Raw genomic sequence first — 112,202 nt, forward strand, 5'->3', positions numbered from 1 at the left:
ACTCCGGCTGCGCCGCGCCACCGTCTCCTGCCTCCGTTGTTTCTGGACGTCAGGCGCGAGTCTCAGTGGGACTCCTCTCCTGCTGCTCTCACATTTCCCCCTTGCCTTTGTCTCCACGTCTTCACTGCGATGCGTCTCTGTGTTTCCTGCTTGCGAGTCACTGAGCTCCTGAGATGTAGACATGCTGTCCTCATCCCTGGGGTGTTTCCAGCCGTTATTTCCTTGGAGCTTATTTTCCGCTCCCTTCCCCCCTCTCCTGGTACGCCCACTACGTGTACATTTATGCAGAACGGTGCACGCTTCTCTGATGCTCTGTCCATTTCTCTCCACTCACTTTGTGTTTCGTCCTTTGGGTTGCAAAGTCTCTGTCAGTCTAATGTCCACCTCACTGATTCTTTCAAATGTGTTGGTCCCTCCAGTGAATTTTTCATTTCGGTAAACACTTTCCAATTCCAGAGTTTCCGTTTGCCTATTTTTTATAATTTCTGCATCTTTATTGACATTGTTTGATGAGATGTTCTCATCACAGCTCCTCTGTGTCCTCAAGTAGAGCTTCTCAGTCCTCTGGCCGTACTTGGAACAGCTGCGTGGGAGACTGGATTGACTTTGGTCTCTAGCTCGCTCACAGTCTCTGCATTCCGATTTTCTTCTGTGGACGAGTCATACTTCCCCGTTTCTTCCCGTGGCTTGTCTTTTGTTTTAAGGGGACATTCTAGGTAATACGTGGCAGCAAATCTGGATGCAGATTTCTTTCCTCTCCTGCTGGGGCTTCGTGTGTGTGTGTGAGCGCACTTGTCCGTTTGTCCAGTGGCTTGGCTACACTCTTTTAATGAAATTGGGCTCTCCTTTCCCACCCCCACGCCCACAATGTGAGGCTTGGGCATGAGCAGTCACCCCGGGATGCCAGTGGTTTTAGCAGGGCTCTCTCTGGCCTTCTCGTCCTCTGATCTCTCTGTGCAGCTGTCTGTCTCCTTGTATCACCGTTGGCTGTCAGGCTCCACTAATTACATGGACTGCGCTCTTCTTTCTGACAGTACCTGGACCAGAAACTGCTCCTCACTTTCATCTAATTAAAAATCATGGACAGTTTGAGGCACGGCTTTGAGGTTTTTCCTCACATCAGGAAGGCTCTTGGAAGCTCTCTCTTTCCAATTCCTTCTAATAAACCAGTTGGCCCACTGGTTAACTTGATCTCTCAGAGCTACCAGACCTTCTTAATTCCCTACCACCAAGTCTCCATTCCTGGAGAAGGACATGGCACCCCACTTCAGTCCTCTTGCCTGGAAAATCCCATGAGCAGAGGAGTCTGGTAGGCTTACCATCTATGGGATCGCGAAGAGTCAAAGAGTCTGACATGACTGAGACTTTACTTCCTTAGTTCAATCGCTCAGTCGTGTCCGACTCTTTGCAACCCCATGAATCGCAGCACGCCAGGCCAGGCCTCCCTGTCAATCACAAACTCCCGGAGTTTACTCAAACTCATGCCCATCGAGTCAGTGATGCCATCCAGCCATCTCATCCTCTGTCGTCCCCTTCTTCTCCTGCCCCCAATCCCTCCCAGTATCAGGGTCTTTTCCAATGAGTCAACTCTTCGCATGAGGTGGCCAAAGTATTGGAGTTTCAGCTTCAGCATCAGTCCTTCCAATGAACACCCAGGACTGATCTCCTTTAGGAAGGACTGGTTGGATCTCCTTGCAGTCCAAGGGACTCTCAAGAGTCTTCTCCAACACCACAGTTCAAAAGCATCAATTTTTCGGCGCTCAGCTTTCTTCACCGTCCAACTCTCACATCCATACATGACTACTGGAAAAACCATAGCCTTGACCAGATGGACCTTTGTTGGCAAAGTAATGTCTCTGCTTTTTTTTTTTCTTCAATGTCTCTGCTTTTTAACATGCTATCTAGGTTGGTCATAACTTTCCTTCCAAGGAGTAAGTGTCTTTTAATTTCATGGCTGCAATCACCATCTGCAGTGATTTTGGAGCCCAAAAAAATAAAGTCTGACACTGTTTCCACTGTCTTCCCATCTATTTCCCATGGGGTGATGGGACCAGATGCCATGATCTTAGTTTTCTGAATGTTGAGCTTTAAGCCAACTTTTTCACTCTCCTCTTTCACTTCCATCAAGAGGCTGTTTACTTCCTCTTTACTTTCTGCCATAAGGGTGGTGTCATCTGCATATCTGAGGTTATTGATATTTCTCCTGGCAATCTTAATTCCAGCTTGTGCTTCTTCCAGCCCAGCGTTTCTCATGATGTACTCTGCATATAAGTTAAATAAGCAGGGTGACAATATACAGCCTTGACTTACTCCTTTTCCTATTTGGAACCAGTCTGTTGGTCCATGTCCAGTTCTAACTGTTGCTTCCTGACCTGCATACAGGTTTCTCAAGAGGCAGGTCAGGTGGTCTGGTATTCCCATCTCTTTCAGAATTTTCCACAGCTTGTTGTGATCCGCACAGTCGAAGGTTTTGGTGTAGTCAATAAAGCAGAAATAGATGTTTTTCTGGAACTCTCTTGCTTTTTTGATGATCCAGCAGATGTTGGCAATTTGATCTCTGGTTCCTCTGCCTTTTCTAAAACCAGCTTGAACATCTAAAAGTTCTCGGTTCACGTATTGCTGAAGCCTGACTTGGAGAATTTTGAGCATTACTTTACTAGCGTGTGAGATGAGTGCAATTGTGCAGTAGTTTGAGCATTCTTTGGGATTGCCTTTCTTAGGGATTGGAATGAAAACAGACCTTTACCAGTCCTGTGGCCATTGCTGAATTTTCCAAATTTGCTGGCATATTGAGTGCAGTACTTTCACAACATCATCTTTCAGGATTTGAAGTAGCTCACTGGAATTCCATCACATCCACTAGCTTTGTTCATAGTGATGCTTTCTAAGGCCCACTTGACATCACATTCCAGGATGTCTGGCTCTAGGTGAGTGATCACACTATCATGATTATCTGGGTCATGAAGATTTTTTTGTACAGTCCTTCTGTGTATCCTTGCCACCTCTTCTTAATATCTTCTGCTTCTGTTAGGTCCATACCATTTCTGTCCTTTATTGAGCCCATTTTTGCATGAAATGTTCCCTTGGTATCTCTCATTTTCTTGAAGAGATCTCTAGTCTTTCCCATTCTGTTGTTTTCCTCTATTTCTTTGCATTGATCTCTGAGGATGGCTTTCTTATCTCTCCTTGCTATTCTTTGGAACTCTGCATTCAAATGGGAATATGTTTCCTTTTCTCCTTTGCTTTTCGCTTCTCTTCTTTTCACAGCTATTTGTAAGGCCTCCTCAGACAAACATTTTGACTTTCTTGCATTTCTATTCCATGGGGATAGTCTTGATCTCTGTCTCCTGTACAATGTCACAAACCTCCATCCATAGTTCATCAGGCACTCTGTCTATCAGACCGAGTCCCTTAAATCTATTTCTCACTTCCACTGTATATTCATAAGGGATTTGATTTAGGTCATACTTGAATGGTCTAGTGGTTTCCTTACTTTCTTCATTTTAAGTCAGAATTTGGCAACAAGGAGTTCATGATCTGAGCCACAGTCAGCTCCTGGTCTTGTTTTTGCTGACTGTACAGAGCTTATCCATCTTTGGCTGCAAAGAATACAATCAATCTGATTTTGGTGTTGACCATCTGGTGATGTCCATGTGTAGAGTTTCTCTTGTGTTGTTGGAAGAGGGTGCTTGCTATGACCAGTGCCTTCTCTTGGCAAAACTCTATTAGCCTTTGCCCTGCTTCATCCTGTACTCCAAGGCCAAATTTGCCTGTTACTCCAGGTGTTTCTTGACTTCCTACTTTTGCATTCCAGTCCCCTACAATGAAAAGGACATCTTTTTTGGGTGTTAGTTCTAAAAGATCTTGTAGGTCTTCATAGAACTGTTCAACTTCGGCTTCATCAGCATTACTGGTTGGGGCATAGGCTTGGATAACTATGATATTGAATGGTTTGCCTTGGAAACAGAGATCATTCTGTCATTTTTGAGATTGCATCCAAGTACTGCATTTCAGACTCTTTTGTTGACCATGATGGCTACTCCATTTCTTCTAAGGGATTCCTGCCCACAGTAGTAGACGTAATGGTCATCTGAGTTAAATTCACACGTTCCAGTCCATTTTAGTTCGCTGATTCCTAGAATGTCGACATTCACTCTTGCTATCTCCTGTTTGACCACTTCCAATTTGCCTTGATTCACTGACCTGACATTCCAGCTTCCTATGCAATACTGCTCTTCACAGCATCGGACCTTGCTTCTCTCACGTCCCATCCACAGCTCAGTATTGTTACTGTTTTTACTTCCTTAAGTCTCTGTTGTTTTAGAAAACGCCCTTGGGCTTGAATTTCCTCTTGTTCTGTTTCAAATAAAGTCACCGCTTTTATGGGAGCGTCGCAGAGCTCTTTGTTCTTATTCGCTGCCTCTCGCCCCCTGGGCAAAACCTCTGAAGCACTGTTCTAGGTGTGGGACGGAGACGGCCCTGCTGCTCTCAGAGGGACACCTCCGCTTTCCGAGCGGAGACGGGGAAGGGTGGAAGCCCCGGCCTCAGCTTGCCTCTTCTAGCATGGAGTTTTCATCCGATGAGCTAGCTGGGCTGGCAACAACTGGTGCTGCATTACAGACTCAGGCTGCCGGCTCAGGCTAAAGACCCCAGCCTTCCTCCGGGGGTGCGGGGGGCGGGGCGGGCGGGAGCCGACGCCGGCACCCCTGGGGGCTGAGACGCGCGGGCCTCTGCTCCTGGTCAAACACTGCATCCCTCGCTCGGGAGGCCAGGGCTCGGTCATATTCGGCCATGCCAGCTGCGGGTGACACCTGAAAAGAAAATATGTAGGAGAAACAGTTTCACCCACACAAAATTAAGGTTCTGTACGCAGGAGACGAGGAGGATGAATATTACTGGGTGAGAGCCTAAACAGTATTGTATTGGGTTGGCCAAAAAGTTTATTTGGGTTTTTCCGCAGCATCTTAAAGAAAAACTCAAACGAATTTCTTGGCTAACCCAATACATCATAGTGACAAGATTCATAGGCAGCCTTGTGGACCCAGAGCCTGCGCAGTGGCAATGCAAGGCGCCGTTAGCGCGACTGGGCAGAGGTGTTTAACTGGTCCCCTTGCCCCGGAACTACTTCTGTACTCTCCTTAAGATTCACATCTTTTTTTTCCTTTATAGACATGCTAAGGCACTCCTCAGCTGGAGCCCCTGCAGGAATAATTGGAAAAAGAAGTGAAGAAGTAGCCAGCTCTTGTGTTAAGTCTTCTGAATCACCAGGCAATCACCTAAAAGGCAACTGAAGGACATCTGTTTTAAGAAAAAACCCCTCTGTGTTTAATAGAAAAATAATCATGAAGCTCCATTGTTTGACGAAGCATGGAAACTAAATGCTGACCTTTTAGGGTAACAGTTGGCTCCTCTTGGAATGGAAAACAACGGCAAGAGAATCAAAACCTGATGTGTGAAGGGTCCCCGCAAAGCAAGATAGTCAGAAGATGCTAGAAGTTTCCGCCAGGAAAACAGAACATCTCTGTTTTTTCAGTTAAGAAAAAAACTTGCCATCGCTAATTAAAACCACAATGTTTAGAAAGGAGGCCTCCCCTACCACACGGAAGGAGCTAGTCCTGTATCTGCAAGGTGTGAGGGACACGTGGGGCCTGGTGACCTCACACAGGGCAACTCCGCAGAAACGACCATGAGCAGAGGTGTCTGGAGAGCAGACTGCTGACCCGCGCCGGAACACGCCGGTGTTACGTCGGCGGGAAACGCAGGACACGCGGTTCCACGCCCGCTCGCTCAAACACAAACCGAGCAGAGCGCCGCCGGCGTGACCGCGTCAGACCGGGCGAGGGGGCCGGAGCTAAGTCCAGGGAGACGCGGTCCCCATCCGCCGGCGTGACCGCGTCAGACCGGGCGAGGGGGCCGGAGCTAAGTCCAGGGAGACGCGGTCCGTCCGCCGGCGTGACCGCGTCAGACCGGGCGAGGGGGCCGGAGCTAAGTCCAGGGAGACGCGGTCCCCGTCCGCCGGCGTGACCGCGTCAGACCGGGCGAGGGGGCCGGAGCTAAGTCCAGGGAGACGCGGTCCGTCCGCCGGCGTGACCGCGTCAGACCGGGTGAGGGGGCCGGAGCTAAGTCCAGGGAGACGCGGTCCCGTCCGCCGGCGTGACCTCGTCAGACCGGGTGAGGGGGCCGGAGCTAAGTCCAGGGAGACGCGGTCCCCGTCCGCAGGCGTGACCTCGTCAGACCGGGCGAGGGGGCCGGAGCTAAGTCCAGGGAGACGCGGTCCCGTCCGCCGGCGTGACCTCGTCAGACCGGGTGAGGGGGCCGGAGCTAAGTCCAGGGAGACGCGGTCCCCGTCCGGTCCGCCGGCGTGACCTCGTCAGACCGGGCGAGGGGGCCGGAGCTAAGTCCAGGGAGACGCGGTCCGTCCGCCAGGGCCAGCGGCAGCGGCTGCTACGCTTGGGAAGCTGGAGCGGCGGCTCTGACTTTGACAAGTAGGAATCTTAAGAGGACAGACATAACAATGATCTATCGGCCAGCCAACAAACCACCTACTGTGGTCAACAGCATTTGGAAAACGGACTTTTCAGCACCAAGCTACTAGGATGGACACACTTACCGTCCAAGCCTGAAAGGAGTGAGTTTTATTAAGATTTCACTCTCAGCTCATACACTCTGATCACCACTGATGAGCCACACGGTCAGTCCTGGCCCTGTTCTCTCGGTCTCCAAGAGACTTTCTGGCCCCTGGATTTCAATGGTTAAGACATACAGGATTCCAGGCAAGGTCCAAGTGCTTTAGCAGCATGCAATCAAAAATCTTCACCAGGAAATTTTAGAGCAGATCTGTAGTTAGAGAACTTGGCAAGGCTTCCCATAGTCCCCTCATGGCCCGCTTTAAAATACAGACAGTCCCCAACTTTCAGTGGTTCAACCTTTTTTTTCAACTGTATGATGGTGCAGAAGTCATAAGCATTCAGTAGAAATTGTACCTACATTTTGATCTCATCTCCAGCCAGTGAGATGTGGTGAGGCGCCCTCATGACGCCGGGCCAGCAGGGAGCCTTGACTCAGCATCAGCCACGTGACCATGGTGGTAAAGACCGAGTCACTCATCATCATCCTGTACTCGGCTGACCACACTTGTTTTCACTTTCAGTTCAGCGTTCAATAAACTACATGAGTTATTCAATATTTTATTCTAAAATAGGCTTTGTGTTGTGACTTTGCCCAACTGTAGGCTAATGTATGTTTAAGACAGCTAGGCTATGATGTCCGGCAAGTTAAATCCGTTCTGTACCTATATTTTCAACTTAACTATGGGTTTACTGGAACATAGACCATAGTAAATCAAGGAAAATCTGTATCTCAATAGTTTAGCTTAGACTCTGGGTTGAAGTTCCTATTATTCCATTTGTGTATTTATTTTAACTCTTCTTACAGAAGCGAGCCACCCTGAGAGCAAAGGCGTTATTTCATCCACGGGGCCTCGCGCCCTGCAGGCGTCAATGACACCTGCTGACTTGATGAGACCTCGATGACTATGGGGTCTGTAAAAGTTCCAAAATGAATCATAGCGGCTGATGAGCATCACTGGGAGCTGGTTGTGGGAAAAAGATGAGTCTGTTCAAAGAGACCGAAGAGTTTACAGTCGACTGAAAACATTCATGTTCGCACCTCTAACTACATAATGTCTAATGCACACACTCTGAGCAGATGCAGAGAGTCTAAAGTTGAAACCTAAGTTCTTTTTAGAAAGTTCAGATAAAATCAATCAAGGCTGTTTATTTCAAGAATGGAAATAAGGACTTTATAACCGAGATTGCTCACACAATGTGTAAACCTGCGTTTACTGTGTGGTGAGCATGTTAGTCCCTCAATCTGTGATCCCATGGACTGTAGCCCGCCTCTGCCAGGCTCCTCTGGCTGAGGGATTTCCCAGTAAGGATACTGGAGTGGGTAGCCACTCCCTTCTCCAGGGGATCTTCCCAACCCAGGGACTCAACCTGGGTCTCCGGCACTTCAGGCAGATTCCTCACCAGCTGAGCCACGAGGGAAGCGGTGACAGAATAATCACAGGAGTGTGACAGGAGACAGTCTCATCCAGTCGCTTCCTCTTTCAGGAGAACGGCTCCGCTGCAGCTGGGCGATACATCTGAGGCTCTAATACGAGACACTCTAGCTGGGATTGAAAACCCAGGTTTCCAGTTCTCTAGGACCAGGATCTCTCCACGATATTACACTCTCTGGATGATGAAATCAGCTTCTGCTTTCACAGCCAGTTCAGTACAGCCACGACAGCAGACGGTGAAGAGGGAACAAGCGTTATGTGCAGGACAGGGACGTGACCTCCGCCCTCTGACTCACCGTCCGCCAGGAGGGACCTCACACGGCCAGGGAACACGTTTTAGAGGTAAGAGTTTATCTTGAGAAATCCACGTTTTTTCAACCTTTTCAACCCATCCCATCTGCTGAGCCCTTTCTTCTCTCTCCACTGCATTCATAGTAACTAACGTGTGCCTGTTACAGAGAATATCTGTACAGTCAACTCGCTGAACAAACAAAGCCCTCTAGAGCCTATTTCTCAATGTTTGAAAGTAAGAAAATGAAATAATATATTTTATGCAGTTCTCCTTTGTACCGAACTCTGCACATCAGCCTATATGCAGGTGTGCAAGCTTGTAACGATCACGCCAATCAAAATAAGGAAGTCACCTAAGTGAATGCCCATCAGAGTTACTCTCATCAATGTTCCAAAGAGATGCCGTCATAGTGAAGCGCTGATGGGTGCACTAGTAGCCCGTGAACCGCAAGCACTGTATGGTCTGCATCCAAGAGAGAGGTGGGGGTGAGGATTAGTTCTGAGCGCTGTCATCTCTGAGGACAAGGCCTGTCCGCCTTATCGACGATATTACCACAGCCTAGAACATGGGAAGGGAGTGGTATTCAAAAATCCTGTCTGCCACACACACACTACCCTGTTTACGAGGGTGAAACAGGTCACTGGTGGGCAGCTGCTCTGTAACCCGGGAGCTCAGCGCGGTGTTCCAGGACAACCGAGACGGGGGAGGGAGGAGAAGGGAGGCTGAGGAGGGAGGGAGATGTACACATAATTTAAAAAATGCTGTCTAAAGAGTGAAATGAAGGAAGGAAGGACGGAAGGGAGAGAAGAAGGTAGGCTGATTCACTTTAAAACACGATACAGATGACTGAAAAGTATCTGAAAGGAATTACATTTATACCGATTTTGTGTCATCCACATTAAAAAAACAAAGATATATCAGGCCCTACAAATCATGGAAGAAAGAAGAGGGCGACAGAGGATGAGACGGTTGGATGGCATCACCGACTCAATGGACAGGAACTTGGGCAGACTCCAGGAGATGGTGAGGGACAGGGAGGCCTGGCGTGCTGCAGTCCATGGGGTGGCAGAGTTGGATGCGTCTTGGTGGCCGAGCAGCAGCAGTCCGGGAAGGAGCAGGGTGGGGACGACATGGGGTGGGGGATTAAGGACCATACAAGCTATTACGCACAAAAGCAGTTATAAAGGTATACTGTACAACACAGGGAATACAGCCAACACCCTTATAAATGGAGTATGTCCTTTAAACACTGAGTCACTATATCACACACTGGTAACATATAATGTTGCACATCAACTACACTTCAGTGAAAAAGAAGTTAAAAATACCATTAGCCGTCCAAAAAAAAAAAATGTGGCACTAAAAGCAGAAAATGTGTTTGCAAGAAACCTTAAGAAGAAAGGATTTTTATCTTGTCAAAGAAGAAACCACAATTTTTCTGAAAAGAATCAAAGAAAGCAACTCTGGAGAACTCTTCTTACCCTTGTATTTATTGTCTCCTTCTGGCCCTGTATCCCACGCAGTAAGCATCTGTGTCCCCTTAAGCTTTCGGCTCCCCTGCTGAGCAGAGCCCTGCTGGTTTCCAGGTTTAAGGTTTGCTTATTCTTTCGCAACGAGGCGGCCAGAGGAACGATAACTTAAACAGCAACGCACCAGGACTTCCCTGGCAGTCGGTCCCGCAGCTCGGACCTGTGTCCCCCAGGGGGACATGGGTTCAATCCCCTGGCTGGGGAAGTTTACATGCTATGTCATCAAAGATAAATGAAAAAAATTTTTAATAAAATAAAAAGGAAAGCACTGAAGAAGAGGGATAAACAAGTCAAAAGTACGAGGTCAAAGATCTGCAGCAGAGACCTTTCAAGTAGGGTGCCTCTACTGCAAGGCGCATGCGAGCCCTAAGAAGACTCTTTAAAACCTCTGCTTCTATGGATCTGCGTGCAGATGGGGCCGAGACTCTCACCTCAATCCTAGTCAGACACGTGAGGTGCGTGCCAGCAGCAAGGACCCGGGGACGCTGGGCATTCCCGTCCTCGCTGATTCCTGTGTTTCGACATACTACAGTTTGTGTCCAGCTGAATGGACTGATGGGCTGCATCACCTGGGTTCACTAAACCAAACACCACAAAGTAGATAACCGTCTTTCAAAGGTTCCCACCAAATGGACTGAAGACAATGCAAACAACATAAGCAGCAGCAACTGAGACAGAGCCGTGCCCACGCGTGCCCACAGCATGAGCTCCTCCAAAGCCATGTTACCGGATGGACAGGCGGTGACCGACCGTGAGGTCAGGGCTGTCCAGCACAGCTCACCGAGATGATGGAGACGCTCTAGACGGGCGTGCCCAACATGGTCGTCTCTAATACACACTTGCCGAACACCTGAAATGCAGCCAGTGCAACTGAGAAACTGCATTTTAATGTTTCATACCTAATTTAAACTTAAATACTCACACGTGCCTAGTGGCTACTACATGAACAGTGCAAGTCTAAGAGAGAACACACGCAGGCTAGAATCCAAATGCGTTCCCTTACAAACTGTGACCTCCGGCTTACTGCTTCTACGCCTTTTTTTCTTCATCATAACACCTACCTCATATGGTTAAAATTAAACTAATGCACAAAAAGTACTTAGACTACTGCATAATACATAGAAAGTTTCTTTATTATCTCCTAAGCAGATTAGAGAAGAAAAAAATTATTAATTTGAAAAATGGAGACACAAATAGTTGTCGCTAACGAATCTTGAACGAAGTTTATATTGGGCTTTGAGATACTAAGTAGTTCATACAAGGCTACCCCAACTTGTGGGACATCTGCAAAAATTTTATTTAATCTTTATCTTATGCATTCTTGTATACATCTTATAATGAACATTGTAGATATCAATACTACTATACAAACTATATAATTTCTTTGTGAATTATATAAATACACTATTAAAAAGACAAAGACTGTCAGCATGAATTTAAAAAAAATCACCAACCAGACTGAACTATGCTAGGTATTACTATATAAACAAATGTGCATATATTAGATATATGCACTTGATTTCTTTTCAAACTACTGCAGTGTAAGTATATAAGCTGTATCTTCTAAAAAATAAAATAAAATAATGGAGTGAATAACAAAAACGTTTAGAGAGCTCTGGGCTAAACCAGAAGAAATATATTCATTTTAGCAAAAAAAAAAACAAACATGTGAATGTCTAGGCATTTAATTATTGTGCTTAAGTCACATAGATAATTATTAAGTTAAATAATAAAAATATAAGAATAAAATAATGCCATTTGCAGCAATATAGATGGCTCTAGAGATTATCATACTTAGTGAAGTAAGCTAGACAGAGAAAGACAAAGATTATATGATATCATTTATATGTGAAACTTAAAGGGAAAAAAAAGACACAAATGAACTTACTTCCAAAACAGGAATTGACTCACAGACACAGAAAAGAAACTTGTGGTTCCCAAAAGGGAAAGGGGAGGCTGGGGGAGGCTAGGATGAACACACACACTACTCTGTGTAAAACAGATAACCAACGCGGACCTGCTGGACAGCACAGGGAACTAGACTCAGGATTACGCAGCCACCTCTAAGGGAACAGAAGCTGAGCCCAAGGTGCGGACAGGAGGAGAAGGGGTACAGAGGACTAGCTGGTCGGATGGCATCACTGACTCAATGCACAGGAGTCTGAGCAAACTCCAGGACACAGGGAAGGACAGGGAAGCCTGGCGTGCTTGGGGTCACAAGGAGTCAGACAGGACACAGCGACTGAACATCAATAACAAACATGTGTTTCTGAATTGCTGTGCTGTGTACCTAGAATTTACACATATTGTTCAGTTCAGTTCAGTCGCTCAGTCGCTTCCGACTCTGCGACCCCATGAATCGCAGCACGCCAGGCCTCCCTGTCCATCACAAACTCCCGGAGTTTACTCAAACTCCTGCCCATCGAGTCGGTGATGCGATCCAGCCATCTCATCCTCTGTCATCCCCTTCTCCTCCTGCCCCCAATCCCTCCCAGCATCAGGGTCTTTTCCAATGAGTCAGCTCTTCCCATCAGGTGGCCAAAGTACTGGAGTTTCAGCTTCAACATCAGTCCTTCCAATGAACACCCAGGACTGATCTCCTTGCAGTCCAAGGGACTCTCAAGAGTCTTCTCCAACACCACAGTTCAAAACCATCAATTATTTGGTGCTCAGCTTTCTTTATAGTCCAACTCTCACATCCATACATGACCACTGGAAAAATCATAGCCTTGACTAGACGAACCTTTGTTGGCAAAGTAATCTCTGCTTTTTAATATGCTGTCTAGGTTGGTCATAACTTTTCTTCCAAGGAGTAAGCGTCTTTTAATTTCATGGTTGCAATCACCATCTTCAGTGATTTTGGAGCCCAGAAAAATAAAGTCAGCCACTGTTTCTCCATCTATTTGCCGTGAAGTGATGGGACCGGATGCCATGATCTTAGTTTTCTGAATGTTGAACTTTAAGCCAATTTTTTCACTCTCCTCTTTCACTTTCATCAAGAGGCTCTTTAGTTGTTCTTCACTTTCTGCCATAAGGATGGTGTCATCTGCATATCTGAGGATATTGATATTTCTCCTGGCAATACTGATTCCAGCTTGTGCTTCCTCCAGCCCAGTGTTTCTCATGATGTACTCTGCATATAAGTTAAATAAGCAGGGTGACAATATACAGCCTTGACATACTCCTTTTCCTATTTGGAAACCAGTCTGTTGTTCCATGTCCAGTTCTAACTGTTGCTTCCTGACCTGCATACAGGTTTCTCAAGAGGCAGGTCAGGTGGTCTGGTATTCCTGTTTCAGAATTTTCCACAGTTTATTGTGATCCACACAGTCAAAGGCTTTGGCATAGTCAATAAAGCAGAATCAGATGTTTTCCTGGAACTGTCTTGCTTTTATGATGATCCAGCGATGATCCAGATGTGATAGTCTATCATATAATTATTTTTCATAAGTTTAGCATTTTGAGGAGTAATAAGCATGTCCCTCAGTTTGGGTTTGTCTGATTATTTTCTTTCCCTAATACTTAGACTGGGTAGACTGGGATTGCGGACTTTAGATCACAGAGAAGTGTATCTCATCACAGAACATGATGTGGACATGACTTATCACTGGGGTTTACCACGGTCACTTGGTGAAGGCAGTGTCTGTCACCCTTCCTCTCTGTAAAGTGAATACTGTTCTGTTTCCATAATCTGTTCTTTAGAAATGAGTCAGTAAGGCCAGTTCACAGTCAAGGGCAGGGGTGCTAGGGATCGAGAACTTTGAAAGCCAGTTCTGCTTGGACTGGAGCACATTGGACATGAGAACTTTCATTTATTTACAGTAAACCAGAAACAGTAGAGTTAGGAGAAGAGGATGGGAAAACAAAGTCGCTTTCTGCTATTTACCAGACAAGGATTTCACTGTAAGAACGACACTTGGATCAAAACGTCTTTTTAGGGAGTTTATAAGACTTGGGTAGTAAAACAGCTTCTCTGTTCTCTCAAGAATCATTCAAAAGCAGTAAGGAGAACGTGAAACAAACTGTAAACTTCAACTTCTAGGAAATTAGAAGAAATTAGGAACACAAATCCACAACACATGAAGAACTACCAGATTCAGAGAGAGTGAAGCGTGGAGCAGATGTTGACAAAGATGTTCACCCCTGCAGCTCTCAGGCAAACTTGGCAAGAAAAAGAAGTCAGACAAAAGAAGACGTAAGAAAATTTAATGCACAGATGTTAGAAAAGAGGTAATACCATTAGCCATCCTTCACAGATAGGATTATTTTCAAGTAAAACCCAAGTAATGCATTTAAAACATGACCCGTTGGTGTATGGCAGAAACCAAAACAATATTGTAATTATCCTTCAAATAAAAAGAAATAAGAAAAAAAATGCTGATTATTTAGTAATGTGGCTGTGATGGTTAATTTTACATGTCAACTTGAGAGATGCCAAGAGATGCATGAATAGCTGGTTAAACATTATTTGTGGCTGTGTCTGGGGGGTGTCTCAGGGAGATTAGTATTTGAATTGCTGGACTAAGTGAAGCAGAAAGAAGGCCCTTCAGTGTCAGTGGGCATCATCCAATCTGGTGAAGGCCTGAAGAGAACAAAACGGGAGAGGAAGGTTAAACGCCTGCTCTACCTGCATGTACGAGGTCTGGCACTGACTGTCTGCCCCTGCAGTCTTGGTTCTCAGGCCTCCACACTGGACTGCACTCTACAACGTGGACGCTCTGGCATTCAGGTCTTTGAACGACACCACTAGCTTTCCTGGGTCTCTGGCTAGAAGATAACAGGTCACACAACTTCTTAGCCTCCATGATCATCTGAGTAAATACTTTTTAAACAAATATATGTTGTTTCTCTGGAAATGATGAATACAGTAACAAGGCACAAAATTAGCATAAAAAACTAGATAATCATATAACAAAAAAAAAAAAACCACTTACAGAATACCAAATGAAAAAAAGTATAATAAAGCTAAAAAGAAATAGTATATTAATAGACAGTTACACTGATATCCCTAATAATAATAATCAACACTAAGATAGCAATTCTAAGTTAACTCCTGATTTAAAACACAGCCAATATCAACCTACAAATGCAATTTCAGGGAAAGGCCAGAAAGATTCAAATATTAACACAGAAACATAAATCCACAACAATGGCAAAGTCTCAGGAATGGAAAATCAATCAGTGGAAGCCAGGGGTTGGGAGGTGGGAGAGTTGACTACAAAAGAGTGACGTGAGGTAGCTTTGGAGTCATGAGCCATGGTGGCTGGATATACAATTTCAAAGATTTGTCAAAATCCATACAAATGTATACTACAAGTAATGAGTTCTGCTGTATATAAATAAGTTAACCAGAAAAAACGTGTATAACCCACAAGAATAGCCAAGAAATTCTGTAAGAGAAAAGTAATGAGATAGCACATCAAAACCTATCATAGTATTACAATAATCTGAACAGTGTGGTACAGGCAGAAAGTGAACAAACCCATGAAACCAGCTACAAAGCCCAAAAGCGAACCCAAATATATAAGGGCATTTAGCATACAACACCTGAAGTTAGAGAGTAAATCTGGGGTTTTAAACACATGGTATTGGGTATAGCATATTGGAAGGAAATAAAAAGTGGGTCCTTACCTTCTACCTTCTATCAAAATAAATTCCAGATGGACTCTACTGGGATAAAGGATATAAATCTGAAATTTAAGACTTTAAAACCAACAGAAAAAAATGGGAGAGTTATTTTATAATTATGGAATAAGAAAGACCTTTGTTGGTACAGCACAAAATGCAGTAGTCGTGAGTGACCACTGGAGACCTACAGGGACTTCCTGGTGGCTCAGGGCTGAACCCCAGGGCCCCCGGCAGGGGCTGGGCTCAACCCCTGGCCAGGGAACAATCCTACTTGCCCCAGTCAAGATCAAAGATCAACGATCCTGGCATGTGGCAACTAAGAACTGCCGTAGCCAAATAAACAAATTAAAAAAAAAAAAAAACCTACATAAAAACTAAACAAAAATTTCTGCAAGTTATCAACAATTTCAAAAATGCATACACTGTACACTTGTATAAACTAGCTCTATACATGTAATATTGGCAATAGTAACTGCCTCTGAGGGAGAAGACTAAAGAAACTTACACTAAAACTTTCATTATTTATGTCTAGTTAACTATAAAAATGAATTTTTTCATTGTTTGTATCTATCCACCAGGTTAAAGAACTGAAAGCTCACCATAAAAAATGTTCCCCATGAGAAACATCCAATATAACCAATTCAGAAATATACATGACAAACAGTTCTTAGCACAATGCTTGATATATGAAGTCCTTAAATTACATAGGTAGCTATTATTTACCAGTGACTTCATACCTCACATAACTATTTTGAAATGTATACTCCAATCATCTGAAAATACGTTTCTTCTGCTGAGAGAAATCTGTCCCCTCTGCCTACTGAAACCATTCTTCCTAAAAGGAATCTCAATCCAACCATCTCAAATCCTACCTATCCAAAATCTCTCCTCAAAGTTGTGAACAGGTATATTATACACACAGAAAGAAAAAGGCAACAAAAGATACAAGAAAATACAATGGCAAAATAATCAATTAAAAAAGTTATTTATTAAACAAGTATATTTAAAAGTCCAACATTACCAAATCCCTTTTAAACATCTATTCTGGGAAGACGTATTCTGTCAAACCTTCTAAATGATAAGGGAAATGATAAAAATAGAACAGGTATGAGTAACATTTTTAGGCAAACAATAAAGCACATGGTAAATTTAGAAATAAAAACAAAAACACACAAACATACAAACTATTGAAGTATGAAACCAAAATGTTTCGTGTGTTTTTAAATACTTCTGGTGTACTCACGCTGAGGGTCAAAATGTCTCATTTACATTTATGAACAGCATATAAACACCTTTTTAAGGTACCATCCTTAGAGAAATGATTTTAGAATATGTATTGGGTGTATTAACTGTCCACATTTGGTAAACATGTTCTACATATGAATGTATTCACTTATACTTAATGAAAAAAGGAAGTTATAATTTAAACATCTTGATTTGAGAACTGGGGATTTGGTAGTTTTGTTAAATTCCAACATCATAATGACCAAATGTGCTATCAAAAAAGCCTTTTTTTTTTTTAAGCTGCCTCTGAAAATTTCAGCATTAGTTTCTCTGGTTAAAAGATACACACAAAAGCATGCAACAGAGCAGAGTCCTACAGAAAAGCCTCTATCCCTCAGTAGTTCCAGTGTTCTCAATATTTCACCGGAAGTAGTGGTTTTACCACAGGTTTGGCAGTAGCTTCTGTTTAAAACGTAACTTTGTACCATAGTATCACAGGCTTTAAAACATAATTGGCTTTGGCAGTACACATGGGGACCAGGGTATGAACGGCGACTGCCCGTGCAGAGGAGGGCCTGAGGCAGGGTCTGCTCTGTGCCTGCATTTCCAGGAAGAAACCGGATGAGATGGTTTACTCAGGACGATAAAACACATTTTCCTAATCAGGTTTCAGTTGTATAAATAACATAAATCAAATGTTTAGCACTTGAGTCTCTACAAGAGGTGACTTTTTCTATCATCTTCCCAGCTGATGAAGTGCTGGGTCTGTACACTGTTCTGGACACGGAGGGAAGGTCCCCGGCCCCGCTCCGTCTGAGGGAAGCAGAGAGCGCGCGGACCTCCCGGCGGCGGGGCTGGGAAGGCGAGGGTCCCCCGGCCCGGCTCCGTCTGTGTACTTGTCTGGACACGGAGGGAAGGTCCCCCGGCCCCGGCTCCCTCTGAGGGAAGCAGAGCGCGCGGACCTCCCGCGGGCGGGGCTGGGGAAGGCGGGGGGCTCGCGCCCCTTCTCCCGGCCGCCCGCTCAGTCCGAGAGCGAGGGGGAGCGCGCGGAGCGGCCGCCCGCGGGGCTGGGGAAGGCGGGGGGCGCGCGGCCGCCCGCTCAGTCCGAGAGCGAGGGGGAGCGCGCGGAGCGGCCGCCCGCGGGGCTGGGGAAGGCGGGGGGCGCGCGCCCCTTCTCCCGGCCGCCCGCTCAGTCCGAGAGCGAGGGGGAGCGCGCGGAGCGGCCGCCCGCGGGGCTGGGGAAGGCGGGGGGCGCGCGCCCCTTCTCCCGGCCGCCCGCTCAGTCCGAGAGCGAGGGGGAGCGCGCGGAGCGGCCGCCCGCGGGGCTGGGGAAGGCGGGGGGCGCGCGCCCCTTCTCCCGGCCGTCCCGCTTGTGCTTGTGCTTGTGTTTGTGCTTGTGCTTCTTCTTCTTCTTCTTGTGCTCGTGGTGGTGGTGGTGGTGGTGGTCGCTGTGCTTGGAGGACGCGGGCTCCTTGCTGAACGCCGACAGTGGGGCTGCCGCGGCGGCGTGCAGACTCATCTCCAGAGGGGGCTGCTCCTTACCTTCAAGACGAGAGACAGGCAAATGAAGTTCTGTTGCTAACAAGGAGGGGGAAGTCAGCGTGAAAGGGAGCTGGCAGCAGGCACTGAAACGACAAGGGGCTCCGCAGCCCCTCGCGTCCAGGGAGGAACCAGCAGCGGCAGCAGCCTCCCACGGAGACGCCCGTCAGTCACACAACGGCGACCGCTCGCGCTGTTACCAGGGAGCCAGCATTTCAGCTCCCTGCGGCCTGTACAGATTCTGACGTGGGCCGGTGTGCTATCAGACCATCTTCTGAAAATAGCATTTGATAGCTTAAAGTGCTATGCAGCAACAGTGGCTAGGTAAGTACGCTACAGATTAAGGCCGACACTGGTCCCGGAACACACAGCGCCTTGGCTGCAGTCCTGCTCTGCGCTGCCGGGCTGGGAAGGACAGGACAGGCACATGCGGTCCCCCTGCACCCTGCAGACACGCTGCTTACAAAGGACCACGAGGGCAGCTCTGAGGCAACCCTGCCTCGACAAGTCTAGAGGAGCCATCTTCCCACCAGCATTCGCTCACTTTGCGTCACTGTCACATTTTGGTAATTTTTACAGTATTTCAAAATATTTCCATCAGTGAAAACATTGACATGTTGAGGGCTCAGATGGTGGTTAGCATTTTTTGACTGAGGTATGTACACTTGGAAAGATACAACCCCACTGCACACTTAACAGACAACAGTATAATATAAACATAACTTTCAGACGAAACGATAAAACATTCAGCATGTATTTTATCTCTTAAAAATGGAGCAAATGTCTTTGAAGGTTCTTTCTATTTCCAACGTTCTATCGATCCAGGGATCTATTATAACGAGTTGTGTACAGAATTTCCTGCTTCCTCCAGACCCTACAATCCTTGGGCCACACCCAGAGAACTCCCTCTCTGTGTTACTTCTAGGTTAATGGCGCCACTTTACATGCAGACAACTAAGAAAAAGGGCTTCCCTGGCAGCTCAGCGGTAAAGAATCTGCCCACAATGCAGGAGATGTGGGTTTGATCCCTGGGTCACCAACATCCCTAGGAGGAGGAAATGGCAACCACTCCAGGGACAGAGGAGCCTGGCGGGCTCCAGCCCATGGGGTCACAAGAGTAGGACACCGACTTCGCAACCAAACCACCACCACCAGGAAAAAAACGCCTAAGAATCATCTCAGAGCCCCTCCCTTGAAGACCTAGTTGGTTCCCAAATCTCATTTATTCTTACTTGCCAGAATCTCTTAAATCTGCCCCTCTATCCAGTCTGTACTAATTCAGACCACCTCATCTCACTTGGATCAGAGCACTAACCTCCTATTATCCGGTTTCTTTGCCTGGAGTGTCTTACACTTGAATCCACACGTTACACACCTGCAGAGCAGTGGTTCTAGCCCAGGGGCACCTTTTCTCCCCGGGGTGGTTTCACAACGTCTAGAGACACTTGGGTTGTCACAATTAGAGTGGGACAGCCCCCAATTGCAAATAATTCTCAGGGCCCAAAATGTCAATAGAGCTGAGGTTCAGACGCCCTGATGCATAGCTATGTTCCTAAAAACCCTGACCACGATTACTTGTTTAAAAACTCAAGTAGTCCTACTGGCAGAACAAAATCCTTAAGACTTCAGTGCAGCAATTTCTGTGTGTATGTGTATATATATCTATTTTAATGTGTATATACATATGTATACACACACACATATATGTATTTATCCAAACTAGACCAAGTTTTTCACTAAAATGGACTCTAATGCAGTAGCTACTTTTCTTTTTTAAAGCATAAATTCTCAGAGCTAATTTTGATCCGATCCAGCCCCAAGCCATGTTTTTTTGTGTGTGTGTTTTACCAAAAGAAGCATCACCAGAGAATTTTTTTAAAGATCAACTTTTAGCACTAATTTTACTGACAGTTTATAATCTGAATCTTGAATTTATCTTAACTCTCACCATTGCTTTCTCTATGCTTTAGACTAGCCCTTTCACAACTGTGTATTTATTTGTAAATGCTATTCCGAGGCTTGGAATGGCCTTCCCTTATTTCTGGTCTGACGTGCACGTTCATTTAAAAAGTGTCAGGAACTACATGGGAACTGGGAAAGTCGTGCTCAAGTGGACCGATCTCAGCTCTCCTGCAGCTTACAGACTAGCACAGAGAAACAAGTAAGCACACCCGGGTCACGCCAGTGAACAGACGAAACAGAGAGTGACTCAGGAGCACAGCTGCAGACTTCGGTTAGCAAGGCAGTCAGTGTGAATCAGAGAAGACTTCTGCAAGGAAGTTACACCTAAACTGTAATCTGGAGGAGGAGGAAGGAGAGGAAAAAGTATTTAGGTTCTTCAACAATCTAAAACAGCTCAAATGTCATTTTGGGAGAAAGCTTTTACCGAACTTCCCCAGAAGAATTAGCTTCTACAACAGAATACAAATGAGGGAATCAAGACCAAGAGAAAGTAAGTGGCCTGCCCAAGGTGACGCTGGGAAATGAGCCACGAAACCGAACAGCTTGACTCCAGAGTCCGAGCCTCGGACCACTGCGCTCAGTGCTCACGGCGTGGTCTGTCTCTGGGTCCCGCCCATGAGACTCACAGCTCCCGGAGCACAGGGCGTCAGCTCTGTCTCCAGTTACCGCACAGTACCCAGCATCCTCCACTTCCCCACAACTTGCTCAATGAACGAGTCAGTGTCACAGACTCACGTAACTGTTGTGTTTCTTTTCAAACAGGATGTCAGGTGAGCTCAGCTGAACTAAATGCAATTTAAAGGTCACTGATTTTGAAGGGAAAGGAATAAACTATCAGTTTATAAATAGAAACAAACTATTACAGGGCGTCCATTAACCTGGTGATGACGACTGCACCTGCTTCGTGTCGGGCACTACTCCAGCATTTTGGGACAAGTGAATGTGACGCGTTCCTGTCCTCACAGACTGTCCTCACTGTACTACCACGAAATTACATTTTTATATTCATCATTTTTTGAACACTAATAGTAACACAAAAAAAAGAAAAGAGAGATTAAACACAGGAGCTAGTTTGTATCTTTTGCAATAACTGGTGCCCAGAAAAAAAAAATGTGAGAGATATCTGATTTACAGTTAAATATGCTAGTATATAATTTTCATTTCAAATGAACTACATAACTATAGTCTCAATTCTATAAACATGGGAACACAGGTCCTTACGTAACAGAAGGCACATAGCCACGTAGCAGGGGAAGTAATAACGCATCACAGATTCCTTTAACCCCTATCCATTATTTAGTCAGGCAACATCAAGACTTCGAAGCTTCCCAACTGGCAGTTTGTACTGCTTGGAGTCGGAGGTCCTTTTCTTCACCGAGAGACATTTTATCACCCAATCCTAACACCTGTCAAGCTACTTGGATTGCAGAAAAGCCAATGATTATATTGGAAACTGTACTTCCCAGTAGAGGCAACTGCCAAGCGTACAATTGAGTGTCTTCTTTCCCAGGGGATACTATTAACCATTTCAAAAGTAAAATCAATCTCTTGTTTGGAGGTCTTACAACCTGCATTCAAGATATACTGACTATAAATCTTACACTTCTTGCATATCAAAACTACCAGATAGCATCTCATACCAGTCAAAATGGCCATCATAAAAACATCCACAAACAGTAAATGCTGGACAGGACGGGCACAGTGCGTGAAGCGTCCTACCTTGTTGACGGGAACGTACACTGGTACAGTCACTACGGAAAACAGTAGGAAGGTTCTTTAAAAATCTAAAAACATAGCATTCCCACTCCTGGGCATATATCCACAGAAAAACATGGTCTGAAAGGATACATGCACCCTAACGATCACTGCAGCAACGTTCACAGCAGCCAAGACAATGGAAGCAACCTAAAACGTCCTATTGACAGAGGAACAAATAAAGATGCGATACATGTATACAATGGACTATTACTGAACCGCTGAGAAGAAAGCAGTAATGCCATCTGCAGCAACCTCGATGGACCTGGAGACTATCACACTGAGTGAAGTCAGTCAGAGAAAGACTGTGTGATATAGCTTATCTGCAGAATCTAAAAGGGATGATACAAAATGAACTTATCTACAAAGCAGAAACAGACCGAGAGACTTAGAGAACACATTTCTGGTTGCTGGGGTAGGTGGAGGAGGGGAGCCGCTGGGGACTCTGGGGTTGGTAAGTCGATACCACTGTGTTTAAAGTGACAACCTGTGAAGCATAAGGAACTCTGCCAAACACTGTGTGACAACCTAAATGGGAGAAGACTGAAAAAGAACAGATAACGTGTATGTGTATAACTGAATCACTTAGCTGGACATATGAAATTATTACAACACTGTTAATCAACTATCCTCTAACATAAAATAAAAAGTTAAAAAAATTAAATAAATCTTGCATTTCTTTTGATTAGCATGAAGTCTATTAAGAAGACAATGGATTAGCTAGATCCAAGGATAAAGGTGTTAGGAACTAGGGCTCCTAGGACCAATGGCTGATTGCAGGTCTGAATAGAATATTTACAAGATGAGCCTGAAGCATCAGGTATAGTAGTAGAAAGGAAGTTAAAAGTCTACTTAAAGACTTAAGAGTCAACTTAAGGGGTTCTCACCAATCGAAATTGGAAAAATCTGAATGTTGATAAAGATAACAACTTCTGATGACTAGAAGTGATTGATCACCACTGGAGGATGTTAGCCAATTTACTATTTTGAAACTTACTAAATACACAAAGAGAATCAAGTCTTTTTCTTTCCTTGGCTATATGAGCTATACCAATGGATAACAACAGATCACCCAGCTTCACAGAAATAATCAACTTATAAATAAAAACAGAAAGATGAATTAGAATATCACAATCTTGCAATCCTTAATGAATTAATGGACTGATGCTTTGAATGTATTAGTGGCTAATCTCATTAAAAAAATCAACTAGACACTGTACACTTCCAGATGGAAGAACACACCACCATCTATAAACCCGAATCCAATTAAGCGTCCAGATACAGCTACAAATTTAAAGGAAATGTAGAGGACTCTAACATTTTAATTACACCATAGGTATACAATTAGCAAAACACAGACTTGAAAACTACAGATCAAAGCCCTGGTGTTTACAACAAATACATTGTAAAGGGGGGAAAAGAAAAAAAGATGGACTGGAAACTTTTAATTTTAAAGATGTAAAGGATGTATCTGCCAACTGCTTATGTGGACAAGGATTCAAACAAAGCATTAAAAATAATGGTATTTATGACTCAACTGAAATGTACACAATGAATATTTAATGATATGAAAAACCTTTATATTTTAAAGTACAAGAATATTATCATGGTTATTAGTTTTTAAAGTCCTTATCTTTTAGAGATATACACAGAATTATTTATGCATAAAATATGTGAGATTTGTTTCAAAATTATTGAGAAGGGTCGAAATGTGGTGGCTATAGATTAAACAAGACTGATCATTTCTGTAGCTAAGTAAAGGTTAGAGGGGGTTCTTTATACTAGTCTGACAACTTCACAATTCTAATAAAATAATTTTTTAAAAAGAACAAGTTAAGACAAATTAGCACTATCTGTGAAAATGTTAAATGCTCATATTTTTAATTGAGAAAGTTCATTCCTAGAAACATATCCTACAAATGTGCTCATGCATAAGAGCAAAAAAATACATACAAAAATATTCATTAGAATAGAACATCAGATAAAACCTAGTATTACTCTATCATCATACTAATCCTCAGCTCTTAAGTTTTCATTTATATAGACAACATATATTTTTTATTTGTTTAATTTCTTTTCTGAGTAATTTTTACCAGGTCTAATTCAACAAGGTAAGAAAGTACAACTTCTCTCTCATGTGAACCTACGTGACAGTCAGATTTGAGCTTACTTTCATACTAGCATCATGATGTATTCCACAGAATCGCTATTGTAAAAAATGCATCTATTACCATCCCCATGGTGTGAACAGTAACACATACAACTGCACATATCATATCATCTTAAGGGTTTACAAGATGCCTCAGAACTTGTCTACTCAAGGTTAGGCAACGTTCATTTAAAAGCTAATGAAAGCCCTTTTAAACTAAACCACTGTGCTATTCACCTGAAACTAACAAAACACTGTAAACTGACTAAACTCCAACATAAAAAAATAAAATAAAAAAAATAGTTAATGACAGCATTTTAGTGACTCAAAACGTATGTCTCTATTGCAGACAGAAGATACTTTAGGAAAAGAAGACAAAAGTAATTCACAATACTGTAATTTGCCCATTTCAAGTTACAGAGAAAGAACACAACAGATGTTCAGTTTTGTTGTTCCACCTAACATAACATCTTTCCTAGAGGCCTCACAAGTTCACTGTGGGTAAGGGTTAGCTGCAGTCAATTTAGCAAATGCAAAACAAACAGGAAGAGGTGTTTGAGACAAACCTAATGTGGAAGCTTTCCAGCCCATTTGATAAAGTGTTTATAACAGTGAGTAACCCGCTAATTCCACTAAATTCGTCACATAGGCATAACACAAAACCTGCAGTTTCTGTTAGGAAAAGTCTGAAGTCTGTTCTTCCGGCTCTTCAAATTTAAAAGACTGTAGAATTGTATCATTATAATTTAAAGAAAAAAATCCAAGTCTTTTTTTAGTTTCAGAAGAAAGAGAGTTCTTTCTTCTGAAAGAAGAGGCTAGAGTTAGCCTCTTTTTCTTGTTTCAAAAAAAGGATTTCCATACCAGGACAGTGCCTTTCTGACTTGTGCAAGAAGCTGTTACATAACCAGCAAGCTCTTCTCAGCACTGCAGGAGCTCTGCTCCTCCCCTTCCCTACAGTCACTTCTGCCCCTGCTCCCAGCGCGGGCCGGGCCGGGCGGGCCGGGCCGGCGGGCCGGGAGGGGAGGGGAGGGGAAGGGAGGGGAGGGGAGGGGAGGGGAGAGGTGCACACCATGTACCCAGCCAAGCAGCCCTTCTCCGAGTCCCTTCTCCAGCTCGGGAGAAGGTTGAGTTAAATGATGGAGAACACTCCTGCTGCTCCTCTCTTCTTACCCCAAATGGCTGAACTCACCAAACAGCTTTAATCTAGAATCACCAGAGATTTAAGAGCGCTCCCAGTGCCCCTCACCACCACTGAGCCTCCTCGCCAGAACCCCCAACTCTCAACCCCAGGCCAAAGTCGCTACCACAGCAGGAGACCCCCAGCTTCTGTTCCTCTTTTACTTCCATCATCATTTGGTTGGGTTAAAGCTGTGCTTCTCACATTCCAAAATACAGAGCTCTAGTGCCCTTTCTCTTAGAAACACTGTTACAGACAGCGGAAGGGCTTGATACTTCTATTCTTCTCTGTTGGGCAGTTCAGTCGCTCAGTAGTTTCCGACTCTCTGTGACCCCATGAATCGCAGCACGCCAGGCCTCCCTGTCCATCACCAACTCCCGGAGTTTACTCAAACTCATGCCCATTGAGTCGGGGATGCCATCCAGCCATCTCATCCTCTGTCATCCCCTTCTCCTCCTGTCCCCAATCCCTCCCAGCATCAGGGTCTTTTCCAATGAGTCAACTCTTCGCATGAGGTGGCCAAAATACTGGAGTTTCAGCTTCAGCATAAGCCCTTCCAATGAGCACCCAGGACTGATCTCCTTTAGGATGGATTGGTTGGATCTCCTTGCAGTCCAAGGGACTCTCAAGAGTCTTCTCCAACACCACAGTTCAAAAGCATCAATTCTTCAGAGCTCAACTTTCTTCACAGTCCAACGTTCACATCCATACATAGTGTAAATTAAAAAGGGATTTTGCTGGCTAGTTTGGGAAAGTTACCTATCAAATACAACAACATGTCTACTAGAAACCTGTTTTCAGAATTCCAAAGTAAAATACAAATACGAGTTAAACTTTTGGAACACTATCATTTGTAGTATGAACGTTTTCTAAATTCTAATAACGTCATTGATGAATTTTAAGACTTGCTCAGCGGTCACTGGGGCTTCCCTGGTGGCTCAGATGGTAAAGAATCTGCCTGAGTTGCAGGAGACCCTGGTTTGAATCCTGGGTCAGGAAGACTCCCCGAAGGAGGTAACGGCTACTGACTCCATTATTCTTGCCTTAAGAATTCCATGGACAGAGGAGCCTGGCAAGCTACAGCCCATGGGGTTGCAAAGAATCAATCATGACTGAACAACTAACCATTTCAGTGGTCACAGGCTACAGCATAAATATATTTAAGGAAAATTACAAAGGCAAATTAAAGAATATATTCAAAATTAAGTTTTACAGATCAGTCCACATAATACACTGGTGACATAAAAGGAGCCTACACCGAAGCAACCAAGGCCAAAATGTTAATGCTTTCCTGCCCTTCACCACCATGCCCTTATCTCCTCTCCAGTCCTCCCAGACGATGCAATAAGAACTAAAACTGTAAAGACATTCCAAAAAAAGTGAAAATGTATTTTTAAAAGCAATATAAAACAATGATACAAAAGCACACTGGTGGACACAAAATGGTGTTAAGATTTGCTTCTATACATAGGCTAGTATGCCATTATCACTATGAAAAACCAAACTAACATACTCGGATTTTTCACTAGAATAAGAATTTATTAGAATTTATTTTTTTAAAGGCATGGAAGGTAGGTGGAAGTGTCACTCTCCAATTATATCAGATTGAGGTTTGAAATGCCCTAAGCGTTATCATTTTAAAAGATGTAGAAAAATTTTCATGTCTGATAGAATCTTAATAAGTATAAGAATAATAAAGCAAAATTACTCCAAACCCCAAAACAAAACCAGAGAATACAAAATTGGCAAGGGAGGGCCGAGAAATGTCAAGATTCATTTACTAAAGTTAAGTGCTAACGGTTCCAGCTGACTTCCTTCTGAAATAAATTTTCTGAGAAACTGTTGCAAACGGAGAGACGGAGCAGCCAGCGGGCTGAGGCCGCAGACGCCACAGTGCTTCGAGGCGCTGCTTCTGCTCAAAGTCTCCCACTCGTCACAGCTGCTCCCTACACTCCTCGAGGCAACACACAGTTACTCTTCTGTTTGTAGGATAAAAACACGGTTTATGTAAGCAAAATCCATCAGTTGGCACTGGAAAGCCTGACTAATGACTTCTGGAAACACTATTCTTTAAAAATGATTTTGCTTATGTATCTTGTCTTTCACTCCCTGTCCCTCCAAACTTTGAAGGCTGAGTCTCTGTTCCTCAGCACCACTGGTTTACTCTCTATCTGGAAGACAATCTTCACTTTGTAAGAAAAAGAACAGAGTAAACAGAAGACAATGTAAAACAGTCAGATTAGGTAACAATCACATCTGAACAGAATTCTCTCGTAAACCTAAGTCCAATAAGTGTGAAATAATTCAAAAGACAAATATGTTAGTCCTCTAGGTATATATAGCATCAAGTCTTCATGACTGATCATGAATGATCAACTGCAAAAACTGCCATGGGGAGGGTGAGCGGAGAAATAAGTTGACTATCTTATAAAAGTATAAAGGTATAGATTTGATAGTTTCTAGGGAAGCTCACATTTTTCAAATTAAAATATTCTTAGAAAAAGCACTGCAAGGAAGGAGTAAAATGTTACCTAACAGGTATCTTTAAACGGCCTAACGCAGTGCTGGAGTGGCAAGCGGCCGAGAGGAGCTACCCCATGCCCGAGGTCAGAGACACCCCAGTGAGACGGTAGGTGCTGAGAGAGGGCATCAGACGGGAGGCAGACAGAAACCACAATCACACACAACAGGCCAGTCAGATCACAGGGATCACAGCCTTGTCTAACTCAATGAAACTATGAGCCATGCCCTGTAGGGCCACCCAAGACAGACGGATCATGGTGGAGAGGTCTGACAGAATCTGGTTCACGGAGAAAGGAATGGAAAACCACTTCAGTATTCCTGCCTTGAGAACCCCATGAACAGTATGAAAAGGCAAAAAGATAGGACCCTGAAAGACGGACTCCTCAGGTCAGGAGGTGCCCAATATGCTACTGGAGATCAGTGGAGAAATAACTCCAGAAAGAATGAAGGGATGTAGCCAAAGCAAAAACAACACCCAGCTGTGGATGTGACTGGTGATGAAAGCAAGGTCTGATGCTGTAAAGAGCAATACTGCATAGGAACCTGGAACGTTAGGTCCATGAATCAAGGCAAACTGGAACTGGTCAAACAGGAGATGGCAAGAGTGAACGTCGACACTTTAGGAATCGGAGAGCTAAAATAGACTGGAATGGGTGAATTTAACTCAGATGACCATTATATCTACTACTGTGGGAAGGAATCCCTTAAAAGAAATGGAGTAGCCATGATAGTCAACAAAAGAATCCGAAATGCAGTACTTAGATGCCATCTCAAAAATGATACAATGATCTCTGTTTGTTTCCAAGGCAAACCATTCAATATCACGGTAATCCAAGTCTATGCCCCGACCAGTACCCTGAAGAAGCTGAAGTTGAATGTTCTATGAAGACCTACAAGACCTTTTAGAACTAACACCCAAAAAAGATATGCTTTTCATTGTAGGGGACTGGAATGCAAAAGTAGTAAGTCAAGAAACACCTGGAGTAACAGGCAAATTTGGCCTTGGAGTGCAGAATGAAGCAGGGCAAAGGCTAACAGAGTTTTGCTAAAAGAATGCACTAGTTATAGCAAACACCCTCTTCCAACAACACAAGACTCTAAACATGGACATCACCAGATGGTCAACACCTAAATCAGATTGATTATATTCTTTGCAGCCAAAGATGGAGAAGCTCTATACAGTCAGCAAAAACAAGACCGGGAGCTGACTGTGGCTCAGATCATGAACTCCTTATTGCCAAATTCAGACTTAAATTGAAGGAAGTAGGGAAAATCACTAGACCATTCAGGTATGACCTAAATCAAATTCCTTATGACTATACAGTGGAAATGGGGAATATATTTAAGGGACTAGATCTGATAGACAGAGTGCCTGATGAACTATGGACAAGAGGTTCATAACATTGTACACGAGACAGGGATCAAGACCATCCACATGGAAAAGAAATGCAAAAAGGCAAAATGGTTGTCTGAGGAGGCCTTATAAATAGCTGTGAAAAGAAGAGAAGCGAAAAGCTAAGGAGAAAAGATAAGATATTCCCATTTGAATGCAGAGTTCCAAAGAGTAGCAAGGAGAGATAAGAAAGCCTTCCTTAGTGATCAATGCAAAGAAATAGAGGAAAACAACGAATGGGAAAGACTAGAGATCTCTTCAAGAAAATTAGAGCTATCAAGGGAACATTTCATGCAAAGATGGGCACAATAAAGGATGGAAATGGTATGGACCTAACAGAAGCAGAAGATATTAAGAAGAGGTGGCAAGGATACACAGAAGCACTGTACAAAAAAGATCTTCATGACCCAGATAATCATGATGGTGTGATCACTCACTTAGAGCCAGACATCCTCGAATGTGAAGTCAAGTGGGCCTTAGGAAGCATCACTATGAACAAAGCTAGTGGAGGTGATGGAATTCCAGTTGAGCTATTTCAAATCCTCAAAGATGATGCTGTGAAAAGTGTTGCACTCAATATGCCAGCAAATTTGGAAAACTCAGCAGTGGCCACAGGACTGGAAAAAGTCAGTTTTTTTTTTTTTTTTCATTTATTTTTATTAGTTGGAGGCAAAAGGTCAGTTTTCACTGCAATCCCAAAGAATTCTCAAACTACCACACAACTGCACACTCATTTCACACGCTAGTAAAGTAATACTCAAAATTCCAAGCCATGCATCAACAGTATGTGAACCGTGAGCTTCTAGATGTTCAAGCTGGATTTAGAAAAGGCAGAGGGACCAGAGATCAAATTGTCAACATCCGCTGGATCATTGAAAAAGCAAGAGAGTTCCAGAAAAACATCTATTCTGCCTTATTGACTATGCCAAAGCCTTTGACTGTGTGGATCACAATAAACTGTGGAAAATTCTGAAACAGATGGGAACACCAGACCACCTGACCTGCCTCTTCAGAAACCTGTATGCAGGTCGGGAAACAATAGTTAGAACTGGACATGGAACAACAGACTGGTTCCAAACAGGAAAAGGAGTACATCAAGGCTGTATATTGTCACCCTGCTTATTTAACTTATATGCAGAGTACATCATGAGAAACACTGGGCTGGAGGAAACACAAGCTGGAATCAAGATTGCTGGGAGAAATATCAATAACCTCAGATATGCGGATGACACCATCCTTATGGCAAAAAGTGAAGAAGAACTAAAGAGCCTCTTGATGAAAGTGAAAGAGGAGAGTGAAAAAGCTTTAAGCTCAACATTCAGAAAACTAAGATCATGGCAACTGGTCCCATCACTTCATGGCAAATAGATGGGGAAACAGTGGAAACAGTGGCTGACTTTATTTTTTTGGGCTCCAAAATCACTGCAGATGGTGACTGCAGCCATGATATTAAAAGACGCTTACTCCTTGGAAGGAAAGTTATGACCAAACTAGACAGCATATTAAAAAGCAGAGACATTACTTTGCCAACAAAGTCAAAGCTATGGTTTTTCCAGTGGTCATGTATGGATGTGAGAGTTGGAGTATAAAGAAGACTGAGTGCTGAAGAATTGATGCTTTTGAACTGTGGTGTTGGAGAAGACTCTTGAGAGTCCTTTGGACTGCAAGGAGGTCCAACCAGTCCATCCTAAAGGAGATGAGTCCTGGGTGTTCACTGGAAGGACTGATGTTGAAGCTGAAACTCCAATACTTTGGCCACTTAATGCGAAGAGCTGACTCATTTGAAAAGACCCTGATGCTGGGAAAGATTGAAGGTGGGAAGAGAAGGGGATGTCAGAGGATGAGATGGTTGGATGGCATCACTGATTGGATGGACATGAGTTTGGGTAGACTCTTGGGAGTTGGTGATGGACAGGGAGGCCTGGTGTGCTGCAGACCATGGGGCTGCAAAGAGTTGGAAACGACTGAGTGACTGAACTGAACTGAGCTGAAAAGGCATAATCGGGGGCAAATTTTTCCCGCTCTTTTCTAAGATTTCAAAGTTTTATATAATAGCAGAATATTACTTTTGAAATAGCAAAAAGTGTAATTTAAAAGTCTTTAAAATATTGTAAAGTAATTAGCCTCCAACTAATAAAAATAAATGAAAAAAAATTCTTTTTTTTTTTTATTATAAAAATTCTTAAAGAAGAAAAAAAAAGTCTTTAAGTCAAAGCAATTTTAAGGAAGAAATATGAAGCTGGAGAAATCAGGCTCTGTGACTTCAGACTATACTCCAAAACCACAGTAAACAAAATAGTATGGTACTGGCACAAAGACAGAAATACAAATCAATGGAACAGGATAAAAGTCCAGAAATAAACCCTTGCGCCTATGGTCAATTAACCTATGACAAAGGAGGCCAGAATATACAATGGAGAAAAGATAGTCTTTCCAATAAGTGGTGCTGAGAAAACTGGGCAGCTCCCTATAAAAGAATGAAATTAAACCATTCTCTAACACCAAATACAACAGCAAACTCAAAATGGATTAAGGATCTAAATGCAAGACCAGATACTACAAAACTTGAAGAAAACAATAGAATGATCCTAGACAGAAAACACTATGACATAAATCACAGCAATATCTTTTTGTATCCTTTCCTCGAGTAATGGAAATAAAAACAAAAATAAACAAATGGGACTTAAACTTAAAAGCTTTTGCACAGCAAATGAAACAATAACCTACAGAATGGGAGACAATATTTGCAAACTATGTGACTGACAAGGGATTGATTTCCCAAATATACAAACAGCTCACATAGCTCAGTGTCAAAAAAACAAACAATACAATTAAAAAACTGGGCATAAAATCTAGACAGACACCTGTGCAAAAAAGACATACAGATGGCCAACAGGCACACGAACAATGCTCAACATCACTAATTATTAGAGACATGTAAATCAAAACTAAAATGAGGTTATCACCCCACTCCAGTTGAAATAACCATCATCAAAAGTGTACATACATTAAATGCTAGAGAGGGTGTGGAGAAAAAAGAACCCTTCCACAGTACTGATGAGAATATAAATTAGTAGAACTACTATGGAGAACAGTACGGAGGTTCCTTAGAAAACTAAATACAGAGTTACCATGATTCAGCAATCCCACTCCTGGGCATATATTTGCAGAAAAACATAATTCCAAAAGATACATGCACTCCAGTGTTCGTTAGCAACAGTATTTACAATGGCAGGACACGGAAGCAACCTAAATATCCAGCGACAAATGAATGGATAAAGATGTGGACTACAATCAACTATTACTCAGCCATAAAGAACAAAATAATGCCAGCTGCAGCAACGTGGAGGCCCTAGAGATGATCACACTGAGCAAGAAGGCCAGAGAAAGACAGATATCACATGGCATTCTCTATACGTGCTATATATATATACACACACACCCCAACGAACTTATTTACAGGACAGAAACAGACCCACAGACACAGAAAACAAACCTGCAGTTACCAGAGGGGAAACGGGGGAAGGCGTAAGCTAGGAGCTTGGGATTAGCACAGATGCACTGTTACACAGAAAAGAGGTGGCCAGCGAGGACCTACTGTATATATGGCACAGTGAGCGACACCCAGCCCTCTGTAATAACCCACATAATCTGAAAGAGAACATATGTATGTGGAACAGAATCACTGTGCTGCACGTCCTTGAAGCTAACACAACACTATGAATCAAAAGTAATTCAAAAAAATATATATGCAGCTTATATTTGAAAAAAGAAGTCTGTTAGATAATAATGAAAAGCAAGTCCTCAGATCTATAGTTTCTAATGTATTCTTTACGTTGATAAAGAAACTTTATGAAGTTTATAGATTTGTTCTTGAGCAAAGTAACAAGAATGACAGTAACAGTGCTTTACCTGCTCCCTTCCGTGGGAGTTCCATGTTCCACTGGGGCTTCGTGGTGGGCGCGCCATCACAGCCTGCGGAGTGCTGGGGTATCAGAGCAGATCTCGAGTTAGCTGGCCGATATTTGGAGAGCCCTAAGATGCAAAAAGAGGAAAACTGGGGATTTATTTACTTCCCAAAAGAAGAAAACAGTCTACCTTAAAACCAGTATCAGTTCAACAGTAAAACTCTAATAATAAAAAGAATACTATTTTTTAAAACCACTGAAGAGCCCATTTGATTTAATCCTTTGTCATGGTTCCAATATACTTAAGTCTGAGAAAAATAAACATTCAAGAAAGACAGTTCACCTGACTGAACTGCTGAATACATAAACTGGAGTCTATATTCTGGAGAACCATGTCATGTCATGTTTTTTATTATTTATGTGGAACTTTGCATACAGTTAAGCATGGCTGTTTTCTCCCCAAAATTTATTAATAAATTCCATTACAATATTTAACTAACAGATCAAAATAATTTAGGGATTATAGAACATATTTAAAACATGAAACGTTGTAATGGTAAAACATGAAGAGCACTGTTGTATCAGGAGACCCAGGTTCTAACGCCAAATCATCCACAAGTTAAATACACAGTCCAGGTAAGACATTTCTTTCTTTGTGTCTCATTTTCATTTGTCACATGGAAAAGTCTAGGATTTGGATCTAGCACTGAGGTGGCTATTACTAGGGTGTGTCATTGAGGGCAAAGTATTTCATATATCTCTGCTTAAATTTACTTATCCATAAAATTGACAGAATAGAAAAATAATTGTTAAGGCTGCTTATGATTATGAAAGCCAAAGAATTTATGACCTTTCAGTTTTCAAATATAATTAGGTTCATATTCTCTTTGTTGCCAATTCTTAAATTCTACTAGTTCATCCCAGATTACTAGATAGTAAAAAGTAATTTAGATCTTACAAACAAAACTGAACAAAAAGCCAAACAAAAAGCATACCAAGGTGGGTAAGGGAGAGGTGCACAAATATAACATGCTTAAAAAAAACCCATTCAAACACAAAGATCATGAAAGATAACCACATCCAGCATGAATTATAAACAGGATTTTCCAGTAAAAAGAAACAGGAATCAGGAATAGTACCTACTCCTAACAACAACAAAAAAAGCCATATTCATAATTAAAGAAATATAAACTTGAATTATAATGATAATCATAATTAATAATCATTTAAAATGGTAATTATAGTTAAGTATCCTTTAAGTTATCACAATGACAATAAAACAGTATATGAAGTACAAAGCATGATGATAAATACTGATCTTCATGTATCAACATGGGTGAATTTCAGCAGCATAACGTTGAGTGAAAAAAAGCCAAGTCATATTGAGTATCACACAGTTTTCACATAATTCAAAAACTAAAGGCAAAGTAAACATATAGATCATATATCTGTGTGGTACACTGTAAAGAAAAGCAACAGAATGCTGAAGAAAAAACAGCTGAGACACCATTTACTCGCAAGGCAGAGAGGTGAACAGAATAGGGAGGGAAGCACAGTGAGAACGGCCACAGAATGGAGAACGCTACACAGGTTAAGGGTGGGGGGCAGGTTCACCAAGACCTGCTTTATTACTATATTTCACAACTACAAGCAAGTCATACCAAAGCTTCACTTCTGAAAACTGCTGATCATATGAACTAGGTATGATCTCTTCAAAAAGCATTATGGCAGTAACACCAAGAGTATGAAAATCTTCTAAAGATAAGTATCTTAAAATAAAGCTAAAATTAATCTTTTTACCAAAAATATATTTTAAGGGATTTATCCTAAGAATTTGACAAAAAAAGAAACAGAAGCTTCTGTATGAAGACACTCAAGAGAGAATTACTTGCATAAAATTAAAATCAGAAACAAATGCCTGCCCACAGGGAAATAATAAGGTAAATTAAAGTTTATCAACTCAATACTGTCTCAGGTAATATTTTCAATGGAAAAGATTAGGATGTTTGAGAGGTGTATGTAAAAATCTATAACATGACATATTACATGGAACAAGCAGTCAAGAAGAGAAACTAGTTGCATTACGGGCTGCATTAGTTGTAGTCAAGAAGTTGCATATATAATTATAGTTACATTATTTAAAAAAAAACAGACCTCTTATTTTATTTTGAGGTTAAGTCTAAACTTCAAAAAACAAAGAAACAAAAAAACAGAAATTAAAGCTACTGGAAGGAATCTGATGAATGGATTTTTGAAAAAACAAATCTAGAGCAAGCCAAATATTTAAAAAGAACCAAAACAAAGTAAAAAATCAAAAGAAATACTTTAAAAAAATTTATCCCTTTGCTGATACGTGTTATCTGATACAATCTAGTATTTTATACTGGCTAACTCTAAACTTCATAGCTATTCTCTTGACAATAAAGCAAACACACCTTCCAACAGTGATATCATGCGAACTCTCTCCATCACCCCAGTGGATGCAGGACAGCATCTTACCTGGAGTTGATGGCCTTTCAAGCATGTTTAAATGATGGGAAATGAATGCCTGGCTATCATGAACAGTATCCATATCAATCTCTTCCTCGTCTTGAGAACTTGAAAACTGTAAGACAAACAAAACAAAGCAAGAAAGAAGCCATTATATCACTTTGTGCCTGGATTTTTACTCTCAGGAAAGGTAACAGAAAAGCCACAGGACATAGCCCCAAATCATTGAAAAGGAAAAGTAGTCCTCTTCTCAAAAAGCATTAGGAGAAAGAGAAGATGACGTGGCCCAGCCTCCAGAAGCAGCTGCCTGGGAGCCACTGGAGTGTGACAGTGGCTGGGGTCTGCCCCACGCGTGGCGACAGCAGTGTGCTGTGTGGGCGGTGCACACAGACAGGAGCGGCGTGTGGGAACAGGAGTCTGAGCATCGCCGGCGTGTCTGAGGCGGACACTGGCATCCTTTGACGGGTGGGGCTGCCCCATCTGTCCTGCTGCGGGAAGACCACAGTGAGTGGTCACGAGGTGCCAGGCAGGTGAGCGCCCTATGCTGCTCACACAGGTGGAGCCTGCATGTCTTACTCTGATTTTGAGTCTGACTTTACTGCTATCCTCATTCTTCTCCAGTATTTGACCAGGCTCTAGTGGGGACCCCAGTGGTGTGTCAGCCTTCCTCTTCACTCCCTGCTGATGAGCTGACATATTACATGAGGCTTCCTTGGCAAGGTGATCATCTTCCTGTGGCAATATTCAAGATCAAAATTAGATTCCTGAAGACAAGTAGCTCACGTTATAGCTGAAAACTAAGACCTACAGCAACCATGCACATTAGAACATGCCCAGTGCCTCAAAGTTATCAGCAATGGGCTCTAGATGAACCTCATTCTCTCCTATCTGCTGGTCTTTCTGGGAGGAGAAGGGAGATATTAAAGGGAACTTTAAAAACTTTCCCCAAAGCATATACCTTTTGGTGTCATTTTCTCCTCTTATCCTGAAGACTCCAAGTATGAAAGTGGATAAATCAACATATATGGACAAGAATTATAAACATATTCATTTCCACTGGCTTATAAATAGTCAGATTTTAAAAGAGCTCTTTAATGAGACCTTTTTTCCCTATGAAAAGATTTGTCTTACTTCTTCATAACCCGAACTCTAGGATACATCTTAAATTTACAACAAATAAGTATGATTATATTTCAGAAAACCTAGGTGAATAATTTCTTTTAAATGACTATTACTAACTAGCATAAAGAGAAATTTAAGTTTTAAAGTGTCAAAACACCAGTAGGGTATTGCCAGGCAAGTAATCTGGTCTAAATATTGGTGAAAAATGAAGCTTGAAGCACTGGGGATCTTGTGTCAACAATGAGCAAGACACTTCTGGGAAACTTTCTTTAAATTATAGTAAATTAATTGATATGGATCCTGAAGGTCTTTCTACAATAAAGTTTCATAATTTCACAATGAAACTTTAAAAAAACAAATAAAAGTTTTTTTAAAAGCAAATACATACACATATACATAAACTAAAAAAAAATAATGCATTTCTCCTCCCCCAATCAGCAGATTACATGTTCACCAGACCACTCATTATTATCTAATTATTTACTAATGATTCAATAAGCAGTTGTCAGGCACTTTTCATAGGTTTGGAATGATGCTATTAATGCAAAGTAGCAAAAAAAGAGAAAAGTCAAGGTCCTGTGTTCAAGACAGCCTGCCATTACAGTGTACAGACAAGTTCAGTTAATACGTAATTGGTTAAATGTTCAATTTTCTACTACGCCAAGGAGACATTTTACGCTCAGGCACAGAAAGTCACTGCCACCACAAGAGGGGTAAGTGGACTGGCATCTCAGCACCTGTCGCGTCGCCATCACAGCTGTCAGCAGCACTTCAGAAACTGCAAAGTGCCAAGACAATGTCAGCCAGCACTTTTTTAAAATGGTGCGAGAAGCTGTTAGTGGCTCTAAAATCCACTAGTTCTAAAGAAATAATTCTCTTCTTCGGAGCTCTAAATAATAAAACTATTGATACTTTTTCCATATCACGTGTGATTCTTACAGGGTTCTGGAATCCAACTAGCTGTGCGTGACTACTTGGATTCACTGCAGCTTCTTGGTTGCCTGCTATGGCCTCTGGAATGATGGTTGGATTCAAGACAGCTTTTTTCTCTTTCAGATTAAGGACCAAGCCAAGTTCTGGCAAGGGCAAGCAGGAAGGTCTGCTGAGGCCAAAGAGCGTGACATACAGGTCCACAGCGCCACACCGCAGCCTCCAGTCGTGTGCCGCGCCTAGGGGCAAGCAACAGGGACACCAGGTCAGAGTGCACATCCACCCACACATCTCCACACGCCCGGAGGCTGCACCAAGGCAAGGGAAGAAGATCAGGACGGCGAAGAGGGGCCTCCTACTGACCTGGGCTCCGGGGGCAAGCCCTCTGCTGTGAAGATGCTTCCTACCCTAACACCAGGTACCTCCACACTGTCACAGAAACCACGAATGTCCTAAGGAAACAATGAATCTTACAACTGAAAAAATCTATTTCATTCTCCTACGAAATAAAAATTAGACACCTACCATACTCAGAATCTCAAAGTAATAAATCTGAGCATTCAAGTTTGTTTCCAGGGGTGGGGTTCACGAGGCTCTTGGTGTGCCATCTCCCCAGCATGCTATTAAAGAAGAAAATCGGACAAAGGGAACAGGGAATGAATGGATGTGGAGCAGTCAACCGAGGAGGAAGAATTAAAAGGAAGATTTAAAGCCAGAAAAAAAAAAATACTATTTTTGGAGTATTAAGACTTATATTGGGCTTTCCTGGTGGCTCAGATGATAATCTGCCTGCAATTCAGGAGACCTGGGTTCGATCCCTGGGTTGGGAAGATCCCCTGGAGAAGGGAATGGCAACCCACTCCAGTATTCTGGCCTGGAGAATTTCATGGACAGAGGAGCCTGGTGGGCGGTAGTCTGTGAGATGGCAAAACAGTCGGACATGATTTAGCAGCTAAACAACAACTGGAACAGGTAAGTAACTGTTATATGAACTATATGCAAAGAAAATCCACATGGATTTTCAACTGTCAGAGGATTACAATTTACAGAGTTCATACTACATATACTGCTCTGTATTAGGCACTTGGCGCATCATGAAACAGCTCTCAGTCTTACTTGAGACATCTTCAATTTTGCTACTACGTGATAAGGGAACAACAGATACACAATACTGCTTGAAGCAAGAGGAAACAGCAGGAGCTCTGAGAAGCATGAGTTTTTATATCTTAAAAACTACAGAGAAACCAGAAATGGGAACAGTACAGAGTGAAGGTAAGGATTTTACACTGGAAATCCATTTCCTTCTCTGGAATATCCGTACCTGGACACTTTAATGGACTGAAATTGCCCAGTGTTTTGGGGGCCCTCGTTACTCTCCTCCTCAATGCTTTTCACACATGGAAAGGCTCCACAGAGGACAGGGGTCGGACTCCTGGACCTTCATCACAGCGGCTGGAGGGACTCAGCCCTCTAAAGAATGGAATGAAGGCTGCCGAGACAGCGAGCCCGCCGTGTCCACCACTCGGGTAGCGCAGGAAAAGATGCCCATCCCAGACACTCTATCAGTAAAGAAGCCAGAAGGGCTTAGGGTGCATTTACGACTGGAATAAGACTAAACCTTGAAGGTGAGTACTGCCCAATTATGTCAACTGCAAATAATGATTATGGAATCTTTACATACTGTAGATGAAATCAAAACCAGTCAGGCAACTGAGTATGAACTCTTCAAAAGTTTTTTTTTAAAAAGCGTTATCTCAGCTTTAAAAAGCAGGTGGGAAATGTATATTCTGGTGAGCTAGGGTGTCCTGTGCCCTGAAGGTCCGCTAAGGACCGTGAGGTGGCACAGGCCATGAAGGCCGCTAAAGTCCCCAGTCCCTAGAGCAGGCGTGCTGTTACTTTGTATTTCTGTGTGGGCTTTGGGTTTGGATTGGTAAAGGTTTCAGCAGGTCTGCAATCTGGATGGAGGAAGCAGCATTATTCTATTCTTAAGAGAGGACCTTGACTGTTTTCCCCCTCCTCAAAAACCTGAGTTATAAATATTACAACTTAAGGCTGATAGGATGGAGCTAAAATATAAGCAGTGCTTCTGTTAAAATTATAAAACAAAAAAATGAGAACACTGTATTTCAAAACCATGGAATAAAATCTTAAAATGGTTGTCACTTGACAGTGGCATTAAGTGGCAGAGTCAGAAAAGATGAACAGGAAGATCAGGACAGAACTAACCACATGGCAGTCATGCTTGTGAAGCCTAGCTGTACACATTCTAAGCTTCTGTCATCGAAACAGAGTGACGAGTTTACTGCAAAATGTCCTTGGGACTTCCCTGACTGTCCAGTGGTTAGCACTCTAAGCTTCCACTGCAGGGGTCATGGGCTCAAACCCTTGTCGGGGAATCAAGATTTCCAAGCACAACCAAGGAAAAGAAAAATGCCCTGAAAATGGTGCCTCGATCAGCTTTAAAAGCAACCACCTCAGATAATGAAAGAATGATCTTTCCTAAGATCAGATTTGTTATCTGAGGGATTTGTCTTCAGATACTTTCTGATTTGAGCAGAGACCATCGGCCCTGAGCACTGCCTTTCTGACTGGGAGGCAGGGCTGATCCCAAAGCATAACTGCAAATGAGAACCCAAGGCCAGCACTGCTATGAGGGGAAAGGATTACGACTCTTTTCTTGGCGCGGGGGTGGCATACATGAGTGTTCCTTGCCATTTACGTGACTGAGCTGGGAGGGGCAGCTGGCAGATTAAATAAGTCTTCAGAATGCTGCAGCTGAGGGTAAAAACCAGGAACTGTCTCAGGCAATCCTCTAATCAATCTTCCCTGTCTAATGCTCAATGTTCTCCAAAAACATTAAAAAGAAAACCAAAAACCTTCTCAATTATTTGAGCCACTCCTACTGTTCATATTGTTCTGTTCCCATTTATTTATAGATCTGAAGAACAAGAGTAGAGAACTGTTTATGCCGATGGCTTCACTGATCTGTTCTGTTTAGATTATTAGCACAGAGAATTCCAAACCGAAGCAGTAACTGCGCTTTATTTTGAACACTAACAAAAATAAATACTAAACATCAATCAGAGCTTCAATTTGTACAACCACAATCTTCCAATGGAGTTCAAACGTTTTAACAGAGATTGTCCCATTAATTTTAAACACACATTTATTGTGCCCATGAGATCTTCCCTAAGAAGTGATGTGCAACTTCTCCGTACTTCATTATGACTTTCTGTGCAGTTGTACTCCATCGCAATCATGGAATCAAGCGTTCTTGCTAAGAATATATTCAACACAGTACAGTTCATGCCACATATTAACTGCTGAATGATCCTTTAAAAATTTATGAACTTGTGTGCTCATTTCTTGGATCTAAATGACAGTAATCATAACATTCTTTTAGGTAACCACAAGCAGCAAAATATAGAACATCATGTAAACACCAGCAATCATTCTTCTAGGTACTAGGGAAAACATGAGAATAATAATTTGGCAATATTGATATAAACTGGGTTATGTGCTATTTTGTAAAGATTTTGAGGACAAGGGCCATTTTATTTTCAATTTTATTATATTTCAGTGAAATATCTACTATGGTGCCTTTACTTGGGGGTATTGTACTATGATTATGAAACTGAGGGGCAGAAGTCACACAACTGCTTAACATCTCAATGTTAGTAAATTAAATAATTTTTGAAAAAGAATCAGAACTTGTTATTTAGGTAGGATTCAGTGAAGTAGTCACTACTGAGATAAGCAAACAAGTTATCTTCCAATACTTTAGAGAGAAGGTAAAGTGACATATTTATGACAATGAATACCCACTGCTCCCTCACCATCTGTCTGTAGCAACTCATCTCTAAGCCAAACACTTTCAGTCTAGCTTTAGATTGAATTTTAAATCAAAACCAATATTACAATTTCAACATATCGGAGACATAAGGCAAATTTTCTCTACATATATATTACAGTTACAACCCTACAGGAAAAGATTAGCAATTCAATTAAACAAGAATGTCAGAGAATATGAACAATTTACAAAATAGGAACTACAGATAGCTCACATATATGAGAAGTACTCAACGTAATATCATCAGTATGTTAGCGTAACAACCTTTCTGAGCACTTAATATGAACTAGTCACTGCATTTTACAAATAATAACTCATTTAATTTTCAGTTTGCAGAAGTAGCTATCATCATAACTCTATTTTAAAAATGAGAAAATCATAGGCTTAGACAAATCACACTGAGAGCAAGGCATTCAGCTGAGGTTTAACCCTCAGCAAACTGATTTCAGAGCTCAGGCCTGGGAGCACTGACCGCCTCCCGACCTCACTCAGATGATGTAAAGTAAAACTGTGATGGTGAGACACCATGACCTCCAAGGTGCAGAATGCTAACATTACATGCCGCCCTGAAAAGGATACGTAAGGAATTGGTTACCTCTGGGAAAGGCCACTAGGAGGACTAGCGAAAAGAGAAAGAAGACTTATTTTTCAACCCTCTGTAAACTTCTGAAATAAAAACAAGCGTAATACTGTGCAAGTTCATGTTTACAGCTCTTTAAACATCTGAGACACTTTCACTAAATTAGCAATTTTGTTTCCTCAACTACCCTGTGGGGCAAAGTGAGTGGCTATGCCCTTAGCAAATGTTATCGCAGCCACCACTGTGAAGCCAAGTATGGTAAGTAGTCTCCTTAAAAAAAAAAAAAAAAAAAAAAAGGCCACTGCTCTCTTACCAGAATTCATAAGTTTCCAAAGTTGATCTACCAAAGCTTCATTGCATAAGGGAGACTCCATGCTCTTAGTAAAGGGTGGGTTTTTAGTCAACATATTTAGAATTTTATGTCTGAAAGATAAGGAAAAATTAAATTTTTGCTAACCGTGAAATAAAAACATTTGAAAACGATCTCAAGTTTCTCCATCTTATTTTATCACCTCTCTTCTTAGACTAAGAACTTTCTCAAACATTTAAAAATAATTCAACAGCTTTTGGAGTTTTTTTCTACATACAGTTGTTACTACAGAGATAAAATTACTTTTCTTTAACATATGAATTAAGTTAAACATATGTGATTAGAAGGGGAAAATATATAATAATACATATATAATAAAATATATAATATACATAACTACCACTTGCTTAACATATTAATCATATACAAAGCATCATACTAAATGCAGTGGCAAACGACACAGTTCTCTGTCTTTTTAAAATTTATGTTCCCATGGGGGAATTTTTTTTTTTTTTACTAAAAAAAAAAAAATTAAACTATAAAATTAATATTTATATACATGGGTAGTATGCATATACTTGGGTAAGGGAACAACTGTAGGATTTTATGGACAACTATTACTTGATGAACCTAACCTAGAGCAGGGAATCAGGAAAGTATCCTTACAGAAATGATGTTCAAACTTACCTCTAAAGCATAAAGGGGTAATTATAAGTAATTTGTTTCTTTTCCTCCAAATTTTAAGGTTTCAGCCCCCAAATTCTGCAGAGCTTTATCTAACTCTAGTGATCTATCTAAATCAGTAACCCTGATATATATAATAACAAAGAAAAATTTTTTAATGTTAAAAGAGAGAAATTTTAAAAATCTGTATTTTTAAAAAGAATTAATTCTTATTAAAGGCCATTTTACTATTAGGAGTTTAAAAATCAACCAAAAGCCATAAAAATAAAATGCTATATTTGAGGCAGAAGAAAGGAATGTCACTTATGTTAAGAGAGACAGAAATAGCAGAAATAGAAATGTCTGCCTATCTTTAAGACTAAGAATCCTATCCAATTACAGCAGAATACAGCAGTTCTATATGATGGTTACTCTGTGAGTTTAAATAATAGAACAGATTGAAGGTTGTCAGAGGTGGGGGTGCGGGTGTGGTGACATGGGTAAATGGGGTCAAAGGGTACAAATCTTCACTTATCTTATAAAATAAGTCATGGGGTGATAATGTATAGTATGGTGACTATAGTTAGTAACACTGTGTTGCATATTTGAAAGATGCTAAGAGAACAGATCTTGAAAGTTCTTATAAGAAAAAATACTTGCAATTATGTATGGTAATGGATGTTAACTAAACTTATGATGGTGATCATTTTTCAAAATATACAAATAGAGAATCAATATGCTATACGCCTGAAGCTGTCAATTATACCTCAATAGAGATAGACAGGAAGGGAGGGAGGAAAAGAGAAGGCGATGACGACAGAGAAAAGGACCAAGTTTCATTCAGAGTATAAAAACCAGAAGGGGAAAAAACCCACAAGAAATATAGCAACGGATGTCCCAAGACACCAAATAACACACATACAGTACCGTTAATGTGATAACACTCCTATCCTGTAATCATTCACTGCTATTAAAGCGTTTTAAAGACGTGCTGAATTTTTTTAACTCACTATGAGCTAGATGATATGAAGTAAAGCCTAAGAGGTTCCCTACTGGTGATATAAACTAACTGTCTCAATTATGAAGTAAACATGTCAAATATAATCATGAATATATCTTTAAATAGATTTTCGGCTCACAGTATAAATAAATGTTCTTCAAACTTGAATATTAAAAATTCTACAACATTTCAAAAGCAATCAGATTGTATAGTATCCAATTTAGAAATATAACTTCAAATATTATATAAAATGGTCTTCAGAATGCAGTTTTGATATCTCAGATGTGCCTTAATGTTAGTTCTTGATGTGAATTGAAAACATAAATGAACATATGATAAGCCATGTTTATAATTTCTGTCCCTACTTGCTATCAGGAGCATCTTTTAAACTTTCTAATGTGTCAGCTCTACCAGAGAACAGACAAGGCTGGCTTCCTGATGACGCTCTTTCATGTAAATAGGTACCTCAGAATGGGTGATCTTTCATGTAAATAGGTACCTCAGAATGGGTGATTATGAGATTTTTGTCCACGTCAACCTGATCCTTTGTATATACATCAATCCAAGGACAAATTATTTAAAATACAATTCAGATCACAGATCAAGAACCATGAAATAAAAACAGCAAAACTCTGTGCAAAGAATATTTTTTAATAAGCATTGCTTAAAATGCAAGGTGACTTAACCAGGAGCCTACCACAACTAACCTGAAAAACAACTGTTGCTCAAAGCTTTCTCCATTAGGGAGCTGGAACCTCCTTACATGTTCCTCACATCCAGATGCATGTCAGTGAGGTTAAATCTGTACAGTGTATCTGTATGCCTTTCCAGAAGAAAATATCTGCCAAATGATGTACAAACTCCAGCAAGACAATGCTTCTAGGTCTACATTCTTGTTTCTAGTTGGAATGGCTAAAATCTAAATTATTTTCCAGCTTTCAAATTTCATTTTATGAAACTGAATTATTACAACAAATGAACACAAATTTGAGTCTATTAGGTGTAAAGAAAGGAAGATAGAAATAGTAAAAAAAATTGTAATCCTGCTCAAATACACTATAAATATCCTACTTTGCAAGAGAAAGCAGCAGAAATGAACAAAATGAAGAGAATACAAAAATGAAAATAGTTACTAAATCAGGACTGGAATTTTATTTTCCCTTATTTTCTAAGTTTTTAACAATGTTGTATTATATTTTTTGATCCTAAATCCATTTATTAAAAATTAGGATTTTATGAGTAAGAAAAGGAACAAATGGGATACACCAAAACACTGCTCTTTTAAAACAGAGTTTATCAATTGATAAAGAGGTTTTATGATTTTTTGATACATAAGGGATTTCCCCATGTGTATTGAAAAGGGTTACATAAGCTTTTCTTTAAAAAAATCATGTGTAAAATTCAGGGAATTAACTTAGTAACAATATATCTTTTAAAGTATCTTTCTTTCCAAAGGCAACCCAAATAAAAAACAATATGAGTACCTGGATAAGGTACTCCTATCTATATTTTCAAAAATTAAGACTTAACTCCATGCAAAATTTTCTGAAATTACTTACTTCATGATTTATAAAAACAAAATATTATAGCACAAAAAAACTAACCTTACATAGGGTACAGGGTCATTCTGAATCATGTTAAGTAGCCACTGCAATTCTTCATAACTCCTGTCCACTGAAAATAAAAACAAGGAAATGTATTTGTTGTTAATTATAACAAATTAAACAAGTGACAAACAAGGAGTTCACACTTAGTATTTAGGACTCCGTCTTAGCCAGATTTCTAGTCAGAAATGAAGGATGCAGGCAATTTCTTACATTTTTAATGCAACAGGCTACTTTGCAGATTTTACAAGTATTGTGCTATCTGTGCAGTCAAAACATAAAAAACAGGACCAAGAGCGTATTTCCCATTTAGGCTCTCAATGGCAAATACAACATAAAACAAAACTGTAATTTATTAGAGCCCTGTATCAGAGATGAATAACTCTGACCGGAAGTGTGTTTAAATAGAATTATGCTTCTAGATGCTCAAATCATAGAAGTTTGATATTCAGTGGTATCTCAATTAAATCACACAGTAAACTGCTGCTGCCCAAGTGGTTTCTCCATTTAAGAGCAGCCTTAACTTTTCAATACAACATAAAAAACAGCTGTAAAACTAGTATTATAATTAACTTTAACAAAATTCACTAGCTATTTCCATTTACCTTTTTAAAAACTATTATATTTATGATTTGAAAACCTTTATTTTCAGAATTTAATTTCTAGTATTTTCCATTCTTTTCCTCTTCTAGTGAACTGGATTTATGGTACACCTTTAAATATCTTTCAATTAAATCATACTTATTAATTTAGCATTCTTTTGAAAATCATAATATTAACATTCTACTTGATTTCAGGTAGTACTAATTCATGAAAACTTCCTCTTTATGAGACAGTGAACATTATTTGTATACCTTGGCTGGGAATAATGGCCTATTTAGTGAATCTCAGAATATCCAGATTTTACAAATTGGTAAAAGTCAAAATAAAATTGAAAACTGACACAGGATTACATTTTTTTCTTGCTAAGAAATATATGAAAAAACATTATCTTTACCAGAATTCTTTGAAAGAAAATTTTAACCCTCAACAAAAAGGAAGAACAAATGACAGCCCTTGTTAAACTTGGGTCAACATATATAAGACACACACTATATTGTTCTTACCCTGTTACAATTTCTTTTGAGAAGTAGTATTCCTAATAAAATTTACACAAAAATGTAAGGATTTGAGTGTATTTTCTTCTACATAATATGTAAAATTTAAGCAATCCTCTCTTCACACAGTAAGATATAAAATTACCATAACTTCTTTATTCCCCACATTTTAGTATAATCTGGAACTTTAGATTTATACATTTCTTATTTTTGCATATTATTTTTTAAAACTATGTTTTGAAATTTGCATTAAATTTTACATGTTAACAAGTATTTAAGCTTAGTGCTCTATTTTACAGGCACAGATGCCTGGCATTTCACTGGGAATTTCATATCACACTTTCATCAATCTTGAGTTATTACTTTGGTTCACCTCCAGATCAGCTGAAAATTATCTTTGGGAAAAAATTTTTTCAGCACTCCATGGCATGCAGAACTTCCCCAACCAGGGGTTGAAACTGTGCCCCCTGAATTGAAATAATGAATGGGGACCACTGGATCACTGAGGAAGTCCAGGAATTTTAGTTTTTAAAAATATTACATATAGGAGACGGTCTTCTAAGTCTTCAAGGATACATGAACAACAATTTAGCAAAGCAGAGAATCTTAGATCATAACTTTCCCTAAACATTATGTTGGCCTGTGCTCACTGTCTTTTGAATTTTGTATACTCTGAAGAATTGATAGGCTACATTATTCTTTTACCTTGTACAAATGGGTTCTGACACTTCTAGGAATAGTTAGAAATTTACAGACTTTCTTAATCTTAGAATTTTAAATTTTATCAGATTCTAGCTTAGGTCAGTCTCATTTACACTCTTTCAAAGTATCCTATTATTTCTTGGATAATAGGGTATAATTTATCTATTATTTTCTTCCACCTATTATTCTTCATGACAATTTAAAAAAAATATTTTCATTTCCTTAACTTTCCCCTCTGTATTTCTGAAAATGTTCTGAATATGTAATATTCGCTTATTCACTTTTTTCCTTTTTTTTTCTTCTCTAGCTTCACAAAGACATGCTTAACCCCCCTCCTGAAGTTCCCACTTACACCTCTTCCCCTGCTCCCCAATATTTATTTATTGGCTGTGCTGGGTCCTCCCTGCAGCATGCGAGACTCAGCTTCCTGAGCAGGGATGGAAGCCAGGCCCCTGCATTGGGACCATGGGGTCTCAGCCTCGGGACCACGGGGGAAGTCCCCGACTTTTAGCTCTTCTTACACTCTCACGGAGAAAACTTGACAGGTACAAAATGTTTTCTTGAGTCCTTATATAATTTGAAATAACATGTTAATTAAGGCTACAGAATGATACACAGACTTCTTGGAAAGACCAAAGGTATTTATCTATAATTTTATTCTTTTCTCCCATTTACAAATTCTTATATGAATTCTGTATTTACCAAAAATTCTAAATCAGTGAGTTAAGAATTAAAAATCAAGATATTTGTATTACACATACTATGAAAATCCTAATGACTAAATAGTGAACAATTCTTTCTAAAATGATATGAGCATATATTTCTAAAGCATTACCTTTAGTGTAATCAACCACCGCTTCCAAAGCTGCTATTCTAATGTCCACAAAGTGGCCATATTCTGCGTAAGATTTAAAAAGAGATGGATCACTGGGCACATGTCCATTCTTCTGAAGCACTCGTATGGCTCTCAAACAACTAGGAAAATAGCATTTATAGTTAAATACTTCTCTTAAAGTATTTGAATTAAACTTATTTCCTAGGAATATAAAATAATCTGTAACAATAAACTGAAAAATTGATGTAATCTGAATCATCTTTTTATTTTAACACTCAGTTTTTATAATGATCCTAAAAACTATTAAAAGAAAACATATTTCAAAACTTAGGAAATCCAATTTCAGGTATCATTATATTTATAATAGGAACACACTACAGAAAAATGTATTTAGCATAAAATATAACTTAAATAAAGTACTCTTTCTAAAAGTTTTAGTGATACAAATATGCTTTATTCACTAACATACATGGAAAGCTGAGACTTTATACTGATGAATCGGTAAATCAACAATTTTTTTTAGCAAACTCCTAATGAAACAGATAAAAGCTGTTGATAGTCATGTACAACAAATTTGAGAGAAGCAAAAAATCTTAAAAGAAGCCTTAAAATAGAGGGGTGTTTAAACTATATCCAATGGGATAAAAGCTTATGCAGATATCAAATATAATACTTATGAATAATTTCTGATGACATGAGGAAGTATTCATGATATAAGTATATGTCAAAAGTTAAAAATTGATATAGTTATCACAGGAAAAAATTTAGAAGACCTCCAAAAGAGTAATAATTTACCTATGGATGGTAGACTCATATAAGATTTTTTATACTTTATTTCTCTATTTTCTATGAAAATAAACTTCTCTAATAATTATGAAAGCAAGTAACATTAAGAAAGCAATATGAAGAATCATTATACCTGACAGTGATGGTGTGCCTGTAACTTGGAAGAAGTTTTTCCATATTCAAAAACCTAGTGATTTCTTCAAGAATGAGCCGCACATCCGGATTTAAGTTATCCAAAGTTCGAACTTCATTATTCACACTGACTGCAGGCGTAACAGAGTTGGCAAGGGCATCGATCATCTCTGCGCGGTAATAGTTGTCTGAAAACTAGGCCCAGAGACAGTTACGAGATGATGATAAATTTACACTTCTTTCCAAAAGTGAATGAAATAAAACACAGTAACTGTAAAAACATAAGTTATCTGCAAAGACAAGCAAGTTTTTAGGTTAAGTACTCAACTCTGTCCTTTGGCATAGACTCACATATTGGAAAAAAAGAGTGAAAGAGATTTACTTAATAGTAACACACTAGCTACTAGGACATGGAACAACAGACTGGTTCCAAATAGGAAAAGGAGTACATCAAGGCTGTAAATTGTCACCCTGCTTATTTAACTTATATGTAGAGTACGTCGTGAGAAACGCTGGGCTGGAGGAAGCACAAATTGGAATCAAGATTGTCAGGAGAAATATCAATAACCTCAGATATGCAGATGACACCACCCTTATGGCAGAAAGTGAAGAAGAACTAAAGAGCCTCTTGATGAAAGTGAAAGAGGAGAGTGAAAAAGTTGGCTTCAAGCTCAACATTCAGAAAACTAAGATCATGGCATCTGGTCCCATCACTTCATGGGAAATAGATGGGGAAACAGTGGAAACAGTGGCTGACTTTATTTTGGGGGGCTCCAAAATCACTGCAGATGGTGACTGCAGCCATGAAATTAAAAGACTCTTACTCCTTGGAAGGAAAGTTATGACCAACCTAGAGAGCATATTAAAAAGCAGAGACATAACTTTGTCAACAAAGGTCCGTCTAGTCAAGGCTATGGTTTTTCCAGTGGTCATGTATGGATGTGAGAGTTGGACTGTGAAGAAAGCTGAGCACGAAGAATTGATGCTTTTGAACTGTGGTGTTGGAGAAGACTCTTGAGAGTCCCTTGGACTGCAAGGAGATGTAACCAGTCCATCCTAAAGGAGATGAGTCCTGGGTGTTCACTGGAAGGACTGACGCTGAAGCTGAAACGCCAGTACTTTGGCCACCTGATGCAAAGAGCTGACTCACTGGAAAAGACCCTGATGCTGGGAAAGACTGAAGGCAGGAGGAGAAGGGGACGACAGAGGATGAGATGGCTCGATGGCATCACCAACTCAGTGGACATGAGTTTGGGTGGACTCTGGGAGCTGGTGACGGATAGGGAGGCCTGACGTGCTGTGATTCATGGGGTCGCAGAGTTGGACACAACTGAGTGACTGAACTGAACTGAACACACTAGCTTACCTTACGAATGTTTACTACATGTAAGGCACTCTCATAGTAATCTAGCCAGATACGTCTAAAAGGAAGACTGCAGTTCACAAATTCTGCTGGCAATATAGAGTTTTGAATCAGCTGTTTCTGTGTTTCACTCTCATCTAAGACAAGGGTCACCAGATATCTGAAAAAAGCATCAACAGAAAGAGAGACCAGAACAAAGCAGGGAAAGCAGCTTGGAGGAAATAAAGAGTATACAAAGAAAAGAAAACCAGTAGAGGGAAGAAAATTCAAAAGCTGTCATTAACAGAGTCTGAGAAGTAACCAATGATATGCCTTCCAACAGAATACTACATGTTTAAGAGAAAGAAATATGCAGGGAATCAGAATCAAAATTAAATTGGAATATAAAATTGAAAAAAAAAACCTCGAAATTTTGAGCAAAAAAGTTAAAAAATAGGAAAGAAAGCACAAGGAAGCTGGAGGGCTGGTGTAGAAGACATCAATAAGAGTTGCAGCAAAAGCAGAGAAAATGGAGGAATCTATCCCCCAAAACGAACAAAAACTTCTAAATCCATATCCCAGTCGACTCCAAGAAGACAAATTTAATTGAAAGCAATCCAGGTATGGCTTGATTTAAACTCAGCAAATCAGATGTACTGGCCTAGAAATTTGAACATGGAGCAAGCAAGTTAATTCTATCAGCAGGGTTATTTGTATTCAGAGATTACTTAAATAATGCTTATAAGTTTTCCGCAAGTATATTTATAGCTCCATTGGTACTGTGGATAACTACTTCCTCTCCAGAAATCTGTGTCCACACACCCCCACTTTAGCAGTGATAAACCTAGCTGCTGCCTTGCTGGGCTTCCTCATTAGGCTGAACCCTGAGGCCCAGAATCAGACTGTCACAGGCACACAGCTCTTCTGCAGTTTCCTGTTTGTTTCTGGCTGCTCTGTGCAGCATGCAGGTTCTTCGTTCCCCAGCCAGGTACTGAACCTGCACCCCCTGCAGTGAAACTGTGGAGTATTAACCATTGGACCTTCAGGGAAGTCCCAAATATATGTTTAAATACAATGTGAGATGGCAACTGCTATGCCTTCTTTTTCTATTTAACATGGTATACTGCCTAGCATAGGAAAAACTCTCAAAAACACTTGCCGACTGTTAGAATGATAATGAGTAAGGTGAAATAACTTTTGAAGCATGGCATTCAATAGCTATTTATTAAACTGTGACTAGAACACACATTATGGTTCAAAAAAAGAAAAGAGTAAAATTCATCAACGAACAAGTTATCCAAGAGGAACTGTTTTCTGATAGAAGAAAAAAGCAATAAGAATAAAATTGCGGTGTCAGATTTCACCAAAACAAACATCAGCTGAGTTCCCAAAATTTGATGCGCTACTCTCTCCACATTATAACAGGTAAAAGGAACATTTAAAAATCAACCAATCTTGGTTTTCGGATATCTGGTTACTATAATAAATCATATTTGTATAAAATGTTTCTATCTCTAGAAATTTCAAGTTCCATGGACATAACAATGATTTCATAGTCTAAATATTTCTCTGAAAACAAAGTATCACTGGCTAGTTTTATTAACATTAAAGTAACATACCTTATTTTTTCTGTTGTCATTGTACTTGATTAAGTCTAAAATAAATGTTAAGACTTCTTTGGGACAAAGGTTGTGAACATCTCTCAGTAAGGCCATTGCAACTGGCATAGTCTAGAAGAAAAATTTTGTTTTCAATTTTCATCACTATAATTCAATGCAGTGCATGCTGAAAAAGGGTTGCCCTGGGGCTGACACAGTACCTGGAGGGAGTCCAGGTGCCCAGCCCCCCGGCTCCTACCCCTCCCATGGGAACAGGCCTCAAATGCTCTAGCAAGAGAGCTAAGCAGGAGCCCCAGGGGAGAGCCGCAGAGCTGGGGGGACTCAGTAGCCCCCCTGCGGGAACAGGGACACGTCACACAAATGCAGCTCTGTGATTTACAGAGGAAAAAGGATGCATGGGTTTTAGCATCAGACAGACCATATTCAGTCTGTACCCCACTGTCTATAAGGGGGCTTATTTCAGCTAGCTGCTTGCTGAGCACCACTTTCAAGGTTAACAGATACAGTGGCTAGAGGCATATGGCAGACAGCAGAATTCAACTACTAGTCTCAAGACACACAGACTCTCCAGTACCACCTTGTTCTCAGCCTAAGGAAAAACGGTAAATTACCTGAAATCCAACTTCCCCCTTTTCAAATTTTCATAGACAAGTTTTCTAAGGAGGTGGAAGCCTGACCCACAGAGGTAACCTCTACCAGAATAGCAGAGCAGAGCTATTCCAACTCAAGATACAACCACAAACAATGGACATCACAGTCCCCAGTACAGAGAGATTTGAACTATTTTCTCTTCTGATCAAAATAACTATACCCTCTAAACTGGTGGACAAAATGTAGCGTGGCTCCTTTGCTAGATTGAAGGCGCAGAAGCAGCAGATGGTCACTGTTCCAACAGGTGTTACCAAGGCTGTAAGAACTGAGGGCAAGATTCTGTTTCACAGACACAGGACTTAAATTTAAGCACGAATCTTCATTCTTTTCTCTGGCACTGCAAGTATTATGTGAAAGGTGAACTGGTCTGAAAGCACTGGCTTCTCCAATTTTTTTTGACTGCAAACCACATTAAGAAATATGTTTATATTCCAACTGAACACATACACACAGTCACATATACAAACTAAAAAATAAAACCAAAACAACTTATACCTACCCTTATTACATGTGTTGCATTCTGATACTGCCTATTGTTTTATTTTGTTTAAAAACAAAAACAAAACAACTTACAAACTGATTTCATGACTGCCTGACTAATGGGTCACAACTCCCACTCTGCACAATGACCCAAGGCCCGTGGAAGAACAAGGGCAGAGCGAAGGGGACGTGCTCCACAGGCACGGAAATTAACTCGCTTCCAGGCCACACGTTAGTGAAGCGGCAATAACCGAGAGCTGAGCAGCACGTTCAAGGACTACGAAAGGCTCAGCTGATAGATAGCAGACGCCTCAGATTTCTTTGATCGCACCAACACTGGCTTTCCTCACACCCAGGTCTCCTGAGTCTGCTCTGCTGATGACATCCACTGCAGAGGCGTCATGACTCCCACGCTCCCACGGCTGAGTAACCCTCGCCCACCTCCCTCCTTCACACACAGACTGCCCCTTGCTTAACACCCCCCTCAACACCTACCACTCCATTTAATCTGGCTCCTACTTGCCTCAGAAAATGGGATGTTTTTATCTTTTCTAAAATTAACCTTCCAACTATGTCCTGCCCACTACTAACAACTCTAGAATTTGCTCTATCTTGTCTTTTTCGTATTTACTTGCTTCCACGTGAACATTTCATCTGCTCCACTGGTTCTTCACTTTGTGCCAGACATGCCTCAAGCCTTTTCTCCCTCTACACAAAATAAAACCTAAAGTGCCCTTTCTCAGCCTTGCTTTATCCTTAACGTATCTCCTTTTCTCATACTCTTCAACTTTACTCCTCCTTCTAGTTCAATCTAGTTAATCTAACCTCTGCCTTCGTTATTATTAAGTTACTCAAAATATTTCACAAGTGATTTCCAAGCTGTCCAAACACTGACCACCCCGCCAATCCCACACCGCTTCCTGAACAGTGACTTATCACACCACCACTGTTTAAATTACCATTTGTAAACAACTTACTATGTGATAAAAATATAGTGTAAAACCCTTCACATGCTTGATATTACTTAATTCTAAAAAAGGTAAACTTTACAAATGACTAAACCAAGGCTTAGAGTTGAAAGACTTGTCCTCTTGCAAACTGCCAGTGAGGAGAAGAGCCAGGACTAAGCCGGAGCTGTGTGCTGCACTGTCTCTGACCCAGAAATGCTGTCCACACTCGACAGGGACAGCCATCAGAAGGACTTGCGTGTGCCTCCATCCCCCAGGGAGCCAGCCAAAAAGTCAAATCATCCACTTCTGACTTATACCTCCATCCCCCAGGGAGCCAGCCAAAAAGTCAAATCATCCACTTCTGACTTATACCTCCATCCCCCAGGGAGCCAGCCAAAAAGTCAAATCATCCACTTCTGACTTATACCTCCATCCCCCAGGGAACCAACCAAAAAGTCAAATCATCCACTTCTTATACCTCCATCCCCCAGGGAACCAACCAAAAAATCAAATCATCCACTTCTTACTTATACCTCCATCCCCCAGGGAACCAACCAAAAAGTCAAATCATCCATTTCTATTGACTTCAGTATTAATGTGGACAGTGAGTCACTTGCACACAGTTCATAAAACCAAAGAACAATCAAAACTTTGGAAAGTATTTTAGAAGCAAAAAGAGAAAAAAGACAAAATAATCTGTGAGAAAGTAAATAATATTCGAAGAGTCCTCAAGGTAAATGAATACATACTGATATTGGCATAAAATAATTATAAGAAAACTAGAAGGGCAACTGTACCTTCTGTAGAAAGTAACTTTGAAAGCTCATAAAGTTGTTTGTTTTCACAATGTTTGGACAAGTTTTACAACAAAACATCCTAGTAAAGAGCGACTTCATGGCTGGTGGTCCTGTCCAAGTGCTCACCATTGAATTTGCAATCTGCAAATAATTAGAAAATGGAATAATTTCCATCACCATGGCAAATGTATTTTTAAATAAATAAAATAGCTTTCTGAAAGTTATCAATATACTGGATTCATTTCCAAGGATTTCAATTGTTAAAACTTTAATATATTTCAGCATCTCACTATCATTTCCAAGAAAATATATAAACTCACCCCTCCTAAAATTCTATGTACGTGTGTAACTATTTTCTATTAGTTAATCTCTAAATTGGAGCATTCTTTTTACGTTTTAAGAAATCTTGTTTGCAAAGACTTCTAAATTTGTCCATTCAGGCAGATAAGTTCTAATATTTTAATCAGACAGAAACATCACCATGCACTTTAAATAAGGCTTTTAACTCTACTCTAACTGAAAAATAATACAAATATAGGCCTACCACTTAAATCTGTAAGAACACATTACAAAGAAAATACATCTTGTTTTTGATGCTTTGAAAGTGAAAGTTGCTCAGTCGTGTTTGACTCTTTGTGACCCCATGGACTGCAGCCTGCCAGGCTCCTCTGTCCATGGAATTCTCCAGGCCAGAATCCTGGAGTGTGTAGCCTTACCCTTCTCCAGGGGATCATCCCAACCCAGGGACTGAACCCAGGTCTCCTGCATTACAGGCGGATTCTTTACCATCTGAGCCACCAAGAAAGCTAATAATGTATAAAAACCATAGCTGAAAAGAATGAAATTATAATTAACTTTAAATAACACAGGCTATAATTTTACAGATTTGCTAAGGATTTAGCATGTGAGAACTACAAGAACTTACAGAAGCAATAAAATTACACCCTCAGCAGATGATTATCAAAGAAAATCATATTTTCCCTTATATATCTGAGTAGATAAAGGGGTCTAACTAGTCACTATTTACCATTAAAGTGAAACAAATATAAATCATTATAATCTGCTGAAATGCTGGACAAGTGGATATAGCAGTGAGGAAAGCAAGAGAGTCAATACATGGGAATGAACTCATCATCAAGATGCTTTTAAAGACCTGGAACCCAGTATTTCTGGTCAAATATCTGTCAGCACTTTTTGATTTTCATTTATTCTATCATCAAATGTTTCTTTTCTTTTTTGAAGGATCTAAAGAAAAATATTTACTTTTCTTAATAAATTAACTTTTGTAGAATGTTAAATGATAGAATCTATCCATATCCCTATACTGAATACTAAGCTCTAACCAACAAGAAATCACCACCATAGTGGGATAAATTAATGAATGAATGAATCTCATGTACCACAAGGTAAAACATCCCTCAAACCAAGGAACTGCTTACATTTTTGCTTTAACAATGTGCAGGGTAATTCAATAAAATGGGGAAAATTCTCTTTGGTTTTGAAATCTTTCAGTTTGACAGTCACAAAACTTCAGTGCACAATTTATCTTCAGGTCAAAACATGTTTCTTTCAAATCGGCCTTGTTAAAAGAATGTGGCAAAGGAGACCAATCACACCAAGTAAAATGAAAGACTGCAGAGAAGTTTAATTCCTCTTCAGGGTTGTTTTTTTAAATGCACTAGCCATCTTATTTTCTTTCCACTGTACATAATGTCACCTTTGCAAGGCAGAAGCAGGCAGACATCCTCACTCGGTAGAAACACTGTTCCTGCTCCAGTATGTCCGTGAGGGCAAGCCGGGACGCGGGAGTGGGGAACTTCTCCAAGGCCGAGATGGCCTCCTGCTGGGCGACCACGTCCCTCTCGTAGCGGAGCTGGTACTGCCACATGAAGTCGGCCTGCTCAAACTCCACCTTCCGCAGCACCGCCATGTCCGGGTCGATCCTTATCCACAGCAGAGGGGAGTCAGCACTGAAAGCAGAGAGCAGGCTCGTTTCCTTCTTTTCCACTTCATATATTTATAAAATAAGCACACAGCATTTATTAACCGGATTGTCTTCTCCATGCTGTATTCAAAACTGCCTGGAGTTTTACTATATTCATTTTTTTTTTTTAAAATCACACCGACAACTTTCTCATTATATCTAATATGAATTTCAAGTTTTATATGTCTAACCTATATAAATCTTGATGAAACAAAAAAATCCACCTGAAAAAATAATTTGGGGACTTTATTAGTGACTACACAGTGTGAAAAGGGAAAACAGGACCAAATTTCTTCATTTTATTTCCTAAAGCTTAACACCTGACAATGGTTACAAACGCCACTCTATTAGAAATCAATCTGTGACTGAACTTACTTATTAATTTACTAAATTAATTTGTTTCACTGACTTTTAATATTTTTTAAAAATGCTAGTCTCATGATGATCATTATCAAATAGAAAGTCCTGAAATCATAGTTCAGAGGCACAGCACAAATTTATCCTCAGGTAGTTCTCAAAGTCACAAACACAGTTTTGAAAAAACCAGTCTCTTTTAACAAAAGAACAGCACCTGAAATACTGATACAATTCAACAAATACTACTGGGTACTTAATATACGTGAAACACTTGATATGAAAAGATTATATAAGCTGTGTAATAAACAGCAGTAATATTTGGTACCCAAGTGAGGAAACAATTACAGATATTTTATATTTTTATAAAGCACTTATATATTTTTATAAAATACATAGGCATTAAAAAAATACACAGGCACAATATGGATGGGCAAAATAAAGTTTGAGCTACATTATATTTAAAAATAAAATGCTGTCAATCAGTAAATGTCACCACAAAAAATTTACAATGATATTTAAATTGCTTTTTGCAAACAAAGGAGGCCTCACAGTGCCCTGAGGCTCTGTCCAAAAACCAAGAAAACCAGTATCATCAGACAGTTTACTGGAAATGCAAGCTGTCAGGACTCAACAAGTGAAATGCTGGATCAGAAACTAAATTCTAAGGATATCCCCAAGTACTGTACAGGCACTTCAGCTTAGAAGCACTTCTCTAGAGACCACCAGTGAAGCAAGAAAGCTAATTCAAGGCTATTTCCTCTGAATTTTATCTGGATCAGGCTAGATTTACTTTTCTCTCTTTGATTAATTATAATCTTACGTCTGATCTGTTATCAATGTAAGGGTTCTTTTGCCTTTTGAAAGTTTTAACGGCATCAATTTCAGAACATTTACATACTTTTAGACGTATAGTATAAGACAAATGAGAATGCAGAAAATATTGTATCTTTGAATTTAAGTAACTAACTTACTCCATTGCAGAAAGATCCATGTCAACTTCTTCGCCATTCATCAGTGGAATTTTTTTCTTCTTATTCCTACATTTAACGAAAAGTAAGTTCGAAAATTCTGACATTTCCAATTTTGACAAGAGGTAAAGAGCAGCTGAAGTTCAAATTAAAAATAGCATGTAGTGCTGAAAGATATTCTACGGAGGAAGAGATGGAAAATATAATGGAATTTAAACACAACAAAACCTATCTACTTTGAAACTGAAGAGGATGAAATAAACGATATTAAAAGGTCTTCCTGATCAATGTTTAACAAAAGTCAGAAATATCTAATTAAAAGTCAGCTTAAAACATATACATATTTCAAAGAACCAGTACCTGGAAATTTTATACAAGAAGGTAAGAGATCTACAATAAAGAAATGCTTTATTTAAAAAAAACAACACAGGCCTGAATTTAGAAATGAATAATTCTGAACAAGTGCTATACACGCAAGGTGAGACCCTATATGAAATGAAGTAAGAAGTTAACTACAAAACATCCTCACAGGAGGAATTAACATGCATAATTAATCAATATGCACAAGATTTATGATGAGCCAAAACAAAAGCAACTGCCTCCGTGCAAGTCACTCCTGAACAATGACCTCTTCGGGACCCTACACTAAACGCGTGGTCACGTGAGGACAAATACAAATGGGGAGAGAGAGCACAGGCTGCTTCTGTTCCTCACGACCTGCTGTTACTACGGAGGAAATAAAACTAAGGAAATGTGATGAAAAGCGTAGCAATCAGATGCTCCCGATGTCAAAGGAGAACAGAACAAAAAGAAGAAGGATCTCCTTTGAACTAAGAAAGAATTTTCACAGAGAATGATTACAGGGAGACTTCAGAATCAAGTTCTCTAAAGGACTCAAAATCAACTGACATGCTTGTCTGTTTGAGATGACCTAAGTGCAGTCATGAATAAAACACTTTTGTTCCTAAAATTCTGACATTGATACACACTCCTCCAGCAAAGAACAAAAATGTTCTCATTTTTCACTAGTCAGAGTATGTGCTGAGTTAAAAAAAAAAAGTGGTAAAGAAAAAGCATATTAAATAAAAGATGAACTACTGCTGGCAATGTGCCTTAGAAAGACATCTGGGTTGTGCCTAAGGTCATGGTGACATGGAGAAAAGGGAGGGTAGACACGGGAAGAGAACGCAGGGGCTTTTTCATGACATATGGACTCAGCTCCTTTCTTTAGAGTCAATGTTCATTTCCCCCAAATTTTCAATAGCTATTAATCCAATGAGATTAGGAAGAACAACCCTAAGCAATCTGTCCTGAATTTTTCCTGGCTCCCAAAACTCAAACTTCCATTCTACATCCCCCTGTTCCTACAAAATAAGGATTCTCATACTTAAATTTTAAAAGTAATTGTTTAAAAAAAAAAAAAAAAAAAGTAATTGTTTAATTCTAAGGATAAAAATGTTGTCAAGAACAGAAATGCTAACTTGGAAGTAAAATGGGGAAGAAAGATGGTAGGTAACGCATCCTCCACCTAACAACTTGGGGTTCTACTGCGGAGGGTGCCTACCTCCTGCTTTTGGAATGGCAAGGGATGTCGTGCTTGAGGCTGTTCTCTTCGATCTGCAGGGTGTGGTTGAAGGACCCGTCCAGCTCCTGTACGGTCACTTTAAGCGGCCCCTTTAAAAAGAAACATGCTGCTCAAAGACAGTGCTAGGAAAAAAGAACACAAACAAATCATGTGTTCTCTTACATGCAAGGAACATTCACCAAGATATTCAACAACACTGTGTAAGACTTGCATGTGCAGGCTCAGAAGGGCAGTTGGTGCCAGCGGGGGGAACTGGGAGACACTGTTTCCCCAAGACCTCTGTAAGCAAGCCCTCCTTCCCTCACTGACACTGGGTGTTTGCTCAATTTCAGTCTTTGCAAACGAAATCTCATTATGAAAGTTCCAACCAGCTCCTCACCCATAAGCCCTTCCTTTATTTAAACTGGGCAGAAAGTGGTGCAGAAAGGCCATTCTGGAAAAAAAACTTACCACATATTTCTGGGTTCCAGGAGATGTATAATCTTGTTTTATTTCCAGTTCTAAGACATTTCGCTTTCTATTAAAGGCAAAACTTCCGTAAAATTTTACCACTCCGCTCTGGTCTCTGAAGAACTGTAAAGGAATCTTTGCAAACTGGAATGAACACGTACTAAAAAAAATAAATTATTCATTAGGGTCATCATAATTTTCAAACACATTCCCATCAGTTCAAAGCTTAAGAGCATACTCCACTGTAAACCAGGTGGCAAAGCATTCAAAATTCCTGTGAAAAATGTTTTCCCAGATTTAAAAGAAAAGATCTTTCAAAAAAAGTTTTTTTGAAAGAAGCAAAACCACTCCACAGGGTTATTAATATAGAAAGTGCTTTGAAATGAAAAAATGTAACGACCGAAAAGTTCCAAGACAGCATGCAAGCTGTGCCAAGCCCCAGCCACACCTAAAAGCCATCAGACCGCTGCATCTTACAGTGACCCTGCAAGCCTGTCCGCTGGATCATTCACCTCCCTCATCATCAAACCTACTGCTGCACCACATACTAAAAGGTACTTTAAAGTAAGCTAAACTTCACGAATACAGATGTGCATGGATGTGCGCACCTCAGTGACTAGTTGGCACCTCCGAGGAAATGATTTACAGTTCCTGGTAACATCTACCATTATTTGCCTCCTTTTATCCTCCAGAGCTCTTCCTTCTTCCCCTTATACAAATAACCTTCCCTCCTTCACTCAACTACTGCTGAAAAGGATACACCCACTGCTTTATTAAAGGCTGGATGTCTTTGCCAGAGACGTTCGAAATGGATTTCAAAAATCCAGATGTGGAAACCAACATTTGACTCCACATATGTGACTGGAACTTCTGAGATGAAGCAGTACTAGCCAAACTTAGCAGTTTATTGAAAACCTGTAAGAAAGTATCATTTAGCGTGTCTGTGTAACACAATTATACATTGCTTTCAATTCTGTACTATTCCCACTTTGCAATGTAAGTTTATTATAGACAATCATAGAAGACAACAATTTCACATCTTATTTCATAGACTTCATAGTCTTAGTTAAAAACTATGAGCAGTAAAGCATGAAAAGATTTAAACAGCCAGACTACGAAACTATTCTTCTAAACATAACTGAATTTTAACGATGTCCTGGCCAGACAATGACACTGTGTTTTTAGGAACTATAATAATATACATCTATAATGTACTGTGCCATGAGCTTTAAGAAGTTGAGAACCTTCATGTGGATTTATACCACTCTAAGAAGTGGACTGCCTCTTTACAGACCACCTCTCACTTGATACTTGTTCTTCAAAGGCAAGGTGAAGGGTAGAGGATTCAAGAAACTTAATTTTGAGGCAAATTTGAAATGCTTTTTCAAAAAGATTACTACAAAGTTATTTTTCATTTACCTCTAAGAATATCATCAATGGAAAAAAAAAGGCCAAGCATTTATAATACAAGTGGCTTCTATTACCTCAACTAGAACATCTCCACAAGTTCCATCAAAGCTTGCTTAAACATAAGGGAGAACTTAGCAACAGAAAAAATAAACATCTTTTGAATAAATTTGCTTTTTTCTGCTGAAAATATATTCCTCTTTAACATTCTAAATAATGCCAAACACAAAATCCTAGCATAACTAGGTTTTACTTTTAACCTCACATTTTAATCTTATCTTCATAAAAACCCTGCACTGCATGGATCAAGTATTGATACCCACTCTACATCTGGGGAAACACAAACAAAAAGAATACGTTAACTGGCACAAAACCAGAAATACAGATCGAAGGAACAAGATAGAAAGCCCAGAAACAAACCCATGCACCTATGGGTACCTTATCTTTGACAAAGGAGGCAAGAACATACACTGGGCCAAAGCCAGCGTCTTCAATAAGTGGTGCTGGGAAAACTGGGCAGCTACATGTAAAGAGTGAAATTAGAACACTTCCTAACACCATACACAAAGATAAACTCAAAATGGATTAAAGACCTATATGTAAGACCAGAAACTATAAAACTCTTGGAGGAAAACATAGGTAGAACACTTTATGACATAAATCAAAGCAAGATCCTCTATGACCCACCTCCTAGAGTAATAAAAATGAAAACAAAAGTCAACAAGTGGGACCTGATTAAACTTAAAAGCTTTTGCACAGCAAAGGAAACTATAAGCAAGGTGAAAAGACAACCCTCAGAATGGGAGAGACTAATAGCAAATGAAACAACTGATAAAGGATTAATTTCCAAAATATACAAGCAGCTCATTCAACTCAATACCAGAAAAATAAACAACCCAATCAAAAAATGCGGAAAAGACCTCAACAGACATTTCTCCAAAGAAGACATACAGATGGCTAACAAACCCATGAAAAGATGCTCAACATCACCCATTATCAGAGAAATGCACATCAAAACTACAAAGAGGTATCACCTCACACCAGTCAGAATGGCCCTCATCAAAAAGTCTACAAACAGAAAGTGCTGAAAAGGGTGTGGAGGAAAGGGAATGGTCTTGCACTGTTGGTGGGAATGTAAATTGATACAGCCACTATGGAAGATGGTATGGGGATTCCTTAAAAAACTAGGAATAAAACCACCAAATGACCCAGCAATCCCACTCCTAGGCACAGACCCTGAGGAAACCAAAATGGAAAGAGACATGTGTATCCCATTGTTCACTGCAGCACTATTTACAACAGCTAGACCATGGAAGCAACCTAGATGTCCATCAACAGATGAATGGATAAAGAAGTTGTGGTACATATACACAACGGAATATTACTCGGTCATAAAATGGAATGCCTTTGAGTCAGTTCTAATGAGATGGATGAACCCAGAACCTATTTTACAGAGTGAAGTAAGTCAGAAAGAGAAAGATAAACTTTGTATTCTATCGTGTATATACGGAATCTAGAAAAATGGCACTGAAGAATTTATGAGAAAGAGACACAGAGAACAGACTATGGACGTGGGGAGAGGGGAGGAGAGGGTGAGATGTGTGGACAGAGTAACCTGGAAACTCACATTACCGTATGTAAAATAGACAGCCAACAGGAATCTGCTGTATGGCTCAGGAAACTGAAACAGGGATTCTATCACCTAGAGGGGTGGGATGGGGTGGGAGGTTCAAAAAGGAGGGGATGTGTATGTATCTATGACTGATTCATGTTGAGGTTTGACAGAAAACAACATAAATCTGTAAAGCAATTATCTTTCAGTAAATTAAAAAAAAAAAAAAAAAGAACAGTTTACTTACTGGACAAACAGCTAATTAGTAACTGAACTTCAGCTATAAAGCCAGAGGCCCTGATTCCTAGTCTACAGAATAGTATTCAGATTATATGCATATAGAACAGATCTTTCTTTACAATTATTAAGTTCTTTAATACTTACTTGCAACATAAATTCCATACTGATCCTATTTTCAATTAATCTCATCACAAGGTGAGCTTTACACTGAAACATAGTGTAGTATTCCCAGGAGAGCGTATGTGGATGCTTTATGGAGAAGTGTAGATGGGACGCTGGGCTAAGAAAACAGATTTTCTTAGTTAGTGCTACAAATCTGAATGAAGTAAATAATAAATTTCATGGCTATATCAAGATACTAAGCCAAAAACCTCATGGGAATACCTGAGAAATTCTTAGTGTGAGATCAACGAAGACTAGGAAACATCTAAAAATAAACTTAACTATAAATAAATTATAAAGTTTTATGAAAGGACATAAAGGAAAATTTGAATAAATGGAAACATCTCTTAGGCAGGAAGACACCAAGTGTAAATAATTCAGTGCTCTCCAAATTCATTCATACAATCAATGCAATTCCAATCAACATTCCCCAGGTTAAAGCATACACAAAAAACCACTCAAGGTGGATCATATATCTAAAACAAAAATGATGATAAAAGTACTAGAAAAAAATAAAGGAAAAAATTTTCTTTTCATAATTTTGGGATGGGAAAAATCTTCATAAGGAAAAATATAAAATCCAGAGGCCATAAAGACCAGATTGACCATGTAAAAATGAAAAATTCTGACATGATGAAAGAGATTATCAGTAAAAGAAAGGCACAGTCGGCAGAAAAGATTTATGACATACATGAAAATTTGAAGTGTTTACACTTTTTTACTATTTCAAATAATGCTACAGTGACTATCTTTTAATACATATGCAAGTACTTCTCTATGGCAAATATCTAGAAGAATAATTTCTATATGATAGCAGAAATTGAACAGCTGAATCTAAAAATTACCCATTTTAGAATTTCGATTGCTACGAACAAATTACCCTTCAAAATTAGTGTTACCAAATTATTCTCTCACAATCAGTATGTAAGAATAGTCATTACGCTTCCTTAAAATACACAGCATATTGAAATTTAAAATATGTGCTAAATTGATATTTGAAAAATTACTTTTAAACTTCACTTATTACTTCTGAGCTTATGCACAGCAATATGAAAAAGGTTACATTAACTCCAAGGTATCATGGAATACTATATACAGCATGCAAACAGAACAAACTAAATTCATGTATGGCTTCCTAGGTGGCTCAGTGGTAAGAAATCCGCCTGCCAACGCAGGAAAAGTGGGTTCAACCCCTGGTCCAGAAGATCCCCTGGAGAAGGAAATGGCAGCTCAGTCCAGGATTCTTGCCTTGGAGAACTGCACTGAGCCTGGCGTGTTGGAGTCCACAGGATGGCAGAGTCAGACACAACTAAGCAACTGAGCAACAACAGCAAGAGCTAACGTGCAGTCCCATGGAGCGCTCGCCAAAATACAGATAGATTCATCTTCTTAAAAAAGAAAAGTGTATAGTAATATGCATAATTAAATTATACTCTGTGACTGCCATATACACATAAAAGCCAAAAAAAAGAGGTCTGGAGGACAATACACCAAATTTATAATCACGGTTATCTCCAAGGAGAGGAAGTGGTAGGAGTGAGACGTGGTAAAAGAGGGCTAAGGAGGATCTTTTCCTTTTTATTCCACAAGCTTATAAACTGTACTGTTTTGAATGTCCTCAAAGAGCATGCATTCATCTGCTACTTTTTACACATAAATTTTGAAAACCAAACATACAGAAAGAACTAAATAAATGGGCAGAACAACCTAAAACATTCAGTGTGAACAATACTTGCACACAATGGGAGGCTCTAATTGCACACCAGGAAACTGCCAAAGGGCAGGCAGTCAAAAGGAGAAAGTGAAAGGAGCTAACATTTGAATGAGTGCACACTATGTTTAAAGCTTCATTTCAAGTAACCCTTGCAATCAGTATGATTAAGGCAGATCATCACTGTTGGACACATTAAAATACACACACACTTGGAAAGGCTATATAATTTTCTTAGCTCACAAAAATCAGTAACTATAAAAATCCAAGTTTCTTTAACTCCAAACTCCTATGCCTTCCCACTGACTTAATCGTGTCTCAGTGACCACGCTTCAACAAAAGAAAAGACTACTGGTGAACAAATTCCAGTTTCTTAACCTTTGTTGTACTTTTAGACACTTCGGTAGCCTCATTAATCCTGCAGATTACAAGAGAAAAACTGCCTTTAAATGAACAGAAAATATGCAACTTTACAAAGGAAACCAATTATAATGAAATACAGCTATCAAAATATTTTTAAAAACTACAACATTACCAATATATGTGCTAGTTTACTAATACATTAAATAACAAGATCTAGCAGTGGTCTACTGTTGCAAATCTAATGTAACGAGTGTAAAACATATCTCAATATATCTGCTAACAATTAAAACGTGATAGGAAGACATCCATGATTTCTACTATTGGCAAAGTCACAGCACTGTCTGTTATCTACATTTATAATTAAAGGAAACATAAAATTCCAGTTAATGGTTAGTAGAAATACAGAAACAATTTCCCATCCAATTCAGTTCATATTCCATTAGGGAATTTATGGATCCTAGGACAAATAAGAATTCCTGCCAGCACCACTGTGTTGCTATAAATGGCTATTTCCTTTACAGTGACTTAAGAAACAGAAAAAAAGAGAAGGAAATAAAAGGGAAGAATAAATAAGTGTCTAGATAGTTGGCCATTTAGATAAACAGGTATAGGTAGGCTGTGTTGATGATGAAATCATCTACTTAGACTTAAAAAATTAATCAGTGATACATAAGCAAAATACCTGTTCCATTATTTTTAAATTTCTATGAGAGCAGTATGATATATTAATATTAGTATTAGGAAATTAACATGAAAAAAGAAAAAAAGCATTGCTTTTTTAAAGTTTTTTCTGAATGTTTAAATCCATCTACAGCCACCACATGCAGCAGTAGTGAAAGGAGTAATAAGAATATTACCAGTATCTGTGGTCTCAGGATAGACTACTTCTGTGGCCCATATGGGCCTCATTACACACAAAAGTGATTGTAAGACAAATCTCATAAAGCAAAGTTTGTAATATCATCTCTGAACAATAAACATACTTATCCTTCTCTTTTCCTCCACCAAATATGGGATGTAATAAAACTCCACCAGTTTTCAGTTCGTACGCCACTATTCTGTCCAGCTCCTAAGGATGTAAAAACAGGGGCCAGTCAGCATTATTTTACATATTAAATTTTAGAACTAAGCTGTGATTTCTAATTTCCTGGAATCAGAATGTAAATTTCCGAAAGTAAATGAAATGTATTTGGAGAGTAGTTATGCTCTTATAAACAAGGCAGACTACACAGCTGGCTGAGTGACGGGGCCAAACAGCCGTCTCTCCTGTGGGGCCTCAGGGATGGCCGGCAGCCCAGCAACTTTTCCTGCTGGTTCTTCCCAACCTTTCTGACCTGTTCTCCAATTTCTCTCTTCCTTCTCTGTATTTTGCTTCTGGGGGAGGATTTAAGCAAGTAAAAACAAATAGGGATAAAATTATGTCAGGAATCCACAATTTTAAAACTCTACTTTTCTCTAATGTGACACAGGTCAAGATGAAAAAAAAAGTTTCAGTGGAAAAAAGAGACACCATAACTATGCTGAAAATCTATTACTAGTTCAGAGAGTACACAAGCAGTACAGAGAAGTGCAAAAACCACAGTGAGGGAGTGAAAGGCCAGGTTCGCAGCCCGGCTCTACTGCTCACTAGCTGTATAACTTTGGCCAAATAACTTCTCTTTGTGTCAGTTTCCTTATCTGTAAAATGCAAATGATGACAGAGTAGTTAGGAAGTTTAAGATGGTTATTATTTACAAAATGTCTGTAACAGTGCCTGGAATACCATGCATGCTGTAGGTCACACCTCCCCCTTGGTTAATAGTTTTAAAAAACGGACTTGTCCAGTTCTAGATATATGGATTCTTTCATAATTCTCAGTGTTTGAAATTTTTTACAATTACTTTTTAACTTACTTGAGTTTAGGTTTAGATGACCAATGTATATAAAATGAGAAAAGAGGGAGGATAAAAAGGGTATATTTAATGAGGCTATTAAAGGCTAAAGTTTTTCCAACTGAGAAGGGAGAAGATAAACATGATAATAAAATGCATATGAACAGAACGGGCTGGGCAAAATACAACTGATTTTTTTTCTGTTTGGCCAAAATCTTTAAATAATGGGAAAAGATGCGAAAACGACAGAGAAGGTAAATGTGGTGCAGGACCAGCCAGTGTCCAGTGATGCGTCCTGTGACCTGGGTACTACACACACACACATGTACGATGCCTCTAGTTCCTGTCCACGACGTAGATGCTACTCCAACTTACGCTCCTGATACAAGAGGCATGGGAAGGTTAACCAAAATCATAAAGCCTGGAAGTGAATAAAAGCAAAATGAAAAGCAAACTGACTCCAGAATCTGGGTTCTAAGTCTAAACAAATTTAGAAAGCACGGCTCCTCTGTCCATGGAATTTTCAGGCAAGGATACTGGAGTGGGTTGCCATTTTCTACTTCAGGGGATCTTCCTGGCCCAGGGGTTGAACCCGCATCACGTGTGTCTCCTGCACTGGCAAGAGGATTCTTTACCGCTAGCACCACCTGGGAAGCCCTTAGATGTTACATTAAAGTCACAGAATTACACTAAAAATCATTACTATGAGGAGCAGAAATATATCTAACAGCTGAATTGATATTTAAGGAGCTTAAATATTCTCATTCTTAGCAAGTCTTTGGAGGCTAACAATGGCAACAGAAACTAGATAAAATAGATAGATTCTCATTTTTTTCGGAAGAAATCAAGGGCTTTCAATTAACAGTAAGTATTTTATAGTTATTAAAAATAAAGCAAACTCTGGAGAACACAAACATGTCTTATTGACTTCTACGTAGATAAATGGATCCAGCTGCTTTTACCTCTTTAATCCAGTGGCGGTATTCATTAACACCAAAAGTTTTTTTCATCCAAAGACCATAAATATAACCAGAAATTCCTTTCAATACCCATTCATCAGACCTAAGCAAAAAGCCAAATAACAATATATTTTTTAATAGAAATAAAACATAATAAACTTTATTATTTTAATAATAAGAATTCTTCAGATAACAGAACAAGCATAGCAAGTACTTCTCTGCCTTTTTAAAGCAAATAAAAGTCACTGAACTATTTGGCTCTCCCCCTTCCTCTGGCCGCGTGCTCCTTGCCCGTCCCTTGCACCGCCCCAGGCTCCTCTGTGCTTCCTCTGAGCTCCTCCCTCAGGTCCAAGTCTATCCAGGCCGTCTGCTCCTGAGGAACCGCGGGCATGAAGCCAGGACCACAGGGCTCAGTTCTGCAAAGTCCACACCCTAGTACTGCCAGCCCCATGCATAATTGTTAGCGGTACCCTAAGACCTGAAGTTTAACCACTTACTTCTTAGTTTCTTAAGAGGAAAGACAATGACACCATTCATTCATGTATATACTCATGTTTATCTATTCATTCATTCAGACATTTTGTCTACATGTTCCAGAGACTATTCTTTAGCGAAACTATGTGCCTTAGGAAATGATAAATTAAGAGGCCTTACCCTCTGTCCTTCACCCTCCAGAAAGAAAAATAAAAAGAAATCAAGACTTACATACTATCAATATGTTATAATCCTAGGTTATAATCTTAAGGGAATTTTGTCTGTTTCTTCAAATTTATCTTAAGTTAGTCAGAAAGAAAACAAAAAGTATTTTATTTCTCACATTTTCAAGTAAATTAGTACAAAACTAGGCACTAGCAGGAAACCCCTACCCATTGCCAGTACTGCAGGGGATCACTGTTTTCCCCTGCATACCACCACTGAACTGAGAACTGACACCAGAATCCCGCCTACAGCTCTCTGTGCGTTCAAGCCCTGCTGTCTACAGTGCTTACTCAGCTCTTTAAGGGGCTGCTCCTATCAAAGTTCTTACCTTATTCTTACTGAAAATTATTGAACCGATTATACTGATATTTTGAGGAAATGGCCAAAAATTTAGGATGAAATTTATACTCATTACTTTTCTTTAAACATATACAGAATAGTGTCTGTTAATTATCTGCAGTTAGAACAAAGTTCAACTTACAATGCAGGAAAAGAAAATAAAAATAAACTTCTGATTCTTCTCAGGACTTGTAAACTTTGAAATTACTCACCAAGACATTCTGGATATGAAACATCCAAAAAACTGCTGGGCCAAAGACTGGGCTAAACACCTTCTGGTCAAAGGTGTCTCATCTATGATCATAGCACTGTGCAGCAAATTAGTGCTGGAATTTCAAAGAGCAGACAGGTAATTATAACCAAGAAATAAATAAACACTCAAGATAAAATAATCACACTTTTAAAATGATAGAATTCAATTAAGATAAAACAGAGAAAAACCAGAATACTTTCCCCAAGAGCCTTCACGTCTTTTCAAATTTTAGCTGAAATCCGTATTTTAGTAACTTTTGTTTAAAGTAAGGATTGTAATGTTCTCCACTGATTTCCATGAAAAATATAAATATTCTTTTTGGGGGCTAGGCAGTGGCAGCAGCAATCAGAAATTGGTATGTTCATCAGAGCCTAGTCCTTTTACAAGGGGGGGGTCCTTCTAATTTCAAAAATCTTTTCCTAACAATACTACTAACTTTTTGTCCTATAATATTTACTTTCAAATATACTGACCCATCAGATCTTCTAACCACTCTGAAGAATGCAGGAACACTACTATTATGTACATTTTATAGAAGAGAAAATAGACCCAGAAAAAACAATTACTGATCCTGAGACATAAAACCTCCAAATTTGGAGCTTTTCAAGGAATAAAAGAAGGGAGGGAGATAAAGTGGGTAAGAGAAAAAAGAAAATAAGGTTTTTCCTCCTTATTTTTTTATATACAAATTTCTGATGATATTAGTAAATTTTTATATGGTGCTAGGACAAAAACCCCACTAAATATCCATATAGTACTTTGTATATTTGTTTAAGTGCATAAGCAGAAAAGAGACTAAAACAAAGATGTAAAGTATTAACAGCAGATAATTCTGGATAAAGATAATATGAGTCTTTTGGGCTATTTTGAAATTTTCTTTATGCTTTTCTACATTTAAAAATTTTGAAAACACAGTATTTCTACAAAATCATTCATAGCTAAATTAAAGGGGGAAAGTTCAAAATGCATCTTAAAAATGATCATAAAATAAATAACCTTCACATCATGAACCTAATTTAGTCATTTCAAATTTGGATACAGACCTAAAAATGCTCATGGAAGCATAAGCAGCCACTTCAACATAAGCCTCATCAATGAATACAGTCTTAAAACAGGAATATGGGTATCGACATGTAAGAATTTCTTCATAAAATTCAAAAACTTCATGAAGATATGATGTGGTATGTTTAAGCAATGGAAGAAGCTGAGGTAAACAAAAATGAGTAACCTAAAAACAAAAAGCAGGGAAGATCATTAAATAAGAGTTAACTTACATCTTAAATTTCCTAAATATCTCAATTATAAATGAAGCAGCATTTAAGTCCCTCCCCTCCCCCCATTTTCCCAACAAATTCATGGCACTGAGATAAAACACTGGTATGAAATTAGTGACTACTGTTATTATGTTTATGAAATAGTCAATGCATCAGAATTAAATTCATGGTAGATTTTATGTCTATGAAATGCTTAGATCCAATGAAAATATAACTTTGGTTACAAATTAAAAGTTTCTTCTGCATATGCATACAGAACAAAAATAATCTAAATTTCCAAGGCTTACTATAAACCTGCCTTTTACTCATAAACCTAACCTAGTGAACACTGCACATCACAGTACCGTCCTGTATAATTAAAAGCTGCCTATCTTCAGAACACACACAGAACAACATGAAAGCTTCAGGAAGGCTTATTGGTAGTGAGGAGCTAAGAAACACCAGCAATAGAAATAATAGTGCTGACTTTCTTTCACTACATCCCATTTTGGGCACAAACACGCAATCATCACATACTGTTTTCCTGTCCCTTATGACGATTCTGTGCCGTAAGAATAACATCAAAAGTGACATCATCACTCTACCAGCAGGCTCCTCAGGTGGCTCAGTGCTAAAGAACGCCTGCCAATGCAGGAGACATGGGTTTGATCCCTGGATCAGAAAGATCCCCTGGAGGAGGGAATGGCAACCCACTCCAGGATTCTCACCTAGTGACTCCCATGGACAGAGAAGCCTGGTGGGCTACAGTCCATGAGCTTACAAACAACTAGACAAGACTAAGCAACTGGGCATGCAGGCACTCTGACCAAAATGATCCAGAAAGCTTTTATGAAGACTAAATCTGAGCTAATCTTTTTGAACTGGACAAAAGTTTGACACATATGGACAGGAAAAGTGGACACTGCAAATGGAGTCAAAGACAGGAAAAGATATGGTTTGGTTGGAAAAAATATAAGTAAACTATGTTGAACAAACATAAATAGGAAAGAAATGAGGAAAAAGCTAGAAAGGAATATTAGGGTCAAATTCTAGATGCTCTTGATGTTTAGCCATGCTAAACAGATCTGATAACTGCAGGATGTGGAGGCAAGGAAAGTTTTTAACATTTAATAAAAAACTACTCTTCTAACAACATTATGAAAGAACAGATTAGAGACTACCGTAAATGAAGGATGAGCATGTATGGATTACTAGTGATCAGGGCCCAAACTGCACTGTGATGAGCACTTACTGGTACACAAACAAAAAAGAAAATACTATTCATCAAAAAGACTCACTTTTAGACAAAACTACATGATAGCAAGTCTACTGATAATACAAGAGAAACTTTATTTGAGAGAGAAAGACTAAGTCACAGGCTTTAAGTATTTAAGAAAAATACTTCTTGACTGACATTTACCTTTCTCCCATCCAATGGCTCAGTGGGAAAACAAAAACTCTTCCAAAATACGAAGCAGGTACTAATCAAATTTTGATTTTAAAGTTGATCATTTACCAAAAATGGTAACATTCACTGCATCTTATCAGTGAATACACTTTTAAGAGTCATTGTTAAGACACCAAAAGCAAACCATTCATAAAACATCTTGAATATTTTCCGTGAGTGATTTTACAAACCTTGTGAATTAAGGGATTCATTCAAATGTTGCTTTAAACCAACACAGAGACCATGCGGGTCGATAACCAATGAATCACTTTATACCCAACAGAAACGTGATGCGTAAGGAGGCCGCACAGCACTACGACAGGGCTTGTCGACTGGTCCCTGGCTTATGGTCAGACATGCGGGGGAGCCTGGGGGAAACCTCGGTGAGCGCCAGTCCTGCCTGCCTTACCGTTTCTCTTCCCTCTACACATGCTGAAGTGAGGATTAATCCTGCTTTTTAGTTCTGAAACTGCAATATTCAGGTTCTGGAGAGGGATCCAGAACATTCATAAACTCATAGTAGTTCTTTAATAGAATCAGTTATAGAAATTGACCAATATTCTAACCAAGTTACTTGAAGCTCTTTTGGAACACTAAGCCCTCTGATGAAAAAAATACGAAAATTTAAAAAGAGTTGATATCATTACACACTTCAGAATAAAAAACCTTTCTCTCTAGTGAGAGTTCTCATAGCTGAAAAAAGAATTAAGAAAAACTTGGTATTTTACTCATATTCTCCTGATCAAGCTTGAAAGAGTAGGAGAGGAGGGAGCAAGAAGCCACAGTTTACCTCGTGCATATATGGATCTACAAGGATTTCAAAAGGTCCAATGGCCAAGGAGATGTTTGACGCAGATGTCGGAATGGTAAGCATGTAATGGAAGGTCTTTTTCCTCATGTCATGGGTATACACGGTCTCCACCAAATCTCCATTGGAAACTGCTACCATGGCGGCATCCACTGTAAACTCTAATTTCCACGTACACAATTCAGAGTATGAATCAACACATGGGAACCAAAATCTAGAAAAAAGATCAACAGTACAGAAAACGTTGAAAATGTAACCTACGTTGTTCCTCCCACATATAAGGAATTTTAACATTTACAGAATGCATACAAAAAAAATTTTTTTAGCTCTCTGTGCACTAATGCTTTTTACTGAGCAACCTGAAAGAATGGGATTAAAGATACAGCCCTGTCTCCAAACATTACTTGGCAATATTAATAAAATATATCATGTGGTACCTCCAGTTTAAACCCTGAAAAGAAGTTAAGCAAGTCTGAGTTTCTGATTTTTTAATTAAAAATAATTTTTACTTGTATATTCAGTTTTTATGTAGCATTCATTTTCAGGAGCAAAAAATGCTTACAATAAAGTTTTAAAAAATACAATATCCAGAATCCATTCCATACATCAGGAAACCGCTTCTCTGGAGTACGTGGTGCACTGTATAAACTCAAACAGTGCCGACAAAACCAGACACTAAATTTCTATTCAATGTTCTACTCAGATCAGGTTTTACTATGTGTCAGGGTCAGTACCTGTTACTGAAATACAAAGACTGATAAGACAATATCCCTGGCTTGGAGGAGTTAATAGTCTGAAAACAAAATATTTCAATAATGTGGTTAACTACAGAGCTAAGAGAATGAACTATAGTTACATGGAACAATAAAGGTACATCTCACTATCACAGTTACACGAAGAAAGGCAGATATAAAGAGCATGACACGTATGATTCCACTTAATAAAGTTCAAAACTAGGTGCAACTAATCTATGGCATTTTGGAGCTCAGGATGGAGGTTATTTCTCAGGCTATCAGGAGAAGCAGTGAATGGAAGGGGGTAGACGCGGTGATTCTGCAATGCTGATAATGCTACCGCTCTTTTTCTTGATGTGAGTAGGAATTACAGGAAGCTGTTCACTTTGAAAATGTACCAAGCTTTCTATTTACAATTCATTAATTCTCTGTATGTTGTTTTACTTCAATACAAAAGTTTAAAAAATAAAAGAATTGAGATGACTTTAGAACAGCAGATTTGAAGAGGAGAGGAGGGAGGACAGGACTGAGGAGGAATGATTAAAGGAATAAGATTCCGAAGAGGGAAAAGCAGCTGGGGATCAGGTTCATACTTCTCATCTGACACTAAATACCTGTACTGCATATATATATATATATATATATATATATATGCAATCAACTATAATGCATAAGAATGAGTCATCTACCTTGTGGAGTTCTGATACCCACAAGAGAACACATGAGCACCTCTCTCGGCCATGCTTCCCTCTACACTGGGTACCACAAAGTGCAGACCTCCTTTTGGCTGATCCAAAGAAAAATTGATGTGTATCTTTAGGACCTTTAACTCTGCAACAAATAAACAAACACACAGATATACAACTATATATTAGGTAACAGTGGTCGATATAATAAGGGTAAAGACTTACACTGAACATAAAGTGGGAATCAAAGGTTGAGTTTTACCTAAAAAAGCCACACTATTTAACCTGATGCAGGTTTTTACCATCCCTTGGCCTACAGGAACTCAACAACCTGCTTGTATTGGTGTCCTAGCGCAAGTGTGAAAGTCGCTCAGTCGTGTCCGACTCTTTGCAACCCCAGGGACTATACTCCATGGAATTCTCCAGGCCAGAATACTGGAGTGGGTTGCCATTCCCTCCTCCAGGGGATCTTCCCAACCCAGGGACTGAACCCAGGTCTCCCGCATTGCAGGCGGATTCTTTACCAGCTGAGGCACCAGGGACTGGTGCCCTTATCTCCACTCAACTCTAGTCACTGCGAGCTGTGGGCTCTCAAAACACAGATCATACCACATTCTCTTCTCAGTTTCTGACAATGCTATACTGCCAAAAGAAAAGTTCAAAACTACCACCTAGGACACTTATGGCCTTCCAGACCGCATTCAAAACTTACTTTTCAAGTTTGTTCACTTACTACACTCCCACAAATCCTGTTAATCCTACTTGTGACTCTGAGGAGTAGGAGCAGGGAGTGGGGTAGGTGGGAAGGATTACCCAAGAATTTACATTATGCAGCATTATTCATTACAGTTTATTTCTAAGCAATAAATATGCACTGCCTTCCCAAGACTGGGCTTCCCAGGTGGCTCAGTGGTGGAACCCGCCTGCCGGTGCAGGAGACGCGGTTCAGTAGGGTTCAGCCCTTGGGTCTGGAGACCCCCTGGAGGAGCAAAGGGGCGGTGCACCTCAGCGCTCTCGCTCGGGAACCCACAGACAGAGGGGCCTGGTGGGCCTCAGTGCACGGGCTGCGAAGAGTCGCACACAGCTGAGCACGCGCGCGCACACACACACACACACACACACACATCATCCACAAGATTAAAAACATGTTTCTGTTAATTTCCCCCAGAACATGACAACAATATGGACTTTCTCCAATCCCTGAATATATGATGATGACCTTCCATGCCTTTCCCCTAAACTAGGCAGTATCTCTAAAACATAAACTCCTCCCCCCACTACACACACAGAAACTATCCAAAAAAAGCAAAAAAAAAACCACCAAAGTACTTTACTTCCTTGTTTTGATTAATTTTATACAGCAAAGTAAAGGCAGGCAGAGATGTATAATAATTAAAACAGCTGTAACTTTATGCAGGCAAAGAAAGACTTAGAAACAATGAAAGTGTGCGGAGCGGGTGTTAGAGACCCCAGGCTCTAGCCCTGGCTCCTCTCCTCACCGGTCACATTCAGCAGGTCACTCATGCTCTTTAGACATCAGACTGTTCTTCTGCGACAGGAGGAAACTGAATAAGATGATTCTTTAGGATCCTTCCTTTCACAAAACTCTGTGATTCGAAACTGACTTAGTATTATATGGGTTCTCAAATCTTGACAAAGTATTCCATCCATTTGTTTTTTTTAAATAACTTTCACTTTAAAAACTACATTGAAATGAGTTGCTTTTTGTCACAGCGCCTGATTGCTGTTTTCCTATTAGCCAGTTATCTTTAAGAAAAAAAAAGCTTCCAACTCCTGTATATTTCAACTGACTATAATTTAAATACCATAAACTTTCATGAAAAGCTTTTAGTTACTGAATCCAACATGATTTAACTGTACAGTCAATATATTCTTGATATTTTACCATCGACGTGTTTCCACAACTCTGACGGAACCTTGATGCACAGCTCCCCGTTCCCTGCATCAGGATCCACAGCACTAACTGCAGCTGCATAAGCGTTGGAAAAGTAGTTGAGATTTCTCCTGGGGAGAGGGGAAAGAAGAGAGAAAGCCAGTCTTAACAATAAGACACATATTTCACCAAATGTTTTCTTAAATACTTGGCACCACTTGTTTGTAAGGATTATATCATCTTACATAAATCACAGGAATGCTTTTTAGCCAAGTTAACTGTAGATTTACTGCCCAGGACAAAAACTTGTGCAAGAAGGCCAAACCAGTCAATCCTAAAGGAAATCAACCCTGAATATTCACTGAAAGGACTGATGCTAAAGCTCCAACACTTTGGCCACCTGATGCAAAGAGCTGACTCACTGGAAAAGACTCTGGTGCTGAGAAAGATTGAGGGCAGGAGAAGAGGATGACAGAAGATGAGATAGTTGGATGGCATCACCGACTCGATGGTCATGAGTTTTGGTGATGGACAGGGAGGCCTGGATGCTGCAGTGCATGCAGTCACAAAGAGTTGGACATGACTGACTGAACAACAACAGATGCAGTGGCATATACAGTCTATTCACTGATGCTATGTGTTTGTTATGATTATCACATCCTTCATTAATTTTAGAATACCAAAGCCACTACAATTTCCTGATACAAATGTAAAGAATACAGGTAGAATTGAAAAAATAATTAATTCTTTAGTTAATTGGCAAAAATTTGAATGGATTCAACAAGCTTTATAATCTGACAGAAATTCAAGATGTTTAAAACAAGTCAGGATGTGAATTAATTCCTCACTCCACAGTACACGACAGTGTGAGCGCAGTGAAGGAGGGAGCATCTGTGTGGTTCACTGTCACGTCCCCTGAAGGCAGGGGACTTTTAATGGGCAGGCTTAGTAGCTCAGCCGTGTCCCACTCTTTGCAACCCCACAGCCCAGCAGGCTCCTCTGTCCGTGGGATTCTCCAGACTAGAATAACTCGAGTGGGTGGCCATGCCCTCCTCCAGCGGATCTTCCCGAGCCAGGGATCAAGCCCACATCTCCTGCATTGCAGGTGGATTCTTTCCCACTGAGCCACCCGTTCAGTGGGTACTTAGCCTTATTTCCCGCTGGACGAAAGTCATGAACAGAAGACTTATGCAAATATGAAAACACTGTTCTCGTCTGATTTTCTAACTTTTTCCCATAAAGTAACTCACATACATATACATTCATACACACACAAATCACATGTCCTCACTGCAATCAGTGAGAGTAACACAGAGGAAATGGAACAAAGAAAAAGGGCAAGGAATGGCAAGAGCAAGAAAGAAAGATCAGACGCGATTCTGTGAGACAGGCTGCTGTGACCTGTGCGCAGGCATCACGCCCTTGGACGGGGCCGCAGAGCCTGTCGGCGGCACTTCACTAACTGAATGAATCCTCGCGAGTTAAGAGACAGCTTTCATACACTCTGCAGAAGGACGGGAGGGAGACAAAGCAGGAAGAGCCACTAGAGGAGACACCACACTGACACCGTCCGCACGCCAGAGGCCACCCCGCCCCACCTGCCGCTCTCCACCAGCCAGGAAGGCGGGGATCCCAACACACCGTCCGCACGCCAGAGGCCACCCCGCCCCACCTGCCGCTCTCTACCAGCCAGGAAGGCGGGGATCCCAACCACGGCTTTAAGCCACAAAATACAAGCTTCTGAAAGTAGTTACGCCAATTCTCGGTACTTTTAACACTGCCTTTCTGTTAGATAAACATGTGAAATAAGGGGTATAAAAACTCCAGGACCACAATAAAAAAGAAATATATGTTTTTTCACATACCATCTTTTCTCTTTTAATTATCATACAGTAAAAGTAACTTTCTCCCTTTGGTATGTAATTCTGTAAATGTTAACGTGTATAAGTAACCCCTACCACAACTGGGATACAGAACAGTTCCACCATCCCCCAAAGTCCCTTGTGCCAAATACATGGAATCCTAAGAATGGATTTTTGAGGCTGGCTTTTATCTCACTCAGTATGTCTTTGAAGTTCATTTAAGGTGTACATGTACCAACAGTCGGCCCCTTATTATAGCAACCGCACCACAGATTGTTCACTGTTTACTCACTCATCCACTGAAAGACAGCTGGGTTCTCTCCAGCTCTTGGCCATTAGGAATAAAGCTGCTACAAACAACTGTGTATCAGTTTTTATGTGAATTTAATTTTCATTTCTGTAGTACAAACAGACAGGAGTGGGACTGCTGAGTCATATGGCAACTGTAAGTTCAGCTTTACAAGAATCTGCTAAGCTGTTTTCCAGAACAGCTGTGCCACGCTGCGTTCCCATCGTCAATGTAAGAAAGGGCCAGTGGCTCTGCATCCTTACCAGCACTTAGTTAACACACTCTACTAGTTAAAGACTACTTTGGACATCTACAGGTTGCAACTTCTCTTCAATAAAATATCAAAAACACAAAATCTGAAAGCCAGTTATTTGTGAAGTTTAAAAATAATCATTGTTACAAAAAAGCTAAATTTAAACATTATATATTAAACCACTCTTTTTTTTTTAATGGAAAATTATTCTCACTTAATCTCCTCATTTCCTGAGACAAGGTAAAGTGGTCCAAATAAAATGGTGAGTCATTATAAATGGAATCTATTGGAAAGTCAGTTTTGAGGAACAATCTTCTCATGGCTTGGATTTTAGTGTTTCCTTTCATAATACAAATCAAACATGTTTCCTTTCATAATAACCTAATAAAAGCCAAAAATTACAAGGCAAGATTATTTTAAGTATTTTCAATTTTCAGAATGATAATGACCGTAAAATATTAACACACCGCTGGCCTATAACCACCACAGTCCCCAGGCTTCCTTATGGGAACAAAGCTTAAAGAGGAGTAATGCTATAGAGGATATTGAAAAACAAGTACATTAAGGTGAAATCAAAAGAATTTTCTCCAAGAACCAATTACAAATATCTACATTAAATTAAAATAATCTGTTCTTTGTCAAGAACATGTACTTTTTAAAACTGAATGTGCAGATTCTGCAAAACCTAAGATTCAACTGTTTGTAAACCTTATCTCCATTTAAAAAAAACTTCATGAAAGCAAAATACATTACATCAGCAAAGTGTATGTGCTCTAAGTATACAGCTCCATGAATTTTCACAAAACCAATGGCACAGCAGCGCAGAACAAGGGCCGAGCCCTTCCCCAGCCGCAGAGCCCTCCTGTCCTCGCCGGCCGAGCCCCGCTCTCACTGCCGGGGTGACCCAGTGTTCTGACAGCAGCGGGGCAGGTCGACAGCCTAGCACACCTTCCTCTGGGTGTGACTTGTTCCATTCGACACTGAATCCGTGAAATCCACCCACATCTCTGCACCTAACTGGCGGTCATTCAGTCTCATTAGTTTTAGAGTGCCAATAGTGAGAGAATCTACCATTCTACTGCTGACAGGTTTTCAGGTTAGTTACAGTTCTGATTATTACAGATGCTGTTGAGAACATCACTGTACTTTCTTCCTGGTGAACATGTTGGGTTTACATGTACGAGTGAGACTCTTCAGTCACAGAGTACAAATACATTTGGTCTCAATTTACATTTCTATTAACTGTGTCTGAGAATTAATTACTCTATGTTCTTATCAACATTCAATTGTTTCTTCTGTCCTTAGTTTTGACAGTTCACATACAAAATAAAATAAATAAAAGGCTGACAGAAAAATTCACTTTCCAGAAACAGAACCAATATCAAAATTAATAAAAATGAGGGACGTTCCTGGTGGTCCAGTGGTTAAGACTTCACGCTACCCATGCAAGGGGCACAGGTTTGGTCGCTGGTCAGGACACTAAGATCCTGAACACTGCATGGCACAACCAAAAAATAAAATAAAGATGCCTTTTTAAAAATAATCAGAAAAACATTTGATATGATGCCATGAAATAAGGTTGTTCAGAGAAAACTCTACCTTAACAAGCTTTTCTATGAAAAAGCCTAGGGGATTTCACTGATAACAAGTTCAAACCTGAATGAATTTACAGTGGCTATACAAAAAATGTCTTAATGACCCAGATAATCATGATGGTGTTGTCACTAACCTAAAACCAGACATCCTGGAGTGGAAGTCAAATGGGCCTTAGAAAGCATTACTATGAAAAAAGATGGAGGTGATGGAATTCCAGCTGTTATTTCAAATCCTAAAAGATGATGTTGTTAAAGTGCTGCACTTGATACGTTAGCAAATTTGGAAAACTCGGCAGTGGCCACAGAACTAGAAAAGACCAGTTTTCATTCTAATCCCCAAAAAAGGCAATGTCAAAGATGTTCAAACTACTGTATAGTTGCGCTCATTTCACTTGCCAGCAAGATTATGCTCAAAATCCTCCAGGTTAGGCTTCCGCAGTACGTGAACCAAGAACTTCTAGATGTGTAAGCCGGGTTTCAAACAGGCAGAAGAACCAAAGATCAAATTGCCTACATCGGATGGATCATAGAAAAAAAAAGCAAGACAATTCCAGAAAACATTGACTTCTGCTTCACTGATTACCTGAAAGCGTTTGATTCTGTGGAGCAAAACAAATTATGGAAAATTCTTAAAGAGATGAGAATATCAGACTATCAAATCTATCTCCTGAGAAACCTGTATGCAGGTCAAGAAGCAACAATTAGAACCAGATGTGGAACAGCACACTGGTTCAAACCTGGGAAAGGAGTATGACAAGGCTGTACATTGCCACCCTGCTTATTTAACTTATATGCAGAGCACATCATGAGAAATGCTGGGCTGGATGAAGCACAAGCTGGAATCAAGATTGCCGGGAAAAATAACAACCTCAGATTTGCAGATGACACCTCTCTAATGGTAGAAAGCAAAGAGCCTCTTGATGATGGTGAAAGAGAAGAGTGAAAAAGCTGGCTTGAAACTCAACATTCAGAAAACTAAGATCATGGCATCTGGTCCCGTCACTTCATGGCAAGTAGAAGGGGAAAAGTGGAAGCAGTGACAAATTTTACTTTCTTTGGCTCTAAAATCACTGATGCCATGAAATTAAAAGACGCTTGCTCCTTGGAAGGAGAGCCATGGCAAACCTAGACAGCACGTTAAACAGCAGAGACATCACTTAGCTGACAAAGGGCTGTCAAGTCGAAGCTATGGCTTTTCCAGTAGTCACGTACAAACGTGAGAGTGATCCACACAGAAGGATGAGTGCCGAAGGATTGATGCTTTCGAACTGGGGTGCTGAAGAAGACTCTTGATTCCCTTGGACTGCAAGGAGAGCAAATATATCACTCCTAAAGGAAATCAACCCTGAATATTCGTTGGAAGGACTCTTGCTGAAGCTAAAGTTCCAATACTTTGGCCACCTGACTCGAAGAAGTGACTCACTGGAAAAGATACTGATGCTTGGGAAGGCTAAAGGCAAAAGGAGAAGGTGGTGGCAGAGAATGAGATGGGTAGATAGCATCGCCAATTCAATGGACACGAATTTGAGCAAACTCCAGGAAAGAGTAGAGCATGGAGAAGCCTGGAGTCCCCGAGGTTGAAAAGAGTTGGACACAACTTAGCAAGGGAACGACACCACTTTGAGAAGGCTGATGAGTGTCAGGTCACCAGAAACGCTGAGTACAGATAAGAACACAACGGCTCTCCTGCTGCGCGTGCGATTACAGGAAGTCCAAATGAGAAGCTCCCTGTTTAGTCACAGGGTTATCACATGTAAGAAAACACAACGTCAAACCAGAGTATTCAGAGAGCAGCAGAGGGAACTGTTAGCAAATCTGGAAACAGTTTTCCAAGAGGAATGACTGAGTACTGAGATGCGACAGACTGGAAAAGAGAAAACTTACAGGAAAACAATTTTAAATTAGGATAAGTTTCTGAACATTATAGCAAAACAGACTAACTCAATGTAATAAACAACTTTCTAACATTCAGAAGTAATGAAAAGGGTGCTTTAAAAAACAGTGAGCTCAACAGAAGGCGGAACAATATAGGGAAAAATTCCTCTTGAAGTTTTGACTAAACAAACCCCAAAGTTCTCTCCATTATGACAACTTAATGCCAAGCAATACTCCTAAAACAACTGCATGTGAGGCATTGTGGATGAGTTAAAATATAAAACAATCCATATTATCTAACCATAAATAAAGGAATCAACCACTTCTACCATATGATATCAGTAAAACAGTAACATTTAAAATCTCTCTACACAGATGTCTATATTAAAGTACAGGACTGAAAAAATATATACAGGACTTAGAAAATCTAAAAAAAGGAATTAAAAAATCAATTCTAATCACTTTAAAAACTGCTCCCATCACTCAATAGTTACTTCATTTCTATCTTAAGTTAGCTTTATTTCTACTGCCACTCCTCAGTGGAAATGAAGACAGGAGGCAGGAACTAAATTGATTCCTGAAACTTAGGAAAGTGGAGAATTTTCAAGTAAAATAAAAAAACTTTTCTCAAGGTAGCAAACCCTACCTATGGAAGGGAAAGAAACAGGGAGGAGACACATCAGCCACTGTACGCTACTCATGCACAGAAACAATCTCTGGTAATAACCTACATTTCCCTTTTCTAAGAAGAAATGTAGCAAACAAAAACAAAGAAAACGCCACCAAGGAGACATAGCATCTACGGAAGCAAACTACATCTACAATGTAAGATAAATATAAAATATGTTTGGAGAAACTTCAAGTGCTTATTTTCCTGGCAGACAATAAGCCAGAGACAGACAGAGAGGGAGAAGTCTTACATATGTTATATAACCAACAGGGTTTCTAATTGCCAGGGCAGGTAAGTTAACAAGTCAGCTAATGTTCACTTGGGTAAAATAGGAAGAAATGCCTTTGAATCTCTTGTCTAAATGTTTCCCTCCCTTATATTCACCCTGCAGTTCAAAGGTGCTAAATCTCAACCGAGGTAAGCATACTCTTGCCATTAAAAATAGGAGGGTCTGGCACCTTAACTGTAAAACAAATAAGAAGAAAATGTGATGAAGTAGCATATTACTTCTTTGAGTGTTAGGACATTCCAGTATGTACCCAAGATCAAATTTAACCGAATTTTAAGTTTAATTTTCAATTTCAAATCTACTATTTCATTTCTGCTTCAGCTTTAGTAGAAATTTTATTGCTTCATTCAACAATGAGAGTTACTCTGGAAACAAGAAAGGTGGTGTAAGTATCTAGGGACATGCTAAAGATTTTAACTACCTATCCTTCCCAAAGTCTTCTTTAAAGATAAACAACATCATCACAAGAGATCATTTTCACACCTTAACTACCTGTGAACAAAGTCTTCTTTAAAAATAAATATCATCATCACAGAGATCATTTTCACATCTTAACTGCTAAACAGTATTTCTTCTGAACCATTGGTATGCTTCTGTCTTATGTTTTAGGAATCTTACAAACAATAGCATTTCCCTCTTTCATATGGTAACCAGAAATCTCAAAACCAAACCTACAGTTTTCCTCTAGTAACTTAGTGTGATACACACCATCCTACACTTTTTTCACTCTTGATGCTAATTTCATTAGCTACTTTAAAAAACTATTGTCCAATAAAATTCTAAAACCAATCTCAAACCCTCTTACGAACAAGTCAGACAATAAACAAACACCAACAAAAACAACTGGCATCTCTCTTAAAAAGTAAACAGGATTCTAGAGCCAGGCAGAAAAGCAGGGGTTGTCCTGAGTACTTATTAAGTGACCATGGCTAAAACATGGTGGTGCTACTGAAAAGACAAGTTTAAATATATTCCATCCTTTCCACTTTCCCAACTTAACCTTCGAAAACACTCTCCTCTATGACTCCCTTTTCTTTCTTTATAACACTAAAGGTGATGAGGCATATTCCCTATCACTGGAGAAAAGCTTTAGGGGATATCATCACCTCAAAATTAACCAAGTAAAGCTTGCTTCCTCAACAGATCTGGAGTCCAGTGTTCCTGTCACTGCACTGTCAGATTTCCTTCCTTGAAACCGGAGCACCTGGAACAACTGGTAAGGTGGCTGTGCAGATGCTGTGTTTTGTGACCAGCAGATGGAGAAGCTTCCTACCCTGTCATCAGAGACCTAAACTCTACTCTGTCACAGCCTCCACGGGGAAAGCAGCTCAAAGACTGGACACCTGTGTGACAGACTCACCCTGCTGTACACCCAAAACAGAGCCCGGTACGTCAACTGCAGGAGCCCGCGCTTCCTGTGGAGATGGTGCAGAGAGCAGCTCCCGGGAGGGGCCTGCTTCAGTGACCTCCGGTGCTCTCCGCGTCCTAACGTTCTTTAAGAACCCTGGTTAGATGGGAGGGCAGGCGACCTGGGACCTTGGTCTGCATCCCTGGGGCAATTCATTCATTCCTTCACTCATACAAATCCCTGCTGAATGCCAGGTGATGTGCCAGCCTCTGAGGAAACAGCAATGCACAAGGCAGGTCTGAAGTCTGAGCCTTATTCTCATGGAGCTCACTGGAAAGCAGTGAATTCAGACAATTAAACTAGTAACTGGCACAGACTGTAACTGACGTCATGATGGGGAAAGCACAGGATGAAGCTCAGGCTCCTAGCTGGTCAGTTAGAAGGATACAATGAGGCCTTTCCACTTCACAAGGGGCGACGAGTATCACACGGGACAGTGGGTTTGGGGAAGCTGTGCAACACCGTACAAGGTGTAGAGAAACCTAACACATGATGCTCAACACCTCTAGACTGGTTAAAATAGCATCGTGACTAAAAAAACAAGAAAAGAGTTTATAGTTTAGGGCACTCTATCCCCAAATACTGAGAATCAAAGAGACGATATAATGCAATGCTATCAATGCATGCTATCAAAACTTTGAAAAAACAACTGCCTTCAAATGTACTTGACAGTATTTAAATCAGCACAAATGTTACTGGGGCACAATCAAGTAAAATGTTAAAAAGAGCCATAAGAATAATAAGCAATCCTATTTTCCTAAGGAAATAATTCAAAGTAAAAGAAAAAAAAAAAATCTAGAAAATAATCAGACAATCTACAGTATACTGAGTAAATGGAATATTGCCTGACCATAAAAATAATAACAAAGTGAAAACAAAGTATTTAAATGAAAAATGTAGAACATAAAGTTGATCATTAAAAATACGTGTTTATTGATAAAATCAGAAGTAGCCTAGACAGATGCAGTATTTAAAGTGAAGGAATAAGGTATTTCAGACTATTTTTATATTTTATAAAGCTGTCAAGTATTTCATAGAATAAAGTAGTTTCTGCTGTACAGATTACAGTATCCCCTAATTCCTGAAGATCATATTAATATCTTTGAAACAAATTATTTTTTAAAAAACAAAAGTCGAAAACTGGCTAAAAAAATTTTACTTAAAGTTCTCTGATAAAGGAAACTTAATGACTTACTATGTTTGACCAGAGCCAGTAAAATTTCCTGAATCAAATGGGCAAAGTGGCAGAAGCAACAGAAGTTATACAATTACAGAAAATAAAAAAATTAAGAAATATCAACTTTTACAAGTGTGTAACTTACTGTTTCGATTCACTGTGACAAACTTCCAGGGTTGGATCATTATAAATAAAGGCAGCTTCTAAATCATTGATCCTCACTCGGTATATTCTACACTGTTTGCTGTTCAACTTGATTCTATTTAAGTTTGCAACTGTGGGAAATATAGTCAGTTCCACAAAGCCCTGTAAAGATAAGGAATAATAACTTCATTATGATTAATACTGGTATACTTTACAACGTATTTCTTTGATTTCTACTACTTGTACACACACTATACTCCAGAAACAGAATCTCAAATAGCCACACACATACAAGTGCTCCCCAGGTAACTTCACCTCAAGGATGGTTGGCCGAGTGACTAAAAGGGTATGAATTCTGTACACTTTATCATTCTGGTGTTTCACATTCACTATCAGTGAAAATTAAACCAGATGCTAGAAAAAAAAGTAAAATGCCTCAAATATAAAAATTTTATATATGAAATTCTCAAATATAAGAATTTATAGACAGACTGGAACCCAAACAGGGAGGCAGGAGAAAAAAATCCAAGAGCGAAAAGAGATTCAAAACCAGTTCAGGGAGTAAAAGAGAACTGCCCCTGGGGACCTCCCTGGTGGTGCAGAGGTTAAGAATCCACCTCCCACTGCAGGGGACTCAGGCTCAGTCCCTGGCCAGGGAACTAAGATCCCACACGCCACAGGACAACAAGGTCCGAGAGCTCCAATGACTGACCCCACACACTCTGGAGCCCCCGAATCACAGCAAGGAGCCCCAGCACCACAAAGACAGATACCGTGTGCCCCATCTAAGACCAGACACGCCAAAGATAAACAAATGTTACTAAAAAAAGAAAGAAAACTGTCCCTCAAAACAGAGTAAACACTATACCATCAAAGCTAATCAGTATGCACCTCTGCTCATGGGAGGTAAATCAGGGCACGTGAAGTAGCAAGAGTTACAAGAAACACTCAGGCAAGGAGGGAAAAATCCACTGCAGCCTCCAAGAGCAGCAGACACATCTAAGTGCTGGCTGATTTTCTACCAAGCAGTCCCAAAGGCCGTACCTCAGCCTGGTGGCGAGCAAGCTATCTGAAGCATGGACCAAAGACACGAGAGACAGTTACATCCACTGTCCACTACCCTCTTGCTCTGAATCAAATCGGAAAGACAGATCAGTGAAACATGGAACGTATGTCCAGCAAGTTTAATATTCTGGGTTGAAAACACAAAATATGGGAGGGCATGAAACAGTAACATTTCAAGGGTTGAAACAGGAATATCTAAAATAAAACTCAGACAATAACCATAGAGAACAACATTACAACAATTTTAAGGGCTATTATTAAGCACTACTATATGTTACACATTACACTAAATACTTTTGTATATTTTAATCCCATTAACAACTTCAAAAGATAAGTATTACTTTATACAGATTAAGAATTAAGAAAATCAAATCATTACTAAGCGGAGAACTGAGTCAAACCCACATCTACATGATCACAACTGATCCCCACTATGCCACAATGTCTCACAGTGCAATGCTTTTCAATAATACCTAAGAATTTTTTTTTTTTAGATAACATTCAGCCCAACCTCTCAAAGCCCATCTAGATCCCCCTTCTCCCCAACTGACAAATAACAGAGTCAAACATCTTTAAATTAGACCATCTGAACAGATCTATTTGCCTGGAAGCAGATAAGAACAAAAAAAGCAGAAGCAAAACATTTGATGAAGTCTGAGTTGAAAGGTGTTAAACTGTGAGCAACTGTAGAAAGATCTAAAGTCCCTTAACTAGCACATCAGCAATCCAATGACCAATCGACATGGATGATCCTGGATTAGACGAAAGACTAAGCAAAACTAAGATAACATCAAAAGTGACCCAGAAAAGATTATGGAAACTGCTGTCAAGAAGTAGTTACATGAGCAGAAGAATAAGCTTCGGCTTTCTAAACTAAGGGCAACAGTAATAAAACAGTGAATGCAATATACTGTATCACAACAGGGAAAGCCCAGCCTCCTTGAACCATCAGGTCTCTGACACCACCGAGAGCCCTAACCTACACCTGCCTGCCAGGCGCAGACCCACCGACTTGCCTCACAGCTGGAGCAGGACGCAGCCCCCAGGGCTCCTAACTGCTCCCTCTTCCTGCTCCTGCTCCCGCCCCAGCACCTGACCCTGACCGTGCTCCTAGAGTCCCTCCTAGAGTCCCTCTGCTAGTCAACCTTTTTGAAAGCTCCTTTACTTCCCAGCCTCAGATGAAACATCTCTTGATTCCCCTCTGAAAAGAAGCTCTACATTCTTTTATTCAGTATAAATTAGAGGAGGGGAAAACAGGAAACCACCCTCTTTCCGCTCTTTCTAGACTTTTTTCAGGCTTTTGCACAGCACAGGCTGTGAGAGCAAGGGCAGAACAGTGTCCTCGTGTTCTTGAGGTCCCAGCTCAACTTCTCAGTAGGTGTATGAGCTTGTGCTAAGTTACTCTAGCTCTCTATACCTCGGGTTGTGGCGGTGGTATTGGTGATGTAGTCAGTCATGTCCGATTCTGCAACCCCATGGACTATACAGCCTGCCAGGCTCGTCTGTCCATGGAATTTTCCAGGCAAGAATACTGCAGTGGGTCGCCACGTCCTACTACACGGGACCTTCCTGACCCAGGGACTGAGCCTGTGTCTCAATCCTGCTCTTTTGTCTCCTGCATTGACAGGAGGATTCTGTACTATTGAGCTACCTGGGAAGCCCGTACCTCAGTTTCCTCATCTGCAAAGCAAGAACAGCAACGCTCCCTACCTTTTGGTGTTATTGTAACTGAGCAACTTAAAACAAGGAAAGCACTTAAAATCATAGCTGGCATCCAGTAAAAGTTTTTGTTATTCTTAGATTCCACTTCCTTTCCTATGCGTTCATGCCACACAGAACAGCATCCTCTGTTCCTTTCATTAATAACTCCCAAATTCCCCAAAATGTGTTGAAAGTTCCTACTTTCCCTTTCTAACCCATCACGCTGGGACACGAACATGGACCCAGTTGATCCGGGCGGTAAGTTCCTGCATTTCAGTTCCTACCATCTTCACAGCCGTTCCAGGACAGCAATCACGACTGCACCCCGAGAGACACTCCATCAGTGCTCAGCGCCGCCCCGACGCCGACGTTTTACGCCTCGATGTCCGGAAGCCTGTGCTTCCCTTCCAGACCTCCCACTCGACCACACAGCACGCCCCCGCTCCTGGCCTGCTCCGGTTCCTCTCCACAGCCCTCCCCGCTGTTCTCAGGGCTCCTGTCTCCCCTGCCCGTCTAAGACCCTCACCCTGAGCCACTCTTCTGTCGACCACCAGCTCTGGCCCTCCCGCTGCGCGTGCCTCCCTCCTCCTCCTGTCGTGAGACGTCGCCTCTACCCCTCTGCCAGAGGCACCCTCCGCAGTGCTCTCAGAAATCACGGTCTATTGATCGCCTCCTCTTACAACACCACCTCTCCTCTCACAGGACCTTTCCCCACGCTCACAGACATCTGCAACTCTCGCTTATCTTTCTGTTAAGTCTTAACTTCTATGTCACCTCAAATAAATTATTGTTTGCCCTTTTCCTTGAGTTACTATATTTTGGTTCAGAACTGACACTAGTCCCTGGAGTCCCAGAACATTACAACAGTCCACTGGGGAGATTAGAAGTCGGGGTGTGCGTGTGTGTGTGTTGGGGGGGACGGTGCAGAGGGGGATTGCTTTTGCCAGGCAGTGCAGCTTATGTATCTTAGTTCCCTGACCAGGGATTGAACCTGGGCCCTTGGCAGCAACAATGCAGTCCTAACCACTGAACTGCTAGGGAATTCCCCAGACTGGTGACCTCTGGAGGTCAAGTAATAAAGGGGTTTAAGGGGTTCCCACATCTATCTCAGTGTAGGCCTGGTGTTTATTACCCAGTCCAAACATACAGGATACGTTTTAGTAACTGGCAAACCCTCACAGTCATTCTCTGATCTCGCTGAGTGAGGTCTACGGAGGAAGGACTGAGAGGACACCAACAGGCCACCTTTCCCCCTTCTCCAAGAGTAAATCAACACAACCCAACACCTCTGGGGAATGGCAGAGATCAGCGCCCCCAGAGACGCGGACGATGCCTACTCCACCTTCGTTTAACTCAGCTATTTGGCCAGTGCAAAAGCCAAGTGGGTCTTGCAGAATGATCGTGAACTATCACAAACTTGCCAACCACAACCACAGAAGTGACACTCTGACCGCAGCAAACCAGCACAGCTCCTGGTAGCAAATACTGCCGTGAATTATCAAGCAATTTTTTCCCCCTCAATTCCCATCAGGGAAAAAAAACAGAAGCAGGTTGTCTTCTAGACATAAGAACCCCATCACTATCATCTAGTAACTAATAACTCTATCAACTCTCTGTTCAGTCAAAACAAAGTTCAAAAGTCTCCTGACTGCGGGATAGCCCAAACAGAATTACACTCGTATGTTATACTGACAACACTACACCATCTGGACCTGGTGAGGAAGGAAAGGCAAGTTCTCAATAACACCTTACTAGAAAACCCATGGATGGCAGAGGCTGAGTCAAATCTCATGGACACTCAGGGGACTGCCACATCAGCAGAGTTTCTAAGGTACCGGTGGCTCAGCAGAGCCGGGAGCACAGGGCCGTGCCGGCAGACAGGGACGCTGCACTGACCCTGGCTTCCTCCACCAGGATGACACTGCAGCGGGTCAGGCGTGGTCCGGGCGGGCCCCCCTCGGGCCGTGTGGCTCAGCAGAGCCAGGAGCACAGGGCCGTGCCGGCAGACAGGGACGCTGCACTGACCCTGGCTTCCTCCACCAGGATGACACTGCACTGCCATCCGGGGTTTCAGAGGAAACCCGTGACCTCTTCCGCCAACAACTATTTTCTATGTGCAAAGCAACTACTGCTTTGCTACTAGACCCTGCAGGAGAGACCAAACACACGACCATGCGGCTTCCAACAGTTTCAGGGAGTTTCTGTTAACCTGGAATGGCCATCACGAACTGAGTGCGTGCAGCTTCCACCTTTTAACAGAAGCGACACCCCCAGACCAGGCCCAGCAGGCTCCCAAGGCACAAAAAGCAAACAGCGTGACCACTGACTCAGAGCCCAAAGAGACCTGCTCCCATCCAATCTCCACTCCCCCCTTCAATCCACACCCAGGACCTCATGGAGAGCTCCCCAAGTTTAACAATAGTACAAAGCACAAGCCTCAATTATGAATAAGTCTGTACAGCATGCTAGCACAGTTGAACCTGGATGGCAGCTGCCATCAGAACTCACTGAAGTGTAGTCCTGAAACACAGTGGAAGAAAACCCTCCTGTGGGCTGGATGCCGGCAAACAGAACAGGTGGTAGAGCGTCTACAGACATAGGAATGACCCAAGACACTTCTGCACTGATCCGGGGGCAGTTGCTAGGTTGGCCAGCTGGTTAGGAATGTGTAAAGAACAAGACTAAAAGACTGAAAATAAGAGGGTGATGGGAAAAGTGTACACATGAATTTCTCAGAGTAGGTATAATATGAAAATGTTATCACGTAAATGACTAACAGAAGCATCCTCAGAGACTGCAGAGGGGGCCCTCCAAAATCAACTGGCAAGATCATCTATCCAGCAGATGTGCCCAGACTCTTTCCCCTACCCTGCTAACACACAAAGTGGTCACGGTGGCAAGAATGGAGGCTACACACGAACCCAACACCGTGCTCTGCCCTCAGCAAAGCCTGATCTGGCCATCATCCATGCTGAGCGCCCACCGCCCCCAGCAGAGGATCAAAGCTTCTAACAAGGGGTCCTCCCAGGAAGGGTGAGCTAGTCACTCAGCAGTAAAATGACTCCATTAGACAGCTGGTACCACAGAGGGGAGACAGGAATTCACCCTTACAAAAACAGACACACAGTCCAGATATTCCTTCCCTGTTAATACAATGTACATCCGTGTCAACATACTATCCCACACACACTTCCAGGTGTAGAGAAAAGTGTGGCAGAATTTACACACAAATTTTACATGCAAAATTAATTTTGTCCTCTCATCCAGAAGTGACCAACATGATCAACTAAAGAAGGCTCAGCTACAGCACAACCGAGACCTCCAAGAGGAGGCCACCCTAAACCAGTGAATGACATTATAACATCAGGTCACCTCTCCATAGCCAAACAGACCTGGGAGCCAAGGGGCAAAAGCTGGAGTGGCTATGTTCCCTACTGCTTCAAAAAGCCACTGAAAGAATTTTGCTTCCTGTCTTGAAGCCCTCAGGTTTGGGGCGTTCAGAAGCCTAGTGGCCAAAGGAGGAACGCATCCACCAGGGCACAGAGCCACGGCTTTATTAAATTGGAAGCTGAGACTAAGCCACTTCAGGCTCCTCATGCCATTGAACCAACAGGCACAGTAAGGGGTCACTGTCCCGGCTGAGAGACTAGCAGCAACTGAGATTCTGTTACACAACAGAAGCAAGCACTCCGTTTGCAGTTCAGGGAGTTCAATGGAAGGCCTCTGAGGTCCTCCTGACAAACAGTCCTAATCAATGGAAAACCGCAACAACCCCAATGACGTCGAAACCAGCAAGGATGCAAAATGAAGGTCTACGACAGACCAAAAGAAATGCTGTCAAGAAAGAGAAAAAAGGAATAGGTGGAAGAATAAGAAAGTTATGTACATAAACTTTGACCTTGATATCAACCGAAGAAAGCAAAGGCTATAGTAACTAATTTTCACATTCTTTTACCCACATTTCTTCTACTACAGGCAATAGCTAATATTTCAGGTGGGAAAAATGCTGAAACTGCCATTTCTTCACACAAATGGATTACTTCAGGGATCAGCAAACTTTTTCTTAAAGGGCCAGAGACTAAACAGATATTACAGGCCTCACAGTTTCACAGCTATTCCACTTTGCCATTGTAGCTCTAAAGCAGCTTTAGACAGTTTATAAATAAATGGGTGTAGCTGTGTTCAAATAAAACTTTACTTACAAAAACAAGTAGTTAGCTAATGCCACACGTAACTAATGCTACAATAGCTGATGGGACTTCCTTAAGCTGGGAACACTGTCATCTAAACAGAAGTGTTGAGAGGATGATCTGGAGGCAAAAGGGATTAGACTGTTGTAGATATCTTCCTTTTGCCCTTCCTAATCTGCCCCCTACCCTACTCTGTATCCAAGAAGATGCATTAACTGGGCACTAGCCTTCCAGCTGCTGGTCAGGGTGGTCAAATGAGAGGCACAAAGAGGAGACGGAAAATAGAAGAAACAGGAGCTCTGCAGATTCATAACCCTGGGTCTTAGGCTATCAACGGGGTTCCTAGAATGGATATATCAATCCATATGGATATTTGGATATAGATCATATATGGATATATATATGCATGTACATCAATCCATATGGATATAACAATCTATACATCTAAATTGGGGGGAAGGCAATTACTAGGTTTCAAACACCTTTACATAGAACTTTACTACAAAGCAATGCCAGGGAAACAAGGTCCGGCAAAAATCAAAAAACAAAAGCAGCCTCTGAACAGTCAAGTTAGTGTGTGTGTCAACCTTAATTTTTTCACAGAAAAAAATCTCACTGTGGATTTATTCTTGTTTCATACACAATTCTAAAATGTTTGGTAATGTAGACTTTCATATTCCACAACATATTCAAAGAAATAAATTTTAACCAGAAAACAGGAAAAAAGGAAAGGGAGAATTGAGGTGTTGGCCAGTATAGTAGCAGGCCATGGCTCTTGAAGTCATACACGTTTGAATTCTAATTCATATCTATTCTCAAAACCCATGACCTGGAGCAGAAAGTTTCTACGTAATGTAAACCATGGTGTTGTTATTGCTTATAATTGCTAAGAATATACTTACCACAACAGATTTTCTCTGGAAGTTTATGTTGTTGATGCAGACGACCTGATGGGTTGTACATTAAAGAATAAAGAAAATAATTCAGTTATTAAACAATGCATAATTCAATCCCAGTGTAAACAAGAACTGTGTTCTAAGCAGCTCAAAATCATACTTATTTTTCATGTTAAAACCCTAGAAATTAGGGTAACTTGTTCATTTAAAATTCAGCAACAGCCACAAAAATAAATTTTTTTGGACAAAAATGCAATTTAAGAAAAAGATACGTTAAACTGCAAGGGGCAGTAAATCTGCTGAAATTACCTTGTCATTCAAAACATTTTCGCCCTACAAAACTGTGGGCAGCTTCCAGTTTCCCACTAGGCTTTCCAGGCCCACTAAGTCAGTTTCAAGCGATCACTGAAACTAATTAATTTTAACTAATGAAAACCAAACCTAGGAGAAGTGTTAGTCGCTCAGCCGTGTCCATTCTGTGACCCCATGGACTGTAGCCCGCCACGCTCCTCTGTCCAAGAGATGCTCCAGACAAGAATACTGGAGTGGGTAGCCCTCCCCTCCTCCAGGGCATGTTCCCGACCCAGGGATCGAAGCCAGGTCTCCCGCATTGCAGGCGGATTCTTAACCGTCTGAGCCACCCAGAAAGCCCCAGAAGAAAGGGAGATGCAGACAAAAATACTTATAATTTATACGGCCTTGGGCTTTCAAAGCCCTTGTCTCCTTTCTTCCTGTTCATTCTGGCGGGGTCAGAGCCAGTCGGCGGCATGAAGGGGCCCGGCGGAGCTCGGCTTCCCGGCCTCCGGGCGGCGGCGGGGCATCACCGGCCTTGGGCACCCGACGCTCGCCGTTCCTGCACGCTCCCAACAGTCACGCCCCAGTGGGGGTGCCCTCGGCTCCACGCCCGGCCCTGCCCGATTAGCCGCGGCAGCCCTTCACACTCGCTCGGGGGACTCGGATAGTCCGTCGTCTCCGCCGAGCGCCTGTCACGGAGACGCTCCCCACAGCAGCGTCCAGTGGCGCCCGCCAGCCGACATCTTTTTCGTCACCTCTGACCCCCTGACGTCAGCGGAAGTAGGGCAGCGCTGAGGCGGCAGCCGGAAGTCTTGTTGGCCGTGGGCGGGGCTTGGCGAGCAGCGGGCTTTGCGTTTGCTTTTTAGTGTGCAGACGGCGGCTGAGAACCGTTGAAGCTGAGGAAACTTGACAGATATTTTGTGGATGACGCGAGCACAGCAGGACGGAAAGGCGAAACATTAAATTTTAGAGGAATAAAGATGTATCGCAAAGACTGAAAAGCACGGGGACGAGGTTTTCAAAGTGCCAGGGGCCGGGACGTAGGAAACCAGGAGGCGTCCCTCCTGCTGTGTAAAAAGAACCCTTAACTCACCGGAGCTGTGACTTAGGCTGGAAAAGACGAGATTACACCTCAAGGAGTCTAACTCGAGCTCGAGTCCTCACTAGGCATTGCTGCCTCGGTATTTATTGAAAAATTAATTAAATAAGTGGATTATACAGATGTAGAATTATTGAAACACCGGACTATTTTGAGTCATCTGCATTTCATGTGCATGAGAATAAAACGGTTGTAAATTCCAGTGACAGTTAAATCTTTGTTAATTGTGGATTACCCATTAACTTTTTTTTTTTAACTTTGGACCAGGTTTAACCCTTCAAACTATCCTGATGACAAGTTCATTAGCTAAAATTAATTTGAACTTTGGTCTAAAGAAAAACACACTAGGAAAATAAAGATGTAAAATAACTTTATCAAGCATTCCAAAACCAGAAATTACTTGTAGTTTTTGAGTATTACCTGTGTCAGTATCCTTCATTATAGGATTATAAACTATTGTTAGTATTCTTCACAGGGGATTAGTATTGAAAGGGTCTTCTTGAATTACAACCTTTTTAATACCATTTTGCATGGAAGATGGAGAATATTTATCAAGATAGATGCAACTGGGTTAAAAAGAGGTCACTGGGTTAAGGAAAGAATGGGAGGCAAATAAGCAGTGAAGTAGTACACAGACTTGCATGCCCAAGAGCGTATCTGAGGTAGGAGGTAGACAGGCCCCTGGCTGGGCAGCCGGCGTCTGTCAAGTGTAGAAAACTGAAGCTTTGTCTTCCCCGCACTCCAAGGGCAGAGCTAGCTGCAGAAGCCGCACTCTGCTGGAACTGAGGTAAGACGGCCATTCCCGAGGCCACGGAAACCGCCTGACTGCACAGCTGCAGAGAGGCCCCTGGAGGCAAAAACGGGAGGCAGGGCACCGAGACTCCACTCGTCTCTGTGGCGCAATCCATCTTTAGCGAAAAGTTGCGCTTGGACCTTAGAGCACCTCATCTCCGGAGAACACATCAGATGTGGGGAAAGAAGAAGATGGGCCAAAGGAAAACAAAGACCAGGAAGAACTGTCCCAGCGAAGTGACTGAAGGCACCTTTACGGCGCTCCTGCCCGTTAGGGAGGACGGCCACAGCCTTTCTTTCTGTGTGTATTTCTGCCTTACTCTGTCTTAAACTGTCCGTCTCTGTGCTCCCCCGCTTGTTATGCTGTTATCTCTGAAAGTAAACTTTGTACCTGTATTTAGTTTTTGCCTCCTCAAAACATTTTTGTTTTCAAAGGAGGTGACAGCCAGGGGAACTTTACTTCTTGCCTCTAGCCCCTGGTGCTTCCCATGGCTCAAACAGTGAAGAATCCACTTGCAATGCCAGAGACCTGAGTTCAATCCCTGGGTTGGGAAGATCCCCTGGAGAAGGAAATGGCAACCCACTCCAGTGTTCTTGCCTGGAGAATCCCATGGACTGAGGAGCCTGGAGGGGCTACAGTCCATGAGTTCGAAGAGTCGGATACGACTAAACGACTAACACTTTCAATTTCACTTTCTAGCCCCTGGTGGACTAGCAGCTTGGATTCTGTTTCTTATTCAGGCTACCCAGATTTGATTCCGGGGCAGGGAACCAAGATCTCTCTCAGGACCACTCACTGTTGTCTTTCTGAGATCATATCTACAGCAGCCAGGGGAACAGGAGCCATGAGCATCAATACAAACAACTACCTTAAGTAACTGATAGCAGCATGTGATTTCCTGATTTGGTGGAAGGTCAAAAGTAGAGGGGAACTCACTTGGGAAATGGTATTTAAGTAAATAATTCTCTTCTAGGAAATTATTCGTATTTAGTTCTCTGAAAACTTTCAAATTTATTAATCACTAGAATGTCAAATCCTAATTAAAGAAATGCAATTTTCAATATAAAAAACCAAACCTGTTACTCTATAAATGAACTCATATAGACTGCCAAGATATACTAAATGTAGAAAGTAACACTTTTGTCCTTGTTTACACTGTGTACATGAAACAAATATATCCTGAAAGACAAAATATCCTATCACCTTTAAGAAAATAGAGCAGTAGTTTTAAAATACTTAAGATGAGTCGAAAAGGCCTCAAGGCATTAGGTTTTTCAAAGTCTGCTATACAAATACATAAAAAAACACTTTCTTATATCCAGCAACTTTAGTCCCAAAGAAAAAACTTGTTCTTTTTAAGAAATGGGTCTTCTTGAGTTATAAACTTTGACACCATTTTGCATTGAAGATCGAGCATATTTTGTGAGTAGTGCACCAATGGTTAGCTTCTCTCCACACAAATCTCTGTGGGAACGATAAAAAAATTAATGAACAAAATAAAACCAAAAAAATGAACATCACAAATAGTCTAGGGAACATAACATGATATTCACAGCACTAGTTCTTTATATCTTTCTCCCCTAAGTCCACCTTTCCAACAAACATAAGGGTATGTATTTGTGGGAGAGATAGGTGTAAAGAGAGGTTACTAAGCCATAACTGAACTAGATATATTACACGTATATATTATCGACAACCTTCATGGTAAGAGTATGAGTCATGTATTATCTAACCCCATGTTAGATATAAGGAAACTGAGGCTGGGTAAAGAGCAGAGAGAGGCCCCAAGAGGCCCAGTGAGGAAGTGGTAGGGTTTGTTAGTGGATTTTGGGTCAGTCTGGCAAGCAGTAACTTCAGGGTGAACTTCTTATGAATTCTGACTTTTCCCAAAATGTTTTAAACTAAGGCAGCAGGCAAGAAAGAAGGTGGCCGTTAGAGAGGAATGCTTGCCTTACAGTCACAGGAGGGATCACAGCAGACTGTCCCTCTGAGAGCTGCAGTGGGCAGGAAGAGCAGAGAAGTGGTTCTAGACACAGCAGAAAGGCAGAGAGCTGACACACACCCTGCCAGCCACATCAGTACTCATGCAGAATGAGAAGAGGAGGGCCAGCCAGAACTTGAGAAAGCTGGGAAGGAAGCACACAAAACAACACTGAAGCCCTATGCTACTGTCAGAAAAAGAACAGTCCTCGAAATCCATTCGTAATAAATCACTCACTGAATATATGGAGCAATATCTTCTTCTGTCCACTTCTCTCTCAGAGAGAACAGACTATTGAAACGTTCCTGATCCCCCTCTGGTAAGTCTTCTGCTTTCAACAGAAATATGATTTCCGGTCTTGACTGTCTATCCACCAAGGCCAAACCCTGTAAGAAATGAGAAAAAGGAGAGTTCAAGTAATGGTCTAATGTTAAAAAAAAAAAAGACTCATTCTTTTACCTTATGTTGAGCTTAGCCCGAGGTATTTAAAACCTCAGCATCGTGAAGCTGAGCAGCTTACCTTTTTCATAAAGAGAGCACCTCTGAGCAGTCACTTCCCTTCCCTTCTAGAATCTGGCTTTTACCACCACCAGCCTAGTGAAAAGGCTCTAGTTCTAAAGCTCACTGTGAGCTGTCACTGCCAAGCCCATGGGCCCTTTATTGGATTCCTCTCACTAGCCCCCTTTACTTCATTAGTATTGATCACCTCTTCCTCTTTAAGCCTACATCACGATTTCATACCTTTTCTCCTGACCTGATGTTTTAATTCCCTGGGCCCCTAGACCACCCCTCTAACTGTTTCACTGGCACTATCCTGGGACTCCATCCACCACTCACTCACTTGCTAACGACTGTAATATTTGCACTCCACCTCAAATCCCTCGTCCAAGCACCAGACCTCTTCAGCTGAACTTATATACGAACTCATTGTGCCTGCTGCCCAAACCTGCTCTAAGTTCCACTATCCCAGGAAGCCTAGGAAGTGAAGGTTCCAGTTGTGTCCGACTCTGCAACGCCATGGACTATACAGTCCACGGAATTCTTCAGGCCAGAACCACAGAGTGTGTAGCCATTCCTTTCTCCAGGGGATCTTCCCGACCCAGGGACTGAACCCAGGTCTCCCGCATTGCAGGCCGATTCTTTACCAGCTGAGCCACAAGGGAAGCCCAGGCATCAACCTAACTGTAAATGAGCCCAAAAGATCTTACTGAGGTGACAAATGTTCTAAAACTAGACTGTGGTGGCTGGAAACTCATTAAATCTACTACAAATCCTTTACAAACGGGCAGACTGTGATATGTAAATTATACTTCAATTAAGTGGGGTTTGTGGGGTTTTTGCTTTGTTTTTTTAAAGGATTTTTGTGATGGATTGAATGTGGAGTGCACTCCTCAGGCAGGGAAATTAACTGTCTCCATATTCGGTTCCAACACAGCCTTCCTTTGACCTCGTAACCTGCGGAGTCGTGGAGGGAGTCGCGCCGCCCCTACCTTCAGCTGATCCGGCCTGGTCGTCATTCCTTCCGGAACACTCTGTTGCCACACTTCGTGAAACTCGGCGAGATTGAATTTCACTGCATTCTGAAGTAGCATCTGCGCTGTAGCTCTGCATATCTTATCTGCACTCAGTTCAAAATAAACTTCACCTAAGGACAGGGCAGCAGACGGCGTCACACTGTCTTCTGAGCTGAACCACCGTCCCCTTTCCCTCGTTGCAAATTCCCAGAAGGAAGCACACACAACTCAGCTCCCAGCCCCCCGTGGAGATCTGAGTTTTAACAGGAAGACACTTCAAAAGGTATGCCAAGTTTTACACACCAAGTTAAAACACCCATTAAAATACTCTCCCAATCTCACCTTCCTCTGTGTATTTCTTTCCATAACATTTAAGACAGTGTTCAATCATTTCCCTGAAAAATTTTAAACACTTATTTGAAAAGTTTTCACAATTTTATGCATTAACTTTCAAACGCTACTGCTAACTATAAACTAAGATATAAATCTGAAATACTGGGACTTCCCTGGAGCACAAGTTTGATTCCTGGTCAGGAAACTAAGATCCAACATACTACGTGGTACAGCCAAGAAACTTTAAAAAAAAATAAAAACTAAAATATACTGGAAAGCTATGATGTGCCAGGCCCCATGTTAAATATTTTTATACAAATCATGTGAGCATACATTTATTATAAAATAACATATATAATTATTTATTTATATTTTTAATGGCAGGAAAAAAAGTGACACATTTATTCACTCCAGTGACCCAAATTCCCAAGTCCTTTTTAGTTGTATCATTTTTTAGATTTCTATGCAGTATTAATATATAAAGAGTTTATGCCCTGGGTTTAGTCCTACCCTGGATAATAATTTTCTTTCCCTTTAAGAAAATCTGGAAGGATGGGGAATAAATACTTACTCTGGCTCCAATGGTCCAAGTTCCTGAAGGCATGTATTCAAAGGAACTTTGCTAAAAGACCAAGATTCGGAATCCACAAGCTGAGTTATATGATTCAGAAGTTTCATCTCATAATCAAATTCAAGAATCCTCCAATAACCTATAAATTCCCAAAGTTAAATTTACCAAAGAACATTCATTTTAATTTAAACATATTTAATTTAAACAAATGAACTGACTGATAAGACTGATACAGTAGCAGTATACTCTTGGCCCACTGCAAAAAAGAGACATGGTAAGTCTTAGCTTTCTTGATAAACAATGCTTCTGTTGCGGCTTTTCTCCCAATCGTTGCAAACTCTGTCAAGGGAGGTCAGGTGGTTTTTAAAGGGTACTTCCCACATGACCAACATTTTGACTTTTTTTTCAAGTGCTTTAAACTTCAATTACCTCCTAATAATCTTGTTCTAAATGAATGGGGAATCCGGCAGCTGGTGCGGCCATTTTCTGAGAAGGTCACACAGATGAGCTGCAGGTCTCGGGCCGGGTATTCCACACGGAGACCTCGGCAGCAGGGCGCTGGCACGGTTACACTCTCCCGCCAGCCACCTTGCAGAGGCGGTCTCGTGCTCATGAAGAAGTCCAGTTCAAGGACTTCCCTGGTGGTCCAGTTGTCAGGAATATGCCGTGCAATGCAGGGGATGTGGGCTGGATCACTGGTCGGGGAACTAAGATCCCGCATGCCGAGAAGCAGCTAAGCCTGCACGCCACGAGAGAGCCTGTGTGCGCCGACTGCCGAAGCCCGAGGAGCACAGCTGGAAAATGTGCACCACAGCGAAGGGTCCCGTTAAGAGGCAGAGAAGACCCACATGCCGCACAACTGAGACGCCAGGCAGCCAAATGGAAGATCAAATATATTTTTAACAAAGAAGTCTAGCTCATTCACGAGATAACAGACTCAGGTACGAAGTGGACCAGCAGCAGAACAAAGGCTGGGTGCCAAATATATTTCCCAATTCCTGTGAAAGCTGATGAAATGCCACCTTATGACTGAAGACACTGCCACGATCCCCGGAGAAACAAATCAAGTGCACACCCATCATTCCCAAGGGAGAGTGCGCCTATTCTTATTCTGAATAAACATGGAACATTCCATGCTAAAACACGGTATTTTTAACAAAAGCAAAATTCCAAAGTTTTGCTTTGTTTCTTTGAAATGTGCTTGTTCCGAAGCAAAATTGAAAAAGACAACTAGGAAAAAAATCTATGCATCCCACCAACCCATGCACACACCAAAATACTATCCATTCCCATGCAATAAACAAAAAATGCAGAGGGCTGCATTAACTCCATTTTTCTATTCTTAACCTTAATATTCATGGTATCCCTATACCATAGTAATTAGAAGCAGGCATCCACAATTAAAAACTCAAGGAACCGCAACAAAGAACTAAGTGCTTCCAGTTAGTTCTGATGTCATGTGCAGCTGTTTTACTCAGCAGAATTGACCACAGAAGCTAATCTTGCTTGGAAGATTGTGAGTAAATTGAAAACTGCATCCACCAAACAAAGCCAATTTCCTCCTTCCTAACACATGGGTGCAGAATTAAGCTGCTTCGCTGGGCAAGTTTGAGAGGGGTGAGAAAAGCACACAAACATCTCCTCAAGCATGAATGCAGGCCCAAACGTGGGGGGTGGGGAGGGGAAGGGCTGGGGTGGGGAGGAGGGGGCTCCTGCTCCACCCCTACGGGCCGGACGAAAGTCAGAGCGTCGCAGAAGGTTCTGCTGGGCTACTCCATCAATCTCTTGCTGCTGCTGCTTTCACACAGGTCTATCGCATAAACTGCTTCACACTTACGCAAAAGCATGTTAGTGATCACAAGAATAAATGTATCTTCCAAGCAGTTTGGAAACACAATGAGTTTATTCTGAACCAGGAGTTCAAGTACCTGGTTTGATGCCTCATCCTGTCACTATCTCGACATGGAGCCCTGGACCAGTCTGTTTCCCTTTCCAGGCCTTGGTTTCCTCACCTAGTAAAGACAATGAAGGGCACAGACTACCTGATATCTAAGACCTTTCCTGATCAAATGTGGCTCTTCCATTACCACTTAGTCCAAAGGAAAAGGCCTGTAAGGAGCAAATAAAGTCACTGGTCAGAGACTGACATCCTTGTTAAAGGTGATCACATGGAGTCTCTGCCCCACACCCCAGAACAGAAATATCGTCATCTCTGAGACCAGAAGAGGACTAAATAAACAGTATGCAACAGCGGTAAACACAGGGAGATGTAAAAAACCCCTCTCGTATTATACCCAACTCCACCACTGTTGGTAACAGAAAGTAACGCTACCTCCAATTTCACAGGCATTGAGAACTCGTAACTGGGTCATTATTTCTTCCTCACTTGCCTGAATTTGATCAAGCAAATCTTCAGTCGTATACTGAAACAAACAAACAAGAAACGCATTTTAGGACAAATAATTTTTTTCAAACATTGAATTTTGAGGGAATAAATACATAGGACAGATAAGGCAATATTTATAGCTTAATTTCTTCAGTTAATATGTAATGATAACTAGACAAAATCAGAGAATGTCTTAGAAGAAAACAGCAAATCTTTGTGATGTTGAATGTGGCAATCATTTTAGATATGATGCTGAAAACACAAGCAATAAAATGTAAACACATTATGTGGATTTCATCAAAATGAAAATCTCTGTACATTTACCACAATTTTTTTATAAAAAGTCAAGAAAGTGAAACAACTCATAAAATAGAAGAAAATATTTACAAATTTTATCTGTCAAAAGAGCTTGTGTTTAGATTACATAAAAAACTCTCTAACAATTTAATAATAAAGTAATCCACCTGACAATTGGCAAAGGATTTCTGTATAAGCATTCTATATAAAGCCCATAGAGAGTGACCACAGGACCCATCAATTTCACTCTTTAGTGTGTGTGTCTATACATAGCCAAGAAAAGTTAAAACATAGGTTCACTAGACACTTGAACATGAATGTTCACAGCAGTGTTACTCCTAATAAGCAAGTAATCAACAACAATAAAAAAGCAGAAATACCCAAATGTTCATCAACTGATGAATGGATGCATAAAATATGGTATATCCCTAAGACGGGGTATTACTCAGCAATGAAAAGTAATGGATGAACCTTGAAGACAGCATGCTAGGTTAAAGATGCCTGCCAGAAAAGGCCACTTATCTAATTCTATTCATACAAAATGCCCAGAAGAAGGAAATCAAGAGACAGAATGTAGATTACTGGCTGCCTAGGGCTGAGGTGGGAGACAGAGAGGAGACAAAGGCGGGACTGAGAGGTCAAGGCTGAGGGGGGAGAGAGAGAGAGAGAGAAAGGCGGGACTGAGAGGTCAGGGCTGAGGAGAGAGAGAGGCAGGACTGAGGGTCAGGGCTGAGGGGAGACAGAGAGAAAGGTGGGACTGAGAGGTCAGGGCTGAGGGGAGAGAGAGAGAGAGAGAGAGAAAGAGAGAAAGGCAGGACTGAGGGGTCAGAGCTGAGGAGAGAGAGAGAGAGAAAGGCAGGACTGAGGGGTCAGGGCTGAGGGCAGGGAGAGAGAAAGGGGCAGGACTGAGGGGTCAGGGCTGAGGGGGGAGAGAGAGAGAGAGAGAGGCAGGACTGAGGGGTCAGGGCTGAGGGCAGGGAGAGAGAAAGGCGGGACTGAGGGGTCAAGGCTGAGGGGGGAAGAGAGAGAGAGAGAAAGGTGGGACTGAGAGGTCAGGGCTGAGGAGAGAGAGAGAGGCAGGACTGAGGGGTCAGGGCTGAGGGGAGACAGAGAGAAAGGTGGGACTGAGAGGTCAGGGCTGAGGGGGGAGAGAGAGAAAGGCAGGACTGAGGGGTCAGGGTTGAGGGCAGGGAGAGAAAGAGGCGGGACTGAGGGGTCAGGGCTGAGGAGAGAGAGAGGCAGGACTGAGGGGTCAGGGCTGAGGGGAGACAGAGAGAAAGGTGGGACTGAGAGGTCAGGGCTGAGGGGGGAGAGAGAGAGAGAGAGAGAAAGAGAAAGAGAGAAAGGCAGGACTGAGGGGTCAGGGCTGAGGAGAGAGAGAGAGAAAGGCAGGACTGAGGGGTCAGGGCTGAGGGCAGGGAGAGAAAGAGGCGGGACTGAGGGGTCAGGGCTGAGGAGAGAGAGAGAAAGAGGCGGGACTGAGGGGTCAGGGCTGAGGGCAGGGAGAGAGAAAGGCGGGACTGAGGGGTCAAGGCTGAGGGGAGAGAGAGAGAGAAAGGCAGGACTGAGGGGTCAGGGCTGAGGAGAGAGAGAGAGAGGCAGGACTGAGGGGTCAGGGCTGAGGAGAGAGAGAGAGAAAGGCAGGACTGAGGGGTCAGGGCTGAGGGCAGGGAGAGAAAGAGGCGGGACTGAGGGGTCAGGGCTGAGGAGAGAGAGAGAAAGAGGCAGGACTGAGGGGCCAGGGCTGAGGGCAGGGAGAGAGAAAGGCGGGACTGAGGGGTCAAGGCTGAGGGGGGAGAGAGAGAGAGAGAAAGTGGGGACTGAGAGGTCAGGGCTGAGGAGAGAGAGAGGCAGGACTGAGGGGTCAGGGCTGAGGGGAGACAGAGAGAAAGGTGGGACTGAGAGGTCAGGGCTGAGGCGAGAGAGAGAGAGAGAGAGAGAGAAAGGCAGGACTGAGGGGTCAGGGCTGAGGGGAGAGAGAGAGACAGAGAGAAAGGCAGGACTAAGGGGTCAGGGCTGAGGAGAGAGAGAGACAGAGAGAGAGGCAGGACTAAGGGGTCAGGGCTGAGGGGAGAGAGAGAAAGGCAGGACTGAGGAGAGAGAGAGAAAGACAGAGAGAGAGGCAGGACTAAGGGGTCAGGGCTGAGGGGAGAGAGAGAGGCAGGACTGAGGGGTCAGGGCTGAGGGGCGAGAGAGAGAGAAAGGCAGGACTGAGGGGTCAGGGCTGAGGAGAGAGAGAGAGAGAGAGAGAGGCAGGACTGAGGGGTCAGGACTGAGGAGAGAGAGAGAGAGGCGGGACTGAGGGGTCAGGGCTGAGGGGAGAGAGAGAAAGGCAGGACTAAGGGAACAGCTAAGGGGTAGAGTTTCCTTGGAGGGGTGATAAAAAATATTCTAAGCTTCATCAAGTTTATGATCACACAGCTCTGTGAATGCACTAAAAGCTGTTGAATTACACACTTTAAAATAAGCAAATTGCTTGGTATATTAATCAGATCTCAATAAGGCCAATGACAAAGAAAAAAAGTCTATCAGTTGAACTTCTAGTACAAATATGGTGGAAGGTGGTAAGGGACAGAAGAAATGAGATTGACAAAATATTGATAAATGGTCAACAGAGTCAACTTATCAGTCTTTCTGCTTTGGGGTATGTGTGAAATTTTCATAATATGAACTTTAAAAAGAATTTCACCATTAAACAATGTCACTATAGCTCTATTTTTAAAATTCCAATTTAAAAAATGAAAATAACAGTCTTACTTTTAAGTGACTGGAATCCTTTTCTTTTTCACTGTCAGGTCCTTCATAGGTATTTTCCATCAAAAGTTTCTTTAACTTCTTTAGTTTAGGTCTACATCTTCTTAATTCCCAGTAATTGTTAGTAAAACCAAAGATCTAGAGATTACAAATACATCATAATCTTTTAGGGGCCATCCTAAAAGAAAATGTCATACAAAATTTCATCCAACACATCTATCCTCCATTAGAAGCAAGAAAAGGGAGCCAAGTCATTCTGCTTTCTGCCAAGAAGGTGCTCATCCAGCCGTGTGCTTGACATGGCTACACATCTGCAGGTCACATCTGTTTAAACCTCAATCAAGAAGACACTGCCAACATACTGAGAATGGATAATTAAGCTTCTTCCTTTGTCATTGTTGTTCAGTGGCCAAGTCACGTCCGACTCTTTGCAACCTCATAGACTGCAGCACACCAGGCTTCCCTGTCTTTCATGATCTCCCAAAGTTTGCTCAGATGCATGTCCATGGAGTCGGTTATGCCATCCAACCATCTATTCCTGTCACCCCCTCCTCCTGCCTTCCACATCTCAAGTGTATTCTGGAAACTTAAGAATGTGCCCAGAAAAGAATGACCAGGAAGGTGCCAATTCTGCAAACCAGGTGGAAACATAGAAAGAATATATTTAGGCTGAAAAACAGAAAGTAAAGAAGAGACATTATCACAGTCTTCAAATTATGCATAGATATTAAAGTGAAGAGGGGGCACTCTTGCTCTGTATTGCTCATGATGCTAAAATTAAGCAGATGTTAAAAAAGAAAGACTTCTATTCAATGCAAGAGCTTCCACTGGGTAGAAGAGCAACTAATTCCTTACTGGACTTGAGAAACAGTGAGAGGCCTGTCACTCAAATCAAGTGATAGTGGCAAAAGGACAGATAAATTGCTGTTATCCTTCTCTTCAATCCCCAGGATTTGCCCAATCAACACCAGCACGTAGTAGATGCTCAATAATTGTTTCACATGAAAGAAATGGAAAAAGGTTGAAATGGATTCTCTCTGGGATCCACTGTAGCTCTAAGACGGAAGGGCAGGGGACGCATCCACTCTCAAACCAGAAGCTGTGACTGATGAGACAAGGTCCAGAGCCGGGCAGAGATGCCGCGGAGTCTGAGCAAAGCTCAAGGACCAAAACAGAAAGACCACTGAGCTTGTGCACAGTTCACAAAGAGGCACCCTGCCCGCTGGACCCAGCACACAGATGTTGGGGTGTGCCTTTGTGTTGAGGGAGAAAAGGAAGTTTAGTATGGACTTTTAATTAGCTGCCAACATTGAAAAATAAGATTTTGCCCCCTAAAACCTAAATTTTAAGCTTCACTTGGACAAAAGAAATCGGAAGGTCTGGCAATGCTGGACGGCTTTCCCACAAGGCCAAGAAGCACCAACTTACCTGCCTGAGGCCTGTGCACCCCAATCTGTCACAGACCCCCATTCCCTATGACCCCCGAGCCTGGGTACCCACTGCCATTTATCAATGCAGTCTGCTCTGCTCAGGCGCATTCCTTACCGAGCCTCTTTAAGCATCTGAAGTGCAACCCGAAGATTCTGAAACTCTGGCTAGCAGGTCTCTGTCCCAGAGCACAGAACTCCGGTAAGAAGAGCTCAGAGGTACTCACGGATGTTCCTACCCTCTCCAAAACACCCACAAGACAGGTAAAAATAACATCTTTTCCAAAAGGATGAAAGTCAAAATTTATAGCTCCTTACAATCAAAGACATAACTCTACAGAAACCAAAGTAGGATATTTACTGGCAGTTCCCCTGTTCCAGCGACATCAAATGAACCACTCAAGTGTCCCAGTATTTTCCCTTATTTCTATTCCAATTCTATTTTTAGGAAGTAGTTGGTTTGAAGTTAATCTAATAGAATTAAGGTGCTTTGACTATATATGTGTAACTATCTAGCCAGGATAGAAACTTTTGTTTGGTATTTGCCATCAGTAGTCTCCAAAGTAATTAAGAATTTGTTATACATGGCTATGGACAGTAAAGAACTAAACCAACTTCAAAGGTGAGAAACAGACTTCCTTCAAAAACCTATTTTTTCATTTCCCTATGCCACCTAATGCACTAGCTATAGTTTGAGGAAATCACCTTTCAAAACCTATCCACAGCAAAACTCCCTGAAAATAGGTAAAACTTTTAGAATGAGTCACCTAACAGTAAATTTTCTATATTACAGAAAATGGTCAGCTTATCTGGGACTTAAACATTACATTGGGAAAATAAAGACAACTTTACATGACTCCAAACAAAAACAATGCTGAGAAATTTCCAATTTCATCAGAGAAATTTTCAGATTCTCTGTGATTATACATTTCACACCTTCAGTTTTTTTTTTTCTTTTTTTTTTTTTTTTGGCCTCATTGCATGGGAGATCTTAGTTCCTGAAGGAGGAACCGAACCCACGCTGCCTGCATTGGGAGCACAGAGTCTTAACCACGGGACTACCAGGGAAGTCCCACACTTCAATAATTTAGTTTTCAATTAAAAGCATGTTGTCTTTTGCAAATAAGTCAGGAAATAGAAGACAGTACCTCAGTGTGAATAATGTTACAGTGTGTTTCTTCCATCTTCAGCTGCTCTGGAATTTTACAACCAGGAATAAAAAGCAACATATTGGAAGTGTCTGCTACTTTCAAATCGTATGTTTTGTCTTCACTGCACAGAACAGCCTGCTCATCCTTATCACCACGAATCACTAGACTGCAGGAAAATGGGGGGAAAAAATACATGACTTATTGAGACACTAATGGCCAGCCTCATTACACACAGTTCCAAAACCCTCTAGGTTTCCAGAATTTAAAACGGAGTCTTGAGGCTATGTCTGGCCCCTCCTCTCACAGGGCACCCCCCCCACCCCCAATGATGGGCTCCACAGGGCAAGGACTCACTAAGGAAAAATAACTCCATACAGGAAAAAAAAAAAACCCACCAAATCCAAAGAGGCCAAATGTCACCACATGGCTTCTTTGTGTAAACCGCTGGGAAGAGTATCTGTAACCTGCAGTCAAGATGTCACAGCTTTCTAAAATCACTAAAGCAATACTTTTCAAATTTATGAGTATGCATGTTAGGGAACCCTGTTAAAAAGCAGGTCAGGATGCAATTCGTCTGGGATGGGACATAGGATTCTGCATTACTAATAAGCTCCCTGATGAGGACTATGCTGCTGGCCATGGTACCCACCCAAGTGGTCCTTCCTGTTTTGGCCTGAGCAACCCCTCACCATCAAATGAGCACATCCTGGCCTAATCATCACCTATGCTGCAAAGAAACTGGGACCTTGAGAAAAGAAGGCCACAGTGCTGAAAGAAAAATGTGCAATGGGTATGTTTACAAACTAGAGTAAACGATGTCTCTGACAAGGGGTCACAGGTAGAAAAAAAGCAAGAAGGAAGAGGGTAAGGTCAAAAGTGAGAAGGGGGAAGGAGAAAAATAAATGACGAAGATAATGGAGATAACAAAAACGGAGTTGATTCTGGCAGTCTTCCTTGTCTATATTTAATCCTCCTGTACCCAATTCACTTCTTTTAAATAAGTAATAAAAACCGTGAACTAAAAGACTGAATTAAAAAAAAAAAAACTAATCTTTCATTTAAGTGAAAATAAAGGGTGGTGTTTTTTTTTTAAAGCTTCCTGGTGCTAACAACATTTAAGAGTCCCAAGTACCTACTCTTAACATATATGTCCACATTGCACCATCTCTTTCAAATATTTTGTTTAAAACAACAACCCCTTCCCTCACCAAAAAATTTAAAAAAAATTTTTTAACATTCCTTTTCATTCTGGTTTTTGCCAGCTAGATTAACTATAACTGGACAAAGCTTGTGCTCACACCTTAAGTCTTTTCTCAAAGTCCTGCCAACTCAGCTGGGATGAAAACCCACAGTGATGCTTCTCCCTCAGTTCCTGAGAGATCGTTCACTACTAGCATCTGAAGACTAGCCTATAATAATGTTTGATGACTAAAGTAAGAAAAGTGAAAGACAGCCTAAAGGCGGCATAATTTAAAAAGAAAACAAATTTATTTAACTGCACCAGGTCTTAGCCGCAGCTTGTGGGATCTAGATCCCTGATCAGGGATTGAACCTCGGCCCCCTGCCTTGGGAGCGCAGAGTCTTAGCCACTGGACCACCAGGGAAGTCCCCAATTTTTAAAAGCCTATAAGATAACAAAGGTGAGTCACTCTAGTTGTGTCCGACCCTTTTAGAGTCCACGGTCTGCAGCCCACCAGGCTCCTCTGCGCATGGGATTCTCCAGGCAAGAGTACTGGAGGGGGTTGCCAAGCCCTCCTTCAGGAGATCTTCCCAACCCGGGTCTCCTGCATGGCAGGCAGACTCTTCACCACCTGGCCACAACTACATAATAAAATGCAGGTGTGAGAGGAACAGCAGTGCAGAAGAAAGTTAAACAAGAACCCTAACTCCTCATGTCCAGGGGCTGCACAAAGCTGCGACAGAGAATGGACTTCTCCTGCATGTTTTTTAACCCATGGTCTTGCAGCAAATGTGTAGGAGACCTAGAACTAGAAAACAGCTTTAGATTATCAGGAGTGACCCCAAGCAAGTTGTTTGTTAGTTTGTTTGTTGAGGGCCTTCCACAATTACCAAATCTGTTTTTTAAAAAGTTTTAAACCTCTCCCCGCAAAGTCCTGGCTACACCCTGGGTAAAATAAACCTAAGGAGAAGGCGAGAGGAACTCTGTAATTTACAATGTTGACACCATCACCGGGCGTCACGGTAAAACGCAGGTGCTCGGCGCACGGCCTGGGAGCGCGGTTCTGGAACAGCCCCCGACTTCCGCGGACGCCGCTTCCGGACCCGCGCCCGCCAGCAGCCGCCGGCGCAGCGCGGGCTCCTCTCTGCGCCCCCGCCCCCGGGTCTCTTCTCCGGCCGCCTACTCGCTGTGTCCCCCCTCGGCCCTGTCCCCCGGCCCCCTCTCTGCACCCCCCGTGTCCCCCCCACCTGCGCCCGGCGCGCAGCTGCGCGCACAGCGCGGGCTCCAGCTCCAGCAGGCACACGTCGCCGGTGGCCGCGGGCCCGAAGCGCAGACAGTGCGCGGCGGGCAGCAGCTCGGCCGCGTCCAGCTTGGCGGTCTGCAGCGTCGCGTCCACCTCGGCGCGGGTCCTCTCCATCGCCGCCGGGGGCCGGGGGGCGACCGAGCCGGGCCCCCGACTCGGGAAACCGCGCGGGAAAAGCGCGCCGCCGGGGGGAGCGCGGCCTCAGTGGGCGGGCCAGGGACGGGGCGGGGCGGCGGCGCAGGCGCGCCCGGCGGCCGGGCGTGCCCGGGCGGGGCCGAGACCCCGGGGGCGGGGGGAGACTGCGGTCCGGCCCCTCCGCTGCGCCCGCGCCGGGTTTCCGCGGGGCCCCCGCTCTCCTGGCCGTCGGCACAGCGGCGGGCGGGCCTTGACACACTCGTTTTGCCCGCATCATTGCATGAATCTTTCATCACGTGGCTCAGCTGGTAAAGAATCCGCGTGCGTTGCGAGAGATGGGGGTTCGATCCCTGGGTTGGAAAGATCCCGTGGAGAAGGGAAAGGCTGCCCACTCCAGTATTCTGGCCTGGAGGATCCCGTGGACTGTGCGGTCGGACACGCCCGAGCGACTCTCGCCGACCTAAGCTTCCCCGCGTGCGCGCTGCCGCCCAGCCGGGCCGGTCTCTGAGTGACCGGTGGCCGGGCCCCAGGCCCCTCTGCCCACACTGCTGTGCTGGGCTCAGGTGGGCTCCCGATGCGCTCCTTGAGGACAGCAGACGTGACCGTCTCCGAGATGAAGAATGCGAACATCTTCCGTTGCTTGGGGGTTTCCGTTCTGAAAAGAGCCCAGAGATTCGGTGCTCCCTTGCGGGGGAACCTGGACTCTG

The 112,202-nt window shown here is 41.4% G+C and overlaps 2 protein-coding genes and 1 long non-coding RNA gene across 8 annotated transcripts; 1 reads left to right on the forward strand and 2 right to left on the reverse strand.

Annotated features, from left to right (window-relative positions):
* The first annotated feature begins 6,361 nt into the window (after positions 1 to 6,361).
* Positions 6,362 to 16,753, forward strand: LOC110123842 (uncharacterized). The gene is made up of 3 exons (XR_011491561.1): positions 6,362 to 6,628; positions 8,115 to 8,404; positions 13,706 to 16,753. It is a non-coding gene; the product is annotated as an uncharacterized lncRNA (long non-coding RNA).
* TAF2 (TATA-box binding protein associated factor 2) lies at positions 16,481 to 95,342 on the reverse strand. Of its 4 annotated transcripts, XM_020872154.2 has the most exons (27): positions 94,963 to 95,342; positions 94,284 to 94,337; positions 86,427 to 86,587; positions 76,876 to 76,994; positions 74,973 to 75,114; positions 73,532 to 73,763; positions 71,085 to 71,269; positions 70,001 to 70,114; positions 68,754 to 68,853; positions 66,904 to 66,989; positions 63,829 to 63,964; positions 61,186 to 61,340; positions 60,426 to 60,540; positions 59,955 to 60,064; positions 58,394 to 58,459; positions 56,799 to 57,051; positions 55,082 to 55,222; positions 52,204 to 52,314; positions 49,244 to 49,437; positions 48,325 to 48,464; positions 45,691 to 45,760; positions 42,427 to 42,536; positions 37,693 to 37,922; positions 36,208 to 36,363; positions 35,641 to 35,746; positions 33,146 to 33,268; positions 16,481 to 18,277 (listed from the first exon to the last, which is right to left on the reverse strand). In XM_020872154.2, exons 1-27 carry the CDS (start codon positions 95,044 to 95,046, stop codon positions 18,015 to 18,017), a joined length of 3,756 nt encoding a protein of 1,251 aa, XP_020727813.2. In that variant the 5' UTR covers positions 95,047 to 95,342; the 3' UTR covers positions 16,481 to 18,014. The 4 variants fall into 4 exon arrangements, with proteins under 4 accessions (XP_020727813.2, XP_070333567.1, XP_020727814.1 ...); XM_070477466.1 differs by lacking the exon at positions 36,208 to 36,363 and having other exon boundaries at positions 94,963 to 95,341; XM_020872155.2 differs by lacking the exons at positions 74,973 to 75,114; positions 86,427 to 86,587; positions 94,284 to 94,337; positions 94,963 to 95,342 and having other exon boundaries at positions 76,876 to 76,964.
* A 2,107-nt stretch (positions 95,343 to 97,449) lies between these two features.
* On the reverse strand, positions 97,450 to 111,584 carry DSCC1 (DNA replication and sister chromatid cohesion 1). 3 transcript variants are annotated; one of them, XM_070477475.1, is made up of 9 exons: positions 111,305 to 111,582; positions 108,875 to 109,043; positions 106,303 to 106,437; positions 103,195 to 103,285; positions 100,863 to 101,001; positions 100,301 to 100,353; positions 99,935 to 100,062; positions 98,682 to 98,830; positions 97,450 to 97,927 (listed from the first exon to the last, which is right to left on the reverse strand). In XM_070477475.1, exons 1-9 carry the CDS (start codon positions 111,472 to 111,474, stop codon positions 97,819 to 97,821), a joined length of 1,143 nt encoding a protein of 380 aa, XP_070333576.1. In that variant the 5' UTR covers positions 111,475 to 111,582; the 3' UTR covers positions 97,450 to 97,818. The 3 variants fall into 3 exon arrangements, with proteins under 3 accessions (XP_070333576.1, XP_070333574.1, XP_070333575.1); XM_070477473.1 differs by having other exon boundaries at positions 99,935 to 100,089; positions 111,305 to 111,580; XM_070477474.1 differs by lacking the exon at positions 97,450 to 97,927 and adding an exon at positions 97,983 to 98,589 and having other exon boundaries at positions 99,935 to 100,089; positions 111,305 to 111,584.
* Positions 111,585 to 112,202: the final 618 nt, after the last annotated feature.

Source organism: Odocoileus virginianus, chromosome 15, assembly GCF_023699985.2.
Source record: "Odocoileus virginianus isolate 20LAN1187 ecotype Illinois chromosome 15, Ovbor_1.2, whole genome shotgun sequence".
Classification (NCBI taxonomy): Eukaryota; Metazoa; Chordata; class Mammalia; order Artiodactyla; family Cervidae; genus Odocoileus; species Odocoileus virginianus.

What these genes read in the sequence shown, in the direction of transcription:
- DSCC1 (XM_070477473.1), bottom strand. Translation starts at nt 111,474, where the DNA reads ATGGAGAGGACCCGCGCCGAGGTGGACGCGACGCTGCAGACCGCCAAG. An exon ending in AGGATTCCAGTCACTTAAAA is followed by an intron (nt 103,286 to 106,302) that starts GTAAGACTGTTA and finishes TGTTTGTTTCAG; the next exon opens with TATACGACTGAAGATTTGCT. An exon ending in CAATGCCTGTGAAATTGGAG is followed by an intron (nt 101,002 to 103,194) that starts GTAGCGTTACTT and finishes GGGAATTTATAG; the next exon opens with GTTATTGGAGGATTCTTGAA.
- TAF2 (XM_020872154.2), bottom strand. Translation starts at nt 95,046, where the DNA reads ATGCCGCCGACTGGCTCTGACCCCGCCAGAATGAACAGGAAGAAAGGA. An exon ending in ATGACAACAGAAAAAATAAG is followed by an intron (nt 49,438 to 52,203) that starts GTATGTTACTTT and finishes CTCTGGGCCTAG; the next exon opens with TTTTCAGACAACTATTACCG. An exon ending in ACTCCCACGGAAGGGAGCAG is followed by an intron (nt 18,278 to 33,145) that starts GTAAAGCACTGT and finishes CTCGTCTTGAAG; the next exon opens with GTAAGGAGCAGCCCCCTCTG.